The sequence below is a fragment of the Crinia signifera genome, chromosome 1 (assembly GCF_055691185.1).
Source record: "Crinia signifera chromosome 1, ASM5569118v1, whole genome shotgun sequence".
Classification (NCBI taxonomy): domain Eukaryota; kingdom Metazoa; phylum Chordata; class Amphibia; order Anura; family Myobatrachidae; genus Crinia; species Crinia signifera.
Window position 1 is genome coordinate 180397219 of NC_139217.1, and position 144179 is coordinate 180541397.

General features: G+C 41.8%; 1 protein-coding gene across 1 annotated transcript; it reads left to right on the forward strand.

Moving 5' to 3' along the window:
* The first annotated feature begins 9377 nt into the window (after positions 1 to 9377).
* PAPSS1 (3'-phosphoadenosine 5'-phosphosulfate synthase 1) lies at positions 9378 to 116194 on the forward strand. The gene is made up of 12 exons (XM_083178600.1): positions 9378 to 9714; positions 27292 to 27406; positions 30083 to 30318; positions 43076 to 43214; positions 45341 to 45459; positions 66351 to 66464; positions 73142 to 73253; positions 91482 to 91687; positions 92092 to 92227; positions 106504 to 106772; positions 112639 to 112868; positions 115150 to 116194. Exons 1-12 carry the CDS (start codon positions 9655 to 9657, stop codon positions 115277 to 115279), a joined length of 1866 nt encoding a protein of 621 aa, XP_083034726.1. The 5' UTR covers positions 9378 to 9654; the 3' UTR covers positions 115280 to 116194.
* Positions 116195 to 144179: the final 27985 nt, after the last annotated feature.

Here is a 144179-nt window from a genome sequence, read left to right on the forward strand (position 1 = left end):
TGGAATATTACCGCCCAGGATCGCATTGTAAAATGCGATCAGATCACTGGGATGTATCATCCCTGGCACTGCAGGGACAGGGCTGACCCCCGACGACCCCTCTTACCGCACTGCCCTGCTCGGGCAGTGCGATGTGTAGCTATAGGCTACAATGGGCGCAGTGCGAAGCCGGGCTGCCCGATGTTGATACATTGGGCATCTTCGCATCCCCCATAGAAACCTATGGGGGATTCGGCCGGCGGCAGTGCAGGGGGGGATCGCAGCAGGGATCGGAGATTCCTGCTGCGGTCCCCCTATGATACATTTAGGTGAAACTTAATATTTGCGGCTAACCCCCGAAAACACCCATTTTCGGGGGTTAGCCGCAAATATTAGTTGATAAATGCGTCCCTAAATACTTCGGCCTCTGAGGCGGAGTATCAACAGTGACCATTAGAGGCCACCCAATGGACTAGATTACTCTCCTTAACAGACAGTAAAAGCAAAATTATCTTTCTCAAAATTGCTGGATGTGGAGAGAGGGTCGGGAGCTGTGAAGACAGAGATTGGCGGTAGGAGCAGATAAGGACTAAGCTGTCATTTTGACTGACTTTTAACTAGTTGTTAATAACATTGCTGTCCTCAATATTGGATTTATTTGTTTGCAACTATTTGCTGTGATATTTATTTTCCACTAACTCAACATTATAAACATGATAGTAAATGTAATGCCTATGCAAATAAATTCCAAATGCATAGATGGGAAGGGCACGTACCTAATAGACTGTTCAGTTGCATAAACTATACATTTACACCAATTCAGGGAAACAAATGTCTGCATTCATATAACTGTAGCATATCTTAGAAATCTGCAAAGATGCCAAACTTTAGCGTTAATATATAAATCTCTTACTTGCAGAGATGTCTAGCCAGGAGAACATTTGCCAGCCTCAGTGGCAGCCAAGGTTTTGAACAAGTTTTCTCTTATTCATTATGAGAACACACCTGAGACATTGTTACTTGAAGTAGATTTGTAGACAGAACATTCATAAAATAATGATTAACCCAATTATAAAACTATGGCCCTTATTCAGATCTGATCGCAATACAAATTTGTTTGGAAAAGGGGCAAAACCATGTGCACTGCAGGTGGGGCAGATGTAACATGTGCAGAGAGAGTTAGATTTGTGTGAGTTATTTTGTTTCTGTGCAGGGTAAATACTGGCTACATTATTTTTACACTGCAATTTAGATTTCAGTTTCAACACACACCACCCAAATTTAACTCTCTCTGCACATGTTACATCTGCCCCACCTGCAGTGCACATGGTTTTGCCCATTTTCCAAACAAATTTGTACTGCAATCAGATCTGAATAAGGGCCTATGTGGTATAAGTTTACTAAAATGCCTACATGCCTCATGGTCACAATAAGACAGCAAAAACAGAAATAATTTGTCACATCAAACACAAACAGTAAAGGATTCAGTATTGTGAAGCAATATATTTTATTTTTTGAAAGCCAGATTCATTTGATTTAATTTGCTTCATCATAATGTTTCTAATAACATGTATGGGTTAATTAATGAATCTCTATCAAATTTCACTGCAATTATAATGGGTCAATTTTTTTTCTATAATAGTGACAGTGTGCATGTGAGAAAAAGATGTGGTTATAGTGCACAGGGGTTTAGATCCAATACTTCTGAAGCGCTATCGGCACACTAAGGGGTAGATTATAAAAAAAAGAGTAAAAGTGGTGCTGTTGCCCATAGCAACCAGATTCTTGATATTGTGGAAGGGACAGCATACCTCCATCTGAAGATAATGTTGAGGATTTAGGCCAGGTTTTAGCGCAGCAGCAGGGAAAATGATGTGATCAAGGTTGGGCTGATTAGCAGCACCTGTGCTCTCCTGATATAAGGTTTCCCAGAGGGTCACTGCTCTTGATGCCCAAGTGGAATAGCTGCCCAAATGATAGGCCGCGGTTTGGGCTACGGTAGGGACCACTGGAGCTTTCAAAGAGTTTGTACTATGCTGTGACACCTGTATGCTGCAAATATGTAACCTTGCTTGCTAATGCTGATTACCTGGTGTGCTGTGTGCCTCCTACAAAATAAAGACCAAAACTTTAAGATTTGTACCCTTTTCACCCGATGGATCAGGCGGAGAAATCACGTGAAATGTGCCCAAATCTTATGTGCCTAACCTCTGATTTCTATTTGATGCATGGACACGTCTTTGTTTTTGCCACCAGTCCCCGTTACTTCCCCCAAACTGCCATCAGAACTTTCAGGGACCAATATAAATTAAAAAGGAAATTAGGAAGAATTCTGCATGCTCAAGGAGCTGCAATCCTAACCAGGTAACTATTGTATACCCACTAGTATACTCACTAGTGTATACTCACTAGTAAAACAGTATGGAAAGCGCTCACAGTCAGTAAAGTCTGTCTGTGTCGGAGTCCTCTTTATGTCTACCCCTTTAGAAGTTGGGGCTGTATTCTGTATATTTCTTCCTTCAAATTGATGGTTTTCGATCAGAAAAATCTGGGAGTCCAATGGAAAAGAAACCTTTATGTGATTGACACAGCTAAATAAACTGTAATTTAGGTACGCTTACATTCCTATTATCTCACCAAGGGTTAGTGGACAGTAAACCAGATAGGATATGCCACACCCACTTCACGTAAAAAGATACCTATATGAACGTGACACCCCGCACCTTGGTGTGAGTGTGGTACGCGGATAAAGATTGAAAGAATTTCGTTGTAAGAACACTCAGGATAGAATGTACCCGTCTTTAAGACGGTCCACACTATTGTTGTTTATGTTTCCCCCTTATATGTACAGTCGGAAACCACCATTTTGGAGGAGGTAATACACAGAATACAGCACCAACTGGGGTAGGCATAAAAATGAATCCAACAAAAACGGACTTTATTGACTGTGGGAGCTCTTCATACTGTGTAAATAAGTTGTTTGTGTCCCATTATAAATTAGCTTCAGAGATTTTACAGAAAGTTTGCACTGGTCCTATGGTAGGCAGAACATGCTTCTCTTATATTTGTGTGTGTGTGTGTGTGTGTGGAAATGTAATTGTACATGTACATGAGATCTGTAAAAGGAATATGAGAATGGGATCCTGAAATGGTGGCAATGGTTCTCCTCAGCAGTTACTGTGTTATGTTTGTAGGTGCTCCTTATAGAACTGTAAGATGGAATGTGGTGCTTGTGGTCCATGTGTGGGTGGGATGGATGAATGAATAATGAATGCACCTGAATAAAAGCATCCCTGGTGACACTAGCAGAAACTGTCACGTGTAATTTGCACAGCTGGCAAAGACCTTGGTGGAAGACACCACATACATATTGCGTTAGTCCTGCAGTGCAGCTGATGCCAAAATACCTTGCCGACTGTCCATACACTGGCTGCAGTGACTGATATTCCAGCTAGGTGGGCAAATGCCTAGCTAGTTGTGATGTCTGTACAGACATATTGAGTCCAGATTGGTGTCCAAGTAGTGAGAGGTTTTTGTGATGGACTGCACCATGACTAAGGTCCAAGTTTAGGACCGAAACGTTGGGAATATGCAGCATTTGTGAGGAATAAAAGCACTTTTTAATGCAAATAATTGGTGAGTGCCCTGTCTCTGGATTTGTACACGTCTCTAAAAGGACTACTACAGCAGCACCCCAGCATTGGAAATTAACTGTGAGTGCATTGACAAATCTATATATATATAAAGTCTCATGTCTCATTAACCGGTAGATTTATTGGTACTCTTTACCTATCACGGCGCCCACGATCTCCATCGCGGGCGTCGTGGGTAAAGAAATCGCGGGGATCGCGGGCATCGCGGCCAGTACATTAACGGCCGCGACGCGATGCCCGCGATCCCCGCGATTTCCCATAGGGTTCAATGTTAAATTTAGTGCTGCCCGCGATTTTACATTCAATGCTTCAATGGACGCGATTTGGCCATAGGAATCAATGTTAAATGGGCCACAGAGCCCAAATAGGCACAATTAACACTTAAATGTCCCCCAAAATTTGTAACGCCACCCCACGATCCACGCCAACCCGAAGCGTGGCGAGCGCAGCGAGCCCGCGAGGGGCGGCGGTACGCGTCCTCCGACCTTTTCATACCCCCACTATCCACGTCGGCGTGGAGTTGAGAATAGAATAGTGTGGCGAGCGCAGCGAGCCACCGAGCCCGAAGCGTGGCGAGCGCAGCGAGCCCCGCGAGGGGACGCGGATACCTTCACAGGTAAACGTGGCCCTACGCGGGCTTCACAGGTATCCGCGTCCGCTCGCCACGCTTCGGGCTCGGTGGCTCGCTGCGCTCGCCACACTATTCTATTCTCAACTCCACGCCGACGTGGATAGTGGGGGTATGAAAAGGTCGGAGGACGCGTACCGCCGACCCTCGCGGGCTCGCTGCGCTCGCCACGCTTCGGGTTGGCGTGGATCGTGGGGAGGCGTTACAAATTTGGGGGGACATTTAAGTGTTAATTGTGCCTATTTGGGCTCTGTGGCCCATTTAACATTGATTCCTATGGCCAAATCGCGGCCATTGAAGCATTGAATGTAAAATCGCGGGCAGCACTAAATTTAACATTGAACCCTATGGGAAATCGCGGGGATCGCGTCGCGGGCATCGCGGCCAGTACATTAACGTCCGCGACGCGATCCCCGCGATTTCCCATAGGGTTCAATGTTAAATTTAGTGCTGCCCGCGATGGGCGCCCAAGTAAAGAGTACCGATTTATTTCTAGGTGTATATTATGTATCTCAGCATGTTATAGGTATAGTAATCTGCTGTTTGTATTTATTATGTGGTATTATATGTGTTTTGTTTCTTCTTTCCTCCTTTTTTAGATGTATTGTTTATATCTGTCATTCACGGGTTTCCATGGTGATGGTGTAGCTGACACAGTAGCGTCCCGGCGCCTCCGGGCGATTGTGTACGTCAGTAGAGGGCGCGCTGTGATGACGCAGGTCTCACAGGGTCCGAGACCGGACATGCCTTCAAATGGGCGGCAACACTTCTGGGTGATGGGATATAAGGTGAGCCTTTTGATATGTATATTGTTACTTCTTCTGACGAAAATCTTAAGTGATTGAAACGTTGAGTACAAGTTTGCCGTCTCTGTGTCATTTTTACAGTGCTAAGAGTGCCGCTTCATTCATCTACTATATATATATATATATATATATATATATATATATATATATATATATATAAAGACCAAAAAGACACACTCTCCAGACTGTTTGATGCAAAATAAAAAGCTGTGTATTTGTATTCACATAGACATCAAATGTAAAAAGAAGGGTACTCAACGTTAGCGTTTCAGTCCATAAAGGACCTTCCTCAGGAGTTAGGCAACAAGGGCATCCATTTGGGGTGAAGCACAGCGTGGACCACACAGCAGGTTCCTACAGCCGCCTGCTGTGTGGTCCACACTGTGCTTCACCCCAAATGGATGCCCTTGTTGCCTAACACCTGAGGAAGGTCCTTTATGGACTGAAACGCTAACGTTGAGTACCCTTCTTTTTACATTTGATGTCTATGTGAATACAAATACACAGCTTTTTATTTTGCATCAAACAGTCTGGAGAGTGTGTCTTTTTGGTCTTTATATACATGGACTTTGTTTCTTGTAAGGAAAGTTCTGGACATCACCCCAGCGGTTGAATATTTTTTTGTATGGAGTGCGATCTTATTGCATATATATATATATAAAGTTTACTCAATGCAAGCTCAAGCTGCCTTATCCACAAAATCCCCTGTTGGCAAGGGGAGACACAAGCAGTTGTGGAGTGGCACCCTCAAATTAATGTCCCTTTAACCCCTTCCTGACAGAGCTAGTTTTTGCGTTCCTGACAGAGCCATTTTTTTCAAATCTGACATGTCTCACTTAAGTGGGGATAACTTTTTTTTGCTTTTACTTATCCCAGTGATTTTGAGATTGTTTTTTCGTGACACATTGTATTTCAAATTAGTGGTAAATTTGGGTCGATACAGTCTGTGTTTTTTTGTGAAAAATACCAAAATGTCGTGAAAAAATGGAAAATTTAGCGATTTGCAAAATGTTAAATTTTCTGCTTGTGAGACAAATAATCATACCACTCAAAATAGTTAATAACTAACATAGACCATATGTCTACTTTATGTTGCCATCATTATTTCAACTTCCTTTTAATTTTTTTGGACACTAGGAGGCTTCAAATATGAATAGCAAATTCTCAAATTTTCAAGAAAATTTCAAACACTGATTTTTTTAGGGACCAGTTCAGTTCTGATGTGACTTTGAGGGACTTGTATGTGAGACACCCCCATAAATGATGCCATTTCAAAAACTGCACCCCTCACAGTATTCAAAACAGCATTTTGGAAGTTTGTTAACCCTTTAGGTGTTTCACAGGAATTAAAACAAAGTGTAGGTGAAATTTCAAAATTTCATTTTTTTTGCAGATTTGCAAATTTAATACATTTTTCTAAGGAACACAGTACATTTTACTAGAGAAATGTGACTAAAAATTGATTCCCCCAATTCTTTGGTTTTCATAAATATCCTATATGTGGCCCTAGTGTGCACGGTGACCAAACCACAGGCTTCATAATAGAAGGAGCACCTACTTGATTTTGGAGCCTCCTTTTTATGAGATTATTTTTTAGGAACCATGTAGGTTTCTAGGCACCATAAGATGCTAAAAGTTAGGTACCCCCCCACAAGTGACCCCATTTTGCAAACTACACCCTTCAGGGAATTCATCTAGGGGTATAGTGTACATTTCAAACCCCCAGGGGTTTCACCAATTGTGGTACAACTGGGCAGTGAAAATGAAAAAAATAAATTTTTCATTTTCACAGCTCAGTTGTATCAAAATTGGTGAAACCCCGGGGGGTTTGAAATGTACACTATACCCCTTGATGAATTCCCTGAAGGGTGTAGTTTGCAAAATGGGGTCACTTGTGGGGGGGTTCCACTGTATGGGTGTTTCGGGGGTCATTCAACCAGAATCTGTGCTGCAAAATCCAAAAATCACTCCTTCCCTTCTGAGTCCTGCCATGCACCCAACTGGTATTTTTTGGTCACACATGAGGCATTGCCGTACTCGGGAGAAATTGGGGCACAGATTTTGGGGTGCTTTGTCTCCTTCATTCCTTGTGAAAATGAAAAATTTTGAGCCAGATCTGCATTTTTGTGTAAAAAAATGTAATTTTTTACACAAAAATGCAGTTCTGGCTCAAAATTTTTTATTTTCACAAGGAATGAAGGAGACAAAGCACCCCAAAATCTGTGCCCCAATTTCTCCCGAGTACGGCAATGCCTCACGTGTGACCAAAAAATACCAGTTGGGTGCATGGCAGGACTCAGAAGGGAAGGAGTGATTTTTGGTGGCGGAATGAATGGTGGGTGCTATGTCGCATTAGCAAGACCCCCGAAGCACCAATACAGTGGAACCCCCCCACAAGTGACCCCATTTTAGTCACCAGCTTTGGGAGGGGGGCTGGCGCTGCGGCTGGCGGGGGGGTGGGAGGGGTGCTGGCGCTGCGGCAGCCGGGTGGGTGGGAGGGAGGGGGGCTGCCGGGTGGGAGGGGGGGGGGGGCTGGCGATCGGTGGGGTATATACACACACACACACACACACACACACATATATATATATATATATATGTGTATATATGTATATATATATATATATATATATTTATATATATACATATATATACACACACATATATATATATATATATATATATATATGTGTGTGTGTGTATATATATATATATATATATATATATATATACATATATTTTCAGTGCATATATTTTATTTTTCAACTTTTTCAGCAGCTTGATGCTGCTGCTGCTGCTGCGGGGGGGAGGGGGGAGGAGGGCAGCGCTGCGTGCGCTCCAGACGCTCCGGGGGAGCCGTGGGAGCCGCTGCTGCTGCCGGGTGAGTGCCCGGCGGGTGCCAGGGGTGGGCTGCACATCGGTGGTGATCGGTGCTGTACCTGACAGCACCGATCACCACCGATCCCTGTGTTACCGAGCGGCTTAGCCGCCGGTAACACAGGAAACGCTGTGAATGGCTGTTCAGATTTGAACAGCCAATCACAGCGATCGCCGACCGGGGGGGGCACCCCTGCCCCCCCTGGGCGGCGAGGGGGGATGTCTGCTGTCAGGGACAGCAGACATCACCTAACTGTCACTGCGTCTCTAGACGCAGTGACAGTTAGAAGTCATGACGTACATTTATGCCATGTGTCGGGAAGTACCTCCCGGCCATGACGTAAATGTACGTCAAATGTCGGGAAGGGGTTAACACCCCTACTGGTGATACCAATGTGATATAACACAAAGTCCGTATATGAATTTTTATTTCTTTATTAATAGTCTTTTTTCAACAAAAGTTATTCATTGTAAATATTTGTTGTAAAGTCATAAAAATGTGCTGTATCATGTGATACAGCACGTTTCTGACTTTACAAAATATATCTCCACACGCACACATTTGGAAACCCCCCCATGAAAAACGGTGATGACACAGTGAATAAAAGTGCTACCTCTCCATCCAAGGACATCTTGAGAGCTTAAGATGCCCAGGGGTGTCACCTTTACAGCGATCTACTCAGAAAGATGAATCATGTACAGGAGAGGGCAAACAGCCAGTGCATGCTAATTATTTCCTTTATGACCTGCCATGTATAATTAAACAACAGCTTTGGGCAATTGTAAAGCATTTTTTTCTTTGCCATTCCATATAAATGGCGTAGCATTCTTATTGGGAGCCCAACGCTATTCACAAAGGTATGATAGTAACTGCTCTGCAATTGTTTGCATGTTTTAAAAAACAAATGAAAAAGATATTTCAGCTTTCGCAACACTTTTCAGGAAGCATATTTGCGAGAATAAAAAATGTACTGTAAAAACAAACAAAAAGGCCAAAAATAACCAGCATTGTGCAAACGACTATACATACACACTAGGAATAAGTTTACTAAAGCTTCTAAAATGAAGAATTGTTACCCATAGCAACCAATCAGATTATATAATTTCTCTATATGCAAGACATATTCAGATTGGACAACATAACCTCTTTTCATTTTTAGAAGCTTTAGGAAATGTACCCCTAGGTAGGAAATAGTAATAGTGCAAATGAGGGATGAATTCATGAAGCAATAAAAAGAGTGGAGAAGGTGCCTGTGGCAACTCATCAGCTTTGATGTAACATTTATCAAGTGCGTTGTATTAAACTATAAGTCCCAGCTGATTGGTTGCTACAACTTCTCCACTCTTACCATTGCTTCATGCATAGACCCTGTGTGTATAGAGCCGCAGAAACCTAAGGCACTACATTGCTATAATGTGAGCCCGGGCACTTCCTGCAGCTGTCGCGACGCCACCCTGTGAGATCAGCTGCTGCTGTTTCCTCACTTCCGAGCCCACGTTGGAGCAGGCGCATTGGCGGCTCAGCCAGAGTATCAGCGCACTGTAGCAGGAGTATAGGGGCGGCTCAGGTGCGGACACTCCCCCGTCTCCTCCGGCATCTCATTCAGGAGACGGAGTGCCTGTGTTTTGTACACGTTGCTATAGTCCTGCCTGCACAGCTCCGGGCATTATCATAGCAGCCTCCGGAGACACCTAGGAGCAGCAGCAGAGTATGGATGTAACTGAGAACAGGAACAAGAAGGTGAAGCTGAGCAGCAAGCTGCAGAACTGGGTGAGTGCCCGGGCACGGTTCATGGGAGGTGGGGTGCTCCTGTCTGCCCGGCTGCCTGGCATCACTGCCCAGGCTCCTCTCTCTGCCGGTGCTACAGGGTCGTGTCATACAGTCAGTGCCGGCTGATGTGGTACAACACAGCCTGGTAGCATGAATGAGCGAAGGCCACCCACACTGGGGCTATAGGCAGAGGTGACAAGCTGCCCTACTTCATTCTGCATGTTTGCGGTCAATAACGAGTGTCTATCACCTAACCAAATGCCTGAGCATTTCTATTGCTTGTAGATTTCAATTTTGTTTCACCCACATGTCAGTAAAATACAGTATGTTGAATTAAATATTTTTAAATACGGTATCCTAAACTGAGTGCAGGCGCAATCCCATATCTAATATTTTATGTAGGGTTACCACCCGTCCTGGATTACTCTGGACACTCCGGTAAATAAGACCGGAGTCCAGAGGGGTGGCCTCATCTTTGCAGTCACAGCCTATGCTTCGCTCGCCACAACTTTACTAAAGGTAATAGATGGTGGCGTGGACCCAGGGTGGTGCAGTTTACACTATGTAAGTTCCGTAGCGTAAGCTGTGGACGCAAAGATAAGGAAGTACTATTTTTATTGCTTATGCCTTTATCTCACAACCTCAACTAAAAAAACAGGGGTGGGCCAATCAAAAACTCGGTACTTGTGTAGTTTCACGGCGCCAGTATGGCGCCGTGCGTCTGAGTCCCCTTGCGGCAGCCGCCCGCGAATGGGGTGGCTGCAGCAGGACAATTTGAAAGATACATTTTTACATATACCCCCAAAGGATTTTTTCCCCCCATACAAACGGCCCTTGCCACAAAAAAAGTTCCCCACCCCTGCCCTAGAGTATTAGAACCTCTATGACAACTTTCTTATCGAGAAATTTAGAAAAAAATAATTTAATTAAAATTAGTTTATATGCCATCTTTAGGGTCAGTTATGTGGTGAGGGACCAAATTCACTTTTATATGTCCACCACATAGGTTAGGATGGGAAGCGACATTCACTGGTTTTACCTATTGCATTCACTATAAAAAAATAAATTGGTCCTGAATTACCAATCCAAGGCACCCCCTACCCCTGCAAGTGTCCCAAGACGCCCCAGGGTGCCATGGCAGACACTTCAGGAACCACTGGGTTATGGTAAAGTGTTGATGGTGAAGACATGAACAAAGGTCACAGTAGACAAAAGAAAGGTCAACATTTTGTTTTATGTCTTGTTGTTTTTTGTTTTTTTTTACTCCTCTCTCACTGTGCTTCACTTGTGCTGCACTCGGGCCACTTTACTGGTCTCTATCGGTGTCCAAGTTGATGGTAAAGTATGGAATAGTACGAAAAACTAATGTTGAAATTTTGGTACTTGTTTCCTAGCACGGCCACACCGATTAAGATCGGGGTGATCGTGCTGAAAAAAATTGGGTCGATCGCATCGCATGCGATTTGGTCGCATGCGATGCGACCGACCGATTTTTCACCCGATTTTTTCATTAAATCCAATGTAAATTGGGTCCCTGGGACCCAATTTTACATTGGATTGAATGAAAAAAATTCCCAACCCCCCCAAATTCAAGCGCGTAAACCCCACCCCACGATAGACGGCAACCCGAAGCGTGGCGAGCGCAGCGAGCCCGCGAGGGGCGGCGGTACGCGTCCTCCGACCTTTTCATGCCCTACTATCCACTAGGGCGTGGAGTGAGAATAGAATAGTGTGGCGAGCGCAGCGAGCCACCGAGCCCGAAGCGTGGCGAGCGCAGCGCGCCCCGCGAGGGGACGCGGATACCTTCACAGGTAAACGCGTCCCTTCGCGGGCTTCACAGCTGTCCGCGTCGCCACGGACACCTGTGAAGCCCGCGAAGGGACGCGTATAACTGTGAAGATATCCGCGTGCGCTCGCCACGCTTCGGGCTTGGTGGCTCGCTGCGCTCGCCACACTATTCTATTCTCACTCCACGCCCTAGTGGATAGTAGGGCATGAAAAGGTCGGAGGACGCGTACCGCCGCCCCTCGCGGGCTCGCTGCGCTCGCCACGCTTCGGGTTGCCGTCTATCGTGGGGCGACGACGGGGACATTTATAATGTGAAATGGGTCATATTGACCCATTTCACATTTTTTGACATTTTTACACCATTTCAATGTTAAAAAATTTTTTAACATTGAATCCTATGCAAAAATCGGGTGCATCGCGTCGCATCGCGTCGGGACCAATGTTAATGGTCCCGACCGACGCGATGCCCCCGATATTTTAACTTCCCGACAAGATTTCAATGTTAAAATTTTTTTTAACATTGAAGTCAATGGAAATATCGGGGGCATCGCGTCGGTCGCGTCGGGACCAATGTTAATGGTCCCGACCGACGCGATGCACCCGATTTTTGTTTCCTAGCCGGCAAAATGGACCATCGGGGTAATCGTGTCCCTTAATTAAGGGACACGATTACTTAAGATTGTGGCCGTGCTAGGAAACAAGTACCGAAATTTTTGTTTGTCCACCTATTGACCAGATAACCAATGAACCTCATTCAAACACGTTGGTTTGTGTATATCTCCCAATGCTAAAAATTGGAGATGTACATAATATCTGTACTGCGCATGCTCTATTCACCTTTTGTGAGATCGCTTGCGTTCCACTTTTAGCTGCAACGTTTGGGAGGCATGGCAGTAATAAGGATCGCTCTAGCTTTCTATAAGGGTGCTTACCCTAGGCTCTTATTTGTACACAGACCTCCTTGCTGAGCAGTGCCATTGGTCATTCTGTGTAAGCTGAGACTAATTTTTATTTGATGCAGCAATAAGAGCAGCATTCATCTTTTAATCAGGCCACATGTGCAGCCCCCAAACTTTGAGGAACAGTCAATGATACAATTTTAACTCTTCGGATAAGTCCCTTCAGCTATTCTGTTGACTGCATAGCTCTCAGTACTTAAGTCAGGAGTGGCAATAAACTACATTTTCCAACAAGTTCTGGAGGTGATGCTATTATTAAGCAGGAAAACTAACACCAAGACCCTAATTGGCACGGGTATATGCTCACACCTCCGGAGGACTTTAGGTTGTGGAAGATTTCCGTTTACTCTGCATTGAGGCAATCAAAATACAGATTGAGTCTTCCATATACAAAATGTTTGGGGTCAGAATGTACAAGCACTACTGGGGACATCTATAACTGGCATTCAAATTCAGTGCCAGAGATAAGGCACAAACTTTTTTTAAAACCCTTTATAAAAAAAATTATGTTTTAAGAACATCTACTTAAAATGTTTCCAAAACAATTTTAAAATAAAATTAATATTTTTTTAACGGTTTTACAACATTGGAACATCAAAATATCTGTAACATCGTGACTATCACAACTTTGATTTCCCAAGAGGCTGCAGCTACTAGGTTCACACTTGGGGGCTGAAGGGGTGGAGGTACTTTACATTTCCTGGGTGGCTGAACCTCTCTGCAGCCACTGGCTAAGGGATCTTCATGTGTTGACCAATCAGCAGTGATTTGGTAGTATGGCAGGCACTGGAGGGGATGCAGAGGAATTATTTATTTGTTACCAGTTTCTTATATAGCGCACACATATTCTGCAGTGCTTTACAGAGAATATTTGAACATTCACATCAGTCCCTGCCCCCTTGGATCTTACAATCTATATTCCCTACCACATGTACATGCACACAGACATTCTAGGGTTAATTTGTTGGGAGCCAATTAGCCTACTAGTATATTTTTGGATTGTGGGAGGAAACCGGAGTACTCAAAGTGAACCCACGCAAGTACGGGGAGAATATAAAAACTCTGCACAGTTAGAGCCATGGTGGGAATCAAACCCATGACCCTTTGGAATTGGCCGGCCACAATGTATTTGCGACAAGGTCAGTAATGCACTGACTGGTGTTGTTGCAAGCGATGCAACCATGCCAGGCCAGTCGCTAAGGGGAGGCAATTGGTTACTATGGATTGTGCTAATAAATGTTAACCCAAAGGTTTAAAACATTGCATCAGTGTTTTCAATAGCACACTATTGGGAAGGGATAGTGGTGCCTTTGGTGCTTCCCCTGCTTTGTTATCAGTAGTTCTGCTATTTGCAGTATGTAATAAAACCTAACATCCTACCGTACATATATTGTTTTACAAGGCAGTAGATAACCTAACCCATCAGGTTACTGCAACCATTTACAGCTTTTGTGGTCCTGTGTGCATAGGAGTCAGAGATCTCACGTGCTATGCACGTAAAGGGGGTGTACACACGGGGAGATTTTGACTAAGCAATTTTGGGAGAGATTTTGGCTGGATGCACTGGAGATTTTGACTAAGCGTGATCTAGTCAAAATTTCCTTGCCTGCAAAGTCAATCTATGCTAAGAAATTTCTGCTAGACAATATTGACAAAGTAGGGAGATTTTGGCTAACCTTCTAGGAGATTTTGACTAGTTAAAATCTCCTGTTTAAAAGTTCTCCGTGTGTACACCCCTTTAGACTCATCGGATCCGACAGCACTTGCTGGGGTCGCATATGATACATCATATGCAAAAGGACCGCAAATACTAGCGGTTTAAGGGGGATCGCATTTGACTTCTCCCCTTATAGAAGTCGCACAAGTGTATGGGGGCCTTTAGCATGTCTGCTTCAGTTATGAGTAAGGAGGCCAATCCCGGGCCATTTTTCTAATCCCGGGATCGGCCTCCTGACACTGGGAACTGCTTCGGAGCAGTGGTTTTGCGGCTTACTGGGTGGGCAGAGGCAGCGGGCGTGCGGAGGCAGGCAGGCGGAAGCAGCAGGAGTCGGCGTGCAGATGCAGAGAAGGGGCACACGCAGCTGGAAGAAGATGCAGGTGGGATTGAAATCCCGGGCAAAAATGCCTAGTTATCAGGAAGCTAATCTTGGAGGTCACAAAAATCGGTACTTGTTTAGTTTCACGGCAGCGGCATGGTCGTGCGTCTGAGTCCCCTTGTGGGGCTCGCTTCGCTTACCCACGCTACGGGCTCGGTGGCTCGCTACGCTCGCCATGTTATCTAAAATCAACTTCATGCCAACGTGGATACTGGGGGTATGAACTATCCAAGTTGACATGGAGTTTATTTTAGAAAGTTTGACGAGCGCCGAACCCGGAAGTAGCGCGCAGCCATGCTGCCGCCGTGAAACTAAACAAGTACCCAAAAATCTCATGTAGGATTGTTAAACTTGACATTAAAGCAACTATTAATCAGTTTTTTTTGAACATTTTTATTTTTGTTCCATCTTTTTTGAGATTACAGTAACAGTTGTCGTGATTGTTGGATGTATGGATAATGGAACGTGAACATCTTTTTTTGTGTTGTAACAAAATAAATATATCTGTCATTGGCAACCTGATATACTGTACATTGATAGTTTTCACCCTAGCACCCTACACCTAATCGACGATTAGGGCATTTTTTGCCATTTTGAAGGGCAAAATTTAAGAAGTTATTTATCGCTACTGTAGCTATAGTGATACATCATGTATAGAATGCCATCCTCACTGGGTGCTACCGTGCATACTACATTATAGTCCACTTTTACAGCCCTCTAACCTTTTAAGAGCCCCATGTTATCCTTATTTTGGTAATGCATTTAAAACTTGACATTCGATGTATGGCTATGAAACAGCAGGTGTTTTAATTAAAAAGAAACAATGTTGCAAACTATATGACCATTCACTACACCTAAACTTCAAACTTCACTTACAATAATGACTAATAATGCCCTCTCCTTTTAAGTAGTAAGCAGAAATGGTATGGGTCATAGGGTTGACAGTAATTATGTCGACCACTATGGGTCAACATAAGCAATAAGCCGACTTAGAAAAGGTTGACATACGGTTTTTATATTTTTTGGGTGTCTATGTCGACATGGAAACCATATGAGTGCACCATGTTCCCTTGCATGGCTCATTTCACTCGCCTTGTTTTGGGCACACTTTTTTAGAATCTCACTCTATGCCCACTTGGATAGTAAAGATGGACTCGATGGACTAACGTCTTTATTCAGCCTTAATTACTATGTTACTATGTAAAATATGAAAAACCACCCTTTTTGGAAAAAAAATTGTGTGAAACTCATGTCAACCCTTTACATGTTGACCTTTTAACGGTCAACCTTATTACTGTCGCTCTACTATATCAACTGCATCCCAGCAGAAATATCCCACAAGTCTTTCCAAAAAAGAAAGGAGAGACACCATGTGGTACAGTCAGCAGCTCAAATATCATTAGTGCTGGCACCACGCGTCTTCAAATGTTATATTGACCTAGAGATTGACTTCTTCAGGCAAAGAATTTTGAGCAAACACAAAAAGTTATGCTCAATGTACTAGCACTGCAAATAGAAGATCAAATATATTGTCCATCAACACAATGCTGGCATAGAGTTCAAGGCAAACAATTCACTTTGGTATATTATTATTAGCAATCAGGTAGTATTATTATTTTATTTATAAGGTGCCACAAGTGTTTCGCAGCAGAGTACAAAGGTATGCCCAAATGGAAAATTAATTGAAGGGGGCAGCCAAATATTCATTTCCCCTACTGTATATGCATGTGAATTTAGATAAAGGTGGGCATTTAAAAAAATATTTTTGTTGGCTTGTTCATCTTGATTTTTAGCTTTGTGGTTCTTGGAGAACATTAATGGCCAGAAATGCATTGGTGAGTTGAGTTACTCCTGACGTTGTTGAGACTGCTAATTTGTCTTTTTTATTATCATTTTTAAGCTGTATTCCCGACCCATTCTATCTTTTACATGGTACCCCTTATAAACCTCTTTTTTTTTAATGGACATTCCATTGATTTGATCCTTCGTCTGCAGTATTATATTGTGGGACGTATAAGGAAACCTTTTGGATGCACATAGGGTGTTGTCTTGAGGTGAGTCCTTAATCTGAGGGGATTGCTGAGTGGTGACAGCGATTTGTTTGATGTGTTGGGAATATTTGTCGTGTGGCAGCACTACAGACAACCAAAGAAACCCCTATGTGCATATAGATCACCCCACAAAAGGTCCGTTTGTTTGGGTAACCCAGCATTACAGCAGACGACAGGAAAAAGTCATCCGTTTTTGTCGAGCGAGAGGATATCCACCTTTACGTAAAGAAACCCTTATGGACACCTAGGGTCAGAACCTAAGGTTAGTCATCATATTTGGTCGTATCGACCAGACATAGGAAGATATACACAACTTTTATTATATTTAGTGTATTCAGATTTTTATTCTTTGGAGGTACAGCGCTGGTGGTGTTTCCATTAATGTTGGCTTATAGCATGAAAGAAGAAATACACTTAGCAGTCCTCATTCACCACACAATGATTCGGGAGATCACATTGTGTATTAGAAATAAATCTTGAATGAATTGTATTAATTGGAAACGTGCAATTCGCTGTTTTCTCAACATTTAATTTTCTTCATAGGGGAGAATTCAATTGTTTTTTGGGTGCACAGTGGAGCTACTCATGGTATGGACACTCATTTCTGCTCACACCCTCTCTTTAGGTGGCGTGCATAGAAGCGACAATTCCGATTTTTATTTATTTTATTTATTTTTTGCACATTTTCGTCATAGGCCAAATAGTTTACATTGGTTAAGATGCTTAACACATCTAAACCCAATACATTTCTGCATGGCATTGATGCAAGCAGTTGGTGTCCAGTTATTTGTGCCTGATTGGCAAACAATTAAATATTGCCTTGTCACTTGGGACACTTGGAACAACAAATAACATATACACAAGTGAATACAGTGCAATTTAAAAATGCACACGCGGGGTCATCACGTGTTCCTATAAGTGGTTTTATCCTGTTATTCCAGGTGACACCTTAGAATTGTTCCCCTTTACACAAATTATGGTTATGTTACTCAATATATCTGTGGGAGAAACAGTGTGTCTGCCTGGATTTTTATTGTTACCCAGTTAGTTCTGTGTGTGATCAGTATATAAGTGATAAATTAATCCTTCAGACTTGTTATGTTAAATGGAAGCTTGAGTATTAAGGTGCCCACACACTAGAAAGATCTGCGTTCTTCAGATGGGCTCATAAATTAGCCTTCAAATCTTTGGTCAACCCTGGACCAAAGATTTCAGGCAAGCGCACATCTTTACCAAAGATTTTTCTTAAGATCCTGTGTGCGTTCCTATGGATCTTTTGTTAAATCTTTTGATCTTTTGTGCAGCACGTAAGATCAGAAGATTCAGCTAAAGATCCACGGGAGCGCGCATCGGACCGATATCGGCCGATTTTCGACCGATTTTCGTAAATATCGGCCGATTTATCGAAAATCGGACAATCGGCCAAAAAATCGTTCTAGTGTGTGGGCACCTTTAGTCTATCCCAGTGGTTCCCAAACTGTGTGCCTAGGCACCCTGGGGTGCCTCAGGACACTTGCAGGGGTGCCTTGGGTTGGTGGACCAGGATCAATTCATATTATTTATGGTCAATGTACCAGGCAAAACCAGTGCTGGTGGCTGCCAATCATAATATATGTGGACAAACAGAAGCAAATCCTGTCCCTCACTAGATAACTGTGACACATAAACACAATGCACTTAATTTAATATTTTTTTCTGAATTTCTCGATAATGCTGCTTTCCCACTGCAGACCAGTTGAAAGTACTGGTAATCTTAAATGGTATTTAAAACGGTATTAGCATTCCCACTGCAGCAGATTACCGTTTTAAATACCATTTAAGTACCATTCCCATTGCAGGAACCGTGTAAAATGTAGAGTGCCTAACCCCCCCCCCCCTTCCCCAAGTGTAAAGAGTGCCTAATCCCTCCCCCCCCCATACCTGCCCTGTGCCCCCACCTCCCCTCCACTTGTACTTACCTGCACGGGGATGCAGGGCAGTGGTGAGGCAGCGGGGGTCCATGCAGGGTACAGGCAGTCCCAGTGCCTGATGAGACCTAGTAGTTCTCACTTTGCGCATATGTAATGAGTGCACGTGCATAATAATGAGCCGCTCATTACATATGTACATATGTAATGAGCGGCTCTTAATTATGCACGTGCACTCATTACACATGTACAAAGTGAGAACTACTAGGTCTCATCAGGCACTGGGACTGCCTGGAGGCTAAATAACGTTTAAGAGGCATTCCCACTGCCTCTTAAACGTTATTTAGCCGTGTAGGACGTGTTGAAATACCATTTACCTTTAAACGGTATTTCAACTCTGGCACTTTCCCACTGCAGCCTTAAACGGTAAATTGCACAGAAAATCGGCAAGTTACCATTTTTTAGCTGCAGTGGGAAAGGGGCATAAGAAGCATTTGGCCTAGGGGTGCCTTGAAAATATTTTGATGCTCTAGGGCTGGGCTAGCCAACCCTAGTCCTCGAGAGCTACCAACAGTGCATGTTTTGCAGGTCTCCTCACAGAATCACAAATGAGCTAATTAGCTCCAGCAGTGATTAATGAGTGCAGCTGTGCAGCAGCTAGGTTGTCTGGAAAATGTGAACTGTTGGTAGCTCTCGAGGGCTAGGATTGGCTACCACTGCTCTAGGGTGCCATGATCCAAAAAAGTTTGGGAACTACTGGTCTATCTAATATAAAAAAACATGTTGCTGTTTCAGGCTTACTCTCCCATTGTTATCACAATTTTGGCCCTTTATGATATAGGGACTTTTATTGGGAATATTAGTAATTAATTCCACATATTAAAGTAGGATATTCACATAGGTAGTTCCACTTAATTTTCAATTTCTACAAACACTTCTATCTAATAGTGTGGATTGATTCATTAATTACTGTGCCTGTATGGTATTTCAATATCACAGTCGCTGTAATGTGGGATACTACTGGTATATCACTACAGTTTAGTTATAACAGCTTCATGCAAAGGATAGATCGCGATATGCACATTAAAATGTTAGTCACAAATGATAGCTGGGAGAGGTGCTGCCGCCGTTCGCAGAGTCCCTGTGTCGGGATGAGAGCTGACGAGACACTTAAATACTAGTAACTTAGAGTCCTAAAAAGGACTAGTTATAAACACACACCGATAACAGTGAAGGCCGTACTGTGAAGATGCCCACACGGCAGATCAGCCGGCGTACGGTTCATAGATCTTCTTCAGGGCAACCGGCATTGGTGCCCCGAACAGGTTTAAATGGCTAGAGGTTTTTTTCAAATTGACCAATAGAGTTGTCTCTGACTCTGATCATCCCGCCCATTTGTTCGTCACTACATGGGCACTGTGTTGCGTCTTTTGTGTGGGTGGAGATAGTACAATATCAGATAATTAAATCAGGTTTAATTATTAGTTGGCAGTGCCTATCTAAAAATAAAATTGAGACTGGTAATAATAATAATGTTTAATGGTAAGCGGTGCCATGAGATGCACTGTCTTGTGCCTGTAGGTCCGTCCCTTTTAAAGAATAACATTCACACATTCTAGACATCAAAGTATTGGGTCTACGGGGTCCATTTAGAACATTTACATTCATACTTGGTGATATTTGCTAGTTATTTAGGTACTTGTTTCCTAGCACGGCCACAACGATTTAGATCGTTGTGGTCGTAAGATAAAAAATCGGATCGATCGCATCGCATGCGATTTGGTCGCATACGATGCGACCGATCGGACCGACCGATTTTTCACCCGATTTTTTTTTTTTTTCACCAGATTTGTTTCAATTGCCCCCCCAAATGTTACTAAGTGGGCTAGACCCCACGATACACGTCAACCCGAAGCGTGGCGAGCGCAGCGAGCCCGCGAGGGGCGGCGGTACGCGTCCTCCGACCTTTTCATTCCCCTACTATCCACGTCGGCGTGGAGTTGAGAATATATAGTGTGGCGAGCCCGAAGCGTGGCGAGCGCAGCGAGCCCCGCGAGGGGACGCGTATAACTTCACAGGTATACATGTCCCCTCGTGGGGCTCGCTGCGCTCGCCACGCTTCGGGCTCGGTGGCTCGCTGCGCTCGCCACACTATATATTCTCAACTCCACGCCGACGTGGATAGTAGGGGAATGAAAAGGTCGGAGGACGCGTACCGCCGCCCCTCGCGGGCTCGCTGCGCTCGCCACGCTTCGGGTTGACGTCTATCGTGGGGTCATGGCGGGCACATAAAAAATGTGAAATGGGTCATATTGGCCCATTTCACCTTTTTTATCATTTTTCCCTATGTGAGATGGACTTAATCAAGTCCATCTAATCTTGTGCCATTCGATCCTCCCGATTTCAATGTTAAAAGATATTTTAACATTGAAGTCTATGGAAAAATCGGGTGAATCGGTCGGTCGCATCGCGGCCGATTTTAATTGGTCGCGACTGACCGATTGACCCGATTTCTGTCATTCAAAGGGAAAAAATTGTAAAAAATCGGCCACATCGTGAGGATCGTGTCCCTTAATTAAGAGCCACGATCACTCACGATTGTGGCCGTTCTAGGAAACAAGTACCGTTATTTATTATAGATATTGAATTCTAAATTTCCATATTATATTGATATGTGATTAGGGGAAGAGATATTGAAGACGATACATGGGAAATGTGATGACAGCCCGGTTATTGCTATATGATGTTATGCTTCGTTTGAAATTGTTTGGCTAGTTCCAAGAATATTTATAAAATATTGTGATCAATCTAGATTATTATATAATGTGAATTTGTGTGTTTGTGTGTTTATGCTGACATGTGAGACTACAATTAGAGAGAAAGTGCTCAATATGTATTCTAATGTTATATACTCGTGGAAGACACCAGAAATTGTCAGGTGTCACTTCTGCTTAGGGGACCCATGTGGGGGAGTAATGTGATGGTATAGGTTGATATCATAGTAAAATTGAAAATTATGAGTAAGTGTGGTTAACCATAGTTAGATTGTAGTGATATATAATAAAGTAATGACTAGACACGATACAAAAATTGTGTGAATCAAACATGCTAAAAAATAATAAAAGGCAAAATTATGTGAGCTTGTGAAGACAAACCGTGTGACAAAATTGATCAAAATATCTAGAAGTGAAATGCAGTATTATAGTAATTTTTTTAGTTATCCAGACATTCTGAGAATGCAAGTTTCAATGCAAATATTTCCAAATATTTTGTTTATATATATATTTATATCTATTTTGTTCTACATTAATAATCATGATGTGTTATGATTTAGTAAACTTGAGGGTACTTGTTTCCTAGCACGGCGCCCACGATTTTCAATCGTATGGCATGTTATGCATTGTATCGCATCGCATGCCATATAGCTGCATGCGATGCGGTTTTGGCCCCCCTATACGATTTTTAATTGTATAAGCACCCTAATGGGTGCTTACAATGTTAAATGCACCCCCACGCCACCCCCAGTATGAACGCCAACCCGAAGTGTGGCGAGTGCAGCGGTACGCGTCCTCCGACCTTTTCATACCCCCACTATCCACGTCAGCGTACAGTTGATTTTAGATAGTGTGGTGAGCGCAGCGAGCCACCGAGCCCGAAGCGTGGCGAGTGCACGCGTATTACCTTATGTGTATTCCGCGTCCCCTCGCGGGGCTCGCCACGCTTCGGGCTCGGTGGCTCGCTGCACTCGCCACACTAACTAAATTCAACTCCACGCCGACGTGGATAGTGGGGGTATGAAAAGGTCGGAGGACACGTACCGCCGCCCCTCGCGGGCTCTCTGCGCTCGCCACGCTTCGGGTTGGCGTTGATAGTGGGGGTGGCGTGGGGGTGCTTTTAACATTGTAAGCACCAATTACGGTGCTTATACAATTAATAATCTTATAGGGGGGCCATTAAACATTGAAAACACCCATTAGGGTGCTTATACAATTTGAAATCGTGTACCATTGTATATGGAATACAATGGCATACAATGCGATGGTATACGATTTTAAATTGTATAACATCGGGTGACATCGCATACCATTGTAAGGCTTATGGTATGCGATGGGCGCCGTGCTAGGAAACAAGTTCCTACTTGAGTATAACATTTTGTACAAAGAATGCTCGATATCTTACGTCTACATTAGGTTTTTACTCAATTGGTAATTTGATTTAATATACATTTGAGAAAGAGATGAGTGTAAAGGATATGGGTGTCATGTCTGTATATTTTTATCTGTCTCTCGTATCGGATGGTCAAACATAGGATGCTATTGTGTTTGTCACTCCATAATGAGCTTTTTATCAGTTGCTGAGAGAGAGGGCTTCTATATTTTCATTGGTCTCTTATAGTCTGCGATAGTTCTAATGTAACTTCATCGTAAATGTAAATACAGGGAGATAGAGGGATCTGTTCGTAAATCGGGGTGTAAGGAGAGGGTGATGTTTTGACCAATAGATGTCGCACCCTGCTGTGCTAGTTGATCCCCTTGATTATTAGTAGGATCTGTTCTCTATGGAATATCTAAGTGATGTAAGTACAATTCTTACTCTATGTGGAAGGTCATTGGGGTTCATGTTTGAAGCGAGGTTTATGTTAAAAGTGAATGGTATATTCATTAATATAACCTTGGTAGGCTTTTCTGTATGGTAAAAGCATTGCAATTCTTCAGAGAAATGCTATAACATTTCTCTTCATTGAGACCGTTGGGGACCATAGTGTCCATCAAGAAGATAATGTTGGTCTCCTGTTGCAATAGCTCTTAATCAATGTTTCCTCCTTCTGATGCCCTTGTCATCTCGGACCATACCAAAGGCTTGTAGTCCTGTGGGGCTGCCTCCATGGTTATCTGTGTGAATTTATAACTAGTATAACTAGTCCTTCTTAGGACTCTAATGTACTAGTATTTAAGTGTCTCGTCAGTCCTAAAGTTAGCCGCTGCTTAGCACAACAGACCCGGCAATCAGAGGACGCTGGACCTCCTCGCAGCTCTCATCCCGACACAGGGACTCTGCGAACGGCGGCAGCACCTCTCCCAGCTATCATTTGTGACTAACATTTTAATGTGCATATCGCGATCTATCCTTTGCATGAAGCTGTAATAACTAAACTGTAGTGATATACCAGTAGTTTCATTCAACAACTTATCCCACATTGCAGCGACTGTGATATTGAAATACCATACAGGCACAGTAATTAATGAATAAATCCACACGATTAGATAGGAATGTTTGTAGCAATTGAAAAGTAAGTGGAACTACCTATGTGAATATCCTACTTTAATATGTTGAATTAATTACTAATATTGTCAGTAAAAGATTAAAAAATTACTGGGCCCGCCAACGTCACAAAAGGGGCGCGCCTGGGCCGCACTATGACATAAAGGAGTGGGTCCGGCCGCTGCCGTCAAGAAAAGGGGTGGGCTTGGCCGCTGCCGTCACAGAAGGGGATGGGCATGGCCACCCCCGAAGGCTTTGCACTGCCTGAGAAGTGCTGGGCATCACTATCTACAGTGGAGCCGGGCTTCCCCGGTCTCACCTGCAGGGAGGAAGGCAGGCTGTTTTAGTGGGGCGCTGCCAGAGAGTAATTAGATGACCAGTTAGGCTAGACAAAAAAAGTATTTTCTAATTTTTCTTAATTGTCTGTTCTTATTTGCCATATTTGAGTGTCAAGTTCTCATGTTACTCCATAGTAATTAACAATTAGATTGCATGCATTTAATATATGCATCAGGGTAGGAATATGGAATTACCCCTCCTAGAATAATGCAGAGCACTGGTAATTTCTCCATATAATCCATTAGATGTGACGGGAACCCGTTTACAATCTAGATCCACAGAACTTCCTTTTTTTTTTTTTTTTTTTTTTTTAAGCAAAGCATAAAGGGCCTGCTTGTAGCATACCAGATCACATGTTGTAGAGCAAACACTGTAACTACTGTAACAGGGGACAGACCTCAGTAGGAATTATTTACATATTCCTTTCATTAGAACTTGTTCTTATTGGCTGAATTCCTCAGGAAATGGTTTAGGGCTACAATGGTTTACATATATTTCTCTCTGTAGGGACACAGCTTTATTTGTTTTGCATTCATATTTTATAGAGTTCTAGATACAGTATATCTTGTGCCAAAGACAATCTCACATAGATTGCACGTTGTTGGGCTTTGAATACTGCATATATATTGTAAATAGCTTGTAATGTAAACATTTTCAGCTAAATGAAAGTTTGTTAGAATTATGTTGTGGCCAAGTGTACAGTCCCTTTAAAAAATAATGACTTCTTTGGAGTCGAAACAGATGTACTGATTTTGAAATTTTAAATACCTTCTTTAATGTTTTGGTAAAGAGACTTCACTACCTGTAGCATCGCTGATTTTTACTCAGTGAATTGTAGGAATATGACCTATGTTTGCCTATCTCTGGGGCAGATGTATTAAGCCTGGTGAAGAGATAAACTGGAGATAAAGTGGAAGGAGATAACGCACCAGCCAATCAGCTGTGTTTGAAATATGACAGTTGGGAGTTGATTGGCTGGTGCGTTATCTCCTTCCACTTTATCTCCAGTTTATCTCTTCGCCAGGCTTAATACATCTGCCCCAATATATCTGGTGATGTGCTGTTGCTCTGTTGACTACAGACATCAGAGTTGTACCTCCCCCAATCAAAGGAGATCTTTTCTGATGACCCCTGTCCAGCCTATGCAACCCAGCCTGTAATCACCACAATATAGAACTAATAATTATATACAGATGTGGATACAGTCACGCCCCTTTCAGGCAGATCCTGTGAGGCACTTGTATTTCTTTTTTTGGGGGGGGGGGGGGGGGGGGGGGGCTGTGATGTGACACTGATCTACCAGGAGACACTAAGGCCGGTTTCACACGCTCCGGCTCCTGCCGGACGGCGAAATCCCGCACAGCCAGGGAGCCGTGCCGCACACAGTAGTTTATCATGGAGGGGATGGCCACAGCCCAGCAGCCGTCCCTTCCAGTGGCGGGATCCGGCTGCAGCCGTGCGGCCGGGCCGTGGCCGTCCCGTGTGAATGGACACAACAGTGTCTATTCACAACTAATGTGTGCGGCACGGCTCCCTGGCCGTGCAGGATTTCACCGTCCGGCAGGAGCCAGAGTGTGTGAAACCGGCCTAAGTGAAGTAAAAAGTTTGGTGAGATTCTTTTCTGCGCAACCAAGCAGCAATTCCAGGTAAGGGCTTGGGGGAAACCCCACACCTCCAAAAAGAGATAGAATGTAACAGAATATAGGGTTGCCCTCCACCTCAGAAAAGCACTAGAAAAATGAACGTAACTCCCCTGTTTATTTGGACACAACCGGATTCGGATCTTCTGAGGTAGTGATCGTAGAATATGAAAAACAAAAAACACAGAAGAGCTTCGCCCTCGTGTAATACTGCTACTTCAAACAATACTGTGCAAACGTTTAGGTATTCAACATATAGTATGTTTGGATAATGTTATCGGGGATTCCCCCTCTCAAAACACTCACAATATTTTGGAAAATAGAAAAGCACATCAGACACAGTATAGATCCTTATTGTGTAGGGATATTCAAATGAAGTCGGGGATTCCCCCTTTCCAGGTACTCACTCTTTTGTAACTTGAATATAGCGTATCATATATGATGCTGGATCCTCTCCTTTCATCTAGTAACAGAATTCCACCACGGTAAGAGTAGAAAACAGATAAAAAATAACAAGCCCAAATCCGCTTGTTGACTTGGGAACTATGCACGGTAGCGGTAGCCGCTAGTTCTTTTCCCGCTACCTTGCATAGAAATCCTTCAATGAAATCCCATTTTGATTGTATTTTTTTCTATACAGGGGCTCTAATTGGATACCCATAAAAAACAAACTTGGTGTTTTATTGCATGTAATTGGATGCTTCCCATAGTATTCAGTTAGTACCGATTTTCTCCGACAGAAGGAAAATCCTCACACCCCCCCCCCCCCCTTTTTTTTTTCTCGTTCAAGTTTACATTTGACCTTTTACTTTAAAGTGCTGATTTTTCAACTGTCAGAAAGATCGGCACGGTCGGAAAAAACTCGGATCAGCGAATTACTCACCGATTTATGTGTATTGTATACTGTCAGTAATTGGCCACAATTGAATATGGAAAGTAATTATTTTTTTTCCCCTATTATCAGAGTGAAAGTATGCATTGTTTAAATGTATTTTCCTTTCATTTGAACCATTTGAGTATCAAGTGAATTTGTCAAAATAGGTATGAAAATTGCCAAGCAAACATTATTATCATAATGACCTGTAATGTATACCTTTGTATAGGAAATATAATCTTTTTTTTCACATTTTTTTTATTTGAATTTATATAACAAATGTGATCAACGCTATACTTTTTAGTGGATTTTTTGCACTCAAAGGGTGAATACTATATACTGTATTTTATTTCTTACTAATTCAATTTGCCTTTACACAAGTAGATAGACTATTCATACTGCAGCACTGTGGTATAACATTTGGTCCTTTTTTAAAGTTAGCCTAAACGAATGATGTATTACACTCTTTCACAAATCACCCCATCTATGCAAAGTTTTTATTTAGGACAGTATTAAGTATATCTTATAAGTATGTGAATAAAGCCTGGCTGGCTGACTGACTGACCCTATCTACCTATCTATAAAGTGTTTTTTATTTATTTTGTAATGTGTATTTATTATTCTTATTTAGTTTTCTTGCATTTTTGTTATCTTTTCGCAGGGAATGCAGCGTTCCACCAATGTTACGTATCAAGCTCACCATGTCAGCAGGAACAAGAGAGGACAAGTTGTCGGAACAAGATGTGGATTTCGTGGCTGCACTGTTTGGCTAACTGGTAGATCCCTATTTTTTTATATGTACTATTAAAATGTGATTATGAATAATTCTAGAAAAATTTGCATTTGCAGGAGTTGATGTGTAACTAAAGTAAAACTGCTGGCTCTACCAACTTTTGAAATTCAAGCAGCCATCTTATAGGACAGTGTAACCAACCCCTTGTCCTCATTCCAAGCGACCCAGCTGATGCACTGTTTATTACCAACTGTCACATTTTAAAAATCCACAGGCGTACCAGGCGATTTCAGCTATAATCACCAGGGATATGATCGCTCAGTGACTCTCCGGGACTGTGTTCCCCTGACCAGTGGCTTCCTCTGGCAGTGTCTCGTTTTTATCAGCGACCATCTCTGGTCGCTGATGAAAATGGGACACTGAGCAATATCAGAAAATTAAAAATTGCTCTATCAATAAGGCAAAAAATACACAAATCAATAAACACTTCCAGTTTATAGTAGCTTGAAAGTCCACTTTGTGGATCGATTTATTGAGTTTGTCCGGATTCTCATAAAAGATTTCCACTTTCGATGTTAACTCCCAATGGAGGGTACCGGAAAGGGAAGCACAACATAAAACTGCTGGTACTTTACTTTCTACACATAAATGTTTTTTATTTACAAGTGCACTTACAATTTTAAAAGGTTTTAAAGCCTATCTACCACTCGGTGGTACTGAAGAAAATCCAAACTCCTGGCTCATAAACAGCTGAGGATAACAGCCAAACAGGATAAGGTCCTTCCTAAGGTCCCCCAGGTAAGTTCCTCCATGCTTGGTCAATCCGTCTTAGCAGCCAGTCCAAAATGCAATGGCTTAACGCGTTTCAAACCATAAAGGGTTCTTCATCAAAAGTAATTTTATACTGCATCACTGTCTCATATTTATACATGGCACCTTATTGATGGAGCAATTTCTAGTTTTCTGATAACTTTGGTGGCCTTGGTGAGACCACTTTGCCCTCTCTGAGAGCAGCCAAGGTCAATTTACTGCACAGTGACCTAATCTATATTTGTAACACTGAGCAATATAACACTCAGCGATCATATTGCTCTGTTGTTTACGGCACTTTAGAAGTACTTGAGGACCAGGGTTGGGAACCACTGTTCTAGTAGTCTGAAATGCCTAATAACACAACATCCTCCTTACACTTCGCTCTAAATTCTAAGATGTCTTTTTAAATAAGGGAGTATACTTTTTAGAGTGGTACTGTATATGTACATAGTATGCAATAGGTACATAAACCAAATCACATTTAAAATATGTAGAATAAGGCTAAAGATTATTGGAAAGCTGAAATGGGGCTGACTGAATGATGCAGCTATGAACAAGGCATTTAGATCAAAATCAATGATTCCAGATACATCTTGATCAACATGTCAAGAAGTGAATCTTGACATATTGCTGACATGTCATTGAGGTTAATCACCTTTGGAGATAATGCTCATTACTTTGTAACTGCATATCTTTTATGTTACACCTGACTAATAATACACAAATAAACAAATAGTGTTTTTTTTGGTACTTGTTTAGTTTCACAGCGGCAGCTGTACGCTACACTATGTAGCGCACGCTACGCTATGTTTGAATCTTGGCAGCACGTCAACGGCTGCCGTACTCTAAGCTACGTAATTAGCTTAGTGCCGGCAGCAGCACTACGCTAAGATCAGCCCAACGGCTGCCTTACTTGTGTAGTTTCACGGCGGCAGCGTAAGCTAGGTTATCAGCATAGGCTGCTGCCGTGAAACTAAACAAGGAACTATCGTAGTGTTGCCGGGAACTGCATCTCTGTCCCCGGCAAGCCTAGTCAGCGCCTCTCACACCACTGGTGCCAGCATAATCCCCTCTTTGGCGGAGAGGTGATCATGCTGGACACGCGGGAGCGTCTAAGATGCTCCTGCAAGTATACCCTCCTGCATCTGAGTAGTTAATGCTCAGATGTATGATATGGTAGGTGTGAATGTGTTCCTGAAACACCCCCACTATCCACGGCAGACCGAAGCGTAGTGAGGGGATGCGTTATGCATTTTCCCGACCTTTTCATACCCCCCACTATCCACGTCGGCGTGGAGTAGATTTTATATAGTGTAGCGAGCCACTGAGCCCGAAGCGTGGCTTCGGGCTCGGTGGCTCGCTGCGCTCACCACACTATATCGAAATAAACTCCACGCCGACGTGGATAGTGGGGGTATAAAAAGGTCGGGAGGACGCATAGCGCGTCCGCTCGCCACGCTTCGGGCTGCCGTGTATAGTGGGGGTGTTTCAGGAACACATTCACACCTGCCATAGCATACATCTGAGCAATCACTACTCAGATGCAGGAGCCTATCATTGCAGGAGCATCTGAGACACTCCTGCGTGTCAAACAGATGGAGTGCCTCTCCCCCGGCGCCAGCATGAGTCGCTGACTAGGCTTGACAGGGACGCCGGGGACAGAGATGCAGTTCCCGGCAACAGTATGGTAGTTACTTGTGTAGTTTCACGGCGGCAGCCTACGCTGATAACGTAGCTTAGGCTGCCACCGTGAAAGTACACAAGTAAGGCAGCCAGGGATGCAACGCTACTTCTAACTTACTACGCTGGGCGCGGGAACACGTACCTGTTTTTTTACTAATTCATATTACGAGTCTCTATTCTTGCACTACTGTGTTCCAATTTTCCTGTTCTGACTGATTTTCAGGTCTGTCTGGTGCTGGAAAGACCACAGTCAGCATGGCACTGGAGGAGTATTTAGTGTGCCATCGCATACCTTGTTATACTTTAGATGGTGACAACATCCGTCATGGGCTCAGTAAAAACCTTGGTTTCACCCAGGAAGATCGAGAAGAAAACATCCGCCGCATTGCTGAAGTTGCCAAGCTGTTTGCTGATGCTGGCCTTGTATGCATTGCTAGTTTCATATCCCCTTATACCAAGGTACAAGTCTAGAGTCTCTCAAGTTATTGACTTTTACTCCTAATCATTCAATTGAATTTCTCACAGGGTGGACTGCAGGCATTTTAGAACTGCTACTGCACATATTTGCTATCCATACCTTACCTGCACAGTGTTTAGTCCCACTCTGGTGCCATTACATAAACCAGGCATGTCCAAACTGTGGCCCTCCAGCTGTTTTGAAACAACACATCCCAGCATGCCTTGCCATAGCATTAGCATTCCCTAATGGCAAAACTGTGGCAAGGCATGATGGGACTTGTAGTTTCACAACAGCTGGAGGGCCATAGTTTGGACATGCCTGACATAAACAGAAGATAGAGCTTGGGCATACTTTTACAATATGTAAGGATCTGCACATCTGTACCATAGTTTTGGTGCTTATGTAAAGTGCATCCGGAAAATTTTCACAGCGCTTCACTTTTTCCACATTTTGTTATGTTACAGCCTTATTCCAAAATGGAGTAAATTATTTTTTGGTACTTGTTTCCTAGCACGGCCACACCGATGTTGATCGAGTCGGTCGCATCGATCGCATCGCATGCGACCAAATCGCATGCGATGGTCCCGATTTTTACATTGATTGAAATGTGAATAGGGTCCCTGGGACCCTATTTTACATTGGATTCAATGTAAAAGTCTCCCCAGACCCCAATTTTAACCCCCTCAACGGCACCCCACGATTGACGCCAACCCGAAGCGTGGCGGTACGCGAGGGGCGGCGGTACGCGTCCTCCGACCTTTTCATACCCCTACTATCCACGTCGGCGTGAAGTTGAGAATATAAAGTGTGGCGAGCGCAGCGAGCCACCGACCCCGAAGTGTGGCGAGCGGACGTGTATAACTTCACAGGTATTCGGGCTTCGGGCTCGGTGGCTCACTGCGCTCGCCACACTTTATATTCTCAACTCCACACCGACGTGGATAGTAGGGGTATGAAAAGGTCGGAGGACGCGTACCGCCGCCGCTCGCCACGCTTCGGGTTGGCGTCAATCGTGGGGTGACGTTCACAATGGGGGGGGGCATATACAATGAGAAATGGGCCATATTGGCCCATTTCCCATTGTTACCTATGTAAAATGTGCTTAATCGCGTCCATCGCATCTTGTGCCATTATAATGGCACAAGACCGACGCGACGCGATTAAATATTTTAACATTGAACCCTATGGGAAAATCGGGTGCATCGCGTCGGTCGCGTCGCGTGCCATGTTAATGCACCCGACCGACGCGATGGACCCGATTTTGCCTTTGCCGGCAAAATGGACCTGATTTCAAAGGAAATCGGGTCCTTCGGGGGTAATCGTGTACCTTAAGTTAAGGTACACGATTACCCCCGATGGTGGCCGTGCTAGGAAACAAGTACCTATTTTTTTCCCCCTAAAATTCTAATACCCCATAATGATAACATAAAAAAAAAGTTTTGGTAGATTTGCAATTTATTACAGAAGTATTCACAACCTTTGCCATGAAGCTCAAAATTGAGCACAGGTGCAACCTTTTTCCACTCATCATCCTTGAGCTGTTCCTACAGTAGGGGTTCCCAAACTGTGAGCCGTGTCACAGAGGACTTGCAGGGGTGCCTCAAGTTTGTAGTCAAGAACCAAATTAAATTATGTATTGTCAATGAAGTAGGCAAGATCAGCGCTAGTGGCTTAAAATATATGGATAAAGTGAATCCTGTTCCTCACCACATAATTAGACCTAAGGACGACCAATAAGCACATTTTTTTTTTTTTTTAATTCTCAGTCACAAACGTTTGGCCCAGGGGTGTCATGAAAAATATTTTGATTCTCTAGGGTGCCATGATTCAAAAAAGTTTGGAAACCCCTGTCCTACAGCTTAATTGGAGTGAACCTGTGGTAAATTCAGTTGATTGGACATGATGTGAAAAGGCACACACCTGTCTATATAAGGTCCCACACAGTGCATGTCCGAGCACAAACCAAGCATGAAGTCAAAGGAGTGGTGTGTAGACCTCAAAAACAGGATTGTTTTGGCGCACAAATATGGGGAAGGGTACAGAAAAATGTCTGCTGCTTTGAAGATCCCAATGAGCACAGTTGCCTCAATCATTCATAAATGGAAGAAGTTTGGAACCACCAGGACTCTTCCTAGAGCTGGTCGGCCATCTAAACTGAGCGATCAGGGGAGAAGGGCCCTTATCTGGCTTCGGTCTGCCATGCAATGCGATTTTATAGGGTGCAATGCCATTAACTTAACTATACACTTCAATGAGGTTTTAGGCACCCCCCCACTATCCACGTCACCCCGAAGCGTTGGAGCGGCGGAAGGCGTCCTCCCGACCTTTTCATACCCCCACTATCCACATCGGCGTGGAGTTGATTTTAGATAGTGTGGCGAGCGCAGTGGATTACTTTACATGTATTACGCGCCCCCTTTACATGTATTATGCGTCCCTTACAGTTGTCATCTCCTCCGCCCACAAATATATAAAGCGGACAAGGGTCAGGAAGGTAAACGGCACCCCAGGAACCAATGACTTTAATGTGGCAGCACCACATGCATTCTTTCATCGATAGGCGCATCGGGTGCCCGTTAACTAAATTTTGCGTGACTGAAAGCAAATTGTGCTGCTGGAAAACAGAAACAGCCGCCTCCTCTGTCTTTGGCAAGGTGAATATGCTCACAGGTTTATCAGCCATCACTGTCACGTCGTTCGCGTTTTCTGCTCTCCTGGATGCAGCCATTAATGTCCGTTATTCAGCTCTGACTGAATCTGACAGGGACCGGGAACACTACGCAAGTTTAGAGTGACTACGCTATTTGCGCAGCCTACGCTTATTCTGAAAGCACAGCTACGCTAACTGCCAAATGTCCATACCATATTAACTATTGAGATCGCATTGCACGGCACTAAAACGGGTCGTGTGATGCGATTTCCCTACACTAGTGTACGTATGCTAATTGGGCGCCCTGCAAATACACAAGTACTGGAAACTCTTCCAGAAGGACAACCATCTCTGCAGAAATCAACCAATTATGTATGGTAGAGTGGCCATATGTAAGCCACATGGCAGCCCCCCTGGAGTTTACCAAAATGCACCCGAAGGACTCTCAGTCCATGTGAAACAAAATTCTCTGGTGTGATGAGAAAAAGAATGAACTCTTTGGCGTGAATGCCAGGTGTCATGTTTGGAGGAAATCAGGCACCGCCACCCTTGAATCCGATTGATCATATTTGAAAGATCTGAAAATGGCTGTGAGCTGATGCTTCCCATACAATCTGATAGAGCTTGAAAGGTTCTGCAAAGAAGAATGGGTGAAACTAGCCGAAGATAGGTGTGCCAAGCTTGTGGCATCATATTCAAAAAGACTTGGGGCTGTAATTGCGTCTAAAGGTGCATCAACAAAGTATTGAGCTCAATACTTATGTACATGTGATTTTCTTCGTTTTTATTTTAAAAAATTTTATATCAATTTGCAAACCTCTCCCAAAAACTGTTTCCATGTTCTCATCATTATGCTTTTTTTTTGTGTAGAATTTTGATGGGGGGAAAAAGTGAATTTATTCCGTTTTTGGAATAAGGCTGTAAAATAACAAAATGTGGAAAAAGTGAAGCATTGTGAACACTTTCTGGATGCACTGTATTACGCTGAATAAATAGTTCTTTGCAATGACAGAAATATCATTTTGTTTCCTAATCATGAAAGAGAGAAAGCTTCATCGTGGCAATATTAGGGAATAAAATGCATCCCCTCCTCTTTTTTTTTTATTTTTTTGTAGCTTTAAACACCATGGTTTGCGTTAGTGTCCAGGAGAAATTTACAAAGGTTGTATTTCTATTTAGGATGGGATGTTGCTATGGGCAACCAATCAGAATCAACTTCTTCTTTATTTAGCACCTTCTAGTAGAAAATCAATAGAATCTGATTGCTTTTCCATAGCAACATCCCATCTGAAACAGAGCTCCCATCTTAGTAAATTCCCCCTCCATGTCTTTTACCAAGCCGTTTAATCTAAACGGCTAAAATTAAGTAATTTGATTCATACCTCTGAGGTTAAGATCGACAACAGACAGAACGGAGTATGACCTGATACTATTTAGTCTTTTGTTTGACAGATAATTGTTACTATTATCTTGTATTGCCAAAAAGATGGATTTCACATAGTGGATCCTGGATTTAAATTTCTCTTCATAGCAGGTATTCCAGTATATAGTAAGGTGACCTCACTTGATACCTTGTTGATTGTGCTCCATCCAGGTGGCAAAGCTCTTGTTTAGCAGATGGAAGGAATACAGAGATTGGTGCACCATCAACAGGCTATCTGACCTACAGTATATGGGCAAAGCCTTGTCATTGTCACACAATTCTGTTTATTCTCAGCCAATTTAAAGGTTTTGGCCTCCTGAGTCTAGGTGTGTAATAAAATCATATAAATGCTGCTTACCAATGCTCCAACAAGCTGATACAGCAATAGCTTACTGTGCTTCCAAGAAAAACTGCTCGATCTGATTATAATATAATTTAATAACATAGATCAGAATAATTGTACATGCGAAGAGGCCAGTGATGTACGTAGCCCAACAGGCACCTTGATGCAAAATCTCATCCTCTAAACAAGATACATAGATGTAGGGGTAAAGAATACTTGAAATATAGAAATATGGGCGCTAGGAGGGTGTGGGGAAATGAACAAAGATTGATACTTCCCCTATTCACATTCGTCTGGGGTCTTCTCTCCTTATTCTTCGTCCCGTTTTGGAATATGGAAAGACAAGAAAAAGAGGGACAAATACCCTTGTGTAATCCTGTTTGGACTGGTATATTAATGACAGAGATCTTCTATATCTTATCAAGGTAGATATATAACGATAGAGTATGGGGTTTTTTTATCGCCCCCTTCCAAATACACTCACACAATGGTGATACTATGACAGCTTCTAATGTTAACTTTTACGTATAGACCAAAGAGATATGGGGGTTCTTATCTCCCCCTTCCAAATGCACTCACACAGTGGCAAAATATCAAGAAGCTTGTAACAAAATTCTTGTGTTAAAACCGGAACTTTATCCAAAAATAATGTGTTGGGGGTAGATCCCCCTCCCAGTTTACTCACTCAGAGCTGGAGTTCAGATCGCATGTAGTCTAAATCTTTCTCCCGATATCCAACGTCCTTGATAAAGATCCAGCCCGGATCGAAACGCGTTGGTGGACTATCCTCTCTGGAAAATTTAATTGCTTTGGATGCCTACTGGATGCTTTTTACCTAAAGGACGGGAACACCATAACTAAGGTGGTCAGGCACATTTGGGGCCCCATTTAGCCTGCCCACTTAATTCAACATCTTTAAGTTTACGATCAGTACCGGTCCAGGATAGGAAAAGTACTTCCAGAGGCTCTTTTTTTAATGTGTTCTGTTTTTGTCATAAAGTGGCACGTATATTAATTAAATAAAAAGGATAACTGTTTTATCATATACAGTATCCACTCAGTGTCATTCATTGGAAATAACAAATTCATTCACATTTTAATCAAGGACGTTGGACATCGGGAGAAAGATTTAGACTACATGCGATCTGAACTCCAGCTCTGAGTGAGTAAACTGGGAGGGGGATCTACCCCCAACACATTATTTTTGGATAAAGTTCCGGTTTTAACACAAGAATTTTGTTACAAGCTTCTTGATATTTTGCCACTGTGTGAGTGCATTTGGAAGGGGGAGATAAGAACCCCCATATCTCTTTGGTCTATACGTAAAAGTTAACATTAGAAGCTGTCATATTATCACCATTGTGTGAGTGTATTTGGAAGGGGGCGATAAAAAAAACCCCATACTCTATCGTTATATATCTACCTTGATAAGATATAGAAGATCTCTGTCATTAATATACCAGTCCAAACAGGATTACACGAGGGTATTTGTCCCTCTTTTTCTTGTCTTTCCATATTCCAAAACGGGACGAAGAATAAGGAGAGAAGACCCCAGACGAATGTGAATAGGGGAAGTATCAATCTTTGTTCATTTCCCCACACCCTCCTAGCGCCCATATTTCTATATTTCAAGTATTCTTTACCCCTACAAATTGCATAAAAAGTCCAGGTGGGCTTTTTTTCACTTGAATAAGAAATACAGGCAGCTCTGCGCAGATTGGTTTAGATCCCATCATCCCCTTTGTTCTAAGATACATAGATGTATTTTTCATCTGGCAAGGGGACCTTGATTCACTCACAGAATTTATGGCCTGTGCGCTGTATATTCTGGGGGCCATACTTGAACAGGGTCAAAATCAGTATGTATACCCGCGAAATGCAGGGGAACATCACACTCTGTTTCCTACCCCTCAAATTCCCCAGTATGCCGCACTACAAGCTATTGTGCCATTTGGCAAAAAAAATTGCTACATTCCTCTACGATTTGTTATGTATTGTATTAGAATCATTATAATACTTTGTTGCAATCTATACAGGCCTTTTTCTGATACATTGGTGCATCCTGAAGGCCATTCTCCTCCTCTTAAAGCAGTGAACACTCCCGGCTCACAGTAGGGCTACATACATCACTGGCATCTTCACAGGTCCAATTATTCTGATCTATATTATATCTAATTATATTGTACATTTAACTTGTTTTCCATATCTGCCAATAAATAACTTTTGCACCGATATATCTGCATACTGTATCTATCAGTACACCACATGCTACATCCACGTATCTCAGACTTTGGTATATGTGCAGCTCTGACACCCATAGGTGCCGACTAATGTTTTCTCATTAAACCCTCAAAGAGGGGAACCTTTCAAGCTAGCAGCCGCCACTTATAGGTAGCATTCACATCCATGTGCCGGTTACAGTTGATGATCCTTGATTTTCATCAATCACCATATTAATGACTTAATAATAAGGCTTCAGTTTCAATGATACAGTACCTAGCAGTCATCTATGCTCCATATTCATCTTTGCTTGTCATAATGCCGCTAGTATAGAGAATGTGAATTTAAAAAAAAAATTTGCATACTAACAACGCACTTCTCACGTTATCACCATGCCACTTAGCTCCACTCCCAAACCTATTTGTGGAAATTGATTATATTCACACAAATTTAATTGTGAGGAAACCAAAGGTTTCAGTGCAGTAAAGGAAACTACTTTAACTGGACCGATATATCACTCTTGTTTGTCTGGAAAGAACATATTGCCCTGCTTATTCAGTGTGTACCTGCAACTGCACGCTCCTGCAGGTATCATGTAAGGTCTTCAGGTTGAATGTGCTGCACAGCTAACCAGAAGATGTTGGGCCTGATTCAGAGCGGCTTGCTAGGCTGCGTACCTGCCTAGCGAGCGGGTGTCACCTTGACTAACGCCAACCCCCCCCCACCGCGTGAATCCCCTCGGTAGCATGCGAGGGGATGTGCTCACTAACACATCCACCCGCATGGTGTGCAGGAGACATCATTCAGTGGTCACACACTTTCGAATTCTCCTTAATTGCCTTCGGTAATAAAAGTCACTTTAAACTGACTTATTAAAGCCGCTGAACACCAAAGACTGGAACGCCATGGCTGCATTCTCAGGGGAACGCCCAGAGTTTTCATGCGGATGCCCATAAAAGACTGGGTGTTCCCCTTCCAGCCTCCCTCCCATATTGTGCGAACAGCTCGGCTCCTGTGATACTTGCTGAAGGCGTTCACACATGTGGTCTGAACATGCGCAAATACAGGAATCCGCAGACCACCCCACCATCGGAACAGGGCTAAATTCGGTCCGTTGTGTAAAGTGCCATGCTGCCAAATACAGCATGACATCCTGCATTCACTGTCATCCCCTGCATTGTGCAAGTGTGTATGCCCTTGCCAATTCATGGGCTCATCTGATTGGCTGAGAGTACACCTTGTTCTAGTGTGTACCCAGCCTTAAGAAATTGAAATATCTTGCTCCTACTTTATTTTTATATTTAGTTCTAGCATCATTTTGTTGGCTTTAGCATTTGTGTCTCAATGCAAGTGCATATAATTTAGTTATAATAGGAGAGAGAGAATGAATTCTGCTCCTCTCTGCAGTGAATAAGTACAGAGGAAGCAGCAGAGGGAGCTCTTGAGCATGTGTAGCCTCAGCAGGAGCTCCAGACTCTGTGTATGTATGCAGAATTCCCCGCTAGACCTAGTCTATTTTGACACTATTGACGCAGTAAAAATAGATTGAATTGAGACTCCCAATCCCCACCACTTTAGACAGAAGATTGGGCATGCAAAAACAATTTATTCTCCCCCATAGACTTATATTACACAGTTAGTAAGGTTGAAAACCTTCATAGTGATTTGTGATTTCAACATTGCAGGACCCATTTTGTGCAGAAAAGTTCCTGCACATGGTAGCTATTATCGGTACTTTGCGCATGATGGCATAGTCGCAACCGCACCTGAATAACCCCCAATTCCAATAAGGTCCTTTAGTGATTCTAGGTCCGTGATGGTGAACCTATGTCACACTTGTCACTCATGACACGCCAAGGCACTTTGACAGACGCAGACACAGGTCCGTCTGACCAAGAGGTGCGCAGAGTGAAAACCCGGAAGTGCGCAAGGGAAGTGGCTAAGCCAGCACGCATGCTGTGGTGCCAACGGGAAGGGGAAAGAGGGTGGCGTCACCTGTTCGCTGGAGGGAGCAGATGTGTGCGGAGCTAGCTCCCACTTTCCTATAGTCCACCCCTGCTGCTGTAGACAGGCCTGTGAAAGCGCCGGCTGAGTCCTGGCACCTGACCCGGAGGACCGACCGAGGCTACCAGAGGAGCTTTAGGCGAGGTGAGGACTGGGCTCCGGCGTCCTGCTGCTGTGGCAGCAGCCATTTTGAAAGGGAAGATCCTGCTCTTTCTGTCCAGGAGACCTACAGATTACCCTCCCTGGGACACCTTTCCCGCACATGGGCTCTGTTGAAAACTCTGCAGGCTCACACTATACAGTGCTTCTATTGGCACTGGTACAGATGGAGCCGGTATTATCTTTGCAGGGGCTGGCATTTCTACCCACAGCCGTTGGAAGGGGGTGCGCACACGAGACGTTTGGGCGCCTCGTTCTGACGGAGCTCCCCACGGGTCCCCGCCTCCTCGTTCCGACGCCTGCCCTCACCTCCCTGCACCCACCTCCTAACCCTGCCCGTCTCCCTGAAGCTGAAACGGGCAGAGTCCAGCCGCCCAGCAACGCACGTGTGTCCCATGTCTGATGGCTCTAACCAGCAGGGATGGTCTGGTGAGAGCCAGGCAACGAAAAGAGGGGCTCCATCTGTAGCTGCCTTTTTGACCGACACTGTATTAGTGCAGCCTTCTTAAATGATATCTTTCACATTGACTTTCATATGTATAATGGGCACCACAGTGTGTGGCACATGTATAAAGGAGCATCACGGTGTGTGGCATATGTATAATGGCTGCAAATACCAGCAAATTATTGATATTTCTTGAAGTGGCTCGAGGAAGGCTACACTTCTTTTTTTTTTTATGATTTTCGACACACCAAGGTGAAAAGGTTAGCCATCACTTTTCTAGTTGCAGATATTTGTAAGAAAGGCAACCATTCCATTATCCCTTTTTAGGTTTTTTATATTGCCATGTGTGGTTAGGATTCCGCAGCTTAACCACCCATACAGTAAAGATTCGCTCCTTATGTGCAGGCATGCTATAATATTTGATGACTACTGGTCTTCTGTATGGTCCTTGAATGCATTTTATAAAGCTCTAAATGGCCCTAGGAGATACATGGGTCTTGTCATCATGCACTAGAGAATGTCTACCCTGGAACACAGGCAGCGGGATATTGACAAGTGTGAAATGCAGTTTAAAGCTTCTCACGTGCATCAGTAGTAGAATTGTGAATATGATAGATAATCATCATGCTTACAGTTGTACTGGAAACACACATGAAATGTATTAAGTAGTATTTCGCAGATGTCAATCTTCTGGTGACTGCATTCCGGGGTCTACATAGTGCTTACAGGTCAAGCCAACGTCATACAGTAAGGATGGAAATAATCTGCAAAGCTCTGAGCTGCTGAGTATCATCCAAATTGCTGATCACATTCCATGTAACCAGCAGAATCGGTCTGGATTATGGTCCGATAAGCAAGCATCGTTTCCTACCACGGTCACATTCTTATAAAAAAAAAAGAATACGTAGATATTTCTCTGCCTATATAGAATTGTCTGTAATCAATTTTGATTGGGTTTTCACTTCCTGTGGCTAGGAATCATGTTGCGCTCATGTTAATTGGTTAATTATTGAACACTATAAGCAAGTCCTCAATGTATTTGTTGTTTTACCACAGAGCAGGTATTGGTATCACCCATGGATGGTGGGGCACAAAACAATAGTTCACCCCTTGTCATTGAACTGAACTCTCTTCCTTGCACAGTCCAAGATGCCCCCACTGTAGAATCCTTTAAAAATAGACTAAAAACTTCCCTATTTACTCAAGCATTTTATTGATATTTACTGTTAAGCTTGTTGTGTATTTTGAGCTATAAAGACAGTGGTAAAGCACTTTGAGTCCTATTGGGAGAAAGTGCTATATAAATATTATTATCATTACAGGTCGAGTATCCCGTATCCGAATATCCGTTATCCGAATTATTCCGAAATACGGACATTCCAGAAAGTGAAAAAAAATTTTTTTTTTGCTAAAAACTCACTGGGGACATTTGTAACAGCATCACTGGGGGCATGATATGTAACTGGCACTATATATGTGCAAGACAATGATTGCTTGGCATTCAAAATCAGTACTGAGATAGTACACACATTTTGTTTCACATTTTGAAACCTTGTTTTTTGAACAATTAAAATATATTTGTGTGTATTTTATGTGGTAATAAAATATATTTGTGTGTATATTATGTGTTTATACAGCATAAATGCAAGATACTTCAAAATACATCATTGAAATATTAAAATATTCCGAAATACGGAATAATCCGTTATCCAAAATTCTCCTGGTCCCGAGCATTTTGGATAAGGGATACTCAACCTGTATTATATTTAGGGAAATTAAATTTTTCAAGCGTATCAATTCAGGGGAAGGTTTATTACGTGAAGTGATAAGTAGAAGGTTGTTAAACACAAGCCAATCAGTTCCTGTCTTTTTTTTTTTTTCCTGCAAACCCTGTAACTTGAGCAGCTGATTTACCTAATCACTTCCCAGACTTAATAATTCTAGCCCACAGTGTGCAAGGTGCACACCGGTATAGAGGAAGGTGGGTAAGGGGGCTCCAGTCATTGGGGTGCAGTGCACTGGGGAAACTAATGCCAGTTGCTTGTCTGGGACTGCAGAGCTGCTGGATCATATTTAACATAAAAGGCATGGTAAATGCTATTCAGAATTTTAGTACACAATCTAAAAGTGCATGGTATACAGATTATTTGTTTAATTGGTTTTGAATGTGATTTTGTTATTTGTTGTTGTATAGGAGCCGTCCGTTAATTTAATGGTTCTTGGTCGATACTTGTTGGCGTCCGTTTTCATACTGCATTGTTAGAATAAAAGTGGTGTTTTACTACTGTGCTAACTACTTGTTGGTGATGTAGCCAGTGCTGTAGCCTGTCCCTCATGGTCTGCCATAGGTGAATAGGTTGAGTGAACATATGATTACAATACATTTGTACAAATTGACAGCTGTTGTAATGTAATTGATAAACTACAATATCAAGGAATGGGGACCTGTGCTAAAATAATATAGAGTATAGTGGGTCACAGGCAACGTTTAGGGTTACCCAAGTGATAACATAAATCCGCTGCTTATATGCAATAAATAATCCATAATGATAGAGAAAAAGACAATTTATAATGCACATAAAGCATTTATTATGCAATTGTTATAGGTCACCGTGCCGTATCAGATGCATAATCAATCGCGATATGCAGTTGAATGGAAGGGTTTGGGTATTTGGTGAGGGTGTGGGGCCACAAGAGAAGGTGAATGGATACCTGTGTGTCTGGGGGGAGTGCACGGGGGCTGGGGGCAGCCCAGCAGCTTACCTTGGGGCTGGGCTGTGCCCAACACGGCGATCAGTGGTCCCGGCACTTGGAGATGATGTAATTTCCAAGTACCGCCTCCGTCTACATTGCGGGTAGGCACCGCAGTGTAAGCGCGGTAAATCATGGATCCGACCCGGCTTGTATCCTTGTTCCAAATGCCGGGTCGGATCTGGGATTTTTGGTGTAAAAGGAGTATTATTGGAATGCATGATAACCAATTAGAAGGGTGTCCATTTGTGGAAAGGATGTAGCTGTGGACCTCTACAGGTTTGTGATATAGTTTTGTATGTATCTGGTTGTTGCTGATGAAGATTATGTCTAGGAAATTTACATCTGTTTTGCTGTATTGTGTGGTAAAAATAAGGTGAATGTTATTGACATTGATGTATTCAATGAATGTTTTGAGGCTGTCCTCTGTACCACACCATATGAAAATGACATTGTCGATGTAATGGCACCAGATTGATAACCTACTGTAGATTGTGATCTTATTCTTATCTGTTCAACTCATTTTACATTATATTGGGTCTTTTTTTTTTTTTTAACTGACCTTTAAAAAAGCATATGGAATGATAAAACTTTAGTAAGACACTAAATAAATTAAAGGTTTATGCCATATGTGTGTGATAAACCACAAAGAAGAAATGTTTAACTGTGTATGGTTTTTAAAGGATTGTGTCGGTGCTTTTAAATACAATGCTCAATTAACACCTGATTTTTTTTCTTTCTCTTCTCTCTGTCCTTTTCAGGATCGGAACAATGCCCGACAAATTCATGAGGCAGCTAGTCTGCCATTTTATGAAGTGTTTGTGGATGCTCCTTTGTACGTTTGTGAGCAGCGAGATGTCAAAGGACTATATAAAATGGCAAGAGCTGGAGAAATCAAAGGTAAGCCTTCATCTGGAAGTTCTTCTACTCCAGATTTCTCTGCAAGGTACAGGATGTGGTGATATAAATGGCTGACTTTACTAGACATTTTTGTCTCTTGTTTTTAAATAAAAGATCATGCTATGGTATACAAAAAGAAAAAAAAAATCTTTGCAAATTCATTTAACTCTAACTTTTGTAAATTGTGTTTAGACTTTCCAAACACAATCTTTTTTTTTACACGTTATATAGATATTTCTGATCATCTTTATTTTTTTATTCTTTTTTTTTTTTTTATTCAACACTGGGCGATGTATCGATGTCCGATAGTGGAGAGATCTCAGTAGATACCATTATATGCTGTACATAGAGGAATAAGTGTCAAGGACCAAGCCTTTTCTCCTTCTTTTGTCAATTTGAAAATTGATACTCATGTATGTTTTCTTTATATTAAGTAGAACAACATTAACCTTATATTTGCAATAGTTAAGTTCATATTTAACTTGAGTATTAAATGATCGTCAATCTAAACTTCCCTCTTTGGTGAACAGTAAACCTAAGTATATCCCATATAATTGATTATTCCGTTTTTTGGAATATTTTTATATTTGAATGAGGTATCGAGATATTTTGCATTTACGTAGTATAAGCACATCGAACACATGAAATATACACATACACACACATACACACACATATATTCTATTTGTGCATGCAACAAGGTTTTAAAACATGAAACAAAGTTTGTGTACAATCTCAGACACTGAATTTGAATGCCAAGCAATCATGTCCTTCTGTTTCCCCAGAAGAGCCAGTTACAGATGTCCCCAGTAGGTTTTTAGCAAAAAATAAAAGTACATTTGTATACTATGGTTTTCAGAATAATTTGGATAAGGGATACTCAATCTGTAGTATGTACAAATGATTGTTTTGGCATTTCACCAATAAATTGGGGAAAAAAAAAATTCATTGTCTCGTTACAAATTTAATAATCTAGGCCAGTGTGTGTGTGCATTCTCAATTATCTGCAAATATTTCCTATTTCTTTCTGTCACTTTGTCATCCTTGTTGTGGATGGACATATGCAAATGCAGTGTGAGATGTCAGAATATCGCAAACTTTTTAAAGAAATGTATTTTTAGTGTAAAGCTTATATAGTAGTGCACACAATTTCAATAAAAAATTGTCTGAAAGAGTGTAGTTAACTTTTGAATCATAGAGAAAACCCCATGTTTAAGGCCAAATAGAATCGCTTCAACCACTAATAAATTAAACTCTTTGATTAGATAGAAAATATGTTGTAATGCTGCTTTCACATCGCAAATGCAGACTTTGAAACTGTTTAGTCCCAGTGCGACCCTGCATTTTGGGACGTTCACATCCCCCTCAGCGAACCGTCATTATTGGCGGTTCGCTGCTGTAATCCAGGGGGCATGGTGTAGCGTTGGCGCGTCATCGGGGCAGAGGGGGGCGGCAGTGCTTGAAGCTGGTGCTGCTCCAAGTGCTGCCTCCGCCATAATGTGAACGGGAAATGGGTCGCTCGACTTCACGCAACACGGCAACGAACCAGTAAGAACCCTGCTTTTTACCGGGTCAAACCGGCAAGAAACCGGCTTGTACCCGATAATTAGTTGCGATGTGAAAGCGGTATACGAGTATTTGCAACCAGCAGGATATTTTTCTAGTGCTGAGGTTAGAAGTCCCTCATTCATGAAGCATCGCTAACAGATTTACTGTAATGGTGTTAAGCGGCCAGGTATTACTGTAGTCTTATCTACTACATTGTTTAGGATACATGATGAGCAATGTAACATCCCCAAAGCTTCGGCTCACATCAGATCCTGGGGACAGAATGCTATTTATCACTGAAATAGTTTTAATAAGAAACTAAATCTGATTGACTGTTATCAGGTGCTCCCGATACATAGAATAATTTTATTGCTTACTCCTGATGCAGGATTAGTGGGACAATCCATCCCTGGTTAGTAACTATCGCATCAGTTCTCTTCTCTCTTGGGTCCTGATTGGTTGCTCTTCCTAACAATTACAAATTAAGGGGAGCTGGGAAGGATTGTTGTAACTGTTACTGTGCAGCAGCTCATGTCTTTGCATACATTGTTCATTATGAATTTACATTGCCTTTTTAGGTTTTACTGGGATTGATGCTGAATATGAGAAGCCGGAGGCACCAGAGTTAGTCTTAAAAACTGATTCTTGTGATGTAAATGACTGCATTCAACAAGTTGTTGAGCTTTTGCAGGAAATGGTAAGTAAGCATGTTGAAAAATCACTAATTAGTCAGGATGTCTATTATGACCTTTTGAAAGGGCTCTTAAGCCATCTTTGACACTTAATGATATATTTTTGCTAATTTTCTTAGAGAAGGCTAATAAGCATATATTAAAGTTGTAATGTACACAATTGTGTGATGTCCAAGCCACTTGATAGAAAGTGAGATAATGGTCTGGGCTCCCACACTTTTCACCGCCAAGCTGGACAAAGTGTTCTCCCTTTCTTTACCAGGATGATATCCCCCCCCCCTCTTGTTAGTGATACTGTCAGACCTCTTTACCTGAGACTGGTTGTTAGGAATAATCACCTCTATGACTGAGACAATTGCTGTTAGGGCCTCTGTAAGTGAGATTAGTGCAGTTTGTTAACCTCTATAAATGAGAGGGCTTTGGAATCTCCTGTAATTGGGATTTATACAGTTTTTTTGGATAACATATCCGGCGGATAAGATATACACTCAACCTGTAATACAGTTCATGAATGTACATGTGAAAGTGATTTCGGATAACAACAATGATTTTAAAAAGTGCAGATAGATTTACAGTTGATGGAAATAAATCCTAGCTTATTGCTATACAGATGGAGCCAGCCTCCCTCTTGCTGGTGAATCGACAGATTGTCTCCGCTGTCGATCCATCTGACAGCCGCGCGTGCGTCTCACAAGCACGCACGTCTCAGTTTCCGGGCGGCGGGAACCCTGTCCGTCTCCGCTTCAGGGAGACTGACAGGGTTAGGTGGGAGAGCGGGTAGGCGGTGGGGACCCCGGGTGCCCGCCGGCAAGCCGGCGGGGACCTGGCGGAAGTGCCGTCGGAAGGGGACGCGCTCGCATATCGTGCGCGCGCGTCCCCTTTCACAGATCAGGCGGGGGATGGCAGCTGGCGATTTATTCCGCCATCCCCTGCAAAGCTGGGACCAGCTCATTCTGTACGTCAGAGTAAACACAAAGCAGAGAATTAGCAGTAGAGTAGATACAATTATGCACTGGAATGATAGCATTATGAAAACACTTTTTTTACTTTCTGTTTTTGTTCTGTGGGAAGGACAGAGCCCTCCAGTTGAGCCTATCCTGTCTATATCTAGACACCACAGTTAAACATATTATCTGGTAGGGTGCTTGTGTATTATCACGGCGCCCATCGCATTGCATACCATAAGGCTTAATATGGTATGCGATGAGATGCGATGCGATGCGATGGGACCCGATCTTATACAATTTAAAATTGTATACCATTGTATATGGCATACAATGAGATGAGATGAGATACAATTTTAAATTGTATAAGCACACTAATGGGTGCTTTCAATGTTAATTGGCCCCCCTATAAGATTTTTATTGTATAAGCACCCTAATGGGTGCTTACAATGTTAAATGCACCCCCACGCCACCCCCACTATCAACGCCAACCCGAAGCGTGGCGAGCGCAGCAGTACGCATCCTCCGACCTTTTCATACCCCCACTATCCATGTCGGCGTGGAGTTGATTTTATATAGTGTTGCAAACCACCGAGCCCGAAGCGTGGCGAGCGGACGCATAATACATGTAAAGTAAAATGCGGCCCCTCGCGGGGCTCGCCACGCTTCGGGCTTGGGGGCTCGCTGCGCTCGCCACACTATATATAATCAACTCCACGCTGACATGGATAGTGGGGGTATGAAAAGGTCGGAGGACACGTACCGCCGCCCCTTGCGGGCTCACTGCGCTCGCCACGCGTCAGGTTGGCGTTGATAGTGGGGGTGCATTTAACATTGTAAGCACCCATTAGGGTGCTTATACAATTAAAAATCTTATAGGGGGGCCAATTAACATTGAAAGCACCCATTAGTGTGCTTATACAATTTAAAATCGTATATCATCTCATTGTATGACATATACAATGTAATGGTGCCCACACATGCACCGATCCCGGCGGTGCGATGCTATGGGATGGGGTGCGCGCTCCCGCGGCACCTCATCGCACAGTACAAAAAGTATGTGCTGCACATACTTTTTGTATTCGCTTTTTATCGCATGCACAAGGCATACGATGCAATGCTATGTGTGCTAGTTAAGCACAGAACGCATGCCGGGATCGATGCGTCTGTGGGCACCTGTAGTGTGCTTATACAATTTAAAATCGTATCTCCCCTCATCTCATTGTATGCCATATACAGTGGTATACAATTTTAAATTGTATAAGATGCCATAAGATGGAAATCGTGGGCGCTGTGCTAGGAAACAAGTACCTCCTAGTAGATTTAAGGCCCCAGCACATTAGCAGCAGATTGCTACAATTTGTAGATCCCTCGATGATTGGGGAATCCTAAGTATTAAACCTTTTTTCTTTTTTTTCTTTTTTTTTTTTTTTATCTCAAATGGACGGGATCAGTGAGTTGGGCATATTTGTAAAATTCCTTGACATATGGAGAAAAGGGTTTCCTGGTGTTTGGAGGCATTAAGCCCTCATTTGTTGTCAGCTACACGACATTTTTCCATGCTTTCTACCTTCATGTTCAGTTACCCTATTTATGGCCTGTGTCTTTATTGATGTGACTTGACCAATATAGCAACTTTTACAGTATTTATGCAGCAAACTAAAAAAAAATAACTAAACTTAATTTGAAGGGAAAAATATTATTTCAAGCAATTATTTGTGAATTAGATGCCTAAACAGATATATAATTGTACTTTTACTTTACTCCTCATTTAATAGTTTAATGCATCAGTTGTGAATTCTAAAGAAATGACCTGCATAGATTTGTGGTCATGTTAAGCAAATTTGCAATTTCCAGAAATGGGATGACCAGTATTTGATCAGCAGGAAGAGCCCTACAAAGCAGAAAGTTAAACTAGTGATATTTCATGGGCTCACATTTTGTAGTCGATATAAGGACTTGGCAAATCTTAGTTTGTAAGCTTTAATGTTGATATGTAGGGCCATAAAGCTTCCTCTGCTGCAAATAATTGATGAACCATAAAAGTGTCAGCTGAATTTTGTTGCACCTCATCACCAGATGGCTAATAAAGGCAATAACAATCTGATTCAGTCCTGTTTAACCTTATTTTTCTTATACATCTGTGAAGTAACTGCTGTGCTTTTCTTCAACAAAAGCTTTATATTAAACATGTAAAATGTTGACAAAATTGGCTTTCAAAGCACTTTTGAAGTTTTACATGCACCTCTGGAAAAAAAACAAAAACACGTGACTGCTGTGAGGTAAATTTTCAAACCTATATGCACCTTTCCTTTCATTTCTTCCTTTATTTTTATTTTTTTAGTCACAATTATTTTTCATTTACTTTTTGTGTATTTCCTAACCCTAGTATTTGTTCTATTGATGATAATTTAGATAAATTAGCTTTTTTTTTTTTGCTGAAGAGACCAAGCAGGTTACTCTACCAAGTGCTGTCACAGTGCGTAGGCTACAAGAGACAAATTTCAATCGTTATTGCCGGCAGCATGACAGAGCTATTCAATTGTTGCTCTGTATTGGAGTGAACAGCTGCCCACACTGTAATTTCCAATCTCATTCCCTGGCGTTGGAGAGCTGAGCAAAAAGTGGCCTATTTGACCGCTCAAATAGCACTTATCATAGCGCATTCCTATTAGTTTAGTCACATTTAGCTACTTTACAACACTAAATATGATAGTTGTGGTTGTAATAAACAATAAATTAATCTTTCCCTGAAATCTCCCATCACTTCAGACAGGAGATTGGGCACTATAAAACATTTGAATTCTGCTCAAAGGGTGATGCTGTCCACATATACACATATATTCCATATTGGATAACGGGTACATGTATTCCATATTGGGTATATTTTTTTGTTTAATGCTTTGATAAGCTGAATTGTCCAGACTGCCAAAATTGCAAAAACTGTGAAAATAACAAGATGCTGGTTAGATATACCCGCCCAAGAAAGATTGTTATTTCTTGGGCGGGACGAACAATACATGGATCTATTCATGCAGTGCAAGGTGGAACTTACCTTGTTCAATATATCCATTAATGATATTGGAAGTGACATAGTGAGTAAAATTGCCATATTTGCGGACAACACTAAATTAAGTAAGGAAATTAACTCAGGAGAGGATGTGGAAACACTACAAAGTGACCGACATAAACTGGAAAGGTGGGCGTAAAGGTGGAAAATGCAGTTTAACGTTGAGAAATGTAAAGTAATTCATTATGGGAACAAAAATGAACAAGCTATTTATAGGCTAAATGGAGTTATTATAGGGAATTCTGCTGTAGAGAAGGACTTGGGGGTCATCATAGATGAAAATTGAGTAATAGTGCACACTGCTCAAGTGCAGCAGCAAAAGCAAACCGGACACTGGCATGCATTTAAAGGGTTATGAATTCAAGGGATGCCAATGTGATAGTGCCTCTTTACAAGGCATTGGTGAGACCACACTTGGAATATTGTGTTCAGTTCTGGACACCGCACTTTAAAAAGGACATAAATGAATTGGCACAGGTACAGAGAAGGGCGACTAAGCTAGTAAAAGGTCTTGAATCACTAGATTACAAAGATAGGTTGACCAGGCTGAAAATGTTTTCAATGGAGAAACAGAGTTTGAGAGGAGAGATGAGAGATTAGTTGGAGCAGTACGGATGGTGTAATGGTTAGCATTACTGCCTCACAGCACTGAGGTCATGGGTTCGATTCCCGCCATGGCTCTAACTGTGCGGAGTTTGTATATTCTCCCCGTACTTGCGTGGGTTTCCTCCGGGTACTCCGGTTTCCTCCCACAATCCAAAAATATACTGGTAGGCTAATTGGCTCCCAACAAAATTAACACTAGTATGTCTGTGTGCATCTACATGTGGTAGGGAATTTAGATTGTAAGCTCCACTGGGGCAGGGATTGATGTGAATGTTCAAATATTCTCTGTAAAGCGCTGCGGAATATGTATGCGCTATATAAGAAACTGCTAATAAATAAATAAATAATAAATAATTAGTATGTTCAAATAAAGGATTGGGAATTATTTGGAACTGGGAGATGATTTGTTCACTAACTTAGGACACGCGGGCATGTACTGAGGCTCGAGGAAAATAAATTCCAAACTGAATTAAGATGAGGATTCTTCACGATTAGAGCAGTACAATTCTGGAACTCATTGCAGGTGGGGGTGGTTACAGCAACTACTGTTAATGAATTTAAATCAAAACTGGACGCATTTTTGTCCACTAAGGGAATCCTATAGATATGACTTACTGGTACTTGTGAATTATCCGGGCGCCCGATGTTGAAATTATATGACAGTACATTAAGAATACGATGCGACGCGATTTACCTTGAAATTTCCTTGAAGACAAAATCGCGTCGCATTGTATGCTATTGTATGGTATACAATGGCACGCGATGCGATTTTGCCACTATCAACGTGAACCCGAAGCGTGGCGAGCGCAGCGAGCCCGCGAGGGGCGGTGGTACGCGTCCTCCGACCTTTTCATACCCCCACTATCCACGTCGGCATGGAGTTGAGAATAGAATAGTGTGGCGAGCGTAGCGAGCCACCGAGCCCGAAGCGTGGCACGCGGACACCTGTGAAGCCCGCGAGGGGGCGCGGATAGCTGTGAAGGTGTCGCCGTCCCCTCGCGGGGCTCGCTGCGCTCGCCACTCTTCGGGCACGGTGGCTCGCTGCACTCGACACACTATTCTATTCTCAACTCCACGCCGACGTGGATAGTGGGGGTATGAAAAGGTCGGAGGACGCGTACCGCCGCCCCTCGCGAGCTCGCTGCGCTCGCCACGCTTCGGGTTGGCGTCATTAGTGGGGTGGCATTAACAATGGGGGTGGGATTTCACTTTTGTCACTTTTTGGGGGTTTTGGGCATTTTTTCATTGAAATAAATGTAAAATCGGGTCTCAGGGACCATTTTACATTGATTCCAATGTTAAAATCGGGTCCAGTGCTAAAATCGGGTGCTGCTCTCGTCGCATCGCATGCCATTTGGTTAACACGCGATGCGACGCGATTTTTTGTGACCCGATCAAAAATCGGGCGCCCAGATAACTCACAAGTACCGACTTACTCAAGTCAGTAGTTACAAGTTACATAGGTTGAACTCGATGGACCAACGTCTTTTTTCAGCCTTAATTACTATGTTATATTGCACATGCTTCATATTACACTTGTCTTAAAAGCTAATTGGTACTTTCTCTCTCCATGGCTTAGTACATCTGCCCCTAACTGCCATGTTATAGGCTGTGTGTTGAATGACAGGTGCTAGTTGGCTGGGACTTTCTCTGTCCCAATGCTTAATATATCTGCTCCTATGTTCCTTGTATGGCTTATCTCTCATATTGTAACCTTTTTTTTAGTGCAGCCAAGATGGCTTCCTTACCTAGTACATCTGTGTTTTATTTATGTTTCAGAATGTATGTTGCAGTCTGTTTTTAAGTCTTTAGAATGCAAATTATGTAAAGTACTTCTCCTTTAGAGGTTACAGTACCTCTGTAAATACATTTTTTATATATATTTATTACCCACGCTCATCGAGTGTCCATTATGTTGCACATGCAATATGCTTGTGCATGAAGGTGCGGCTCATTTCCCACACACAACGTAACGTAACGTATAGGAGTGGTTGGTGTGTCTTGCTGCACAAAGCAGACACTAGCTGGAAAAATATTGCAGTGTGGCTATATATCTATAGATAGATATAGATATATATATATATATATATATATATATATATATATATATATATATATATATATATATATATATATATATATATATATATATATATATATATATATATATATATATATATATATATATATATATATATATATATAGGAATACAAATCTGCCGGCACTCCAGGGTTAATGTAAGCAGCATACTCCGGTGCCAGAATGATGATGATATACAGTCCAATAATCCCAAAGGATAATAAACGGCACTCGGAGATTTCACAACTTTTGAAAGCTTGTATTAAGAAATACACAAATGAGGCATCACAGGTGACGTTTCGGGGTATAAGCCCCTTCTTCAGACCCTCCTACAGGCTGTAGGAGGGTCTGAAGAAGGGGCTTATACCCCGAAACGTCACCTGTGATGCCTCATTTGTGTATTTCTTAATACAAGCTTTCAAAAGTTGTGAAATCTCCGAGTGCCGTTTATTATCCTTTGGGATTATTGGACTGTATATATATATATATATATATATATATATAATCTCGAAACGTTGATTAAGAAGCAGGTCTTTGTCTCCATATCTTGAAGTCGCCGGAGTGCCACCCTATAACCTGACTGTGTGTGTGTGTGACATAGATGACATATGTCAGATGACATATAGGGATCCAGACTACTTTGTCTAGTGTGTTTTAAGATTAGACTTATTCATCCCAAAACAAACTATAAAATGGCCAATGTACACACTACCCAATAATCATTTAATCCCAAAAGATCCTTCTATTCTGAATAGTACCTCCGTACATTATGCTATAATTGAAGCTGGTCTGCCTTTGTTTCTGACCTTGGGGCCCTGGTGCTGTGTACACACTACACAATTAATGTCTCTGTCAAATATTGCCATGTTGGGCCAAAAACACAATAGTGTGTACCCAGATTGACACTGAACAGTGATAACAAGCAGGGGAGATATTTTCTCACAGGCCTCGTTATAAATCTAGTTTATTACAGTGTAATTTTGTGTACTAAATGTATATCTAATACACCAAGGATCCCTTTGCTGAGCAAGGTCCTTAAACACAGATTGCTCAGCACACATGGCTGCACACCTGGGATGCACCTGTGATGTGTGCTGAGCAGTGTTTTGCCTATGCTGCTAGACAGTGGCTGCTTGGATTACAGTGTTTTGCATATATCTGTGGGCGATGGCGATGTGCGGGACGCCATCGCTGTAGGTTGTACTGACGGAGTGATTCGTGCTTCATTTCTAAACAATCTAGTTGTATTGCTTAGAAATAGGGCTAAAATCACCCCATGTGTATTCCTTTGGGGGTTGTAAAAAATTTTTTTTTTAATTAACTTACATTATGAAAAAGTACAACGGGGAACAAAAAAACTATAATCTTGTAGGGGTTTTTTCTTGCAAGTCCTCTACTCTCCAGTAGGTGTCATTGTAATGCTGCATTCGCTGCTGCTAAATTAACTTCGTTCAAGAAATCTGCATTATTAACATTTTTTGTTTGGTTGTTTTAGACTAGTATTGTGCAGTTGTTGATATCACAACATGGGGTATTATAAAATAAATAACAGGTGTAATATAATAAAAATGAATAGAACAACACTGTAGTATTTGCAGTTTATGAAATAAAAAAAAAAAAGGTGAATCCTATCCTGTCCAAAACAATGGACTCTACATGCACTATAGCACAGGTTCTCACAGTCGGTCCTCAGGATCAAGTGAAATAATTAGCTCCACCTGTGGATCTTTTAAAAGTATCAGTCATTAATGAGGGCACGAGGACCGAGTTTGAGAACCACTGACCCATAGTGTCATTACGGAACCTCTACTCACTGATCCGTGCCCAGCAATACCATTGTATGATGTTTTGTGACCAGCCTAATAGCTTTATGCAGCTATATGCTGGGGTGTGTGTGCGGTATAGCTGATCAACATTCATCATGTCAACATGCTTAGCTTATTGACCCTGGTGGTCTAATGGTGTCTTTGTTGGTACCGACTGAAGTGGTGGCTTCCAGATTCCAGTGGTCACGTTAACAGTTGATTGTCATTTGTCATTTGATGCCCCTTTATTCAGTACTGTCCCTCTATCCCTAATTTCTACAATAGTACCATATATACTCGAGTATAAGCCTACTTTTTCAGATTTTTTTTTATGCTGAAAAGGCCCCCCTCGGCTTATACTCGAGTGAGGGTCCCACTTGAGTCAATAAGTTTTCCTAGTTTTTTGTTGTAAAATTAGGTGCCTCGGCTTATATTCGGGTCGACTTATACTCGAGTATATACGGTACCTAATGCTTTTTAGAATGTCAGGATTTCGGATGTTGGTATTGTAACTGCATCATAACTGTTAACATTCAAATGGTGATTGTCAACTTTATGCCAGTTTTCCATGCTGTCTGTACCAGGTTACACCACTATGCGTTAAACTACAGTTTATTGAATACCACTCTAAATTGTTTTCTCATTATGACTGAATGTGCCCAAATTGGATACATAATGATATGGCTGTGGGCTTCAGTCTCTCAATTAGTATATTGTGGTTTTGTTAATATACTTTACCAGAATTATGTATAATATAAAAGCATTCTTCCATTTTAAATAAAGGGCATTGAAGTGTATTCTTCTTCAACATGTATAGTCTGTTAACAGTCCTCTTTTTGTTTTAGAATCCTCATCTAAACCCCATGGACCGAGTATTTAATAGCTATGATAGTTCTGATTAGGGAAGTACAGTATACGGGTGTGTCCTCTAATGTGTAAGCAGCTTTAGCTATTGTATATGAGGGAGTCCTCATGCCTGAATAAGACTGATAAGAAGAGTGCCATGCGTGGTCAAAGTCTAGACAGCTGTGCACCGTAAAAAAAGACAGCCTGATCGGAGCTCCCTGAATTGCAATATTTGCATAGTGTTTGTGATCAATAAAGTCTTGAACTTGATATGGAATGGTTTCTATAATTGAATGCGCTTGTCTCTTATAATGGCCCAGCCGTTCTTCTGATTTGCCACCATCATCCCCCTCTTCCTTACATTATGGCAATGCTCCTCACATGTGACATTAGGAGATGTTGCTGATCTGCTCATGACTCAATGAGCAGCACCACACTGTCACTTTATCTCGCCAGTGTAGTATCTTTCCAGGATGACATAACAGATCTCATGCCTGTATTGGTTAAAGTTACAGGTAGTTCTTTTACGTCAAGGTTTAGTATTTTTTTAAACTAGAGTAATTTATAATTATTTAGCCATTTCAGTAATAAACTGGTCAGAATACATGTATTTCAAGCCAATGTTTTTAGATGGTTCCCAGACAGCATCTATAGTAAACTTTTTTCCTCTCACAATGAGAAGTGTGCGTGCAATGTAGTTTTGGCTGCTGGTTTTAAGGGCTCCTTCCAACTTACATTTTACAGTGTGTGTTTTTAGCCGTGGTGCAGTTAGATGCGTTCACTTGTGCAACAAGTATTTTGTAAAATGATCCAGAACGTGGCACAACGTCAAGATTTAAAGTGAAATGGCTGGATCCTGCTTGAATAAAAGTAAGGTCAGTGTGCTATAAGTAGATTACATTGCCTTTCATTTGTTGCGTAACCTGCAAGGTGATTGAGAAATGAGGTGAACTGGATGGGTATAGAATGAGTTTTATTGAAGATGTAGTTCATCAACAGCTGGGATTTGGAAGGTGGCCCATCCCTGTGCTAAAGGCTATTAGTGTACTTCCCAGAGATGCTCCGCAGAGAAGGCCTGCTCTGTATCATCGAACAGCAAACATGTTGAAAGTTCTGTTCCAGTTTTTGATGTATGGTGGCGGAGCAGTGTTGTATCTGGAATTCTTAACTCATCCCTTGTACTAATCATTTTCAGTTTCCAATTACAAGTTGAATTTTTGGCTGGATCCGGAGTATACATCATTGTGCTGGGGTGTGTTTGTTTTTCTTTAGGACAATAATTTCCAGTCTTTCATGTCTAATATTTATTCATTAAATTGACAGTGGTATTTTTTCAGCCCAAGTATTACTGTAATTGACTTCCTTAATCAAAATGAATCCCTTTTAAATGTATTTTTTGTTTCCTCAGCTGTCTGTGTTCTGGTAGTATATATTTGCATTTCTAGCACATTTCCAAAGAGTGCTAAGCCTAAAATACAAGTGAGGTCAGATGAAACCACTTCTGATGACATTGAAATGTGTGAACAATCTCCACAGAACTGTAACATATTTCCATTTGCTATGAAGAGCGGTGCCTCTGATGTAACAAGCGCATAGTGAATTGATGATTTGGATATGGTCTCTGTCCACACTATGGCTCCATTGATTGGGTATCAGTGATAGGTGCATGTCTTGTAGCACAAAACTGCTTGGAAGGATCATGGACTGCTACTAATACTCACCCTTTCCTTATGATGTCATGTGCCCGGGTGGGAGTGGCTGGTACAGAGAGCTAGTAATCCTCATCATAGACCTTTTATCTCGCCGAACAGATATTGTGGCCATACACTGTGAGATCTGTGTATAGCCACACAATATCCTCTTTTCTCACCTGGGGAGGGGAGACTGCTCCGCTACTATCTTCTGAAGGAACAGGAGAAATGTTGATCTCTCAGCTGGGTCAGCAAACACTGCCCATTGTGACAGACTTGCAGGTCACCTCATTGGATCTGTTGGATATGGTAATTGATTCTGCATGTCCGCCAAACCGATCGGTCGCAGATACACACTAATCCTTGCATAGTATAAAGCAAAGTCCCTTAACCCCTTCCCGCCGCAGCCTGTTTTTGCCTTCCTGACAGAGCCCTTTTTTTCAAATCTGACAGGTATCACTTAAGTGGGGATAACTTTTTTTTGCTTTTACTTATCCCAGTGATTTTGAGATTGTTTTCTCGTGACACATTGTACTTCAAGTTAGTGGTAAATTTGGGTCGATACAGTCTGTGTTTTTTTGTGAAAAATACCAAAATGTCGTAAAAAAATGGAAAATTAAGCAATTTTCAAAATGTTAAATTTTATGCTTGTGAGACAAATAATCATACCACTCAAAATAGTTAATAACTAACATAGACCATATGTCTACTTTATGTTTCCATCATTATTTCAACATCCTTTTAATTTTTTTGGACACTAGGAGGCTTAAAATATGAATAGCAAATTCTCAAATTTTCAAGAAAATTTCAAACACTGATTTTTTTTAGGGACCAGTTCAGTTCTGATGTGACTTTGAGGGACTTGTATGTGAGACACCCCCATAAATGATGCCATTTCAAAAACTGCACCCCTCACAGTATTCAAAACAGCATTTTGGAAGTTTGTTAACCCTTTAGGTGTTTCACAGGAATTAAAACAAAGTGTAGGTGAAATTTCAAAATTTCATTTTTTTTGCAGATTTTCAATTTTAATACATTTTTCTAAGGAACACAGTACATTTTACTAGAGAAATGTGACTAAAAATTGATTCCCCGAATTCTTTTGTTTTCATAAATATCCTATATGTGGCCCTAGTGTGCACGTTGACCAAACCACAGGCTTCATAATAGAAGGAGCACCTACTTGATTTTGGAGCCTCCTTTTTATGAGATTATTTTTTAGGCACCATGTAGGTTTCTAGGCACCATAAGATGCTAAAAGTTAGGAACCCCCCCACAAGTGACCCCATTTTGCAAACTACACCCCTCAGGGAATTCATCTAGGGGTATAATGTACATTTCAAACCCCCCGGGGTTTCACCAATTGTGGTACAACTGGGCAGTGAAAATGAAAAATTAAATTTTTTACACAAAAATGCAGTTCTGGCTCAAAATTTTTCATTTTCACAAGGAATGAAGGAGACAAAGCACCCCAAAATCTGTGCCCCAATTTCTCCCGAGTACGGCAATGCCTCACATGTGACCAAAAAATACCATTTGGGTGCATGGCAGGACTCAGAAGGGAAGGAGTGATTTTTGTATTTTGCAGCTCAGATTCTGGTGGAATTTTGGTGGGTGCTATGTCGCATTAGCAAGACCCCCAAAGCACCAATACAGTGGAAGCCCCCCACAAGTGACCCCATTTTACAAACTACACCCCTCAGGGAATTCATCTAGGGGTATAGTGTACATTTCAAACCCCCAGGGGTTTCACCAATTTTGATACAACTGGGCTGTGCAAATGAAAAATTACATTTTTTTACACAAAAATGCAGTTCTGGCTCAAAATTTTTCATTTTCACAAGGAATGAAGGAGACAAAGCACCCCAAAATCTGTGCCCCAATTTCTCCCGAGTATGGCAATGCCTCACGTGACCAAAAAATACCATTTGGGTGCATGGCAGGACTCAGAAGGGAAGGAGTGATTTTTGTATTTTGCAGCTCAGATTCTGGTGGAATTTTGGTGGGTGCTATGTCGCATTAGCAAGACCCCCGAAGCACCAATACAGTGGAAGCCCCCCACAAGTGACCCCATTTTGCAAACTACACCCCTCAGGGAATTCATCTAGGGGTATAATGTACATTTCAAACCCCCCGGGGTTCACCAATTGTGGTACAACTGGGCAGTAAAAATGAAAAATTAAATATTTTACACAAAAATGCAGTTCTGGCTCAAAATGTTTCATTTTCACAAGGAATGAAGGAGACAAAGCACCCCAAAATCTGTGCCCCAATTTCTCCCGAGTACGGCAATGCTTCATGTGTGACCAAAAAATGGCAGGACTCAGAAGGGAAGGAGTGATATTTGGATTTTGCAGCACAGATTCTGGTGGAATGTTGGTGGGTGCTATGTCGCATTAGCAAGACCCCCAAAGCACCAATACAGTGGAACCCCCCCACAAGTGACCCCATTTTGCAAACTACACCCCTCAGGGAATTCATCTAGGGGTATAGTGTACATTTCAAACCCCCAGGGGTTTCACCAATTTTGATACAACTGGGCTGTGCAAATGAAAAATTAAATTTTTTTTTACACAAAAATGCAGTTCTGGCTCAAAATTTTTCATTTTCATAAGGTATGAAGGAGAAAAAGCACCCCAAAATCTGTGCCCCTATTTCTCCCGAGTACGGCAATGCCTCACATGTGACCAAAAAATACCAGTTGGGTGCATGGCAGGACTCAGAAGGGAAGGAGTGATTTTTGGATTTTGCGGCTCAGATTCTGGTGGAATGAATAGTGGGTGCTATGTGGCATTAGCAAGACCCCCGAAGCACGGTGAAATGATGAACCTAATAATCCATAGATGTGTGGTATATTTTAAAACACTCCTTTATACATAGGCTGGGTTTGTTGGGGCAAGTGTCACACTGGAAAATAGTTTGCTTTCTTATTCCCTTTTTATAGCAAACTTTGCACCTTTTTTGTGTCCTGCCCTTTTTTCCAGTGGAGGGGATTTCATCAGGAAAATGCTGCCCTGGTACAATACGGGGGCCAGTACTAGAAGTACTGGGGCCCTCTGCCTGCTGGTTCCCAAATATTAGGCCCTTTATGACTTCCTCTTGAAAGTGCATAAATGTCCCCCTCTGGCTGGTAGAACGGAATAGCACGTAAGCGTTATACAGTGCCATCTGGATGATATACACGGCCAGCTTCTTGTACCAGATTTTTGTTTTCCGCAGGGCACTGTACGGCTTCAGTACCTGATCTGAAAGATCCACTCCGCCCATGTACTTATTGTAATCCAGGATACAATTAGGTTTTGAGGTGTGGGTACTGGTACCTCGTACAGGGACGGAGGTGGTACTGTCTCCGTGAATTGTTGTCAGTATAAGGACATCCCTCTTGTCCTTATATTTGACCAACAACATATTTTCGGTGGATTGTGCCCTGCTTTCACCCCTTCTCATTACTTGGGCAATGTGCGTTTTTGGGAGGCCTCTTTGGTTCTTGCGCACAGTACCGCAAGCTGCTGTACCTCTTGAACCAAGGGCCTTAAACAGGGGGATGCTAGTGTAAAAGTTATCCACATAGAGGTGATAACCTTTATCCAGGAAGGGGTGCACTAAATCCCAGACAATTTTTCCACTAACACCTACGAGGGAGGGGGGGCATTCTGGCGGTTCAATTCTTGAATCCTTCCCTTCATATACCCTAAACCTGTGGGTGTACCCTGAGGTGCTTTCACACAGCTTATACATTTTTATGCCATACCTTGCCCTCTTATTGGGAAGGTACTGGCGGAATTTAACCCTTCCTTTAAAATGTATAAGGGACTCGTCTATGCAAATGAATTTATCTGGGATGTACATCTCTGCAAATTTGGCACTGAAATGATCAATGACCGGCCTGACTTTGAATAGCCGGTCAAAGGTGGGATCATCTCTGGGTGGGCACTGTGCATTATCGTTGTAATGCAAAAATTTAAGGATTAACTCAAAACGAGTCCGGGTCATGGCCATACGGTAAAGTGGGGTGCTGTACAGAACATCTGTACTCCAATATTGCCTAATTTCTGGCTTTTTTACTATGCCCATATGAAACACCAGACCCCAAAACGTCATCATCTCTACTGCATCTACAGGGGTCCACCTAGCAAATGATGACGTGGGGTTTTGAGCAATAAACTGCTGGGCATATAAATTAGTTTGGTCCACCATTAAATTTATAAAATCATCAGAGAAAAATAATTTGAAAAAGTCAATTTCTCTGAGACCTGTGGAATCAAATTGGATTCCTGGGATGGCCAAAAACTCAGGAACCTGGGGCTCAAAATTGTCTGGTGGTGGGGTCCATACGAGATCAATTATTGGGGGGGGGTCTCAGCTGCTCTACGGGGGCGTCTTTGAGGGGGTCCCTCATCACTAGAGGAGGAAGAGGAGCTTAAGATCCTTCAAATTCCCCGCTTGCATCACTGGCTGTGTCAGAGTCAGAGGCAAGCATGGCATATGCCTCCTCCGCTGAATACATTCTTCTGGATGACTGGGATGACATTTGGGATGCCATTTTTATTTTTGTGTTTCTGGTAGTGAAATGTTTCAACACGTGTATAGTGTAGGGGGGGTACAAACTTTATTTCAACCCGGGGGGGTATGTAGTGTGTAGTGTGTATGTAGTGCAGAAAAAAAAAATACTTTATACAGGAATTTGATCCCAATAAAAAAAAAAAAAAATTGAAGGGGTTAAAAAAAAAAAAAAAAAAGGTCCTGCGCCAAAAATTGAGCACAGATGTTGGTCAGTAACGTCCGTCACTGAACAGCGCTCAAAGGCAACAGGAATTTGATCCAAAAAAAAAAATAGATCAACCCTGTGCCGAAAAAGCTGATTAGTGATGTACGTCACTGATCAGCGCACAGTGGCCACAGGACACCCACAAAATCACAGTGTGTGTAAAAAAAAAAATTAAAAAAAGACCCCACAGCACCCTCAAAAAAAAAAAAAAAAAGGTGATCACTGATTACCAGTGAGGGGCAGCAGGTGCACAACCTTTGGTGCAACTGACAGTGCAACTGGCAGCAACTGACAGGTATATATAAAAAAAAAAACCCTGCACCCCCAAAAAGTTGCTGATCAGCACAGATATACTGATCAGCACAAAAGGGGGGGCAGCAGACACAAAATATAGCACTCTCTATCACTCTGTCACTATCTCTCTCTATCTCTCTATCTCTCACTATCTATCACTCTATGACACTGCAGCAGCAGCACTGACAGGTATATATATAAAAGAAAAACTCTGCACCCCCAAAAAGTTGCTGATCAGTTAATTTATACTGATCAGCACAAAAGGGGGGGCAGCAGTCAGTTGCACACTCAGCACAGCTGTATATATATAAAAAAAAAACCCAGCACCCCCAAAAAGTTGCTGATCAGCACAGATATACTGATCAGCACAACAGGGGGGGGGCAGCAGACACAAAATATAGCACTCTCTGTCACTATCTCTCTCTATCTCTCTCTATCTCTCTCTATCTCTCTATCTATAACTCTATCACACTGCAGCAGCACAACACAGGAAGTCACAAGAAGTCACAAGATCCAGGAAGCATCCAGCACGCTACAAGCAGTGATCAGGTAAGTATTTGCAAGGATCAGGTCAGTATATCACGGCAGATAGGCACGGTGACCGCACTGCACGCAATTCCAGACCGGAATGGCGTCTGCAGTGCAGTCACCGTTAGTTTAAATCACCCTCCATGGCTGTGATTGGTCCGTCGGTCCGACGAACCAATCACGGCCTTTGGGGGCGGGTGGGGTGAGGTGGGGTAACACCAGTGTCACCCTTACACCCCGTGGTGATTGGTGCTGTACTTTACAGCACCAATCACCACCGATCCCTGTGTCACCGGCGAACGTTATTCGCCGGTACACAGAAAACGCTGTAATTGGCTGTTCACATTTGAACAGCCAATCACAGCGATCGCCGACGGGGGGGAGGCATCGCCGCCCCCCCTGGACATGCTGGGACATGTCTGCTGTCAGGGACAGCAGACATCTCCAAACTGTCACCGCGTCTATAGACGCGGTGACAGTTAAATGGCATGACGTACATTTATGCCATGCGTCGGGAAGTACATCCCGGCCATGACGTAAATGTACGTCAAATGTCGGGAAGGGGTTAAGCACGTCTGTTTTCGAGATTATCGCGTTCAAAGAGAGACAGACAGAGGGGCGCATTTTTGGTTTTCACTATTGGGTAGTGCAGTTCTCCCGGAATGGTTACCTATATTCACCATCACCCTATCTGATATGTCAGCCAAGCTAAATAATTTTATCATAATCAACCATTCAGTATGCACTTTGCAAATGGAGTGAGAAACATCACAGCAAGCAGTGCTACTGAGAGGCTGGGCGGGGTGTGGTCACGCCCCCTTAACGAAAAAAATAGAGTTTTAAAAAGTTTTGGAGCAGGGGGAGCCGGGGAACATCTTGGACTCAGCAGACTCTGCAGTACAGCACACTCCAGCATGTGCTGTGCTGCTGCTGCACGGGAGGGAGGGGGGCCAGGTGTACTCCATAGTGTAAAAAAAAAGTTTAGCTCACTGCAGTTATATTGTAACAATACTTAAGTAAGGAACTCATTCTTTCTGAATTATTACATTTTTACAGTTACTTAGTTATATGTACATCAGCTGCTTTGCCATGAACTGCACCTAGACATAAATTTATCTTTATTCTTTAATAGGACACTACCTTTAGTATAAGTTCATGTGTGCTTGCAGTATAGAGTTTGTTTTTTGTACAGTAGATAACAATGTTCATTGTTTGCAGAAGTCTTGTTGAATTGTTGGACACATGTAACTGATGCCCCTTTCCCACTGCAGCTAAAAAACGGTAAATTGCCGATTTTCAGCGCAATTTACCATTTTAAGGCTGCAGTGGGAAAGTGCCAGAGTTGAAATACCGTTTAAAGCTAAATGGTATTTCAACCCGTTTTTAAAGCAGAGTCCTACACGTTAAAATAATGTTTAAGAGGCAGTGGGAATGCCTCTTAAACGTTATTTAGCCTCCAGGCAGTCCCAGTGCCTGATGAGACCTAGTAGTTCTCACTTTTTGCATGTGTAATGAGTGCACGTGCATAATAAAGAGCTGCTCATTACATATGCGCATATGTAATGAGAGGCTCATTAGTATGCACGTGCACTCATTACACATGCATAAAGTGAGAACTACTAGTTCTCATCAGGCACTGGGACTGCCTGTACCCTGCATGGACCCTGCATGGACCCCCGCTGCCTCCCCACTGCCCTGCATCCCTGTGCAGGTAAGTACAAGGGGAGGGGAGGTGGGGGCACAGGGCAGGTACGGGGGTTAGGCACTCTTTACACTTGGGGGGGCGGGGGGGGATTAGGCACTCTTTACACTGGGGGGGGGGGGGGTTAGGCACTCTACATTTTACACGGTTCACTGCAATGGGAATGGTACTTAAATGGTATTTAAAACGGTAATCTGCTGCAGTGGGAATGCTAATACTGTTTTAAATACCATTTAAGATTACCAGTACTTTAAACTGGTCTGCAGTGGGAAAGCAGCATGAGCTACAATTTGCTCTGGTTGCTGTATTTCAAAACAATACCTAGCTGGCTTTTTCATTTTTTTTCTGCATATTGTAGCCCGTGGTAGGAGATCTGCTACCATTGGACATCCTATTGTCTCCGCTCCATTCCACGCTATATACTGCATGTAGTGCCCCCTGGCCAGGCCTGCATTTGCCTGTGGGGATGGAGATCTATGTTCTGCATCTCATTCTAGCACCTACAATTGTATCTAAATAACATTACAAGAAATAGAGATGTTTTTTTTTATTTGATAGATATTAGTAAACACCCCTTAACCTTCAAATGCTGATTATGGTCAAGGGGTAATCATTATACACTGTATTATTAGATACATGTGCCCCACTCCCCCCCCAATTCTTGTATGCAGCAAAGGGTTAAAAGATGATGTGTATAACACCTTCCTCCAGTCTCCTGCAAGTGCCTTGTGTGACAACAGTGCTTGACCCCTTCGCTGTGCAGGGCTGTCAGTCACGTATACAGCAGCTTTATGCAGAGAGCCAGCTGTAAAGTCGTCTTCTTCTCCTCAGTAACAGCCCCCGAACTAGCACCTGCTTACACTGCTCCGCAGTGGCAGGGAGCAGTAATAGTCCTTTATTCCAGAAACTGTTCAACTGCACTGATTTGGCGGGCAGGGAGGTTTCCAGGTACTCTGATGGCTATCGGTGCAGTCTCCATCGATTGTTGTATCGATGGCAAAACTGAATCCAGCCATTGATAGTAACAAACTATGTGATTAATTCACCATCAATAGTTTTACCTATTCGATGGTCATCTATTTCCTTTGACTGACTGGCCAGTGGGCCAATCAGTATGTGGGGGTGGAGCTTCAGGATTGTCTCTGCACTATTTATTAATGGTTTAAAAAGTTATAGCAAGCATTTTTTCACCTCTTTAAAGTCTTTTCAATATTTTGCAGTACAAAAAAGTTTTTTTTTTTTTTTTTAATAATAGATTGTAAAAAGTTGGCATGCACACTTCTACGTCGTAACTGCAAGGTTATAAAATGCAACATGTACCGGTCTGACAACATTTAAAGCATTATTGAGCTTGTTAGAGAAATGTATGTTTTTATTGTCCAAATTATACTATTGAAACCCCTCCAAATTCATGAGCATACAATAAATAGGCATCACAGATGGTGTAATGGCTCTAACTCTGCAGAGTTTGTATATTCTTCCTGTGTTTGCGTGGGTTTACTCCGGGTACTCCGGTTTCCTCTCACAATTCAAAAATACACTGGTAGGCTAATTGCATCCCAACAAAATTTAACCCTTGAATGTATCTGTATGCATGTACATGTGGTAAGGAATATAGATTATAAGCTCCACTGGGACAGGGACTGATGTGAATGTTCAAATATTCTCTGTAAAGCGCTGCGGAATATGTCAATTTCATGTAGAAAATCTAAGTTTGTAAATGTAATTTGTAGCACAAAGGACACTACTCTTACCAAATTGCATTGTCTCATTTGTGAGATAGATAAATATATATATAGATATAGATATAGATATATATCTATATATATATATATATATATATATATCCAATTAGGCCCTGGTGCCTTCCCAATAGCATAGGAGCACACACATAAATGACGAAGCAGGCGGCACTCAGAGGATATCAAAAGTAAAACCTCAACAAGTTTATTTGCAGTGCGGCAACGTTTCGGGGCTGACCCCCTTTCTCAAGCCAAAAAACAACAACTTGCCGCCTGCTTCGTCATTTTTATATATATATATATATATATATATATATATATATATATATATATATATATATATATATATATATATATATATATATTTATTTTTTTCCATTCTGTTAATTTTTAATGCATTCAATCACACTTTTGCTTTCTACTCTTCTATATTTTGCACACACACACAAAAACATGGTCAGGATGGTGCAGAATCAGAAATGCAAACCTCTGTGGATCTAGAATATTTTATACAATCCAATGCCTTATGAATTTCCCCTGGAGTCTTCTTCAGGTTCATTGGCCGGGCACTTTAAGAATCTTTGTTCTTCCCATGATCCCAGCCACAGGCTGTGTCCAGAAATTATATTCATGTAAACCCACAGAACTCTTGTACTTATTTTTCTTCTAGAAATGGTAAGATATATTAAACTCCAGAGGCAGGAGAAAACAATATGGACTTTGATATTGTATGTTGTTCCCCCGCCTTTCTTGATAAGTTAGATGCATCTGTTTAACAGCTGAAAACACTAATTCCTTTCTGATTTCTTTACTCAAATAGGATATTGTGCCTGTAGACGCATCTTATGAAGTCAAGGAACTGTATGTCTCAGAAAACAAACTTCAGCTGGCTAAAACTGATGCCGACACATTGCCGACATTGGAAATAAATAAGGTGAGTGTTAAATCTAGTGATACCGTAGTGTAATTTGCTCATAAAACACCTCATTCACCTCAACATATATACTAGAGGTGAATGAGTTTACTAGTTTTATAGCAACCTGTATTGTTCACAGAATAGATTACTGAATGTTCAAACTGTACTCTACAGAAATTTTTCCCTTTCCCCATTGGTTAACGACATACCTGAAACACTGACTTTCTAGCAGAGATCCGACTAGAAGTTTGAGTAGAACATACATATAATCTGTTAGAATCCTGTTACATCTCATCCGTGCAATATCGATCCTATATAAAAAAGGCTAACACTGCTCCTCACCTCAATCAGGGAATTCTAATGGCTTTGCATGCCATTAGAGTGTTGCACCATTTGGTCAAGCACAGCCACCAATGCTGCTATTACTCTTTTATTGTTACGTCACCATGACAGGCTGGGAACTAGTATTAACATAGTACACATGTGAGGTTAGAGTGAGGTTTGTTAGATGATGTCTAAAGTTGGCCATACAGCTAAAGATTTATTGTCCGATCTGACTGGTTGAAACAAAAATCTGGTAATATCTGAATGACCATTTTTTTTTTGTCAGTTTTCCAGCATTTCGAGAAATGCTCAACTGTCATTTGTTCTCATCCGTAACCAGGTTTTTGTTCCAACCAGCCAGGTCGCACAATAAATCTATGGGTATGTGGCCAGCTTTAGGCTTGGCCATATACCGAAATCAATTTTATATTTTTCTAGACCAAATTATCCCATGAAACCGAAGGTTGAAGGATTAAGGGTTTTATTTATCAAGATTTAATTTGCCTGTGTAGTCATGCGGAAAGCTTGGCTTTGTCAAGTTCTGCACCAGCACTTCTGTGTTTTCTTATTGAGCTTGTACAATTCCTATAAATTCTGAATTCTTGGTTATTTTATTTTCATTAGTAAATTCTAAAATCTTTAAACTTCTCTATATATGTGCATGTAAAAATCTGTTCAATATGCCCATGTATACTTTAATTGTATTTGAAATGTATTTCAGTCACCATTAATAAATAGTCACAAATGAATATATTTCAAAGAAAAGATAATTATTGCTTAGAATAAGGGTAGAGAAGATGGTCTCCAATGGGCAGTATTCAATGCGGCTGATTCGCCATGTTCTACGGCGAATGTGTGCTATTTTCATGAATCTTTTTACCGAAAAAGTGAATAACCCTATTCAACGTGAAATATTCGCAGACAGCGAACAGTGAATGGCGGACAATTCACCGTCTGATAGTCTCCGCAATTTCACTGTGGTTTTTCAATGTGATTCACCGTGAGTGTATTCAATGATCAGATGGCAAATTTGTAAGAGATTTTCGCCGTGTGTCACCGTGTAGCAATCGCCATCTTTTTATAGTGAACTGGAATGTGAGCTTTTTGAAAAAAAATTTTGGTGTAAAAAAAATCAGGAATTTTATTATGTGAAGGGGCATGCTATTTTTATTCATGTGCTGTACATGAATATATATTTAATTAAAACATTTTTTTTTTACACATAACAGTCAGCAGGGGACCGAAAGCCGCTCATTAGATATTCATATATTCACTGCTCCCGATCATTACATATGCACGATTGGGAGCAGTGCAAGCGGCTCCCTACCTGCGTGCCCTGCTAGCCCTCCTCCCCCCACATACATTCCACCGTCCGCCGCATGGGTTAAGAACTGCCGTCAGGGGCAGCGAGCCCCTGCGGCATTGAATACTGTGACAGCGAGGGCTGGCAGCGAAGGCTCCAGCCCTCCGGAACACGGCGACTGTGCAGCGAATCCTAAACAGGATTCTCTGCACATGCCAAGTATTCACATTGAATACTGCCCAATGTCTAGATTGACCGCGCTTAATCAAAAGCTTCAAGTTAGACACCTAAAGATAGTCGAGGTTCACTGTTATGGAAGTTATGAGAATATGGTCCCAATCTTTAATGGAAGGATCTCCATGCAATACAAGTGGATATTAGTAATAAATGATCTGAAACCGCTAGAGGGTCTCATATGTAACAAACTAGGTCAAGCTATGTTAGGACAAAAGGCTTGTTCCAGAGATACATTTGCATAATTATTAGTGGCATTAATCCAATTTAAAGCATAGCAATAGTTGGTGGCCAAAACATAGCTACTGTACATATACAAGGTAAGTCCTCCCAAAGTGGTATTTTGACTTAATTTAAACATGGAAATGTGAGGTTTCTTCCCTCTCCCTCCATATAAATGCACTAATAAAGGGATTTAAAGTCCACAAATCTGATTCTTTTAATAGAAAACTGAGCATTTGGATGGAATTCAGTAGTCATCTGTGGATTTGCAAAGTATAATAGGAGATAATCTGCATATGCTGACTTTAACACATGCTGACCAATTTGTATACCCTGCTATAGGTCATAGGAATGGAAAAGTCTAATCAAGGGATTTATTGCTAAATCAAAGAACAAAGGGGATAATGGGCAGCCTCTGGTGCCTCAGTGCAAAGTAATACATGGTGCATTGATGCCATTAACGGTCAGGAAAGCTGAGGGGAAAATTTGGGAAAAATGTAATGAAACTCCCCCCCCCTAACCAAAAGCGATTGGCCTCCAGGAGTGGAGGAGGATGTCTGCTGCCACTTGGCGTATGTTATGTACTGAAGAACGACCAAATACAAAACCAGTTTGAGAGGGATGAAGGAGTTTAGGTGTCACTGCTTGTAAACGTTGTGCTAGAATAGCAGTCGGCCAGCAACATTTTAATCAGCAGAAGCTGCTTGTGCATGCTATTTGCATAGTTTTGAAAATAAGAGGCATAAAAACTTAAATAATCACAATCCATTATGGTCAATGCTACTGAGTCCCACAGAGCTAATCCGCAGTGCATGTAGCATGTATGTGGACACATCTGTTTATCTACAGTCTCAGGGCTATATCTTTCAGGGAATCCCTTAGGTTAAGTAGAAAAATTACTGTTGAAGGAATGATGCTGCTGGAAGAAGGCTGACTTTTTGCTTTATCTGAGCAAAGTACAATGTAGGTACTGCTCAGAGTTACTGTATGGTGAGTACACTCTGGTAGCAGGTACTACAATATAACTCCCTGTCTTTCTGTGATTCCCAACTCTCAGGTAGTGCAGTCTGACACCCCCCTTACTGGGGTTGGGATCATTTGGTCTATTGCATTATGGTAGAAAGTCATTAGGTCGACATGCTAAAAGGTCGACATGATTCTAGGTCGACATGGGAAAAGATCGACATGATTCTAGGTCGAAAGGTCATTAGTTCGACAGGTCATTAGGTCGACAAGGTCATTAGTTCGACATTGTCTATGTCGACATTCACAAGGTCGACATGGGGTTTTTCACTGTTTTTTTTTACCTGAATGTCAACACAGTCGACATGGACACAGTTTAAAGTGCACTGCATCCCCTCGCATCGCTCGCTGCACTCGCTATGCGTCGGGCACGGTGCCTCGCTACGCTCGGCACACTATTTTATTCTCCCACCACGCCCTAGTGGATGGTAGGGCATGAAATACCGCCTGTCGGCACATGTTGGCTCAAAAAACAGTGAAAAACTCCATGTCGACCTTGTGAATGTCGACATAGACAATGTCGAACTAATGACCTTGTCGAACTAATGACCTGTCGAACTAATGACCTTTCGAACTAGAATCATGTCGACCTTTTCCCATGTCGACCTAGAGTCATGTCGACCTTTTAGCATGTCGACCTAATGGATTCGACCTAATGACTTTCTACCATAATGCAGTAGACCAAATGACCGCATCCCCCTTACTGACGCTCTCCTCTCACACCTCATTCTGTTCATCACTTCTCTCCCTTTACCTGTACGGGAGATAGAGCGACTGTCTAGTCAGTTACCTCAGACCCACTGTCACCCTCTTGCCTCAGTGCTATTTATATTTCTCTTCAGTTGCCAGGAAACCGCCAGATCACCCCACAGCTTTTGTAACCTAACCGCATAATGGGCATTCCAACATAAATAAAGTACTTTTCCTGGTTCCTATAAATTGTTATTACTGAATTAACAATAAATTACATCACTACATTTATATTTATTATATGCAACACCTAAAATAAGTTTATTTTGCATGTAACAAAGAAAGTCGCTGCCATTCAGTATACACCTTCCTCTGCTGCATATTAATTAATTTCAAGAACTTCTATAAACATTTAGTATTCATATGTCTCGGTCTCCCTTATTTCATACTGGTATTGTACAAACATGGCTCATACATTAATAAACTCATAAAATTATACACCTTTATGTACATATATGTATTGTAACTAGAGCATACTTTCCTGTAGAACTAGTAGAAAGCCAAACTGATTACTTTGCCAGGGGCTCAAAATCCTTTTTAACTTTCTTCATCAAATTGGGTTGTTTCCAGTTCCAGTGGTAAGGTATCCTAAATAATAAATGGGTAATGCTGCTGCTCCCCTTTTTGGTAGTAATCAAGTGTTTAGCGTGCCAGAGGCCATTATATGATGCACAACAGCACAATACAAGTATTGCTCCATTCGAGCACTCACCGCGCCAATGTTCCATCGCTTTGTAAGGCTACTAACGAGTTACATGATTAATGGAAACATGCATCCAATCGATGGGATTCATAGTCATTTTTTTGTTTATCACCCAATCCAAATGTTTGCAACCCAACCACTACACAAGATCCATATCTACTATATATAGGTAACTGGAAGAAGTATCAGGTATATTATTCTATTCTTGTGCAGGGTAAATACTGGCTAATTTTTACACTGCAACTTCGATTTCAATTTGAAAACACCCCTAATATGTTAAAGAGTCCTTCTCTTAAGCTTCCACACTACAGAATATGCCTAGAACCTTTTCATGTGGGTGCATGTACCACCAATCCTTGTTCCTCCTTGTTTCAGAATGGTAGTCCCTGTGTACAGTATGTTCCCTCATAATATGCTTCTGTGTAAGTTGGATTTTTATTTGCAGATGTCCATGTTTCTGGCTATGATGCAGCATCATATTGAATGATCACAGATTGCAAAATTCTGTACTTCCTGAGCAGATTAAAAACACATTGAAAAACACCTAAAAATGATTCACGTCTGCTTTTTATTCACCCCCACTGAGTCGTCATTCCAAAATAAAATAGAAAGACTTGAATGCCAGAGTACTAAAGTCTTCAATAGTCAAATGACCGAAGCCGGCACAGATAAATGGTGAAATGTATTGAAGCCAGGGCACAACAGAAAATTAACAGTTTTATAGCAATGTCTAACAGCTTATTTATTTACCATTTGCTTTCTTTCAGAGGTGTCTTGTGTCTTACCTATGCCAGGTCCTTCATGCTGTTATTTGTGTGCCCTTGCAGATGCTTAAGCAAGTTAGGACCAGATAGGAAAGCCTGTAACCCTTTGAGTGCCAAAGTTGCTGTGAGAGATGTGCAAAATGGACCTTATTCGGGTCTGTTCGCAACTGCCGCTCGTTCACATGGGGACCGATATTTTGTTATTGCGCATGCACATTTCTGCGCTGGATGCATGTGTACCCGGCAAAAAAAATCTGTTCACTGGGTGCACACACCCACTCTTGCGTGTGGAGGGGGGGGGCATCAGGCTGGCCCAATGGCATATGCGAACGCTCAGCATTTTATGGGCATTCTCATGCTAATTAGGGCATGACGTGGCCGATAGGGGCGGGCAGCTGCCCTCCCATTTCATCCCAAATGTGCATGCATATCCAAGGGTGCCTCACTCTTACATATGCGTGCACATGTGTGCACCTTCCACATCATTCGATGGTCGAATGATGATGGTGGTCCACTGCACGCTGCGAATGGATGTTTATGCAAAACATCTATTCACAGCCAGTGCACCTTGCGAATGGGTGGGCCGGGGTGCCTCCATTTGCTAGGCAGGTTTAGGTTGACTTGCATGGATTCATATATGCATCCAAGCGAATCAACCAGACTAATCCCCAATATCTGCTACAAATGGCAGCCTCGCTCACAGCGACTGTTCTTTTTTCGGCGCAATGTTTCACAAAACTTCAATTAAATGATTTCAGATCATTTGCTGGCAGTAACTAAAGTGATTCATATTCCTCTACTTTGACCCTGGCATTTTTATTGGATGTTTTGCACATCTCTCACAGCAACGTTGGCACTCAAAGGCGGGGGGTTAAACAGCGAGGATCGCAGAAAAACAGCGATCCTCGCTGTTTAACCCCCTCGCCGGCCGCTCGCCATGTTCAACATTCTGGGGGAATCCTCGCTGTCACAGGATGGCAAGGACTCACCCAAACAGCGAAACCCGCGGCTAATGCAGCGAACCCGCTGCATTTAGCCGCGGATTTCGCTGCTTCTGCAGACACATTCGTCGATACGGAGCGAGGGGGAATTGGCCAATTAGGGGGGCTGCGTTGAATACTGTGGGGTGAGCGGTGACAGCGACCAGACAGCCCTGCTTGCCCCCGGCATTGAATACAGGCCAAAGGGTTAAACTAGTCACAAGAGTGCAACATATGTTTCTGTCTTATGTTCTGTTCAGCCTTTTTAGTCTGTTTTTTTAGCTTACAGTTAGATAATGCGGGATAAAAGGAATATATATGAATATACCACTGTCTGTTCTTCCTATATTGCTTATCTTTCTCCTTGTTAATTTACATTTATTGTTTTGCAGGTTGATATGCAGTGGGTTCAAGTTTTGGCAGAAGGTTGGGCAACACCCCTTAATGGCTTTATGAGAGAGAGGGAGTACTTGCAATGCCTTCATTTTGACTGTTTGCTGGATGGTAAGTACAAGTATATCCTATTCTGTTATGGGCCCCATACATCAGCAATCACAATTTATGGATTTCCAGATACAAGGATTTTTTAGCCAGATAAATGGATTTTACAATCTATCTGACTTTGCCCACACATTACAGATTTATTTCAGTGATCGGCAGATTTTTCCATTTTAAGATTGCATCTTCATATCTGGAAATTGCCCAATCAATTGTCATTTCAGCTGTTCATAATGTAAATAGATGAAGACGAATTGGGAATGCCCACACATATAAAAAAGATCTGCAGATAATACCAGATTATTAAACATGTTTAAAAACCTGATTAAGCAATCGATTGGCGATTTTGATTGGGATTGCCAAAAGGGGGAGCCCACACATCTAAAATTAATTGTGGCAATCATCTCCATATCTGAAAATTGTCACAATTAATTGCTGATGTATGGGGCCCTTTACTCTTACCTGCACTCTAAGGTAGATGTATGAAGCAGTGAAAGAATGGAGAAGTAGAGACATTGTCCAGCTGCTATGTATACATTTTATAGAAAAGAAAATGTGTATGTGTGTGTGTACATGCATACATACAGATGGAGCGGGACTTATCTATCCAGGGGATGGCGACGCCAGCCGCCATCCCCTGCCCCGCGCCATCTGTATGCCGGAAGGGGACGCGCGTGCGTCCCCTTCCGACGGTGCTGCCGGCGGTCGCCCGGTGTCTACACCGGGTCCCCGCACCCCCCCTGAAGCCCCCCGCAACCCCCTGAAGCGGGAGGCGGACAGGATTGCGTCCGCCTCACCGCCCGGATACTGAGACGCGCGTGCGTGGGGGACGCACGCGCGTCTCAGTCATATGGAGCGCCGTGTTGCTGGTGGATCGCCAGCAACATGCTGCTGGTGATTCGCCAGCAACAATAAGACCCGCTCACATACATACATACATACATACATACATACTGTACTTGGACTTTTACAATTGGATATGCACCCATCTACAAAGTATAGCTTAACAATTGGCAACATTTGGAAACGGTGCATATTTTACGTGCATATGTAATACATTTGTCTAATATTCTGTGCTACTGTACATGTATAATCAATTAATATTTTTTTGTATGTGCAAAAATGTTAAATTCAGAATTGTCCATGTTGCAGGATGATTTGTTAAATAGTAAATGGAGAGTGGATTAGTACTTACAAGATGTAAGTTTTGTAGTTTGGAAACCGAAAATTTTGTAGAATACCTGTGTGCCATGGCCCTACTGTATGTTGAAAATTACACTTCTGCTCTTTTAAAACCGTGTAGAGGTGTGTTTGAGTGCAGGAGGTATGATCAGCGGTGTAGCTAGGTGCCATGGTGCCCGGAGCAAGGGCATATTTCGCGCCCCCCCCCCCCCCGGAAATGAATTGGGGGCGTGGCTAACATGTGTTGGCATGTTACATTTGAAATATATAAGACACTGTAGACGAATCTGCTGCGCTATATAAGACACTGTAACGGAATCTGCTGTGCTATATAAGACACTGATGGAATCTGCTGCGCTTTATAAGACGCTGTAACGGAATCTGCTGCGCTATATAAGAAACTGTAACGGAATCTGCTGCGCTATATAAGACACTAACGGAATCTGCTGCGCTATACAAGACACTGTAATGGATTCTGCGGCACTATATAAGACGCTGTAACGGAATCTGCTGCACTATATTAGGCGCTGTAACGGAATATGCTGCACTATATAAGACGCTGTAACGGAATCTGCTGCACTATATTAGACGCTGTAACGGAATCTGCTGCACTATATTAGACGCTGTAACGGAATATGCTGCACTATATAAGACGCTGTAACCGAATCTGCTGCGCTATATAAGACGCTGTAACGGAATCTGCTGCGCTATATAAGACACTGTAACGGAATCTGCTGCGCTGTATAAGACACTAACGGAATCTGCTGCGCTGAATAAGACACTGTAACGGAATCTGCTGCCCTATATAAGACGCTGTAACGGAATCTGCTGCGCTATATAAGACGCTGTAACGGAATCTGCTGCGCTATATAAGACACTAACGGAATCTGCTGCGCTATACAAGACACTGTAATGGATTCTGCGGCACTATATAAGACGCTGTAACGGAATCTGCTGCACTATATTAGACGCTGTAACGGAATATGCTGCACTATATAAGACGCTGTAACCGAATCTGCTGCGCTATATAAGACGCTGTAACGGAATCTGCTGCACTATATTAGACGCTGTAACGGAATATGCTGCACTATATAAGACGCTGTAACCGAATCTGCTGCGCTATATAAGACGCTGTAACGGAATCTGCTGCGCTATATAAGACACTGTAACGGAATCTGCTGCGCTGTATAAGACACTAACGGAATCTGCTGCGCTGAATAAGACACTGTAACGGAATCTGCTGCGCTATATAAGACGCTGTAACGGAATCTGCTGCGCTATATAAGACGCTGTAACGGAATCTGCTGCGCTATATAAGACGCTGTAACGGAATCTGCTGCGCTATATAAGACGCTGTAATGGAATCTGCTGCGCTATAGAAGACACTGTAAAGCATACTTGCCGACTTCTTAGCTGGGCTTTGCGGGAGAGAGGGGGCGTGGGAGCACTCAATTGTAATTTGGATAGCTCCGCCCATGGCCCCACCCCATTTACGGCATGTAAATGGGGCGGGGCCATGGGCGGAGCTATCCAAAGTACATTTCAGAGGGTACTTTTGAAGCTGCGTGGGGGTCTGTAGTGAGGGGGGCGGGGGTTTGAGAGACAGCATGAGCCTTATTAAAGTAAACAGCGTGAGCAGAGGGAGAGAGAAGCAGGAGGGAAGTGCCGAAGCAGCCAGCCGCTAGCTTACCATGTCATCTGCGGCGCTGCCGGGCTGCCCTCTCTCTGCTGCTCCGGAGTCCTGTTGTCTCCTCTGCTGCTCGCTCGTGCTGCTCCCGCGGCTGCCCCATGCTGTGCTGCTGCTGCGGATCCTCCTTGCTCCTTCGGTCCTCCTCCCGAATGTGCAGTGCTACTGCTGCTGGCCGGGAACCTGCACCGCCCCAATTCCCTCATCGATCGATCTGCCGCTACAGGGCTAGGAGGAGGGTCTCTCTCCAGTGTCTCCACCTAGCCCACCATGTCCGACCAGTGCTGCGCTATGATGGTGACCACATCCGGTCCCACAGAACCCCAGCCATCATTTAAGCAGCAGCAGCAATTCAGAGGCAGCCGCGGCCCGCAGGAGGAGGACATGATGTGACTGTCAGCCCGCCGCCCGGCCTCACCGCCCGTGACGCTTGGCGGCGGGGACCGGGCGAGCAGGCTGGGAAGGAGGCAGGCGCCGGGCAGGGCAGCCGCCGGTGCTGCCCGGGCGTACGCCACAAGTAGCAGGGATCATTTGCGGAGGGGGGGGGGGGGCGGGCCGGCGGCGCCAGCCAACCAATCGGCGCCCGGAGCAGGAGCTCCGGTGGCTCCGCCCTCCCTACGCCTCTGGGTATGATACATAAACTCCACAGTATCCAGCGCATAGAGCAGGCTTCCCCAACCATGGTCCTCAAGGCACACCACAACAGTGCAGGTTTTAGTGATATCCAGGCTTCAGCACAGATGATTTAATCAGAATCCCTCAGTTACTAATTAAGTCACCTGTGCTCAAGCCTGGATATTACTAAAACCTGCACTGTTGGTGTGCCTTGAGGACCGTGGTTGGGAAAGCCTGGCATTAGAGCCTTATGTGAAAAAACAGACCTAAACACCCAATCTTTAGCATGGGATGTATTCACAATATCGACATGTAGATACCACAATGTTGACAGTTATGATGTCACCTATATTAAAATGTAGACATTGTGAAGGGAGGGTTAGAATTGTGGTAAGTGTAGTTAATGGAACCACTGCAAAGCATGTGGGAGGTAATCATAACATTATCAGCGTGCCCAGAAGATGCTGCTGGTGTCACTGGAACAGCCACAACACGTAAATCACCGCTGGACCACCAGGAACTTTTTGTTGATGAAGTAACAACACCCCTTAGGCATGAGATTATTCTAGATATATGCTCTACTAAAGCAGTCTTCAGAATTTTGTAATGGGAAAAGGCCAAAATAGTAATGCAAAAATTATTTAATGTGTTTTTTTTCTTGTATGAAATATACTTGTAATATTTACATTGGTGCATTCTTCTTTATTTCATTCATCTGCAAAGTTTTTGCTTTTGTTAAGCACTGCTTATTACTAGTAAATAAACATTTTAGTCATGTGTTGTACGTTTTGTAGATACTTTCGTTAGCAGTTTAATACACTCAAGAGTACAGTATGTGTAATCCGTGGCCTAAAAGTGTCTCTAGCATTGTTTAATTTTCTTTTTGTTTAATTTATTTTTCTTTAATTTTTTTGCACCAACTGTACCTTAAAATTATCTATTCCTTGATCTTTCTATAGAAACAAGTAATTTCTTTGCAAAAACATGGTTTTTTTTTTTGCAAAAATTTACAATGTTTTACTCTCCTGCATCTTGCTGTTTTTATTTTAAAATGCATATTTTTACCTATTTTTGCTTGATGCCTCATTTTTAAATGTATTTAATTATAGAGTATTTTCTGAACAAAAATACCTTTTTGTGCAGTCTAGAGCATTCAGCCCCTGTAATTCCGAACACTAGTTATTGCTTGACATACTCACTTTTGTGCCATTTGATAAGTGAAGAGCCATACCCACTTAGTCACATTAGCTGTTACTGGAATAAGCTGCATTTCTCATATCTCTTTACTGATACCGGCTTTCTATTATTCATAGATAGTGACTGGCCACAAAACGTAACAAAGATATTTCTAATACTTCATTTATTCTCAATTCTTTTGAAGTGCAAGTCTCGCTAGATGGCATGGTTATCTACTTTTTCCTGGAAATTCTTGGATAGAGTATTTTGGATTTTGTTTTGTGTCTACAAAATGCAGACGATAAATAGATCAATGTGTCTCCAGATGTTTGTAATGACATTTATCTGCTTGTACGCACAGATGTATATAGTTGGCTATGGCAGTTTATTACACCAGCTTTGTGTGCTGGGTTGTGCATGCATATAATGTACGTTGCAATATTTGTGTTCTGGTGTTTCAGAAAAATATAAAGGAGAATGATGTCAGTTTAAGTTTTATTTGGATTGTGTAGTTGAAAAAACTGGATAGTATTTACAAGATTGAAAAACATAAAACCTTTTCTAAGAAAAAGAAAATTGGTCATAGGAGTTTCCCAAATAATTATAAAAAGTATAAAATACCTAAGTTTTTAATGTTTTGTGGATTTCAAATTCCCTTTTCTGTAGGCCCATCTATGACTTAAAGGTGTGGTGTTTTTTTTGTGATTTGGTGCTCTTGTAAGTATTAGCAATAGTTACCACCAGCGGCGGCTTTTACCTCCTATGAAGGAGGGGGGCTGATGCGATGTGGGTCCCCCTCTGCTGTCACCATGCTTCTGGTCCAGGTCCCCGCCACTGCCACTGCTGGTCTTGATCTCTGCCACGGGGTTGGCGCATGTGCAGTTGTTTCTTCAGTACTGCACATGCGCTGGCCTCCAGCCTCTATGGCCTGCTTTTGCAGCAGTCCACAGAGGCATATTGTCCTCATACTGTGCATGTGCAGAACACGGTTTTTATGAGCTGCTGCTCAGCAGCCAATATAAAGGTGTCCCGGAGGGAGGGAACACCTCCCAATGGGACTGCCTTGTGTGATTGTCAGGTCGAACTTTCAATAGAAAGTCACTGCTAGTCACAGTGAAGCCAGAGCAGTGGCGGACTTTCCCATAGGTAAAAACCACCACTGATGACCACCCAAATTATTTTTTGAGGACTTCCCATGCAAATCATTCAAACATCTGTTTATCTTGGACTGTTGGGGTACTATGTCACTGTTACCTCAGGATTCCTCTAGCTGTAGCTGGAATCCGGAATTGGCTTATGCCACTGATGGCTAACCTTGACACTCCAGCTGTTGTTGAACTACACATCCGAGCATGCCCTGCATCAGTTTTAGCATGGCCAAATAATAAAACTGTTGCAGGGCATTCTGGGATGTGTAGTTCATCAACAGGTGGAGTGTCAAGGTTAGCCATCACTGGCTTATGCTTTTTGGCCAGGCTACTCTTACAACTGCTGGCCATCACTGCTCTGTCCTGAATTTTATATTATATCCTATATAAGGTGCTTTGATCATGTAAATATCTTAATAGTGTGTAACTACCTCTTGTGTCTCCTTCCTGTAGTAGAAGGAGGAGGTCACACACCATTAAGATACTTATATGATCAAAGTACCTTATATAGGATATGATACCGTCAGATTTCTTCTGATCCATATGGTATTGTTAACACCAAGATTTAAAAACTCTTTTGGGACTCCAATCACATATTGCAATGACATTTTCACCTCAATGATGATTAATGCCATATGACCATATATGATCCTTTTAAGTACAGTGGGGATTGAAAGTTTGGGCACCCCAGGCAAAAATTTATTTTAATGTGCAAAAAGAAGCCAAGGAAAGATGGGAAAACCTCCAAAAAGCATCAAATTACAGATTAGACATTCTTATAACATGTCAAAAAAGTTAGATTTTATTTCTATCATTTACACTTTCAAAATAACAGAAAACAAAAAATGGCGTCTGCAAAAGTTTGGGCACACTGCAGAGTTAATACCTTGTACTGCCCCCTTTGGCAAGTATCACAGCTTGTAAACGCTTTTTGTAGCCAGCCAAGAGTCTTTCAATTCTTGTTTAAGGTATCTTCGCCCATTCTTCCTTACAAAAGTCTTCCAGTTCTTTGTGATTCCTGGGTTGTCTGTGACGCACTGTTTTAAGGTCTATCCACAGATTTTCAATTATGTTGAGGTCAGGAGATTGTGAAGGCCATGGCAAAACCTTCAGTTTATACCTCTTGATGTAATCCACCTTGGATTTTGAGGTGTGTTTAGGATCATTATCAATTTGTAGAAGCCAGCCTCTCTTTAACTTCAGCTTTTTCACAGATGGCATCAAGTTAGCGTCCACAATTTGCTGGAAACTTATTGAATACATTTTTCCTTCTACTCGTGAAATGTTCCCTGGCCATTGGCTGCAATACAACCCCAAAGCATGATTGATCCACCCCCATGCTAAACAGTTGGACAGAGGTTCTTTTCATTAAATTCGGTGTCCTTCCTTCTCCAAGTGTACCTTTGCTCATTCCGGCCAAAAAGTAATATTTTAACCTCATCGGTCCACAGAACTTGATTCCAAAATGCATCAGGCTTGTCTATATGTTCGTTTGCAAACTTCAAACGCTGATTTTTGTGGTGAGGATGTAAAAGAGGTTTTCTTCTGATGACTCTTCCATGAAGACCATATTTGTACAAGTATCTCTTTATAGTGGAATAGTGTACCACAACTCCATTGTCTGCAAGATCTTCCTGGATGGATCTTGCAGTCAAATGTGGATTTTGACTTTCTTTTCTCACAATCCTGCGAGGTGTTCTGTCTGATATTTTTCTTGGTCTACCAGATCTTTCTTTAACTTCCTAAACAACCAGTTTTAAACAAAAAACCACATCGGGCGCAAACACTACAATAGTTCACCCTTGGAGTTAGGGAATCTATAACGATTTTCACATATGGCTGCTCCCAATTAGCAAATTGGATGATTTGCAATAGGTAGACACAATAGGGGAAATGGGGAGTGTGTATGACTGATCACTGTGATCAGTCATACACACTCCCCATTTCCCCTATTCTTTCTTTAACTTCCACTGTTCCTGATGACTGCCAATTCTTAATTACAGACCGAACAGAGGATATGGGCATCTGATAATGCTTTGCTATCTTCTTTGTGAGCGTCAACTATTCTCAGTTTCAGAGTTCTACACAACTGCTTAGAGGAAGCCATGGTGCTGATTGTTGGGGCAACGTCAGATGAGTCTTTCCAGACGATGATTGAGAACAATCCATGTCACTGTCAGGTCTCGGATGTCCAAAGGCGGCGGTGCATGCTATAAACTCTGCAGGTGCCCAAACTTTTGCCAATGCCGTTTTTTTGTTATTTTGAAAGTGTAAATGATGGAAATAAAATCTTTTCTTGACATGTTATAAGAATGTTTAATCTGTAATGTGATGCCTTTTTGGGAGATCTTTCCATCTTTCCTTGGCTTCTTTTTGCACATTAAATTAAATTATTGCCTGGGTTGCACAAACTTTCGCTCCCCACTGTATACTGAGGACCACTAAGTGTAAGTGATTCCAGTTTGACACTAATAAGGTACCCCTGATGAAGTCCCATATAGGACAAAATACGTTGTTCCTTGAATTTCAGTTCATACAAAGAGAACAAGAACGTAATCTGGAAGGGTGTTTTTTTTTCACTTCTATACAATATCTTGATTTCATGGAAAAATAGCGCTAGAAATACTAGGATGAGTACATATTATAATACAAGCTGATGAATGAACCCAGGCCAAAATGTTCATTTAAACCATGTGGAGCCAGTGTACCTAATCGAAAGATCCACCTAGTTTCCAGTTGAATAAATTTTTTAGCCCTATCACCACCTCTTAACGAGGGAGGGTAGATGGTCTATCATACGGTATTTTAATGATACCAAGGGGTGGGAGTGAGTGCATTGGCATTCAGTTTTGCCAATGTATGACAGCCCACAGGGGCACAGAATCTGGTAGATGAACTGTCAAGTAGTGCAGGTGCATCTAATGCATCCTTTGCGGGTATTAGTATACTGGCTGTCAACTCTATGGTAATCAGAGATATCTGCTCTCACCAGTATATCTTAGGTTATGACCCCTGGTGTAACCGGAAAGTAGCCTAGTATTGTCTAACCCTAAATCTCCATCACCCTGAATGATGGGCCAGAGTTTTTTTGAGACTTTGCTAATATCTTCACTAGCCGGATTATATTGGCAGACTCATGGCAACAATTGGCCTTTATTCTTCTTCTTACTGGGTTCCTTGATCGGTTTATCTCTATCCAATTTAAGCACTCGTTGTTTGGCTTCAAGCAAGTGTTTGAGGCGGGGCGGTGGTGATACAGGATTTGGCGACATACAAGCAAGAAATAGCGAGACAATTGTCTGACCATGAGGTCTACCAGGCTTTATCTAGGGATCCTACTAAAGAATATGTATCCCTGCTCAGTGGGTTTATTAATCGGGCTGTTCAGGATAAGGTTATCAGCAAGAAATTGGGTGAGGCATTAGTCCCTTTATGGCCTGTTACACCTGTGTTATATACCTTACCCAAGGTACACAAACACCCCACGTTGCCTCCAGGGAGGCCCATTATTGCCGCTAACAATTCCTTGTTTCAGAATGCTGCTATCTTGACGCTCTGCTACAGCCTTGCATCATACATCATCCACGATACCTACTTGATACAACTTCTTTTATCAATAAATTGCAGGCTGTACACTCGATCCCTGTGGGCAGTTTCTTGTGCAGTATCGATGTATCGAGCCTGTACACAGTGATACCCAATGGGATGGGGGTCCAGTCTGTACGTGACTTGATTACTTCCAATTCTTTTTATGATGGTCCATCTGACGATTTTGTATGTGATTTGTTGCTGATGTTACTCACACATAATTACTTCATTCATGACAGTTGTTTCTTTCTGCAGCGCTCCGGTTGTGCAATGGGGTCCAATATGGCCCCATCGTACGCCAATGCGTACATGTTTGTGGCTGAAAAAGAAATCTTTTTTGATAATCGCGATGTGTCTGGTAGGATCTTTTTCTATACCAGATACATCGACGATATCTTTATGATCTGGACAGGATCGGAGGCCGAGCTTGGTGAATTTATTGATCAGCATAATCGTTCCCCTTCACCTCTTAAATTTACCTATACCATCAGTGCATCTAGGGTTAATTTCCTAGATGTGGCAGTGAGGTTGGAAAATGGTTCTATCTCCACCTCCCTCTTTAAGAAGGATACTGATCGCAATACTATATTGCATGCATATAGTTTCCACCCTGCACCCCTTAAGTACGGCCTCCCATTCTCCCAGTTCATTCGTGCCTGCAGGATCTGTAGTGACCCTGCTGAGGCTGATTTACAAATTGATATCATGCTCAAGAATTTCTTGTTACGGGGTTATGACCTGGAGTTGCTTAATAGGGCCAAGACTAAAGCTTTGAACACCCCCAGAGCATCTTTACTTACTCCTAAGTCTGTGTCTAAGAACGATAACACACAGGTTATGCCTTGGGTTAATCACTTTAGTCCGCTGAGTCCTGGCATTAAGAACATTGCTAAACAGCACTGGCCTATCCTTAACACTGATCGTGATTTGGGTTTATCTAAAACCCGCCTGATGCCTTGCTATACCAGGGGAAGGAACATTAGGGACTGGGTTGTGAGGACGGATATTTCTAGTTCTCCTGACCCTGTCCCGGTGTCTAATTTCCTTGGTAGACGCAATGGCTACTTCAGATGCCTCAACTGTATTACTTGTAGAAGTTTGAAGATTGGTGACAGTTTCTTTCACCCTTTCAGTGGTAAAATGTATAAGATCAGACATAGGGTCACATGTACAACCAAGTACATTGTGTACCTTATCTCCTGCCCCTGCGGCCTCCACTATGTGGGTAAAACCCAATGTACACTGAGGGAAAGAATGGCCAATCATAGAATGGCCATCCGAGCTGCATTGTCCTCGGGTACCAGTGACCAGCCTGTAGCCCGGCATTTTGCACAGGCTGGCCATAGTATGGCCAATCTTCAATACATCATCATCGATCACATACCTCCACGCTTGCGTGGTGGTAATCGTCCCTTAGCCCTGATTCAATGTGAATCTCATTGGATTCACCGACTTAGGACAATGCAACCGTATGGTCTTAATGACCATTTGGGTTTGCATGCCTTTCTTTAAGATCTTTAATGTTATTGTGTGATGTTCCTATTACTGCTTTATCCACATACTGTGTCATGTTTGCCATGCATATATTGATTTATTTATATATCTTTTGCTTAGTTGACATCGTTTTATTATGTCTACTGTATTTGATATTACAGCTTTATCACCGTATATTCTGTTTGTTGGATCCGTATATGTCCCTCTGATTAGCCATGCCTGAGGGTCTTTATGTTTTTAGACTCGCTCCGTGCGCTTGACCGGCGGGTTCTCTATGCACAAATCTGACGAGGTGACGTCATCGCGCAACGCCGGCGTCATGGTTACGCGTTCCCGGCTGGATGCGTTGCCATGGCTCTGTGCGCGTGGATGACGCGCTCTGATGACGCTGCTGCGGGGACCGCGGGAAACGTAGCGGTACGTCTTACACTTGGAGGGGGATATAAGGTCAGTGTTTTTATGTGTTTGTTAAGCCTGATGACGATTTGAAATAAAATCGAAACGTTGCTGTTTATCACCTGCTTCCAGTGACTTCTTCCTGAGTGCTGCTGCGGCTGCGTGAGTATCTATATTTGGCTGGCAATAGTCTACAGTTGGCACCGGACACAGTTTGACTGTATTGGGGATGTGCTTAGCCTACAGAGACATTGTGTGTATATATGTATGTATATATATGTATGTATGTATATATATATATATATATATATATATATATATATATATATACACACACACACGTACACACGTGTTGGGGCGGCACTCCAAACAGTGGTCACTTAATCAAACTTAGATGCAATGAAGTGGTGCCCTCCTCTGTGATTAGGACAACTCCTGTCACCAAATATAGTGGTGTAGGTGGACGACGGCACTCCTCGCAAATAGAGACTACTTCTTCACCAACGTTTCGGAGCTCTTGGGTCCCTTTATCAAAGTGAAAAACCACTTTGTGAGTGGTTGAGTGGTGACTTGTGAATCTTTGATAAAGGAAGCAGAAACCTGTTGTCTTCAATGTTTCGAGATTTTATTTATCTTGTCATCACCTCTATGGGTAAGATTCAAATGTACACTGGCGACCATTAGATGGAGCATGTAAAGTGTTGCTCTGCTCAGGCAAGTGCTGCTCTCGGCGGTAACATTGCTGTTAAGATGTTCCATCATTGCGACTGGCCGGCTACTAGTGTACAGTATATTGATATATATATTCTACTCTGAGCAGCTAGGAAAGTCTTAATTTCCTCCTGATTAATTAATTTTGTGATGGAGGTTCAGGTTGCTTGATGCAATGAGACCACAGTTCAGTAAATGCAATTTAACAATCCACAAAGATTAAGAGAAAAGTACAATCATTAATATTCAATTTATGGTGTAGGCATATTTATTTCAACAGTTAAAATAGAAAATTAGAAACATTTGTGTAATCTAGGCATGCAAAATGTTTAGCTACTATGTCATTGTTGCATGTTTATATACAAAGTATGCACATTTCTGTGAGCGAGTACAGTCTGAGAATATGGTCAAGATCTGAAGTAAAATCTATTTCAGCAACTAGCCTACAGCATTTTCTTTTATAAATTCATTTTTAATGATCTGTGTTTTACAGAATACACTGCATATAACAAGGGCGGCAAGGCAATTTTTTCATTAGACCTTGGCTTTTCTGATCATTACATTGCACTTTTTGGAATGTTATTTTGTATTGTTTTGTAGAGCAAGGGGCAATGTGACTTTTGACGGTATTAAAATGTGCTGTAATTGAATAATTATTGTCATACATAAATTAGGTTTTATGCTGTTACACTGAAGTTTATAATGCTCTAGCAGGGGAAAGCTACATGTTTGTTGGTGCTATTGAAGCTCTAAAGGCATTCCTCGGTGAATGTCTTCTAACTATAGTCTGTCTTTATAGTGACCAAGACTGAATACATCTGTAGGGTTTATGTAGGCTTCTCGGTTAAAAAGAGGTTTTTATTAGAAGAGTTAAACTAGGCACCCATTACCCCATGTGTTTACCCAGCAATGACAGGAGTGGCAGGATCTGGCAAGTGTGCTGGCAATGTTGAGTGACAGAGGAGCAAATTGGGGGACGTAGCATGGCTCTTGCTAGCAATATCATTCGTCCTGCATATACAGACAACGGAATATATCATAAAAAAAAATAATCTAGTATGTACGATGTCATAGGGGTGATTCCAATTGTGAGCTCGTTTTAGCGAGCAAAAAATGGCATGGACCTCATGCCCAGTTTTGGATTACCACTTGTTATGTGCTTCCGATACCTTTTGTACCCACTTAAAAAAAAGAAAAACAATGGTTTTGGCCTTTTCATCTCTGAAAACCTGCATGATGAATAAAACAAAATGTATCTTTACTGTGGTCTACGCTCCATCTTTGCACTGGCGAGGAGGATGGTGCAAGTTGTAGTTCTTCCAGCTGCTGCCTTCAATGGTAATAACATACGGGACACTCACTCAGTGCTGCTGTAGAAGGCTGGACACCTGGAGTATTTACAGACTAAGCTAATTGGAAACTTCTAATTGCTTAATTAGGCCCCAGGGGGAGGGTTGCACTTGGGTGTCTGAGCAATCAATGGTGATTTTTCCTAGAAATAAGTATTTACTGTACTTTGGGTTGAATGAAAATACGCATTTCCTGCCATCAGTTGAATTCCAAAGTGCATTAAAGATAGTTATGTTAGATTTAAAAAGGTAAATTCCAGTGCAACAGTGAAAATCTAAGGTGATTTTACTTCTTTGGTTTGCAAAAAAAAAAAAAAACACATTATATTGCCACTGTCCTTTTGTTTTAAAATTGGCACAAACAAATTTTTCTTTCCACTGCTGTGTATGGAGATGGCATTGTCATATTTTTCCCTCTCCTTTATCCATCCATTTATCTTCATTTTCCGGTCACATCAAAGATTGCTGTAATCCATGTAAAAGCCACTTTACAGTAAAAGAAATGAGTACAGATGCACAGAAGCCCCTAAACCATATTGATTTTATTCTAACATAATAAAGCTCTTGAAACACTTCATTCCTCCTCCTGTGAGTGTCAGGAAGTAGAGGTTCTCTCCATGGCTCTGTGACCTGGAACAATATTCTATTTAGCAAGATTCCTACATATATAACTCAACAACTTATTCAAGGCTGAAAATACTTTCATTAAATGATGATGTGCTCTGAATTTTATTGTTAACCAAAGGGCTTGCTGTATAATTTTTTTTTTTATATTATTACATATGAAAAGTATTTTATTCTAACACAGGTGCCTTGCTGCATTCAGCAGTGCGCTGATCATATTTGGTATTACCCTCAACTTGTATTGTATTGATATACGAGGTGAAGCACTGGCACATAGAAATCACTGTAGAGATGTACAATAATTTTGTTTAGCATCTTACGCACGGGTGTCAAACACAAGGCCCGCGGGCCAAATCCGTCCCGACAGACCTCGTCATGTGACCCGCGCAGCCGCCGCCGCCAGCCTTCACCTTTTATTCTCTTTTTTTAGATCTTTTTTGAGAGGTTTTTTTTGCACTGCCATGTTCCTGTGGTCTTTTAAGATGTCTGCGGCCACAGGAACATGGCCGCCGGCCTCCACGGCTACGTGGAGGAGGGCCCGGCAGCCTGCTCCCTCTTATCGAGGCAGTGGCAGACGCTGGGTTGGGACGTCATGACGATGACGCCTCCCACCCACGCATCTGCAGAGAGGAAGGAAGGCAGGCCGAGTCGGGGGGCCGCAGCAGGACAGGCCGCAGCGCAGAGAGTGGGATTGAAGTTACTGGAGCCGCAGCAGCAGTACAGTAAATTACATAAAAAAACAATATATCTGGTGGTGGTGTCATGGCATTACTTTTATATTATACAGGGGGAGCAGCCTGTGGTGTCATTATTATTGTACAGGGGGAGCAGCCTGTGGTGTCATTATTATTGTACAGGGGGAGCAGCCTGTGGTGTCATGGCATTATGCCATGACACCACAGGCTGCTCCCCCTGTATAATAATAATGCCATGGCACCACAGGCTGCTCCCCCTGTATAATAATAATGCCATGACACCACAGGCTGCTCCCCCTGTATAATATAAAAGTAATGCCATGACACCACAGGCTGCTCCCTCTGTATAATAATTTGTGTCCTGGCATTACTATTGTTATATTATACAGCGGGAGCAGCCTGTGCTGTCATTGCATTATTATTATACAGCGGGAGCAGCCTGTGGTGTCATTGCATTATTATTATACAGCGGGAGCAGCCTGTGGTGTCATTGCATTATTATTATACAGCGGGAGCAGCCTGTGGTGTCATTGCATTATTATTATACAGCGGCCCTTTGAGGGTGACCAAACTGCTGATGCGGCCCCCGATGAATTTGAGTTTGAAACCCCTGATCTTACGTATCTTCTTCAGTTGTACTTGCATGGTTAATTTTTAAACAATTTAATACTGATGGACAGTAGAAATACTTCCAGTATTTAAAAAAATTGTTTGTGTACTTGTGCGGTTTGCTGGGTGTGTATTGTGACAAATCTGAGTCTATTGCTGGCTATTGTGAAGCTCATACATCAATGTGTCTGAATCTGCAGTCTGCCATAGTTGTCTTCAAACACAGCGAAGATATTCGTACATTTTGTCATAGTGGATGAGGAGCACTGGCCGTGATCAAAATTTGTTTTTAAACTTGGAAAACACCGAATTAAAACAAATGAAATTTTACAGCAAGCATACAGTTTAGAAACAATGACCCTCCGTGGTGGAAGCATGACTAATGAAGCATGTTTTGGGAACCCATACTCCACTCTTACAGATGTCAACATTGCCAAAGCTAAGGAGATGTTGCAAAATAAAACCCCTTAAACCAGTGGTCAGGGAACTCGGTCCTCATTATTTTATTTTATTTATTAACAGTTTCTTATATAGCGCAGCATATTCCGTTGCGCTTTACATAGGGGACAGTGATACAACAAAACAGGGTATTTACAGACAGTCAAAATGTAGGAGAGCCCTGCTCGTAAGCTTACAATCTATAGGGAAATAGGCATTGATACATAAGGATACTGTATTCTTTATTGCATCCATTCCACCAGAACGCAAGGTTCTATGACTGGCTCTGGAATTTGATAAGCTTGCCTGAAGAGATGAGTTTTTAGGGAACGCTTATAGGTTTGGAGACTGGAGGAGAGTCTTATTGTGCTTGGGAGGGCATTCCACATAGTGGGTGCAGCCCGAAAAAGTCCTGCGGTCGGGAATGGGAGCGAGCAATGATTGTGGATGAGAGACGCAGATCTTGGGAGGAGCGTAGAGGTCGTGTTGGATGATATTTTGAGATAAGAGAAGATCCACACAGTGCATGTTTTGCTGGTAACCCAGCAGAGGCACAGGTGTACTAATTACTCAGACACATTTTATAAGGTCCGCAGGTGGAGTAAATTATTTCACTTGTGATTCTGTGAGGAGACCTGCAAAACATGCACTGCGTGGGGTAATGAGGACCGAGTTCCCTGACCACTGCCTTAAACACTGCTAAAGCAAGCCGGGTTATTGGGGTTATTGGGCTCAGCATATTGTGACAAAAGCACTGAGAATGCACCACGTGTGTGCCAGGTGGGTACCCAGAAGACCCACAGAAGAGCAGATGCGATGACAAGTTGAATAGTACAATAATCGTGGATCTGTCGTTATTATCTGCAATCCAAACAGTCCAGTGTATGGAAGCAAATTTGCCCCTAAAAATTCTGTGTGATTCCTTCAGCATGTATAATTCTCCTTCTACTGTACTTTGATGTGCACGGTATGATGCTTCCACCACCAGGATACTGGAGCATGGCAATTTTTTTCTTCACCATATGTTTACCGTAACGTTTCATGAGTTTCATTTTCCATTTGACAAGTTACACATTTTACACATAATTCAATCACTTTCTTTGATATAATCTTAGACTCCTCTTCCACATCCGCCGTGATGTAAAGTTAGGAAGATCTTCCACTCGCTTTGGAAAAACAGACAACTATGGCAGATCAACTGCGGGATCAGACAGATTTGTATGAGCTTCACAAAAAAAACAGCAAAGCATTGCCAGGTCTACCTATGGGGCTAATTACTTTTCCAACTGCTCTGGTGTGTTTGTGCATATATATATATATATATATATATATATATATATATATATATATATATATATAATATATATATATATATATATATATATATATATATATAATATATGTGTGTGTGTGTGTGTGTGTGTGTGTGTATATATATTTATTTATAATATGAATATATATTTTAAAAATGTTTTTATGTTTGAATGAAGTATCTTGCATTTATGTTGTATAAGCACACAAGACACATGAAATGCACACAAATATATTTTATTTGTGCATGAAAAAAGGTTTTAAAACCTGAAACAAATTTGTGTACTATCTCAGGCACTGGCAGGTATTCAATGCTGTGGGCGAGCGGCGACAGCGAGCAGAGCTTCCTGCTCGCTGTCACCACTCACCCTGTCAGTATTGAACGCAGCCCCCTCATACGCCAATTTCCCCTCACTCCATTTTTTGAGCGAGGGGGAATTGGCGTATGCGGCTCCAGAAGCAGTGAGACTCGCGGGTAAATACAGCGAATTTTCTGCATTAGCCGCGGGTCTTGCTGTTTTGGGGAATTCTCGCCGTCCTGTGACGGCGAGGATTTCCCCAGGACGTTGAATAGAGCGAGCGGCCGGCGCGGGGGTTAAACAGCGAGGATCGCTGGTTTTCTGCAATCCTCGCTGTTTAACCCCCTCGCCGGCCGCATTGAATACCGGCCTATGAATTTGAAAGACAAGCAATCATTTTCATGCACATATTAAGTGCCAGTTACATATCATTTCCCCAGTAGTGCCAGTTACAGATGTCCCCAGTAATGCCAGTTACAGATGTCCCCAGTTGGTTTTTTAGCAAAAATAAAAAGTACATTTTGGAAACTATGGTTGGGTAACGAATATTTGGATAAGGGATACCCAACCTGTATTATTTTCATATTTGTTTGGTATTGTTAACTTTGGAATGTCATAAAAATAATTTAACTCCCCTAAAAATGTTAAGGGGGTTTAAGGGGAGTAGTCATTGGTGCAGAGCTTTTAGTTTCTTTGCCCTGTCTTGTTAGATTTGTTGATGTCAAATGTCAGTATTTGTTATAAATTGGGATCATTCTAACTATTTTATTTATGGAATGTACTAGATGAAATAAATATGGCTCGAATTTAATTGGTTGCCTTGTGCAACACTGCCAACCAAGAGTTGGATAAACCTTCACCACAGAAACACAGGACTGTAACTGATAAACAGATTTATATTTGTTTTCCTAGGTGGTGTTATCAACTTATCTGTGCCCATCGTGCTGACTGCAACCAGTGACGAAAAGCAGAGACTTGATGGCTGCACCGCATTTGCCTTAGTTTATGATGGAAAGCGAGTGGCTATTTTACGTCATCCTGAGTTCTATGAGCACAGAAAGGAAGAGCGATGCGCTAGACAGTGGGGAACGACCTGCAAGGATCACCCTTACATTAAGGTCTTACTGGATAGCTTATTTGTTTTGTGTTCCAGCTCTTAAATATATATTAAAGTAAAAGTTGTGCACTTTAACGCATTCTTCTGTCTACAGATGATGCAATTGCAATATCTACAAGTTTCCAAAATCACGTCCTGCATATTAAATATATTGCTGTCAATAGGATTGCTCTAGGTTTATATGTGTTGTACAATATGTCCCATCTGCAGTAGATTAATCATCTTTTTTACCAGCATAAAGTGCTTGCACAAGATTTCCCTGCAAGATCATCCCAAAAGTCTGAGCTATTAATATTGATTCCTGTTGAAAGTAGCAGCCATTTTATTCCTTCTACCAGAAAATAAGTTTGTTTGGCCTTTTTACTAGACCTTTCTATGAGTTGACTTTTGATGGCTCTGCTGCAGATGGTGATGGAGAGCGGAGAATGGCTGGTGGGAGGAGACCTGCAAGTCCTTGACCGTATTTATTGGGGTGATGGATTAGATCAGTACAGACTTACTCCAGCTGAACTGAAACAAAAGTTTAAAGACCTGAACGCCGGTAAGTTTTTATAGATGGGTTTTATTCCTTTATTTTATATGATGCCAAGAAAAGGACATGAAAGAAGTTTATAATTAGAAATGTGTTATCCTTACTCTTTTGACTGGTACAATAAAATACATAATGACTTCTAACAATGTATTTCTGGCTGGGATATAAGCGTTTTACTTTTTTTTTTTTTTTTTAAATGTTTTTTTTATTTAAAAAAAATATTTTGTGGTCGCTTTAAAACAAAAGAAACTTCTGCAGATTCTTTATATTTTTCATTGCTTTAAATACCTATTAGGAACATATGTTCTCTCATGAAGCAGGACAACATAAAAGTTCCCTCCCCATTTTTAAGTTGTAATTGGTTCTCAGGCAGTAAATAATGCTGGATACATGGGAAACCATGGCAATATGAAAAGTGGGATGAATTAACATATTCCCTTGTAACCATGTTATATACACCTGGATGGGAAACTAATATGGGAACACTTGAAGATGATCCATAAACCTACCTTTTTTAATTTTCTAAATTATTTTCGATACGATAATGTAAAAAGAGTATTTCTATTGAAAAACACTGGAATAATCATTTCTGAGTATGCTCAAAGTTCTGCTACAAAAACAGTGTTTGAGAATCCAAGGATTATGTTTTGAGTTTAGAAAGCAGAAGCCTACAAATGTAAAACAATATTGAAGTGTCACTATTACTATTTGGTGTATTGTTACACATGGGATTTTCCTTCTGGGTTTTTATAAGCTGTCCTTATAAAATACTGGGTTCTACCTAGGCATTTCATGCAATTGATTTTATATTCCGGTACACATGCTGACAATAAACTGAAGCCACTAATAGAAGTGAATCTTTTACCGACCATGCTAAAACCATAAACCAAATTGGTACTTGTTTCCTAGCACGGTGCCCCCGATTTTGATCGAAGTGCATCTTATACAATCGCATGCAATATAGTGGCATGCAATGCGATTTTTAATTGTACAAGCACCCTGATGGGTGCTTACAATGTTAAATGCACCCTCATTGTCAACGCCACCCCCACTATCAACGCCAACCCGAAGCGTGGCGAGCGCGGCGGTACGCGTCCTCCGACCTTTTCATACCCCACTATCCACGTCGGCGCAGAGTTTATTTTAGATAGTGTGGCGAGCGCAACGAGCCACCGAGCCCGAAGCGTGGCGAGTGGACACGGATTACTTTACATGTATTGCGCGGGGCTCGCTGCGCTCGCCACGCTTCGGGCTCATATTACGCGACCCCTCGCTTCGGGCTCGGTGGCTCGTTGCGCTCGCAACACTAGCTAAAATCAACTCCACGCCGACGTGGATAGTGGGGGTATGAAAAGGTTGGAGGATGCGTACCACCACCCCACACGGGCTCGCCGTGCTTTAAGTTGGCGTTGATAGTGGGGGTGGCATTGACAATGGGGCCATTTGCTGGCATGCAATGCTATGCGATATTTCATTGTACAAGCACTCCTGTTAATTTTACGGGAATATCGCATCGCACACCACTAAATACGGTATGCGATGGGCGACGTGCTAGGAAACAAGTACCACCAAATTTAATTAATCATATTTTTCTGACTGAGGCACGGTAATAGTATTCTCAGGGTTATGTTCCAATAGATACCATAAGGGCCTCTGTGTATTAGACCTTAAAATGTCATTACATTACACAACTTCAGGCAGTGAAAGACTTCTGCAGATTGTGGAAGCTGCTGAAGCCCTTATGTGTTTTAAAGAACATTTAGGGCTGAATTCAAATAGCAGCAAACTCCTTATGCTGGGTACACTCTATTCCTGCGAAGGTGGGAGAAAGATATATTTCATACACACTGGCCGATATCGGTCAATGATGTTACACAGTGTGTACCGAGCTTAAGTGTAACATCCCATGTTACTTTAATGTGTAGTTTGTGAGATCTATTTATGTAGCATCCTCCATCTCTTGCCCAAACTCTCACCCTCCCCCCATCCAACAATCTATACTACCTGTCCCTTGCTATATTCTGGTGTGCACCTCCCAGAAAGATGAATAATTCCATTTTAGCTCCTCTTCTGTTTCCTCTCCCTAGCAGTGGGAGCCAGATGGGAGGAATGCGCCTCAGCTCTCACTGCACATGAATGTTGAAGATGGGACACACCTTAACAGATTATTATATAATAGTAAACCTGCTATAAGCAAATGCTTCGAAAGCTAGTAAGGTAGCTCATTTTGAGAGTGAGAAAGAGCTGTAGTTTCACTTGCTGCCAACAGATGTCAGGCACACAGACACTAGACATATATAGATGATGGTAGATTAATAACCCTACAATGAACTGTTCTATTGAGAGAATTTACAACTATTCTTACAGAGATTAGTTAACCTAGAGTTACACTAAGCTGACTGTCTGAGGTCAAGGCAACTGCATTACAGTCAATGTTATTCACGGGAGTCCCTGTACCAATGGGTATAATAGTTTACCACCCAAATGTATTGGCGCACATTTTAGTCAGAAGTTAGAGATTGGAATGAAATTGAAGTAACTAAATCAAACCCACAAACACATGGAGAGCATACAAACTCCACACAAATAAGGCCCAGGTTTGGAATTGAACTCCTATTCTAAGTACTGTGATGCAGATGTGTTTGCAACTGATGCTATACAAATACTGTGGGTTAAATTCTTAGCAATTCCAAAAACCTTTACGTATGTATATTTATGGGTATATTCAATTTTGGTCGAAACTGCGGTCTTGTCGGAAAGACGGCAGTTTCCGATTTGAATAGGTTGGAAGGGATTCCGACCTATTCAATCAGGGCTGGCTGTTTTTTGTACCCGACAGGCTTGAATCCTTCAACCTGTTGGAAACAATGTGGATTGGTGGAGTAGCTGCGAATCCACATACTTTTGTCAAAAATACGGACAAATCCGACCGGTTTTGCACATTTTCAAAAATCTCAATCAGACTTTAAATAAGTTGGAATGATGCAGGGAGGATGGCGCTGGGTGAGCAGCAGCTCACCCATCCTCCCACCTACCGCCTCCTCCCGCTTCTGGTGCTGACGGCAGCCCGCCCAGCAGTGTAAACAGGCCTGCAGGCTGCCAGTGTGGCTCCCTCCAGCTGCTCCCTGTGATTTAAAGCTGGGTTTAAAATGGGACAGTTAGTAGCTGATTGGCCGGTGATAAAGTACCAGGCACTTTATAATTTCTCCTCCCTTATCACTGCTTCATACATCTACCCCATAGTTCCATACAATCAACCTCTATTTTACAGGCTGCATTTGAGAAGTGACAGAAGCTGATTAGTAATTACGTTTATCTTATTAACGACATCTTCCTTTCTGTGCATACTGGGTTTTGTATTTGTAATGCAAAATTTTTATCACTTTACCAGTTACGTTCCCTTAGGTTCGGCCTTGCACCCTGTTACCATTAGCAAATGTATGTTATATCAACTTATGTTTCTTGTTTTGTTTATCGAACTAAAAATATCTGTCAAGTTTATGTTTTAGATGGCGCCTGGTATTTGTTTTTATACAGCATGTTATATATTTTCTGGTTTATAAATTCTACATGAGAAAGAAACATGTCATATGTTTAAAGAAAAGTCTCCGGTCACTGCATGCCTGCGCTCAGATTTTCTTACTAAGTTTCCAAGCTAGTTTTATTAATCACAAACCCCAACACACTTTTCTTTCTCCAATTTCATAAAGGTTATTTTTCCATATAATTGTGGCACAAGTTAACAGGGAAATCCAACCCAAACATGGAGTGATGTTTAGAACACTTTTTCTTACTTTGTGTACACTTTATTGTGCTTCATCTTTCTGTCACAAATGACTTAATCAAACTTTTCCCTTTGTGCAGCATTATAGTAGCAATATAAATCATGGCATGCAAACAAAGTGGATGATTAAGTGAAAGATTTCTTAAAACTGACAAATATACTTTCATTAACCATTTTGCAAGAATACTTGCCCAAGACGTTATGTAACCATACAAAGCAGTGTTGGTTTACCGGCATCCCAAAGAGCTGTCACTTGCAGCCCCAAATCCTTGGTATAGTTTTCTCTCGGGTTTGTTATAGCTTGATTTTAAATACTTGCTTTTATAGTACAGATAGGTGTTTTTATTTTAAACCGCTATCACATCGCAATTCCGGGTCCAGCACTTTCACATTAAACCCAGGTCGCCCATTATACAGAGGACAACTCTGGTTTTACCCTTCTAATGATCCGGGTCCAAGGTGCAGTGTGAAAGGGGTATATTAAGTGTATTATTTTAAATTATTACTAAGATTAAAGATCATATGCCACCCTTTGTAGGTTACGGGGTCACACCGTGTGGCTCCAGAAGTATATTCTGTTTATCACAGGTGCTTGCTGTGACTGAACAGTGAGCTTTTATATGTAAAGAGTTCAGCATAGTTCTAAGATGTTTGAATGGATAAGATCTTGGTTGCAGGACAGAAAACAGAGTTGTAGTAAATGGAGTGCAGTCACAGGAGGGAAAGGTTACCAGTGGAGTACCCCAGGGATCTGTACTTGGACCGGTGCTTTTTAATATCGTTATTGGTGATTTTGCAAATGGAATTGAGGGTAAAATGTGCTTTTTTGCAGATGACACAAAGGTATGCAACAGGGTAGACACACCAGGAGGGGTAAAACAAATGATTGATGAGCTACAGTAGGTAGATTAGAGGAATGGTCTAGAGCAGGGCTGGGAAACACCGGCCCTCCAGATGTTGATGAACTACACATCCCAGCATGCCTTGCATCAGTTTCAGCATGGCCACATAGCAAAACTAATTCAAAGCATCCTGGGATGTGTAGTTCATCAACATCTGGAGGGCCGGTGTTGCCCAGCCCTGGTCTAGAGCATGGCAACTACAGTTTAATTAAAAAAAATGCAAAATCCTGCATTTGGGTTTCAAATATCCAAAGACTAAATATAGTATAAATGGCACCATAATGGAAACTACTGAGGAAGAGAGGGATCTAGGTGTCACTATTTCAGGGGACTTAAAGGCAGGTAGGCAATGTAACAAAGCAATGAAGAAGGCAAGTCAGATGCATAGGGAGAGGAATCAGCAGTAGAAAGAAAGAAGTGGGGACATGATAGAAACTTTCAAATATATCAAGGGTTTTACTTTTAACAAGGTACAGGTGGGAGACCTTCTTCACAGGAAGAGGAGCAACAGAACACGAGGAAATGTACTGACACTAGAGGGAGGAAGATTCAGCGGAAATTTGAGGAAAAATTACTTCACAGAAAGAGTAGTAGATAAGTGGAATAGCCTCCCATCAGAGGTAGTAGAGTCAAATGCAGTAGATTAACTTAAACATGCTTGGGATAGTCATATTGATATCCTTACAAAAAAATAAGGATCAAATATGGTTTGAAGTAACATGTTTAAAAAAGGGGCAGACTAGATGGGCCAAGTGGTTCTTATCTGCCGTCATATTCTATAGCTGAAGTTCCTAGCACTGCTATGTGCAGATATTTCCTAATACGCTATTGCTGCAATCTCGCCCAAACAGCCCTTCTGTATACACCATGTTCCATAGGACTTTTCATGCAATGAGCATCTATTTGCATCTTAGTTGCACTACATCAAAAAATGATTCAGGAGACTTTACTGATTAACTTAATATTCAACACTTGTACTGTACATCGGTGTCCAAATAACCAATACGCTATTCAGCACAGAGTAGTGTAGAATACCAACCTTTTCTTAAATTGTGCATCTTATTCACATCACAGACACAGGGAAACATTACTCAATCACCAGGGGCACCGGACTGCGATTTTTACCTTACCATGTTTCCAAAGACACAGATGAAGATAAGCTGAAGCTGGTGTGAAAATAAAGAGTGGCTGCAGCATCATAGCACTTCCTATACAAATTCAGACTCAGGGGGGAGATTCTCTAAGCTAAAAATGCGGTAAAAACCCTGTTAATGGGGTTTTTCCCGTATTTTGGGATGCTGTAAAATCTGCCGATTCCCCATAGAAGCCTATGGGCTTCTACCGCTGCCCCGCAACGCCGCCCCGCATCGCGCCCCCCCTCACCTGTGTCCGGGCAGCACAGAGCTGTGCTGCCCGGACCTGTGACCTCGTCCTCCCTGCACTGATCCTCTTCTGGGTGCAGGGAGGAGGAGAGCCCGGTGCAGCAGCAGGGCCGGGTGTGGGAGGGAGGGGGGAGCCGCCGGGACCTGCTGGGACCCGGCGACTCTCACCGCAAAGGACAGCTCTTAACGCAAGAGCTGTCCTTTGCTATAATTATCGCATATGTTAGAACATATGCGATAATTATAATTGCGAAGGGGGGCGGAGATTCTTAGAGAATCTCCCCCTCATTCACACACAGATGTAGATTTAGTAAATATCATATTAATCAGCGCTCTCATGAAGCAGTTTTTCTGCACTGCAACCAAGATTCATACAGCTGGAGCCATACTCATTTAGCCTGCCTATGGCGTTTGGCCCACCAACTGGCCTCAGCGCGCCTAGTCTAGCAGCAGCACTATAAGTCACTCAGTTTGGCGAATGGCGTTACCGGATGAGTGCAATACCACTGATCATACACCAGATGTCACTTTTTAAAATCACCACTGCACAAATGTGTAATGCAAAGCTATATTTATTATTTATTTATTTACAGTTTCTTATATAGCGCAGCAGATTACATTGTGCTTTACAATTGTAAATAGAGCTAAAACAAACTGGGTAACAACAGACAGACTTGGAGGTAAACAGGACCTGCTGCAAGCTTACAATATAGCGAAAGAATTCGGATTGCGTGTACGTGAAGTTACCAATGAAATGCCCTTTAGCACAAGAACTACTTTACTACTACATTACTGTACTGTTCAGTAAGTAATTTAGTTGCAGATTAGCAATTTTAAAGTCCACTTCAACAATAGCCCACTGAAATTAAGCTACCATGTATTTCTCAAATGTCTATTCTCCTGTACAGCAATGGTTTATATGCCATTTGAAAAACAAATTAAATGAGTGTTCTTGGTATAGAGATTTCAGATATGGTGTAATGATCTCATTGGTGAGTTTGGACTATCACTGGCAAGTGTGATTTTTTTTTTTTTTTAGTCTTGCATGTGGAAGCAACTTCATTTTTTTTTTTTTTTTTGTGGCTTAAAACAACCTAAACCCCCTAACTTTATTTAAATGTTTATGTTGCTGAAACACTTTTTAAACTTTTTAGTTTTAAATACATATAACAGCCATTTAACCCAATTAAAGTATCCCAAGTACATTTATTATAACCCCTAATGCACTTCTATAGTGTTATCCTATATTAATTTGGCTTTCTTTTGGGTACATGCAGAATTTCCCCATTTTCACTTATTTATTTTTTAAATGATGCTGGCAAGAATTAAGCGAATCCCAGCTGTGCATACTGACAAAAAGCCGCAGTAGCTTCACTTTTTTTCTGTGATATGATTCCTCCCCCATAGTGTTATTTATTTTAGGGATGTTCACCGGCCACATTTCACGTTTTGGGTTCTGATTGCCTTCAGGTTTTGGGTTCTAATGGGTTTTGCCAAAACACCCCCTAAACGTTTTGGGTTCTGTTTTTTTTTTTTTTTTTTTTTTAAAGCATAAAAACTGCTAAAATCGCATAATTATTATTATTATAATTTGCTCCTACGCTATTATTAACCTCAATAACATTAATTTCCACTCATTTCCTGTCTATTCTGAACACCTCACACCTCGCAATATTATTTTTGGCCAAAAGGTTGCACCGAGGTAGCTGGATAACTATGGTAAGCCACACAAGTGTGTGGCACAAACACTAGACTGATACAGAACTCTTAGCATCACCCCTGGACTCATACAGCACACTTTGCAGCGCCCCATGAATTATACGGCAGACTTGGCTCATCCCTGGAATTATACAGTACATATGCAGGCACCTTTGGACTGATATGGGACACATGGGGGCACCCATGGAATTACATCACACATGCAGGCACCCCTGGACTGATATGACACACATAGCATCACCCCTGGACTGATACAGCACACTTAGCAGCACCCCATTCATTATACAGAAGACTTGGCAGCAACCCATGAATTATAGGACGGGCAGTACGGATGGTGTAATGGTTAGCATTACTGCCTCACAGCACTGGGTTCAATACCCACCATGACCCTAACTGTGCGGAGTTTGTATATTCTCCCCGTACTTGCGTGGGTTTCCTCCGGGTACTCCGGTTTCCTACCACAATCCAAAAATATACTGGTAGGATAATTGGCTCCCAAAAAATTAACCCTAGAATGTCTGTGTGCATGTACATGTTGTAGGGAATATAGATTGTAAGCTCCACTCTGGGGCAGGGACTGATGTGAATGGTCAAATATTCTCTGGAAAGCGCTGCGGAATCTGTGTGCGCTATATAAGAAACTGCTAATAAATAAATAATATGACACACTTGGCTCACTCCAGGAATTATGCGTCACACCTGCGGGCACCCCTGACCTGATACAGCACACATGGAGTTACACGGCACAGATGGCGGCAGACATGGAATTATACGGCAGAAGGCAACATTCATACAGTAAAAAAAAAGAAAATCTTTTTATTCTTTTAATAAAAAAAAAAAAAAGATCAGCACACCTGGAATTATACGGCAGACTTAGCAACACCCCTTGAATTATACGGCACTCTTGGCTCACCCCTGTACTGATACAGCACATTTAATAGCCCTTGCAGTAAAAATATTTTTAAAAACATCCTTTTTTTCCTTTTCATTAAAAAAAGGGCAGCTCCCCTGGTCTGATAAAGGACACATGGGGGCACCCCTGGACTGATACGGCACTACTAGGCACCAGCAGACAGGTAGTATATATATAGAGAATGAGATACGGCAGTACCAGGCACCAGACAGGTAGATACGGCAGTACTAGGCACCAGACAGGTAGATACGGCAGTACTAGGCACCAGACAGGTAGATACGGCAGTACTAGGCACCAGACAGGTAGATACAGCAGTACTAGGCACCAGACAGGTAGATACGGCAGTACTAGGCACCAGACAGGTAGATACGGCAGTACTAGGCACCAGACAGGTAGATACGGCAGTACTAGGCACCAGACAGGTAGATACGGCAGTACTAGGCACCAGACAGGTAGATACGGCAGTACTAGGCACCAGACAGGTAGATACGGCAGTACTAGGCACCAGACAGGTAGATACGGCAGTTCTAGTCACCAGACAGGTAGATACGGCAGTACTAGGCACCAGACAGGTAGATACGGCAGTACTAGGCACCAGACAGGTAGATACGGCAGTACTAGGCACCAGACAGGTAGATACGGCAGTACTAGGCACCAGACGGCAGATACGGCAGTTCTAGTCACCAGACAGGTAGATATGGCAGTACTATGCACCAGACAGATAGATACGGCAATACTAGAACGAAGGGAAGGATGAACCCATTGAAATGGATGGAAAACATGAAGTACCTGGGTGTACATATCAAATAACCCAAAAAAGTTTGTTAAACTAAATATGGATACGTTAATCAAATGGTATCAAAGCAAAACAGTAACATGGGTAAAACTCCCCTTCACAGTAACAGGAAGAGTAAACTTAGTTAAGATGGTGGTCCTCCCCAAGTTGCTGTACATTCTAGTGCAATCCCCCACATACATCCCGAATCGATCTTTTTTTTAACAATTTTATTGGACAAATTGTTATAACAACAAAATTATACAAGTCATGTACAGATTAAATATTCAGCAGTATATAATTACAATAATGACATTTAGCCTCTTAGTATAGTGTAATTCAAATTGTTGTTAATTCACATTAAGGAATAAACTTCAGAATCGAGTATTTAAAACTATTGACAGTATCACGGCATCCTTTTATATGGGGTAAGAAGAGGGTGAGAATCAGAATAGCCACGGTAGCAAGAAACAAAAGTCAAGGAGGATTGGGGCTTCCCTCCTTTAAATTATACTATACGGCCACCCAAATATGGCACCTGAGGGGATGGATAAAACAGGAGTGTGAAGTAAATGTAAATGTACTGGTGGAACAAGAAAAAAAAAAGGATATACCCCTAAACAGATCCTATTGGAATATACGGGAAGGCATATTAAGACCCCAATTATTAAGCAAGCAAAGTAGTGTTGGGAGTATGCGAATAAGGTATTGGTACATCAGGGGGTGGACCCAGAAGTGCCAATTTGGGCAACAAAATGGGGAAAGATAGACAATGGGATCAGGAATAGTGAGATCAAGAGGTGCTGGGAGAGATATGGTATAGTGAACATTGGGCAGGTATATGAAGGAGGGAGTATAAAAACATTTGAACAAATAGCAGGCGAATACCAGGTGGAGAAAAGAATGTTCTTTCGATACCTACAACTTAGAGAAGGTCTGAACGCCACATATGGAAGTAGAGATGTTATACTAAAAGAAACCCCAATAAAATAACTATTGGCTAAGGATGGAGATGTGAGAGTATCGATGATATAGAAGATACTGATAAATCAAATTGAAAATACATTGGGGAAGTAACAGAAGTAGAGTGGAACAAAGCATTATCATCTCCAAGTAGGGCCACCGCCTCAATTAGGTATCAACAGATACAATTGTTTATATTACACAGGGTATATGTGACGCCGGTCAGACTTAAAAAATATGATAAAAGTAAGAGTGATACATGTCCGAAATGTAAAGTGGAGAGGGGTACATTTGTACATATGATATGGCAATGCTGTAGGGTACAGCAATTGTGGGAGATAGTGGGCCAAGTGATAGTACAACTATGTGTAGGGAACTTTGTCCTAAATACAAAAGAAAGATGCCTCCACAGGGGGAGGGGGTGGTGGGTGGCGCTGCGACGTTAGTTGTGGCACTAGCAGCTGCTGGTATGTCGGGTTAGTTAGGCCCGAACTTGATAGAAAAAGACAACTGGGGTGTAGCAGCGCGTGGGTTGATAATCAGTATAAAATAAGAATAGAAGTAAATAAAAATAAAAATAAGGATTGGACTGATTGTACAATTTAAAAAACAATATACATTTATTAATAAAGTGACCAAATGCTGGTATATAAAATGGGGGGGGGAAGAAGATAAAATCAAATTGCAGAACTGTCCATTCCTATTGTGCCGAAGACAACGTATTGTGCAATTGCATAAATAATGGATAGGGGTTACCGTCCACCTGCAGACACACCGGGGTGTAGCTTGTGCTCCCTGGGACTCAAGGCCCAAGTTGTTAGTAGGGCCGAGTCACCGTCCAGAGTGGGGGAGACTCCCGGAAATGGTACTCCCAAAAGATGGTACTGGGGTCCTTTTTGATGTTTGAGTGTCCACGGTAAGGTAAATCCAACAGGGTCCACGGCTGGTCTGGAACAGTTCAAGAATAAATGGAAAACACCTGACGCGTTTCGCCGGCTCTGCGGCTTTATCAAAGGTCCTTTGATAAAGCCGCAGAGCCGGCGAAACGCGTCAGGTGTTTTCCATTTATTCTTGAACTGTTCCAGACCAGCCGTGGACCCTGTTGGATTTACCTTACCGTGGACACTCAAACATCAAAAAGGACCCCAGTACCATCTTTTGGGAGTACCATTTCCGGGAGTCTCCCCCACTCTGGACGGTGACTCGGCCCTACTAACAACTTGGGCCTTGAGTCCCAGGGAGCACAAGCTACACCCCGGTGTGTCTGCAGGTGGACGGTAACCCCTATCCATTATTTATGCAATTGCACAATACGTTGTCTTCGGCACAATAGGAATGGACAGTTCTGCAATTTGATTTTATCTTCTTCCCCCCCCCATTTTATATACCAGCATTTGGTCACTTTATTAATAAATGTATATTGTTTTTTAAATTGTACAATCAGTCCAATCCTTATTTTTATTTTTATTTTTATTTTTATTTACTTCTATTCTTATTTTATACTGATTATCAACCCACGCGCTGCTACACCCCAGTTGTCTTTTTCTATCAAGTCCTAAATACAAAGTTTGGGTTACTGAATATCATGCCCCAACGGGGAGTAGATAAGCACGATCAAAAACTAGTAGAGAATCTACTAACACTGATAGTTAAGAAATGGATGGCACAGGAGAGCCCCAAGTTTGCACACTGGATAAACTTAGTCAATAGCACAATCAGGCACGAGATATATGTATAAGAAACGCACAAACCTAAAAAATTATCACCGAGTATGGGATAGATGGTTGTTATCCAAGTATTATAAGTGTGACAAGAATGTATAGGACAAAAAGCACAGAGGTGTATAGAGGGACACCAGGCCGCAAGGGAGGGAAAATGCAGGTAGGAAATTTAGGCAGAGAGATAAGGAGGTAAATGGAGAGGAGTAGGAAGGAGAAGTAAGGGAAAACACAATGTATCATTAAAAAGATATGTGTATGAAGGTTTTAAGAGGGAAGATATGTAATGTAGTTGTATATGTATATGTTACCACGGTTTTACTTTTATATATGATATTTGTATGTATAAAATAAGAAAATATAAACAAATAATCACTATTAAAAAAAAAGATACGGCAATACTAGACACCAGCAGAACGATAATATATTGCAGTAGGTACTGGTTGGCAGAGCACCAGCAGCCTGGAATTTATTACAGCATGTCCGGTTGCAGAAGTGAAAACGTTTCGGAGCTCGGGGGCCCTGTCGTCCGTTCAGGGAATGCACTCCGAAGTGGAGGTGTTTAGAGATATACAGTCCTAGACAAGAAAGTCAGCTTGTAACATCTAAGACCTGTCTGAATTTACACAGTCAGGACATTATCTATTAACACTGTCCTAGCTGACCCAATATCAGCAATATTCTAATGCTGATTATAGAGACAAGAGTCCTACACAGGAATGTAAAGTCAGAATACTATCTGAAACCTGTTAAAACTTTATGCTATCAAGCTCAATCATAAACACCATCTGAAAACTGTCAGCGCTTGATGTTATTAAATCCTGACAGTCTGCTATCATTTTATTAACCCTGCCCTGACTGATTAGATATAAGCTAAATTTTTAATGCTTAAAAACTGAAATTCTGCATCAGTCAAATAGCAAAAGGGCAAAAATGATATCGGGTATGATCAGTTGCTATATATCCAGAGAACGGTTATAATTCTCAAAAATACTATATTGGATATTAAGCAAATAATAGGATCTATCCCAAACAAAGTGCACTCACTTTAAAACACCCACTGGAAGGTAATAACCACCCAGGGATAAAACCAATAAAAGGGATACTGGGAAACCAATGAACAATTAATCATCTGGTGTCATTTATTCCCAGTATCGGGTAATATTAATGTGAGGTGGCCTGCATGTGGTATAAAATAACAACAGTAAAATCACTTTTTCTAGCAGCATCAGTGACTCTGTGAGAGAGAGTTAAAACACCTACTTTCAACCCATGAGTGGTAAAACCTATCCTCAACAGAGAACACTTCCCTATAAAAATAAAAATCCACTAGATGGTAACAAGCCACCCCGACATACAAGAAATAAGGGATACTGGGAAACCAGCAAATAATAAAATTATCTGGCATTCATTATCCCCAGTATCGGATAATTTCAACGCAAGGTGGCCCATATGTGGTATGGGATCAAAAAACTGCTAAAACATCTCTTAAGTAGCACCAACAGCCCCATAAGAGAGAGCTAAAAGTGCTCATAACCACATTTCAGGCAAACTACTATTCAGATGACATAAAGTGCTGACAGGCATACAGATAGAATAAGATCTCTGAGAAGTGGGAATTAAAACCCCTAAATAAGACACGGAAACATCTCTTTTGACTAAGGAACTAAACCCAGAAGAATATCACAGAACCAACTCACAGCTTCGTTTGTAGCCAGCTTTAGGGGAACTTTTTATCCCTATAATAATCACCTTTCCTTCCTTTGTGCGAATGCACATCACAAATATATGTTGCATGTTTGTACGTCTAAAGTCTTTTTTAAATTCTTTAAAATTTCACAAGTCTCAGAAGGAGACCACCCTGTGAGATTCTATATATTAAAAAATCTACACAGGAAGCTAGTCTCTCTTCTTTTTAGTTCTAAATACTAATAAAAGTTAATTTTTAATATTTTGGGGCAAATTACCCTTCCCCGACAATTCTTCTCCTCTTTGGTGTGCATCCACAGCGCAATTCTTTAACTTTCTTATTCTTATGAAGCAGACACTACATAATCAGTATATATATTAAATGAACTGCTGTTCTGTGTTAATTACTTTTGGTGACTTTTTGTATGCTTTCCTTTCAGATGCAGTCTTTGCCTTCCAGCTTCGGAACCCTGTTCACAATGGACATGCTCTCTTAATGCAGGACACCCACAAGCAGCTCCTCGAAAGGGGCTACCGACGCCCTGTGCTTTTACTTCACCCTTTGGGGGGCTGGACTAAGGATGATGATGTTCCCTTAATGTGGCGCATGAAACAACATTCTGCTGTACTTGAAGAAGGTGTTCTTGACCCAGAGACCACAGTGGTAGCAATCTTCCCATCGCCCATGATGTATGCTGGTCCAACTGAGGTAAACTGATATAAAAATAAGTATTAAATAGAATTTCAGCCACTGTTGCAGCTTTTTAAAGTAGTTCTAAGACTGTGGGTCAGATGCACTAAGCTTCAGAAGTGAAAAAATGGAGTGATAAACAGACAGCCAATCAGTTCCTGTCTGCCATGTTACCGACTTTGTTTGAAAGATGTCAGGAATGAGCTAAATGGTTGGTTGTTTATCACTCTCTATTTTATCCCTTTTGAAGCTTAGTGCATCTGGCCCTTTATCTGAATTTATGGTACTTGTTTTCTAGCACGGCGCCCATAGCAGACCATAAGGCAAACGATGGTATGTGATGCGATAGCAGCTGATGTTATACAATTTTAAATTGTATACCATCGCATTGTATGCCATTGTATCGCATATACAATGGTATGCGATTTAAAAAAGTATAAGCACCCTAATGGGTTTTTCAATGTTAAATGTGCCCCCTATAACATAATTAACCGTGATGGGTGCTTACTATGTTAAAAGCACCCCCAACGGCACCCCCACTATCAACGCCAACCCGAAGGGCGGCGAGCCTGCGAGGGGCGTCGGTATGCGTCCTCTGACCTTTTCATACCCCCACTATCCACGTCGACGTGGAGTTGATTTTATACAGTGTGGCGAGCCACCGAGCCCGAAGCATGGCGAGCGTACGCTTATAACTTCGACGTGGATAGTGGGGGTATGAAAAGGTCGGAGGACGCGTACCGCCACCCCTCGTGGGCTCGCCACGCTTCGGGTTGGCGTTGATAGTGGGGGTGGAGTAGGGGTGCTTTTAACATTGTAAGCCCCCATTAGGGTGCTTTATACAATTAAAAATCGTATAAGAGTCTTATACAATTTTAAATCGCATCGGGTGTATGGCATGCGATGCGATTATATGTCGTACGACTTAATATCATGGGCGCCGTGCTAGGAAACAAGCTATTAAAGATTATATTGCTTCTCCTCCAATCCTGTCATATAATGGGAAATTGGATAAAAAGCAGTCCATAAATTCAAGCCCTACTGTATAGTGATACCCTTATGTAGATCAGTGACAAGTTCCTTTACAGAACCATGGTTTCCTTCAACAAGCCAAAAAAGCCATACTGGTAGGTTAATAGTCTTCTAAATAGGCCCTAATGTGTAAGGACATTTCTGTAGATTTGTGTATTAATTGTATTGGGGTTTTGTGTGTGTGTGTGTGCGCCACACTAAAGATTAGGAATAAGGTATTTTAAAGAGTTTTTTTTAACTCCCAGGTGGCTGGAATGTATTGTTTTGTACATGCCATCTTGCAGTGTTTACTAAATACAGAAATGAGAAAAATAAGTTGCTGTTGCGAGTACAACTCATCTGGTAGACAGTTGGTTTAAATAGGGACTCTTGAGAATTTGCACATCTCTTCTATTCCAAAGTTTGTGTCTGTGTGCGCGTGTGTGTTTGCGCGTTCAACAGTCAGTCGCAAACTAAAGCAACCTTTTCTCTGGAGTCCAAAGACAATCATTTCCTTAGATTCCTTGCGTCATCTTTGGGGAAAATAATCAAAAACAAAATCCCTCAATGCTTGCTGTTTTTCCAATGACTTCAGACAATGGCTCGACAGTATTACCTCTTTGCCAAATAATAACAATAATATAAAACCCATCCCTCTCTTTAATCATTTTTGTTGGGTCATAGAGAAGACATTATACCATTTTTCTATAAAAGCAAATCATTTACAGACCAGCTTTCTGTTAACCTCGGCTGTACCAAACCATCCTACGTACTAGCACACTGTATATTTTCCAGACTTTGGAAATCAACGTTTTTTGTGATATATTAAGTTAATGTTGTTGCTGCATTATTAGTAATGTAAAAACCTGAAAATTTGACTTTGATATGTATAGCCTTTACCGAGGTAATTGCCATTTATTTAATGCCTTTAGGGTTTATTCCTCCCTGTAATAACAGCTAGGGATGCCAATCCCAGGATCATTGTACTGTTACAGTATAAGGGGGTTTGAAAATGGGATGTAACTATGGGCAACCAATCAGAAATGTATTCTCTTCTAGAAGGTGATAAATAAAAGTCGATTCTGATTGGTAGCTGTGGGCAACATCCCATCTGTATAAAACTCCCAACTTAGACAAATAACTCCTAAGAATCAAATGATATTGCTTTCTACTGTGCCCAGTATAGAGAGTCAAAAATCAGTTTTGACTGAGATCTTTCATCCATTCTATTAGGATTTTACTAGCTTAAGTTTCCACACAGTTTATAATGGTCGATCATCTGCCTGTGCAATGGTTTGTGATTTAAATCTACAATATGCTGTTCATCTGCAGCATCATTGACCAAGATCCTTGCAAAAGTACATCCTGCAAAGCTTTCATAGCAGTATCGCACCCTAGAGCCCAGTCCAGCTGTGAAATCTGTTAGAGGCTAAGCCAAACCACTGTAAGAATATAAGGCAATGAAAAAACTATAACGGGGTATGAGAGTCACCGTTACAAAAGATCACTAAAAAGTTGGCAAATTTCATATGATAGCTCTTCCTTTTACAATATTTACTTTCCCCTTTGTGCACACAATTTGTAGAAAAGTAGGTTAAAAGCTTGCAGGTGTAATCTTGGCAAATCTAATCCTTCTCCGGAATATTATTTCCAGTTTGATCAATCTTGTCTTATGACTGTCTGCATTTTAATTTATAGACCTGAAGAAATACACATTTAAAACGGTAAAAACAGAAAATGCCAATCTGCTGAGTTATCCCCTTGAATCTCTTTAACCTCTTCAGTGGTGCTCCCGGGATATTTTCCTGGCCCCATTGCATACCACCATTTCCTTGGTATGCCCTTAATGGTGCACCAGGAGGCAGATCCTCCCCCCTCCTGCAAGGCCGCTCTGCCCTCTCCTTTGTCAAATTTCAGCCACTTCCACCTGCCGGGCGTACCAACTCTGGAACCTCAAACTTAAATGGAGCCGGCAGCAGGACAGCAGTTTTGAGTATTTCGGGGGCAGAAAAAAAACCATCCTGGGAGATGTCATTCCCCAGAAAAAGGCACCACTGAGGGTGTTAATGTTTGCAAATAAAAATGGGAACAAAACCAAAATAAAAAAACCCATTGTCTTCCTCACTACTGCATTTCAATCACAATTGTGATATTTTTCAAGATTTCCTTAATATATATTTAGACGAATAGCCCACTGTTACACAAATAACTTTACGAGGAGCCATTTTGCAATTACCTGTAAGTTAGGTAGGTCTGGTGTCATTTTCCCACCATCCATTTCGATGCCCATAATTTTATATGGCTTACACAGATAATTTTCCTTTGCTAATCAAAATTTGGTCAAACACTGTCCTTCAGGGGCTCCAGTACTGCCAGAGTTTCAAAATAAACTGTACCTTTGGAATCGTTTAAGTTCCTTTACTATTCGAGTACTCGCAATGATTTGTGCCAAACAGTAACTCATGTGTACCGAATGCCCAGAAGAAAAATGTTATCACCACATTCCTTAGTTCCCTACTACGTGCACATTAAAGCAGCCCCGGATACCACTTTCACAGCTACTACTAAATCCTTGTTAGTAGTTCTAAGAAGACAAACAGAGAGTTAGTGGCTGTGCGCTAGATAAACCCCTGTATGTAAAAAGCAATATAATTTTACTATTCAAGCTGCAGTGAAATGTGGGTACTTGATCCACATGAAAGAATATAAACAAAAAAATAACCAGCACTGCGCTAAAATAGAAAAGAGTTTTAATATTCAGTCCAGACTCATTAAACAGAAATTAAAACATAAATAAAATATAGCTTAATCAAGAGCAAAATATTAAAGCATGATTTAGTAGGCAAATCAGTCACGAACAGAGTCCCTAGAAAGGTTACTTCATTAATTAGTAGAACAGCTAGATTCCCATTAGAATAGCATAGATGAAGTTGATATTCATTTATTAGACCATAAAAGTCCATGCAATAACTCAGCAATAGAATAGTGAAAGGTATGGCTGTTAGTTATCTGTGTATTATAATTACCGCTCCTTTGGAATTGCCATTTGTAGTCACTGGCAAAGCTGAATATATTTCAAGCCGTATGCAGGTGACCACCTGATATTGAAGATGGTTAAGGGCTACTGGCTCCCGGGTCACACAGGTTAGCACCCCAGAAATGCCATATCCGGGTCCACCCACAGAATGGTCACCTCCAACCATGAGAACTGGTACCATAAAGGATATGACGGATACCCATATCCTTTCTGGTACCAGTTGTTGTCATGGTTGGAGGTGACCATTCTATGAGCAGACCCTGATATGGCATTTCTGGAGTGCTAACCACAAGCTCCTATCCGACAGACAGTTGAATGTCATTCCTAAACCTACTTGTTCTAGTTATCCATCTGTGGGAGATAAAATTTCCTTGCATCCTAACAGACATATGGTTTCAAGGTTCCACTACTGGTAAATGGTTCTGGACTGGGTTTCCATTATAAGTTTTGAGACTACGAGTTTATGCGAGATAAACTGCATGCAAGCATCATTAGTAAGGGTCGCCAAGAAGGTGGGGGCTGCTGATTTCCTGGTCTTGTTGGTGGAGGACAGTGTCAGCCAATATCCCCAACTTTGCACAGATCCCTGTCCTAAATTACATCTGCAAACTGGCCTGTTTCAAGAGCCGTGGACTGAATGGTGAGCTGATTGGTTAGATGGAGGTGTCTGATTTGGAGGTATTCTCCCTCTTGATATGGAGTAAGTAGAGCAGCAAAATACATTTTTGCCGCTGTCTAGGATAGGACCTCTCTGGTTTTGGCCAATCCCCATCCAACACCTGGGCCAGAGTCTTGCTTCTGACTGCCCTGTCTTTAACCTATTATGTTTATAAGCTGCATCCCTTATTATTGTGTTTTTGTTTCCTGTTTATGTATCATTTTAGAACACAAGTAAAATACATTTCTTTTTATTACAGTATTTATCTGACTCTTTTTATATTTTTCATTTAATTTTCTGCAGTGTTTTTTTTTTTTTTTTTTTTTAATAAGCAATAAGACACTTGGGGCTGGTTTCCATTAGAAGTGCTAACTAACCTCAGGTGTATGCAGTGTCTGGGGCTATTAAATCGCAGCCTAGAATATGTCTGTACTTATCCCTATGGTTTAACGTGCATTAGCCGTGCAAGGAAAAGGGCTTTTAATTAAATAGCTCTTGGCGTAAAATTTGAAACTATATTGCCAATTTTCCTCACGCTATAATTTTCACAGCTAAATGAATCCGTCCCTGGGTGTTAAAGGGCTAAACATCAGTGGCATTTTTTTTTTTGCCAAGTTAAGCACTGCCTAAAAAATGACTCTGGGGATCCTTGATATTTTTCACTAAATACAGTTTGATATGGTCCACAATTTTTTTTTTTTTTATATATATATTATTATTATTATTATTATTATTATTATTATTATTATTATTATTATTATTATTTAAGGGGCTGTTTAGGGGTTGGGGTTGTTTTTGCTTTACAGTCTTATTTTTGTATGCAGTTTTTTGTGTGTGTTACTGCTGCTGCTTGTGGATGGAGTGCCCACTGACATGACTGCTATTGATGTGATTCAGCAGTCACTATGACACACAGTATATCGAGCACTGGGACAATCTTATGAAGTACATGCTGTTTTTTTTTTTTTATTAGAATTGACTATTATTTAAGCATGGTTATGTATGATACAGAAAAAAATCTGAAATAGTATATTCAATAGCTCTAATATTATTGCATATTATACATGCAAAGATTTATATTCATTATGTCATCTTCAGGAAGTAAAGGAATCCCCTGGATCTTTCCATCACTTTTTGTTGTCTATGAACATACATTAACAAGCTTTTTCCTTATACAGGTTCAATGGCACTGCAGAGCACGCATGGTGGCGGGAGCTAATTTTTACATTGTTGGGAGAGACCCTGCAGGAATGCCACACCCAGCAACAGGAAAGGATCTGTATGAGCCTACACATGGGGCAAAAGTACTCACCATGGCTCCTGGCCTGATCTCCCTGGAAATTGTCCCATTCCGTGTGGCGGCATATAACAAGAAGAACAAATGCATGGACTATTTTGATTCTGCTCAGTAAGTTAAGCTTTTCCATAGATCTGCAATGTTGCAATAGTGCTGGGATTGTCCTGAAACCCAAATCACTGATTTTTAATTGAAAATAAAAGCAGTCTTGTTGATTTTGTGACTTCACTTTCATTCTACATCTGATTATGTAATAATTTCTCTCTGTATATAAGAAATAGCACTACTCAGTCAAATGAAGCTAAAATTGACAAATCGATTTGATACATTCACTAATTAAAAAGGGAATCCGTTTTCTTCTATTTGTGCTACCCTAACCTAAATCATACGGGTCTGCCTCTTCTGAAAATATCCCTGTCCACCTGCAGCTGCAAAGACAGATCTTACTTTATACCATATAGACCAGTGGTAGCCAACCCTAGCCCTCAAGAGCTACCAACAGTTCACATTTTCCAGACAACCTAGCTGCTGCACAGCTGCACTCATTAATCAGACACATTTTAAAAGATCCACAGATAGAGCTAATTAGCTCACTTGTAAATCTGTGAGGAGACCTGCAAAACATGCACTGTTGGTAGCTCTCGAGGACTAGGGTTGGCTACCCCAGATATAGACCATTGCATCATTCTACTGCTTCAATCCACCAATGTAATGACATCTGCATATATTGCATGCTGGAAGGTGTTTTAAAAATAAAAATCAATAAATTAGTGCCAGCGTTGCATGATGGACAGCAGGTCTGACCATACACTCTAGAGCTGCAGGTTTGCAAATTTGGTTATACAGGTACATGGATTAAAAATCATTTAAATCTAAAATTTCTAAAAATATTATACGGTATTCTGTTTACTATTTGTTATGCTGAACACTTGTGTTATGTTTATAATTGAATGCTCAGTAAATGCACCACTTTAATTTTGTTTATTGTAATGTATTGTTTTATATTGACAAAAACTTAATAAAAATTACTTGATTTTAAAAAAAAATTAAAATCCAGCTGAATAATTCATTGTTTAATGTACTTGAACTTTAGTTCTTCGAAGACTTTATTTACGCTTCTGCTAAACAGTGTTCATCAGATAAAAATTTGTTTACCACTTTTCCCGTAGTAATGCCATTCAGGTATTGGGATTGCAATCTTTTTTTTTATTTTATTTATTTTATTTCTAGAGCTCTGGTAGATTTCCATTCTTCTCATCCTACAGAATGAGTGGGGTCGCACCAGTGCTATTCGCGCTGTCCCCTTACCTTGACCTACAGTTGGTAAATTGTGAATGTTTAGGAAAATGGATAGCAATGCAGGATGTAGTCATGATATCACATGTTTCTCTTGTAAACTAACTGAGGCTGCAGAAGACATTCCAGAAATGTTGTGTGGTGACAGATATGTTATGAGGAAGAATGAGCTAACAACATAACTGATCTGGCTCCTATTTTCTTTAATCTAAAAAGCTTTTGCACAATCATCCAGCAACATAGCCTTTCATGTGGGAGAGACTATTTCCAGTTTATGTGGTCAGACCACCATTACTGAGGTTTGGACTGTATTCCATGTTACTCCCATTGTTTAAGTTATACACTAGTCTTTCAGGAATTTTACGGCGCCCACGTAGAACAGGTGCTGCAGCGTCTTTTAAAGTTCTGGAATTGTCAGGCTCCACAGTGGATAGCAGAGAGTTACTTCTGATTTTGACTCAGCTAGTTGAGGGTAACATGCTTGGATTGCACGGATTTGACTTTCTAAAACATTTTTTATTTGTAAGTTTTTGTTTTAAGCTTGGCCAAATTTCTTATTTCCGAAATGTGTTTTACATGGGAAGAATCTGAATGGTATGTTGCTGTCCCTTAAATATTGAATTGATTGCTATGTGTGATCTTTAATAGTGGAATGATTTGCCAGGTTTGCTATTTAATGCCCCTGCATATCGCTTCACTAGTCCCATCCAACTATATTCTCTCCTGCCAAGCCTCCCCTCCTCCCCATGTTTTTTCAACCTCTCTACTCCTACTCCTGTGTTGGAAAATGTAGCCAGGGAGTTAAGGTAGGATTTGCCTGGATTTTGCAAAGAAGTGGGTCTTAAGAGCCTGTTTGAAGTTTTGTAGGGAGGTGGAGAGTCGGATGGAGAGAGGAAGAGAATTCCAGAGGTAGGGAGTAGCACATGAAAAGCATTTGAGGTAGGAGTGGGAGGAAGTGATCAGATGGCAGTTTTTGTAGTGATTATGTCTTCAGTGTGTGTAATGTGTTGCTGCATTCTTGTTCTGTAGCTATCTAAATATATTTTGTCACATTACTATATAGACTTGTTCATTTATTCTTTTTTTTTTTCCCCAGTGCTGAAGACTATGAATTTATTTCAGGAACTCGAATGCGTAAACTGGCTCGTGAGGGACAAAATCCTCCAGATGGCTTCATGGCACCGAAAGCTTGGGATGTGCTGAAGGAATATTACAAGACTTTATAACAGGCATAAATTGTCCTAGCACCCTTTCATGTTCGCCCTTAAGCGGACCATAATAGTGCTTTTTGGTTGTATTTCCACAAGATTGTGTGTTTCTGAAGACCAGCATTTGTAACTCTTTTCTGTTTGGCTTTAAGGTCATGCTTCTGTGAGAGCGCTTTTCAAATATGTTTAAGTCAAATTGCTTCCTTTATTATGCTCAAAAAGATCACTGTGCTCTATCTGTTTTAATTATGTTCTCTATCTGGGTCGCTGGCGACTAGTTTAGTGCATGTATGCTGCTTACCTGTCAGTCATACTAAAAATAACTTAACAGATTTTCATCATTCCTCCTACAAGTTATTCACATGGTTTCAATAGAATTGCGCCAGGTAGTTTCCAATATTGCTGCACAGTAAAGTATTTATACATTCTATGTATCCATTGTGTGTACAGATTTTATACTTGTGTATAAAGGCATGTATGTTTGTGCATAATCACGAGAAGCTTTAAACTATTGAGATTAAAAATAGATATTGACTCTTCTTCCAAATAGCAACTTCCCCTTCCAATTAATAGAGGTAAGGAGAGCGTATTTGCTCCACTGAGTAAGGTTGCAGCATTTGCATGTAGCCTGGATTGCCACGGAACACTTGGAGCTTTTCAACTCTGTATAGCCAGAGACATTCTCAACAGAGGGAGTTGCTGTGTTTCTTACTACAGTATAAGAATGATGGGCCCCTACTAAATAGTGCAGATGCTGGTTAACCTCACTCACAAAGTACTGTCATCTGGTAAGGGAATGGGGTTAGTGATTTGTTTGTATTGGACTATGTGGTGACCATCCCAGCTCCCACTGTCCGCATTTCATGCATGTTAGGTATGTATGTGCGGTTCAACTTGCTTACACAATTTTTATCACCCTTCAGGTGTTTTTTTTTATTTTTTTTTATAGAATAAATGTTACAAACGGTTCCGGATTATTATGATCATCACTTGTGAAATACCCCATTTCTGTGTTTCACTTGTTCTATTACCCCCTGTTTTAATATCTCACTGTTAAATATTACTTTACCATTACATTTTATCAGATTTAATTGTAGAAAACACCATTTTTAGTTTTTTAGAATGTTTATTTCTATTTAAATACTGTACTCATAAATGCTCATTTTTGTATCTCTGGTTTTAAAAAAAACATGTTCTAACTATCATATCTTACTACTTTAACCTTCATGGCCTGTTTCTATCCTGTTTTAATAATAAATAACAAAAAGATAGATTGACTATGTTCTCTCAAACTTTAGAGAATTATTAAATGTTTATTAAATCAAGTCTTGTTTCTTGTACAAAAAAAAATAATAAAATACTTTATATGTAAGAAAAGAAAACAGACGGATGCCACTCTACTTGGTCACCAATGGATCTCTTCTGTGCTAAATAACATAGATCTTATACTTAGCATTTTTTAAATTAGTTGGCTGAAGTTTCCACATATTAAGTTTTTTTTTTTTTTTTTTACAGTTTTTATTACCTCCTGCCGTATTCTGGCTTGCTGATCCAAATCCTTTTTTTGAAAAAGGTCAACCAATATGTCTTCACATACATGTCCTTTATAAATTAAACCAAATGTGTTTTTCTAAATGAGATACATTGTCAATGTTAAACTTTATCTGGCAGTTTAAAAAATGTAGATACTTGCAAGGAATTGGATTGAGCTCTGAAGCAGCCCATACACGCTGCTTTGTGGGCGTGCTTTCCGTGCTGTACTAACACGGATCACATTGCATTGCATGTGCATCCGTTGTGCATGCAATGCGATGCAATGTGTTGAAACCTAAGTACAAAAAGTATGTGCAAGCACATACTTTTTGTACTTAGGTTTCATCACATTTCATCGCATTGCATGCACAATGGATGCACATGCAATGCAATGTGATCCGTGCTAGTACAGCACGCCCAAAAAGCAGCGTGTATGGGCTGCTTTAAGGTGCCCATACACGTACCAATTACCCGGTACTTTTTGTGCTAAAATAGCATCGTTGTGCATGGGATGCGATGCTATTTTAGCACAAAAAGTACCGGGTAATTGGTACGTGTATGGGCACCTATAGACCTCAAATACATTCAAGATATTCATTTCTTCAGTACCTCTCCCGACCAGTCTCACTCCTTCCTCTTATGTCTGTACCTGCCTTTATGCCTTCTCCTTTTGGATCTTTCTGCAGTTTCTGTAACTTAACATTACTATGACAAAACTCCATTGTTTTGCCCCTTCCCAGGGTCGGTCTACAACCGCTTGGGAACCACAGTTCAGCCTATAAATCCTATGGAGGAACGATCCAGTAACTACATGTAAAATGAATTCAAGGGACCTCCTTTTTCATAATTTATGCTTTTTTGTGTATTTTAAAATGCCTATATCTGGCCATTTTAAAGAATAATTTTTATTGGGTTTTCAGAATAAAGGAAGGGGATACAGAAAAAAAAGGGGGGAGGGGGTGGGGGTGGGGCACAGGGTACAAAAAACAATGTACAAAACATAACAGACCAAGCGTATAATCAACACTAATAGGAGGGATTTACCTGAGTGTACAGTAGAATGAAAAATAAGGAGGCCAACTCCCATCGGAAAGGCATAGGGAAAACACACAGCTACACAAATGTCAAGGGCCTCTAGATAGGAACTCCTGCCAACTGGACCATTTCCTAAGCAGTGATGCATGGGAAGGGGAATACTGGCAAAAAATGGTTTCCATAGTGTAGTTGTGGGAAAGCTTAGATTTAATGAGGTCCACTGGGGGGGGGGGGGGGGGGGGGATCGGTTGTTTCCAAAACTGTGCAATAGAGGTTTTGGTGGCAATAAGAATGTGAGTGATTAGGTATCTGTTATTGATGGGAATTGATTCTGGGAAAATATGAAGGAGTGCGGCTTGTGGGGACAAAGAGACCTGAAGGCCAGTCACCTTCAGTATGAGGTCCTCTACCCAGGTCCATAGGGCCCGAAGTACTGGGCAAGACCAAAAAATGTGAATCGCATCCCCCACTGATCCGCAGCCTCGCCAGCATGTCCTAGACTGTGCTGGCCAGAATTTATGTAACTTGGCAGGGGTTAAATATGTACGGTAAAACAATTTTATGTACATTTCAACATGGGAAATACATTTAGACATTTTAAAGACAGATGAAAACAGGTGGGACCACTCTTTAGCTTCTAGAGAGAAGTTAAGATCACGTTCCCATTTTGAATGCAACGGAGTTTTATCAGGATGGGTGGAGGCTACTAATGTTGAGTACCAAAAGGAAATGCCTCCCTTCCGGTAAGGGGAAGCGAGGCGGGAGAGGAGGTGAGGGGGCACTTTATGGGTGGGGTCGGACAGAAGGGGGTATGACTGCAACCAATGCCTAATTTGCAAATACTTATAAAAATCAGCGGCTGGGAGAGAAAAGGAGGTTTGCAGTTGTGAGAAAGACTTAAGGACACCGTCTGAAAATAGGTCACTGATCTGTTTGACGCCCTTGTTACTCCATGTGGATAAGTTTAAATCAGGAATTAAGGAGGAAAGTCCTAGTAATGTCATATTGGGTGATGGTAATGGTAACAGTAAGAGTTTAGAGAGTTTGTCCCAAGCTTTGAGGGTGTCCACAGAAGCTCTTGAAGCCTGCATAGGGACCAATCTTACTTTGGGCAAACACCACATTAGGTCTATCAAGGAAAGAGAGTTTAGCATGCTCGATTCCAGAGCCACCCATGGTTTAAGGTCAGAGGGTACTGACCAGTCGCTGATTTGGTTTATTAAGCATGCTAGCTGGTACAGTTCTAGGTTGGGATAGGATAGGCCTCCAAGCTCCTTGGGCATCATAAGGTACTTTTTTGCGATTTTAGGTTTTGCATTATTCCATACGTAATTATTGAGCACTGCCTGGAATTTGTTAAGCCAATGGGATGGTAGGAGTCTGGGGATAGACCTAAATAGGTAGAGGATCTTGGGGAGAATCGTCATTTTAACCGTAGCCAGTCTACCCATCCAGGAGAACTCATGCGACAGCCAGTCCTTAGTGATGGCTGTTCTTTGTTTCAGGAGGGGGCCATAGTTAACTTCTAAAAGTGACTCCTCAGTAGCTGAGAGGTGTATACCCAAATAGCAGAGGGAGTGTGTTTGCCAGCTATATTTATATTTGGACTGCAAAAGGGATAGTGTAATAGGTGGGATGTTCAGTGGTAGGACTTCAGTTTTAGTAGTGTTTAATTTATAGAGCGAGGCTGATGAGTAGTTCCGGAGAATGTTGTGCAGTTCTGGGAGGGATGACACTGGGTCTGTCAGGAAGAGTAGGACATTGTCCGCGAACAAACAAATTCTATGGTGTGAACCGTTAATAACTGGGCCAGATATCTGGCCATTTTAACCACTGTTAAAGTGTGCTCACACACACAGTGCATCAGTCCTCAATTATGTGCTTTCTGCTCATGGGGGCATCGCCGGAGTTTTCACTGTTCCACTTTAGCGGATGAGGTAAATACATCTTGTAGATGTCTTTTCCTGCTTCGCCTCATTAATGATTAACCGTGATCAAACAAACTGGGTAGTGACAGACTGATATAGAGGTAGGTTGAACATCGTCCCTAATGGGGTGTGGGAAATTGGTTAAAAAAAGTTAAAAACCTCATGTCGACCTTTGGACTGTTGAACTTCTCCATGTCGACCTAATGAACCTGTCTACCTAACCCATGTTGACCTTCAGTCATGTCGACCTAAAGCTTGTCGACCGATTTTCAGCCCAATGATTTTAGCAATAATGGCTGTGCATACACACTGGGCAAAATCACCCATTGGGGCAGATGTATTAAGCCTGGACAAGAGATCAAGTGGAAGGAGATAACACACCAGCCAATCAGCTGTGTTTGAAATATGACAGTTGCGAGTTGATTGGCTGGTGCATTATCTCCTTCCACTTTACCTCTTTGCCAGGCTTAATACATCTGCCCCATTATGTATGTACCTTTACACTTTACTGCTATATTTCATTTCATGTGATGCTTTTGGCTTGGGTGGGATTTGCTGTGCTGGATTGGGGGTGCCCTAGGCATGAACCCAAGAGTGTTAAGGACCTGCTCAATAGAAATGACCTCAACGTTGGTGTGCAGGTTTGGCCAAATATATGCCAATAACCTCTTATATGCTAATTTAAATATAATAAAACCTAATGTATATTATGTGAGGAGTAACAATTGAATAGTGCAATTGTTTTATCTACTTAACATACTGAAACTTTGGACTTAGGTGTGGAAGTAATTTTAGCTATTCACTTTTCATATCTATCGTTCTGACTGCCAGTCATAAGACTAGCCACGTTTCAAACATCAATATACACAGTTTTCATAATGAGACTTTAGTGAGGTATACAATTTTTCTTCCAAACAACCTGGCTTATTTCATTATTCATAACTCCCAACTTTTAATATTTGGGCAGCAGAACCTGCCACATGTGTGGCCTTCTCCATCCGAAAAAAGGAGTGTAGCTTCAACGGAAGGGCCGGGCTGTGCAAAGGTGTCGGGGCTTGGTGACGAGGCCCCCATTTTACGTCATTTTTGAGAACTGATAGATGCTGTGCGCATTGTCCCCCCGCCCATGGGACACTCACCCATGGGAGGGACAGAAGGACATTTGGACGATATGCATTAATGCATGTTTTCAAGAGTATAGACTATGTGTACATGTTTTTGCCTTTACTTATTTATAGTCAATTAAAATGTTCTTGACATGTTTCTGAGGTCTGTTCATTATTCTAAGCTGATCTAAGATCAAAATATCGCTGCACCTGCTTTACCCATAATGAAAAATAAAACATCCGCATTTCTGCTGACAGATTGAGGAAGTAATGGGAGAGATAATAGCTTAAAATAAACCCAGATGCTTTCCCCATTTATTACAGAGGTACAGGTAATAAATTGATATAAACAATCTTTCTCAGTCTTAAGAGGCATATACATGGGGTAATTTTGGACGGTTTTCTAAGCAATCTGTCTCGATTGCTTAGAAAGTAAGCACAGATCACTCAGTGTGCGGTACCATTGCTGGCTCAGATCTTGGGGTTTGCACATGTGCAAACCCACACCATTGCCTGGGGGAGCGAATTTGGACCTGTGCGACCAGGTTTGAATAGCCTCCTAAGTGAAGTGGCTGTGCAGTGCAGCCCATTAATCGATCACAATCGAGTTATGGCCAATACTGGGGAAGTAAGAATTGCCCAGCATGTCAGGAAAAGAGACATGAGGGAAAATTTAGCAAACCAATTTTGGGCGGTTTTCAAATGACCGAAAAATGCACAGCGCTTTTTAGGTCCTAGCCAGCACATTGACAATGAGATTGAAAGCTTAAATTGACTTTAAAGCCCACTAAATTCTATCTGGTGATTCGAAGAGGGTGTGGTATATGGTCCCGATAGTCGGGATCCCGACAGTCATTAGCCCGATGTTGGGATCCCATCTGGCCAGACTCAGACAGCGGTGCGAGCGCAACAAAGCCCCTTGCCGCCAGGACTCCGAGTGTCAGGGTTTTGACTGTCGGGATCCCGACGTCGTTGTTATGACTGTTGGGATCACGACTGTCGGGAAAGTGTCCGGCACCCATTCTACTAAATGACTGACCACTTCTTCATTAGATTTGCTCAATTTGTGAGGACCTAGGTAACAGAAGAACAGCATTTAAGAGTTAGATGGAAGAGAGTATATTTGAGATCGGTCAAAGATGACTTCTTATTTTGTATATTTGTTCCCTGTTGTTTTCTGACTTTTATTAGTTTAGTTTATGTACCATCATTGATTTGATGTGAGTGTATGTTAGTATTGTCTGTGTACCATGATTTGAGCTTTTATTTTCTCTCACTCCCTCTTAGTGGAGGAAGACAATGAAGGCTGGTTCCTCCAGGCACATAACAGGTAGGTACACAGGCTGGACTGTATGGCTTACTGATGCTTTGGCTGTGGGAGGCTGGGAGCATAACATACTTTAGCTGTCTGGAATTTTTTTTTTTTATAAACCAGTATACTTCCATGTCTCTGTGGCCCTTATTCTGGTTGGTGCGGTAATATCCGCGTGCCTTCGTGCCGCCGATGTTTTGTGTCTGCACATGTGCAGAGGCGTCTCTGCTCATGTGCGAGCGGGACGCACGGCCACATTCCGCATGAAATGTGTACATTACGAACAGGGGGTGGAGAGGGGTGTGAAGGGCTGTTTGGGCTCATTACCATATGTTTACACCCCGCGTTTCATGGGCGTTCCCATGCAAACGCTGGGCGTACGTATGGTAATGCGGCCGTGACGCACGTGTAGGGGGCGGACATATGACATTACCGGATGTCAGCTGCCCGCCCAGATCCCTGGTTTTGCACGGAGAAATGCCTGTGTGGTCTGAGGTTGCGGGAGCTGCCTGGCCACTCGGTCCTGCATTCGATGGTCTGCGACCATCGAATGATGGGGGAGGTTCCCTGAGATGGAGGAGGTGTATTCATGAGAAATACACGTGCGGTCCGTTCGGACAGCTTCTTACCGCGTACGGACGGAGTTGGCGATCCGTATGGAAGGCGGGGTTTAGGACGCACGGTGCTGGCCGCATATTCGTATCCGGCCGCACCGATCAGAATAAGGGCCTGTGTGCTGCAGCAGTTGGGGTATTGGTAGTCACTCTAGATGCTGTTATGGTGGGAAAGTTGGAAGGAGGAATGTGTAGCTGGGTTCTGTTGAGCTTGGGTTGTTGAAGGTGGAGGAGGTGTCTTTGGATGCTGTGGATGTGTCTCTGCTGCTGATGTTTTTGTGGTAATTGAAGGTGTCTCTGGGTGCTGCTGAGGTAGCAGTGCTGTTGGGGGGGGGGGGGGGAGTCTGTATCTGGGTGCTGCTGCTAGGGGAACTCTCTGTCTCTGGGGACACCGACCACTATCTTGAATTTGGACATCGGGTATGAATGTAAACCTCTGGCATGGCTGCCTACCTACTCTAATTGTTGTCATGCTTCAGGTTTTTTAAGTTGAGTCTGGACCCAAGAGTCTAGTTAAAGCAGAAGAGAGCTTAAATTAAACAAATATAACAGAATCTCCAAGACCGGATTAACATTGGGAGCCAAGCTGATACCTAGGTCAGGGACAGTACTGGAGTACAGAGCTGGGATTTCCAGAACAGCGACCTGGAGTGGTTCAAGGAGCGCACAACCCCATTACCTAACCCATCACACCTCTTAAAACCATGTTAAATAACAGAGAACACTAATACTGCATAAGTGATGTTGGATCTAAAAACAGATATTCATGTAATTTCAAATTAATCGGCTCAGTCTTCTGTGTCTTAAAGTTGTAATTAAGACACTTTTTCAGCAAAAGAGATGCTAGATGAAGTTTATCATGTGACAAGACATGACAAGAGAAGCTGTTTGGCACAACTGCAGCAAAGGTGTGTATTCAACAGGAGAATTGATGAAGCAGGAACCAAGATCCAGACCTAAAGGTGCCCATACACGTTACAATTATTGTATACAATATTGCATCTCATTGCATATCGGTTTTGCGATGAGATCAGATGAGATGAGATCTAGTACAAAAAGTATGTGCAACACATACTTTTTGTACTAGATCTCATCTTATCGCAAAACCGAGTTACGATGAGATGCGATATTGTATACAATATTGTATACAATAATTGTAACGTGTATGGGCACCTTTAGAGAGAATAGCAGCAGTGTTAGCAATTATGGGATACTCTGGAGAATTGATGCAGCAGGAGATTGTGCACTATTGTACAGCAGGTGAACTAATGTAGCAGTTGACTGAGTGCTTGCAAATACAGTAGGTTAAAACTGATTTAGCAAGAACACAGATCCTGTGGTTACAGGAAATAGAAGGAGTGCTGGCCATTGTGGGTTTAATAGGAAGCCTCATACTGGCACATGTAGCAGGTTAACATGATGTAGCTGGAACCCGGATGTAGCATTTTGAGAGAATAATGGAGGCAGCAGGATCCACACCTATGGGGAACTTCTACTAGTAACTGAGTTGTTCTGGCCATGCTCTGGAGTTCAGTGCAGGTTCAAATAAGACACTGCTGACAGTCATTGGATGCAGAGATCATTTGGGCAGTGCTTTCTGAATCTGACTGGATGGATCAGTCACCTGACTGCATGCAACATGGCTGCACCCATGTAGTCCAGGAAATAAAAACAAAGAGGCGATCAGGAAGGCTGCAGATAACCACAATCTGGAGTGGTGGATGGGTATGTGAGGCTAATTCCGGTACTTATGTAATATCTGGGCTCCCGATTTTCGTATGAGACCGCGTCCGCTCGCCACGCTTCGGGCATGGTGGCTCGCTGCGCTCATGGTAAAAGAAATTAGCTGATCTCCACAGCGTAATAAACACTTCTGCCCAGGGTGACACCAGGAAAGCTTCCACCAGAAAAGCTTCAAGACATGTATAGAAATAGCAGAGTTTTGGTGATACACCCACTGGTAAAATGTGATAACACTTACACAAAATATTGATTTGTATAGGTCCAGACAAATGGATTAATAATTTAGCTCAAAAGACAATAGCAACAAACAGGACCATAGTGTGATAATGTCAGGCAGTTCTGAATAATTTAATTCAAGCAGCACACTCACAAAAGTAGGTCATATATGCGCATATCAAGGGTCTTTAAGCCAGATCTGAATTGTGTTCTCCTCCTCAGGTTTTTAGAACCTATAGGACTAATAAAAGAACTGGATAGTGCAATACTGTTTGTTATAAGAATATAACATTTTTAATGGTGCACTCACATAGGATAAAAAGATAAAAACATTTATCACCCAATCCTGGGTAGAACGAAACCCGGCCGGTCCAACCAACAATGTAGGATGGTTTCCCAAATGTCCACAGTGCGGCTCCCACAGGTCCGGTCCGTTCGGTGATGACAATAATCTTGAGCGCGCTTTCGGGCTAATGGAGCCCTTCCTCAGAAGCGTGTTGTCATCATCGATCGGGGCGGCTCTTAAATCCCCGTTCATAATCACAGCACAATCCCATACAGCTGTAGTTTCCGGCTGCGTATTCCGGATGTGACGTATCGTGTTGTCCGAAAAGCCGGAAGCGGTCATATTAATTTCGCCGCTGTGCGTTTTATGTCTCCTTCCTTATTTGCGTTCCAACTCTTATGTCCGTGCATCCTTCTTCCTGTTTCTTGAACCGCACGGACATTTTGGGGAAATGTCCATAATTTCAATGTCCATATACCCAAAAAGCAATATGGAATGAAAAACAGCGTATGAGATATTACAAATGTAGAACATTATTATATAAAGATTAATTATATAAAAATTTGCATAAATAAAAAAAGTTAAAAAGTTAAAACACTATCCATTGAATAATTACATAAAAAAATACCTTAAAGTGACAATGTGCAACATATAAAGGAATCAGAGAAAGCATTTTAATTCAAAGTTGCCATTCAGGCCTGTTGGGACCAGAGTCTTAAGTTTATATATCCATTGCATCTCTGCCTTGGCAAGGCGAACTTCAATATCATTGCAATGCCAATTGGGGTTTATCTGTTGGATACCCCAAAATGTTCTAATTTGACAAGGGTCCGAATGGTGACTTTTCTTAAAATGGGCAGGTAATGTGTGACTGTCTAGACCTTTTTTTATATTATAGACATGTTCAGCTAGTCTAGTCTTTAGGCTTCTAGTGGTTTTACCCACATATACCAGACCACATTTACATTCAATAGCATACACCACGTTTTGTGTATTGCATGTTATGAAATCTTATATTGGGTATTTTGTTCCTTTAACCTGAAATGCCTTAATTTTCCTTGCACCTTTAGTTGATCTACACATTTGGCAAAGGCCACAACGGTGGAAACCCTGACTGCGGATGCTACTTCTTTTAGGGACATCCAAGGCGCTTCTGACTACAGTGTCTTTAATGGTCCTTGAGCGTCAGTATATAAAGCGAGGGACAGGAGGAAGTTGTGGACCTATAATGAGGTCCTTTAACAAAATTTTCCAATTTTTTCTAAAAATATTTTCCACCTCCCTGTATTGACAATGGTATTGGCTGATGAAAGACCATTGTGCCCTCATCAATATCCTTGTTTTTTTTCTCCTGATAAATCAGGGATTCTCTAGTTGTGCTATAGACCCTTTCTTTTGCTTTTTCTATTACGTTTTGTGAGTAACCCTTTTCAAGGAATCGTGCCCCCATTTCTTGGGATTGTTCCTGATAAACATCTGATTCCGTGCAGTTCCTCTTAACCTTGAGGAACTGTCCATAGGTGATCCCATCAAGCCAATTCCCATGATGTTGGCTTGTTTTTTCAATAAAGCTGTTCGAATCAGTGGCCTTACGAAAAACTTTAGTGTTTAGAGTCCCCTCTTTCACGTAAAGACATAAATCAAGAAAATGGAGTTCTTCCTCACTTTTCGAAAAAGTTAATTTTATGTTTCTGTTGTTTAAATTTAATGAATCACAGAAAGACTCCAACTGTTCAGGGCCTTTGTTCCAAATAAACAACACGACGCCAGAGCACCAGGCCCGCCTACAGCTCCCCCCCATGCCATACGGTTTGTGACTCCCAATATGACATGAAGAGGTTAGCATAGCTGGGGGCGAACCTAGCAGGTTAACATGATGTAGCTGGAACCCGGATGTAGCATTTTGAGAGAATAATGGAGGCAGCAGGATCCACACCTATGGGGAACTTCTACTAGTAACTGAGTTGTTCTGGCCATGCTCTGGAGTTCAGTGCAGGTTCAAATAAGACACTGCTGACAGTCATTGGATGCAAAGATCATTTGGGCAGTGCTTTCTGAATCTGACTGGATAGATCAGTCACCTGACTGCATGCAACATGGCTGCACCCATGTAGTCCAGGAACTAAAAACAAAGAGGCGATCAGGAAGGCTGCAGATAACCACAATCTGGAGTGGTGGATGGGTATGTGAGGCTAATTCCGGTACTTATGTAATATCTGGGCTCCCGTTTTTCTTATGAGACCACGTCCCCTCGCGGGGCTCACTGCGCTCGCCACGCTTCGGGCACGGTGGCTCGCTGCGCTCGCCACACTATATACAATCAACTCCATGCGTAGTTGGATTGTAGGGGTATGAAAAAATGGGGTGCATTCAACATGGGAGCTCAGATAATACATAAGTACCCTAATTCCCATGTGTGATATGTAACCTATGCTATAACTGCTGCATGTGCTACAGCACCTCCTGAGAACTTTTGCTTCTTAGCAGTAGGAAGTTTAGGCTATCCATTAATTGGTAAACACTGAGACTAAAGAAATATGTGAAATGTTTATTTTTCCTAGTCTGTTTATTTCACTATTGGGTCCATTGATAAGTTAAGAGCTAGGTTTGTGTGTTGTTCTCTTGTGCTAGAAATCATATATATTTTCTTTAAAAATAGACCAATAATGTGCAAGCCATAATAAAAAAAGGTTATTCTGTGGGATCTAGTTGTGGTCAGATTTCTTCCCATATAATGGAGATATAATCTATTACTAATTTAATAAAATAATGTAAATAAAATATTTAATGTGTTGACAAAATAAATTAATTTTATTTAATTAAATGATAAAAACATGTCTACGATATTCATTCTTTCAGTCTCAGAAACAAAGGGGTCAATTTACTAAAGCTTCTAAAAGTGGAAAGTGAGGATGTTACATATAGGAACCAATCAGATTCTGTCTATCATTTTCTAGGATGTAATAGAGAAAGAATAGCTACTGTAGCATGTAATTGGTTGCTACAGGCAACATCCCCAGTTTCACTTTTAGATGCTTTAGAAAATTTACGCCTAATAGTATACATTAACATATAGCAGACTGTATTGGTCCCACTCCCAGTGTATGAATGTCTAAATAATGGGAAATACAAAGAAAGGCTATTAAAAAAATGGTGTTTCTTAAATGCTTCTGTACCTATAAACTATATGTAACAGCACAAAAAACTAAATATAAAAAATAGAAATGGATTTCTCACATCAAACGGATGGCTTACCCGGACAGAGTATATGGTTGTTAACCATGTCCACGTACAATACCTCTACAAAACCATACAGAGTGTGGTGCGCACTCTACATTAATACTCCTACCACAGCTGAACCAGCCCAGAAAGGAGTTTTGCCTAATTGAAAGGGGGCATGGCCAGATATGGTTTCCATTGTCATTATTCTGGGGCATTTCCAGTATTCCCAGGAGATGCTAGCTGAACCCCAGAAATGGGACTGTCTGTGGTGCCAACTCTTTATCTGTGACAGGAACCAAGTGCTGCAGGAAAGTTTCACATGGTCAGTGTAGAAGAGCCGTCACTTTGGTGTCACCCATATGATACTTGGGTGCAGGCTTCACATGGCATTGTGGTGTACTAGTATACATTACTGTACTGAGAACCACTTGAAGCCAAGCCGGGATGAAGAATAAAAATGTACATTCACAATGTTTATCACGCATGGAAATGTTACAGGTGTGAGTCCTACTGTATGTAAACCATTCTGTTTGATGTTGCAGATAGGAAAGCTGGCATTGGTCTGGAAGGCTTATCCTTGCAGATAGACATTGTCCTGTTTAAATAATTTGGTTTTGGCTTCCGGTTCTACCTCCGGCATGTCAGGTCGCATTCGCCGTGCAGCTCTGCTGAACCCAGCTCCCTTTCTCAATGCGGTTTCCAGCCTCCATGAGCATCACGCTACTCAGCATCCCTCTGCTACAGCTCCCGGAAGTGTATGGAGCGGTATTACGCTTCTCTAGAGATGGGGAAAAAGCAGTGTTTGAATCAGAAGCTGCTGCAGAAGGGTGCACCAGACTCCCAAGATGGCACCAACCTCTCCTGAAGCATGGGACACTGGAGATGAGGCGTCCTCCTCCCCGGAGCACTATACTTTTCATATGGTTAATTGTAAGACAATTGCACATTCTTCCCCACAATCCACCTCACATAAGGCACTGATGCCCTCTCTATAGGTCCAGTCACTTATAGTGACATGATTGTCGCCATCAGAGAGGCCATGGAACCCCTCTTAAAGGCACAGACTGACAGCATTAATGCCTAGCTGGTCCAATTTAACACAAGAATACTAGAAACTGAACACAGAGTCGAAGCCTTATTTTCAGACATGACAGACCTGCAGACTGCCTTTCTTAAACACCCATCTGCAAAACCAAATGTGAACAAGATAGACAAACTTTAAAATAGAGTGTTGTGGGTTGTGGGTGTCCCAGGATCAATCAAGGTTTCTGGATTGTTGAGTTTTCAGAAAATCACCCTTCAAGACTTTTTGGAATATACTGCTACCTGCTCTGACTTGGTTATTGAAAGGGCACACCGCTTAAGACCAGTACGAGCGCACCCTAATGCCCATCCCCATGTGGTATTGTTCTGCTGCTTAAATTACCTACACAAGGAGTGTTTTTGGTCTTCCTCCCGTAGATGTCGAGACCCGAAATGGGAAGGTCACAAAATCTATATCTTTCAAGACTATGCTGCATTATTTTTGCACCTTGGTCACTTCCGACCAAGGTGCAAAAATAATTTTCTCCTGTATGTGCTCACTTCATAAAAATGGAACGCAAATTTGCTCTCCTATATCCTGCCCTTTTGAGAATTTATAAAGGCTCTATTTTCATACTGTTGATAATGCCCGGAAGTTTCTGGAAGAGGAGGAGGGTGAATCGCTTGCTCCAGAATTGCTCACTGATCCAAATGCTGATATGCTTACATCTTAGCATTCTGCCTTTGTGTTGTCATACATTTTCCAGTCTTGTACTTGGACACTGCTCAGCTCCCCTACACATTACTTAGTCATCTTTTTATTTCTACAATATCCCTAATTGCCTTTGTTCTCCTCCCTGACTATCCAGATTTGCTATTTGCAAAACTTTTCAGCCCTCTGCGTACTTTTACCCTATCCTCAATGATTGTTTACATAGCTTTTATTTGTTACACTACCCAGCTTTTCTTGATTGGTTAACCTATGGCGCTTCCCGCGTCTACATAAACTTGATAGTATATGTGGGATGCCGGCCTGGAGTTTGCTCGTCATTATTTTTCAATATCTGTTTATTGATTTTTCTCTTACCAAAAGTTTGCATCCCATTCTGGTTTTACCATCATGGTTTCCCTGACTGTGGATGTTAAATGTTTAGCTTTAGATTTTATTATTCTTTTCTTCCTCTATTCATCCCTCTTCCTGTCCACCCCCCTGAATGCACATGCATTGCTTATATTGCTGAATATTAATGCTATTTTTGTTATGTCCCTAGACGTCATACCCATGTGTGTTCTGTTTTAAATGTCATTGCTAAATATCACGTCCTGGAGTGTGGGTGGTATTAACTCACCCTCAAAGCGTAGAAAAATACTGTTATACACTGACAAACTGAAGATTGACATCCTTCTCTTACAAGAGTCACACCTCAACGCTGAGGAAACCTCAAAACTCAATATGTTTAAATTGAAAGTGTTTGCCTCTGCAGCGTACAACTCCAAAGCTACAGTATCTACACGTGATGATTGACTTGTTATCAGTTGTGGCAGATTCCGATGACTGGTTTACTCTTTCGAGATAGACACTGCTAAATGTAAATATCTTAACTGTAATGTATATAATCATAATATGTACTCCAGATCCCTTCTTCATATCCCACTAATATTAGCTGGTGATTTTAATTTGATATTGGCTTCACATTTGGATAGACAATGTCCTACTAAAAATACCCTAAAACTCCCTAAATTTAGCTTTCCTACTTTTACTAGCCAACTATGTACGATTGATCTATATCACCTACACCACCCCACTGATAAAGCATTTTCATGCTTGTCAGCTGCATATAAAACTCTGTCCCGAATTGATTATAGTTTATGTTCACTTTGTTATTACCTAAAATGACCTCTGGAACCAATTAGCATTTCAGACCATGCTTTGGTCTGGTTCATGTTGATAGTTAATATTGAACGTAGCACATGCAGGACGTGGAGATTCCCCACTGCATTAGCGCAATCACTGAAAAAAACAGATTTCATACATTTATTTACTAACCTTTTTGCGTGGTCAACGCCCACCGATGTTGGTCCCCCTTAAAATGACTTATGGTACACTAACTACCTTGAACGCTCAAATTGCTTCGGTTTTCACACAAATCTATACTACTCTCTACTCATCCCCCTCGATAGCATCTACTGATGTCACTGATTTTTGGGATGGTTTACCTGTGCCTAAAGTCTCTTCCACACATGTTTCTTTTTTGACTGCCCCTATTTCTGACCTGGAAGTATCTCACGCAATAGCAAACTTACAAACTGGAAAACTTCCAGGACCAGATGGGTTTACAGCGGAGTTTTACAAAATACTTGCACCTAAAATATTACTTGGTTGACGTCCTTTTATAAAGCCCTATTACCTTCCTCCTCTCTCCCACTATAATTTAATATGGCTACGATTAATGTTATTCCCAAGCCAGGCAGAGATTTGTCAGACCCAGGATCATATAGACCCATACAGTATCCCTACTTAATGTTGATTACAAAATGTTGCCAAAAATACTAGCTGAAAGACTGAAAATCATTTTACCAACAATCATACACCGGGACCAGACGGGGTTTATTGCTGGAAGATATTACGTTATTGATATCCGCAAGGGTTCTGGCAGCAGTGCATAACTCCCACTTGCCCCGACACAATACACCTGCAGCAATTTTGTCGTTGGACGCTAAAAAAGCATTCAACATGGTATATTAAGATCCCCTTTTTTCACTGCAGAAATGTGGCTTTCCTTCTAAATTTATTTCATATTTGCAACTGTTGTATTTCCAACCTCCCACAAAAATCCTTTGTAACAGTTATTTATCAAACTCTTTTTTAATATGTAGATGTACGAGACACGGCTGCCCCCTCTCTCCAATGCTTTTTGCTATCGCCCTTGAACCCTTTGGTATTACATTATGCCAATCACCATTATTTCAAGGAATAATGATTGATAACTCCAACCTCTGGAAATCTTATTTGCACATGATATAGGCCCTTATTCTTAATCGGACGGTACGGCCCGCGTGCGGCCGTACCACCGATGTTTTTAGTCTGCACATGCGCAGAGGTCAATCTGCGCATGTGCAGCCCCATTCGCCGCAGACGTATTTCGTCCGCCGCAAAGGGGGCGTATAGGGGCGTGAGGGGCTTCATACCCTCATTTCCCTATGTATACGCCCCGCGTTTCATGGGCGTTCCCATGCAAACGCGGGGCGTATGCATGCTAATCAGGGTATGACGCCACTGATGGGGGCGGAAAGCTGACGTCGCCGGATGTCAGCTCTCAGCCCCCATACAAGCTATCACACGGACGATTGTCCGTGTGGTCTCAGCTTGCGGGAGCTGCTGTGGCGTGCGGCCCTGCCTTCGATGGTCGACGACCATCGAATGCAGGGGGCAGCTCCCACCATGGTGGAGGCGTACGCCCCACCATTTTTATGCGGATCGCCAGCCGTCCGTGTACGGACGGCCGTGGCGATCCGTCTCGTGGGCGGGGATTGGTTTGTGCGGCCGGAGCACCGTGTGCGGCTCCGGCCGCACCAACCAGAATAAGGGCCATACTCTTCTTCTTAACTTAGCTGTATCTTTTCAAGTTGTATTTGATATCATGACTAAATTTGGTGTCCTCTCTGGGTATAAAATAAACATTAATAAGTCTGAACTACTACCTCTGGGTTCAAACACGTCTTACATACCTCTTATTATTATTAAGTTTCTTATATAGCGCATACATATTCAGCAGCGCTTTACAGAGAATATTAGAACATTCACATCAGTCCCTGCCCCAGTGGAGCTTACAATCTACAGTATATTCCATACCACATGTAAGCGCACACACAGACATTATAGGGTTCATTTTGTTTGGTGCCAATTAACCTACGAGTATATTTTTGGATTGTGGGAAGAAACCGGAGGAAACCCACGCAAGCATGGAGAGAATATACAAATTCCTCACAGTTAGGTTCAAGGTGGGATTCGAACCCATGACTTCAGTGCTGTGAGGCAGTAATGCTAACCATTACTCTGTCCGTGCTTCCCCTCTTCTGTGATGTTAGAATTGTTACCACGTATTTTAAATAAATCGGGGGTCATAAACTCGCCAAGCTCGACAAATTATATGAGCTTAATTTCACCCCATTGATCACATCTGATCCCGTCCTGGGCCACATCCGTGAATTTTCCTAAATTGGCCTACACTATCCAAATGTTGGCCATTATACTGTCTAAGAAAGACATTCATAAATTAGAAAAACTATTCCAAACTTTTATTTGGAAGAATGGAAGACCGAGGTTTGCCAAACTGAAATTACAAATGCAATAAATTAAAGAGCGCTTGTTTATTGTGTTATGTTAAGATTAGCTGAAGCATGTACTGGAAAAAGAAAAACAAGGGTTAAAATCAATGTTGTACAGCTGTTTTGGGGTATATTTTTGTAGCTGTAGTTTTCTTGCTGAGTTTATCGTTCTGCGCAATGAGTCCAGGGAGTGCTATTCTTTCCCTATTGTACCTTATGCGCAGTTAAAAGGCTGGGGAGCATCCAGAGAAAGTTTTGCCATTCAATTCTTCAGCCCTTGTGTTAGCAGCTCCGTTCCCGTCATGTTCCGTAACCCAGAAGTTCACGGCAGCTAGCTTCCGGTCGGCGATTGTCAGCATGTGTGTGGTCCAACATGTTTCAAGCTCTCGCTCTTTCTCAAGGATAAGTTTACTGGGTTCCAATCCATGTATTTATTCCCTTTTTTTGGGGCAATATTTGCATAGTATACAAATATTGCCCCCAAAAAAGGGAACCGGGTGGCAAAGTTTTCTTTTTGATGTTCAAAAAAAATATATGACCGCCCCAGATTCCATTTCACATATTTATAAATATCTCACTATGCATCTTCACTTCAACAAGCTCCGCCTTCTTTGGGTAAACCTAACAAGCTTTTATCAATTATCTCGTCCAGTACAGTTGCTGTATATAAAATGAGTTTTCTATATATCCCCTCTTGAAAACTCAGCTGAAGAATGTAGATAATTCAGTTTTTCTGCCTTGGAAGACTGATTTTCCCAATCTACCTGACACTTTAACATTATGTACACATTAATACTCTATGTGGGATGCAGTTAAAATCCCGGCGGTCGGGATCCCGACCGCCGAAATGCTGATAAATTCTCCCTCCTGGGGTGTCCATGACACCCCTGGAGGGAGAACAAATTAGTGTGCCCGTTGCGTGGCGAGCGCAGCGAGCCCGCAAGGGGGGGCGATCCACGTCCTCCCTTGTCGGCATTTTGGCGGTCGGGATTCCGGCGGTCGGGATTCTGAACGCCGGGATCCCGACCGCCGGGATTCAATACTGAATCCCTCTATGTATCCTACAATCAGTTACACTTCAAGAGGTTCATATAAAGACTTTGTATAGAGCCTTTATATCACAAGCACAAAAGGAGCACTATGTTGTAGATGAGTCTGGTTCTTGCCCTAAATGTATACTACACCCAGGTACTTTTCACATAACTTAACATAAATATTAGATTTTATTCGATATCAATACCATATTACAGTCTCATTAGACCCACCCACCCTCCTTCATGCTAATTTTCATAATTGGAAACTTGATACGTCACAGAAACATGTCATTCCTCTCTTAACGGTTCTGGTTACGGTTGCCAAAAAAGGGATTTTGCTTCATTTGATATATCTGTCTTCTCCTCGGATGGATGAAGTACTTAGACTAGGGGTTTCCAAACCGGTCCTCGAGGTCTACCAATAGTCCACATTTTCCAGGTTACCTAGCTGGTGCACAGCTGTAGTCATTACTAACTCACATTTAAAAACATGCTGCATTCATTCCTACTATATATCCACAGGTTGCCTGGAAAACATGCACTGTTGGTAGATCTTGAGGACAGGTTTGGCCACCCCTGACTTACTGTTGCTAAAAAAACTTGTATTTTGACAGATATTCTGCTATACCGGAAATGGAAAAAGGGGTACTTGTTTCCTAGCACGGCGCCCATCGCATACCATTGCATGCCTTAATTAGTGGTATGCGATGGGACCCGATTTTCGTTTTCATTAAAATGGCATGCGATGTGATCGATGCGATCAAAATGATGATTTAATTGTACATGCACCCTGATGGATGATTAGTATGTTATATGCACCCCCATCGTTAGCGCCACTGCCACTATGAACGCCAACCCGAAGCCTGGCGAGCGCGACGGTACGCGTCCTCCGACCTTTTCATAACCTCCACTATCCATGTCGGCATGGAGTTGATTTTATATAGTGTGGTGTGCGGATACGGAATACATGTGAAGTTATCCACGTCCCCTCGCCACGCTTCGGGCTCCGTGGCTCGCTGCGCTCGCCACACTATATAAAATCAACTCCATGCAAGCATTGTGATCAAAACGGTTTAATAAGATTAAAATCGAGGGGGCCGTGCTAGGAAACAAGTACCGGAAAAGGTGTATTAAAATCCTACAGAAAATGGGTCTCGTATATTGAATCAGTAGCGAAATCCACACATTCTAAGATTACCAAGGTTTTTGATCATACAGAATGGTACTTATTGAGGACACTCTATGAAGCTGATCCACTCCCCATCCCTGTTACCACCTGAGATGGAAATCTGCTACTCTCTGATAACTCCACCTGATACTTGCATTTGTCATATTTTTGTTGATTTCTCTACTCATTGGCGGTATGTGTTGCAGTAAAATAAGAATCCCCCCACTTCTTCCCTCTCTCCATCTATCTCTTCTTTTTCTCTTTCTTTTCTCTTTCATCTTATGCTGTCATTGGATTCTGTTTATATTACATTCGTCACCTCAGTGATATCTGTCACCCATATATTTTTATTACGTACGATATTTGCCTGTATGTATGACGGATTACTTACTTTTAATGGCTGTAAGTTACTTTTGAAAATAATATAAATTATTTACAAAATTTTTAATTATTTGGTTTTCATTTTGCATTAAAATAGATGTTTGTATGTAGCTGGTATGCGGTCCCTGGGTTTGAGATGTCTAGGTCGACCACTAATGGTCCACAGTGACTAAGTTGACACCTGGAAATGGTCGATTTACCATAGGTCGACATTGACAGAAGGTTGACACAAGCTTAATGTCAACATGGTCGGCACCCACAAGGTTGACACAAGTTTTCCACCTTTTTTTGGTGTAGACAGACTTGGTTCATACTTTACTATCCAAGTGGGCTCAGAGTGGGAATATAATAGTGTGTCCATGTCGACATATACACCAAACACTGTGACAAACCCATGTCAACATTGTGGGTGTCGACCATGCCTATGTCAACCTTAAGGTTGTGTTGACCTTCTGGCAATGTTGACCCATGGTATGTTGACCATTTTTAGGTGTTGACCTAGTGATTGTTGACATAGACTTTGTCTACCCACTGTACCGTAACCAATGTAGCTTAGTAGGAGGCATGGAAAATATTAATAAAATGCATTTAGTTTCTATTGTCCCTAACTTATCACAAATCACAGCTTGCTGCAGAATGGAAGGCAACGAATAATGACAAGGCAGAAACCGAGAAATTCCTGACACTTCTAAATAAGTAATGTGTTGTCTTTTGAAACATCAATTTTCAGAAGATGAAAGTTAGAACAGTGAAAGCAGAGTATGTGTCATTCTGATTGCCTTATAATAGTTGTAGGAAGTTTTGGTTTGCATTACCTAGATAGGATGTAATCTGGGAATGCTTTAGTAGGAACAGACATTTTTCTGGGCTGCAAGCCAATCACTCATAGAGGGGACTGATAATCTCTGTGAGGAGGGTGGAACAGAAGGAGAAAATGTGACAGGACAGAAGAGAATCAGACCTATAGTTCCGTCTGCTCTGTTTCTTTCATCATTTTAAGAATGCTTCAGGATCATTTATCAGGAGCGTTTTACAAGGATGTTGCACAGGTAGCAAGAATCATAGTAGGCTATTCAATTTTTACAGTAATACTTCACTGTAAAAATTGTCAAACACATAATGAACTCAATATTAGAAAAGTATTATTTACAGTATGTATGAGAACGAAAACAAGACTTCTTTGTGGGGCCTTCTTTAAATTTCAATGAATGAAAAGGTTAAAATATAACTTTTATCATAGTAGTTAAAACATTCATATGACAACCAAAAACCAAGATAAATACATCTATATAGAAAAAAGGCAATGGCTATATTTTGGTTTACCATGATCAGGGACTACCGTTATGCCTCACATAATCCAAAGAAGATATTGTGACCTACTGTATATTGGCCACATAAATGGCCATTATATGCTAAATATGTTAGATTATTATTAGAATGTTTGATACCAAAGCTCAGAAGGGCTAATTGGTCTGATTCAGAATCACATGGAAACGGCACACAATGCTGATGTTCATGGGGTTCCACTGAGCCTTTTTGTCACAAAATTAAGGAGGTCTATGAGGAAGACATCCTTGTTTGTGAACTTCTAAGATGCCATCTCCACATTTTCACTTAAGGGGCTGAAAAGTGGGTATTAGTTGGCTGTGTTGGCAGTAGGTTAAAGTTTTGCTTAGGGTGCCAATAAGACTTGGCCCTCAGGTACCGCTATAGCGACACAATAGGGCGCCAGCAGCATGGAGCTGAGCACCCACCTGGCTCCCAACAGCTTTAACTACATGAGTGGCAGCAGGTACTGAAAAGGGGGCAGAGCTACATGAGTTGGAGGGGCGGAGCTACACGGAAGCACAGCAGGGTTGATGAAAGGAAGGAGCAGAGGATGAGCTGCAGATCTTAAGGAGAGTAATAGTGTCAGCAAATGGTGTGGGCGTCACGTATAGGCATGGCTACTACTGTCAGTAACTGGTGGGGGCATTAGTATAGGCAGCGCTACTACTGTCGGCAACTGGTGTGAGCATATGTATAGGCAGTGCTACTACTGTCGGCAACTGGTGTGGGTATTATGTATATGCAGAGCTACTACTTTCGGCAACTGGTATGGGTGCTACATATAGGCAGCGCTACTGCTGTCGGCAACTGGTGTGGGCATTACTTATAAGCAGCACTACTACTGCCGGCAACTGGTGTGGGCATTACCTATAAGCATCGCTGCTACTGTCGGCAACTGGTGTGGGCGTTACATACTGTATGAGCAGCACTAAGACTGTCAGCAACTGGTGTGGGCATTACATATAAGCAGTGCTACTAATGTCGGCAACTGGTATGGGCATTACTTATAAGCAGCACTACTACTGTCGGCAAATGGTGTGGGCATTACAGCACATTACAGCGCTGTTACTGTCGGCAACTGGTGTGGGCTTTACATATGAGCAGCGCTAAGACTGTAGACAACTGGTTTGGACATCACATATAATCAGCACTGCTGGTGAGGGCAACAGTGGGCATTACTGTATGAATAAGCAATATTACTACTGTGGGATACAGTGGGCATTGTGTATAAGCAACGCTACTACTGTGGCCAACAATGGGCATTATGTTTAAGCGGCACCACTACTGTGGACATTATGTGTGTGTGTGTGTGTGTGTAAGAGTTATAGGTGTGCGCAGCCCATTTTATTAGGGGGTGCACCGTCAAAGGGGTGTGTCTAGCATTGCCCATTGGGTGTGTCTAACACTGACAATCATGCATGTTTACCATCATCTATTGGTACTCGCTAAAATATAAAATGTCTCTCAGCTAGAACAAAATCTCCAGCCTATTTCAGTTTTAATATTCTTATTACTCTGTATAACAGTACATGCATATAAAGTAAAAAAAAATATATGGATGAAGCAGGTATGTAGTGATATGACAACGGTCTAGTACAATTAACAATGCAAAACACACAATTGATTCATGGGCACTAATTTTAATGGAATACAGGTCTAAAAGGCAAAAGACTTTGGTAAAAGGTATTGCTGGTATTGCTAGCGGCAGGGAGTTGTTCATAAGGGTGGGTACAGCATTTGGGGGTGCCTGTGCACCCCTAACACTCAATGTGTAAAGACAGATAAAGAGTCTTTTGATACAACCCTACATTAATTTAACATTTACGTGCCACATCTTTATGACTTACTTCGCCCCCACTTGTTTAAATACATTTATACACTAGCATGTATGACAGTAACACTTGTGTATATAGCTTCCTTTTTTAAATATATGTATCATACGATCACCTTCATACACACACATCACTCCAATTCCACTACCTAAACCCACACCTTTACACGTGTACTTTGTATTTGCATGGAATTTTTTAATATTGAATAATGCATATTGATGTTCCTATAATTTCACTTTGATTGCACTGTGTTTTTCACAGTCTCTCCCGCAGCCTCCCAAGCCACACGCAGCCCCATATACATCCCGCTGACAGGAGGTGCCGATTGGAGCCGGCAAAGGCACGCGTGTCACACCACAGCAATCGCCATCCATGCGTTTCACAGACAGGAAAGCCGGGGACGTGTTTCCGTCCACCAGGCCCTTTCCAGCGTCTAACACCCCGGACGGCGTGGTGGAAGGAGGGAGCGGGTCTGACTATGTCTTCTGTTCACCTTATTTAAATAGTAAGCTCATTATTTGTTATTCACTTCACTTTGTCTTTTAGCCTTGAAAATGGGGCGTGCCAGCCCCGAAACATTGGCGCAGTCTTTTATGCACTGAATTATAAAAGTTTTTTTCTCAGTCCCTTTGGAGTGCCTGTTTTCATATTTGCAAGTATATCTATATATCTATATCTATATACATATTTCTTTGACAATGAATATTTTCTTTATTTAATATTATTGGAAGAAATTTATATTATTTATACATATAAACTAATTGTACAAAGCTAATTATTCTTCTTTGCTATGTAATGACTTTTTGTAGATCATGTCCTGCTTAATCAGTGCCGATCTATAATAAAAATATTTTGTATGATAGTGATCTACATGTAAATAAACATTAAAATAAAGGGGATGCGGTCATTTGGTCTACTGCATTATGGTCGACAGTGAAAAACCCCATGTCGACCTTGTGAACGTTGACATAGACAATGTCGAACTAATGACCTTGTCGAACTAATGACCTGTCGAACTAATGACCTTTCGACCTAGAATCATGTCGACCTTTTCCCATGTCGACCTAGAGTCATGTCGACCTTTTAGCATGTCGACCTAATGGATTCGACCTAATGACTTTCGACCATAATGCTATAGACCAAATGATCCCAACCCAAAATAAAGCACATAAATCATTACATTCAGTGGTGGAGTGAGGCTGATGAAGTCACAGGCAGCCTTTGTGATGTCACAGGTGTGATAAAAAAAGGCTGTGCTTGGCACAGAATCCTCAGTTATTGGATGAGTGTGAGCTGTGTGGTAGCTTTATTCTGTATTGCTATACATACGCGTTTTCTTATCGCTTTAACGCTGTTTTAGAATGTTGAAGTCTAAGGTAAGCTTATTTTTTATCTAAATATTACAAAATAGTTAACAGTTTTGTTTTTTGTTCCATTTCAAAATTCATTTGTTGGAACTCATCATTATCAATAGAGTTTTCTTATTAAATGGGATTTTCTATGCAAATATTATAAATATTCCCTTATGAATGTGTTTGAGGAATATCATTTTTTGTTCCCATATTCAAATTGTTTAATTTTGACTCAATAGGCTAAATTTCTATTAAAGACGGGATGCTGTCCGTAACAATCAATGCATTTTTATCTATTAGCATCTAGAAGTTATTAAATAAATAAAGCGTATAAACTAATTGGTTGCTATAGGCAACATCCCATCTTATTATTCCCTTTGAATCTGTTTAAGATTTGTAATTTTTCCTCTACTATTCAAATTATTTCGATTTGATTCTTTGGCTGGTTTGGTATACATCAGGGGTATTCAACATTTGGCCCTCCAGCTGCTGTGGAACTACACATCACAGCCCTGTCACAGGTTTACATGAATTAATAGCAAAATGATTGCAGGATGTGCTGCGATGTGTAGTTCTACACCAGTTGTAGGACGACATGCTGAATACTCCTGGCCTACATAATCAAATCTACGAGGATATTTTAATACATAAACCTTCTTCATTAAAGGGCTGATTCAGAGCCAAAAACCCACGTGTATTTTTTGTTGTTGTGACATTGGTTTAGTACGAACACAAAACTTGAATTATTTTAACATTTATTTAGTATTTTTCTAACACCTGTTTTTCATACATATTTACAGAACTTGTGGCTGCCTTATTTAAGGCTGACATGGACGGATAGACTCCAAATTCTGTCAGACATTGGTCTGAGTGACCGAGTTATTGATGCCGCCCAGAAAATACTGCGGAAACAATTTAATGTTGAAGGCTTGCAGTCTACAGTGAGAGCAGCGTCTGGCTCCTTCACCCCCATCTCCGGGCCAGCAGTACAGATCCACCCAGATACGGATCACAATCACTTTTACGTGTCCTGTTATCATAATGGACAAATCCAAATTGCGGACAGTGATGGATGGCAAATTACCCCCTGTGCTAGCAGACAACTGCGAGAACTCTATGGGAATGTTGTGCCAAGAAAACTGCTTCAAAGCCTGGAAATCCTGGATGTGGAACAACAGAGGCCAAACACAGCGGATTGTGGACTATATTCAATAGCCAATGCTGTGCAGATCCTCTTCACTGGCAGTGTCCCCAGCTGCAGATACAACTATGCATTAATGACGCCACATCTTATACAGTGCCTGGAGACTGGAAACTTTACTCCATTTCCTAAAATTAGGAAAAGAAGATGCCATTATAAATCGGGGAATCTTGATGCAGACAGCAGCCTACACACTGGAAAATCTACAACAATTCCAGAATCGAGGAAACGGAAACACCTTGAAGAAGGTGGAAGTAACAAACGGTGGAAACGTTCCGGGTATTATTAGCTGCAACTCAACATCAACTCTGAGGTGCAGCGGTACCATCAGCTGTCTGGTATGATTGGACTCTAACATATATGAGCAGTCATGCATCTCCGATAGGTGTAGAGGCGACTCCAGATCACGGTGGCGTCATTAGGGGAACACCAAGAATATCTGGGGATTATGGCTACTGGCGACACCCCAAAAAAAAAACGACACCTGGCAGCCACCTCATGGGTGTGTTGGAAGAGCTGCTAAGCTGCTAAATAGTTTAAAAATATTGACAGCAAGTGGGTCTATACACGGGGAGAGGTTGCTGAGCGATCTGAACAATGTAGATCACTCAGAATCGCTCAGCAAGATTGCTCAGCACACATCACTGTACAGCGATATGTCAGCAATGTGTGCTGAGTGATCTGACAGGGCCTGTGTTCTGCGGTGAGAACACTGGCCCTGACAGGTGATTAACTAGATTTATCAAGCATGCTGTATCTTAATTGCCTGATGATAGCTAGGCGTGGGGCCGCGCATCGCTATCACTATTGCCCCTACACACGGAGCAATGTAGGGGCATTTTTGAAGGTAGGGTTGAGGTTGTAGGGTAAGTACACTTACCTGACTTCAGTCGGGATTCCCTCCATCGAGATACTGGTTATGTGCAGTTCCGTTTTCATAGGTTTTACCCGTGGAACGCACGGCCATTTTTTAGGTGGAATGCATGGCCATTTTTAAAGCGGAGCTGAATAGACATCAATAGATTTTATCCGTGGAACACACGGCCATTTATAGGTGGAACGCACAGCCATCTTTAATACGGAGGTGAATGGATATAATAGGTGTTTTCCATGGAACGCACGGCCATTTATAGGTGAAACACACGGCCATTTTTAATGCAGAGGTGAATAGACAACGCCTCGCATTCTATTTCTGGTGTCCTATGAAACGCATGAAATCCTATTTCCGGGAGGCAGCCTGGATCATACCCGCCTCTAGATGATGCTAAATAGGGCGCATAGCCATATAACCCCCTTTATATAGATGTAATAGGGATTTTTACACAAATGAAAGAAATGCGGGGCATTTAAATTAACCTAATAACCATGCTTCATATATAGATAAAGATAAGGATATTTGATGTAAAAATGTGACATTCTACCAATCCTTTATGGCAAATGCTAGATGACATTATTTATAAATAAAACTGTAGGGATTTAATAATGGTGATAAATATTTTCCAAAATAAAAAATGATATGTTTAAAGAAACCACTTGATTTCAAAATCCCCATTGAGTCCCTTTGGAGTGAGGGTACTCATGTTGTAAATAAATTTCATTTCTGTTTTTGCGAGGATGGTCTCACATCCCTTTTGGCGCCAATTTCCCGTTACTTTTTTGATCCACACTACTTGTTTGATGTCTTTGCTGGAGCAATTATGTACATTCTTGAAATGCTCTGAAAGTACTCTTAGGGTGCGTGAGGTTTTCCCACCAGTTTGAAGATCCAGCGGGCTTCGGATTGAAGGAGCTTCGTGTCCCGATCGCCTCCTCTCAGATGGGCTGGCACATGGTCGATAATCTGGTGCTTAAGGTTACTCAATTTATGATCCTTTTCGGCAAAGTGTCTATATATACATGATGCATAAGTCACGTTCACAGTGTGGAACCTGATCCCTTACGAAAAAGGTTAGACCCCAGGCAGTGTGGCCCATCAATGGTTTCCGTGTAACCTTGTGGTTTCCCCAGTCTGCCACTTGAAACAGGTCCTGGAAGTCACTATTCACACTTGAGCATAGTCCACACCCTGCATAAGGTGGATATACTGTAAAGTATCTGCAGTCCTGTAACAGCCACTTCGCATGGGGCCTTAGTAAGAGAACTCTTCTGAATCCAAAATTATGGCTACTGCTAGATGCTGATATTACAAAACTAGTAAGTCCAGTAAGTAAGCAAATGCTTTGAAAGCTACTAAGGAAGCTAAATAGGTAAGTTTACACATTTTAGTAAATACTG

Excerpts from the sequence above, each read along its gene's own strand:
- PAPSS1 (XM_083178600.1), top strand. The coding sequence starts at position 9,655 with ATGGATGTAACTGAGAACAGGAACAAGAAGGTGAAGCTGAGCAGCAAG. Across the intron at positions 45,460-66,350 it reads TTGAGCTTTTGCAGGAAATG|GATATTGTGCCTGTAGACGC; the intron begins GTAAGTAAGCAT and ends TTACTCAAATAG. Across the intron at positions 66,465-73,141 it reads CGACATTGGAAATAAATAAG|GTTGATATGCAGTGGGTTCA; the intron begins GTGAGTGTTAAA and ends ATTGTTTTGCAG.